The sequence below is a fragment of the Pseudophryne corroboree genome, unplaced genomic scaffold (genome assembly GCF_028390025.1).
Source record: "Pseudophryne corroboree isolate aPseCor3 unplaced genomic scaffold, aPseCor3.hap2 scaffold_783, whole genome shotgun sequence".
Taxonomy (NCBI): Eukaryota; Metazoa; Chordata; class Amphibia; order Anura; family Myobatrachidae; genus Pseudophryne; species Pseudophryne corroboree.
The window spans coordinates 41,604-168,803 of NW_026970362.1; the positions used below are offsets into that span (position 1 = coordinate 41,604).

The 127,200-nt window shown below is 51.0% G+C and overlaps 1 protein-coding gene across 3 annotated transcripts; it reads right to left on the reverse strand.

Annotated features, from left to right (window-relative positions):
• Nucleotides 1-20,889: 20,889 nt before the first annotated feature.
• Nucleotides 20,890-121,694, reverse strand: SYT11 (synaptotagmin 11). Of its 3 annotated transcripts, none has more exons than XM_063954892.1 (4): nt 121,667-121,694; nt 60,399-61,216; nt 38,448-38,571; nt 20,890-26,236 (listed from the first exon to the last, which is right to left on the reverse strand). In XM_063954892.1, the coding sequence occupies exons 2-4, from the start codon at nt 61,212-61,214 to the stop codon at nt 25,926-25,928; spliced, it is 1,251 nt and encodes a 416-aa protein (XP_063810962.1). In that variant the 5' UTR covers nt 61,215-61,216; nt 121,667-121,694; the 3' UTR covers nt 20,890-25,925. The 3 variants fall into 3 exon arrangements, with proteins under 3 accessions (XP_063810962.1, XP_063810961.1, XP_063810960.1); XM_063954891.1 differs by lacking the exon at nt 121,667-121,694 and adding an exon at nt 71,142-71,323 and having other exon boundaries at nt 38,451-38,571; XM_063954890.1 differs by lacking the exon at nt 121,667-121,694 and adding an exon at nt 71,142-71,321.
• Between the last annotated feature and the right edge of the window lie 5,506 nt (nt 121,695-127,200).

The window sequence follows — 127,200 nt, forward strand, 5'->3', positions numbered from 1 at the left end:
CGTGCACCCGCAGGCGCGCGGTATGCGCATTTACGGTAGAGTTTGTGTGCGTCTAGCGGGCGACTCAATCGTAACATATTTTATTCATATAATGTATTTTGTAGATTATGGTCCCTTTGATAGAATCTGAAAGTTTAGTTAATGTAGTATGTTCGGGGACAAAGAGATCCCTCTTTGTTTGATACGAAGGGTCAGACAGGGGTTACACAGTGGTGGTTAGTGTCCATCGGAAGAGAATATAATTAGCAATATTCCGGTGTTGTTTTGAAGCGGATTAATCGCTCGTGCGTATAGTTATGGACATAAGAAGTTTATGGACATTTACTATATTTGCACTTTATTACCCATGCGGCGGGAAACCCAGTTTCCCACCCACCTGAGCAGTTTGAAATAGTCACAGCCCACCTGTATGAATCAACCTATGACCTTTTGTTATAATGCGGAGACGAATTCCTGTGTCCAATGAACAATAAGAATGTAGGGACCATTGTACTGTATTGTGTGTAGTGTATATAAGGTCAGCCAGCCTGAACAGCTCCCCGACTCTCTCCACAAAGGGTTTTTCATATTGACAAACTTGGGGTCTGGTACCAGGCTGCGCTGCGATCGTTCCCAGTGTGTATGTGTGTAAGTAATTCTCTGTAATCATCTCGCTCTTTGTTTGTATTGGCCACATTCTCTCTCTCTCTCTTTCTGTTTAGTTTAAGATTGTAACGTTGTTGTATATTTCTGTCTAGATATTCTGTTAGATTTATATGTTAGTATGTAGTGTATGACTTGTAAACTGTTTTTCCCCTTTTCGATATAACTTAAAGCTTGTTAGTAAAGGTGTTGGATCCTTAGCACAATATTGTGTGTTCATTATATTGCAGAGGGTAATAGGAGCGTCTCTATCGCTCAAACAGCTTTAGTGTAAACAAGGTTAAGCAGCGTTATATCGCTACAGTGTTTCAGTACAAGTCTACAGTATAAGTATATCCTTTCTGTGTGTTACATTCAAGGTCTACTGATTGTTATCTTGTGAGCGTCTGCGCCGCTCGTGATCTCCTCGTGGTCTCGAGCGTCCGCTACGCTGATAGCGTAGCATTACGGTAGTCGCTCACCTATAGTGTGCCCGATACCAACAACGTATTCTCGCGAGCGTTTGTGTCGCTCAGGCGGCTCGCTCCCGATACAGCGTCCGCTACGCTAAGGGCGTACCCTTACGGTACCTCGTGCGCCAATTGCGTACTGTGTCTCTGAACCTCTTTATAGTGTGTTATATAGGATAAATATTAGGCATTATCAATTGAGGGCTCGTCCGTCCTCCACATATCCTCACTACTGTAATCAGACTTTATCTGTCAGCAAAGGGCGGGAACGCAGTATCTCTTCGTATCCGTATTGGTGGTGAGGGATACAGTGGTGCTGACTAGATGAGCGTCTGTTACGCTACGTTGTAGGAGTGCTGGGGTGGAATCCGGAACCGGAGGTAAGAACAATACGTTAGTATCTTTTAAAACTGTTTATTTCTGTTTTTGCATACACACACATGCACGCACACATCTACATTGCTGCAGCTCACTTTCTTGTTGCCATTAGAATTGATTATTAGACACGTGCTGAAGAAATCTGGTGCTATTTAGTTGAGATTAAATAGGGTAATTTTTAAGGGAATAATTGTAAAGGACACGCACACAGCATAGCAAATACTGTGTGGTGTACGGTAAGCGATTTCTGTTGAATATTGTTTACATTGATAGAAACGTGTTGATTGTGTCGCTGTGGGCGTATCTGCACTTTGTGCATAAGTGTCTCGGACAACGTGCGAAAGCACGTACGTGACGCAAAGGCATACGCACGTGGCGTGTTTTACGCAACGGAGCGTACGGATACGCCCATTGAGACTTGAATCACACAATAACCTTGTTTAGGGTGGGCGGTATAGTATAGCCACCTGATAATAGCACACGGTTGTTCAGTTTTTCCAAAAAGTATTAGTTAAAAGAAAACCTTTTTCTACTGCAAACCCAGGGATTGGACTCCTACCTGTATGAAAGGAATTTCTGTACAGAAAGCTCAGGGGTGTGTATGAGTTTATAGGAGTGAGTGTGGAACTTAAGGTATTATTTTTGTGAACCCACAAATCGGGATCCCGTCGGAGACCACATCAGGTGAGTGGACACTTGATGGCGTGGACTGGCTTGCCCACGTTAACATTGTAGAAGGTAAAAAGAAGCAAGTAGTTTCCGCAGACAAAAGGACTGCGAGGTATTTAAGCGCAGCCCGAGGGGTTTGGCGTAGCACCCATATAGTCAAGGTAAAGCTCCGGCTGAAGGTTTCGCAGCCTAAACAACCGATTCCATTGGTCGTAAAGCGTATAAATATTTAGTTATTTATGCGCTGTGCGACTGGACCGCACGTAATTGTGTGCATTAGTTTGTTACCTTGATACCCATTAAAAATTTATTGTGGGATCATAAACGCTATTTGTACATTCTAACGTGATTTGTGTAGGTTTTTGTTATTTTAAGGGAGTTTCGCTGTTCACTAAGGAAATCTCCAACAACCAATACTTACTGGGGAGGGATCGCATACTCCCACGCGCCCCAGTAAATAGAGGTTACAAAAGATCCCACGGATTGGATAGGCCAATTGGGGCGCAGAGTGAGTGAAGGCACTAGTTGAACTTTCACCGTCGCCTTACCGCGGGCAATCAGGTCTGTTTGTGAGAATTAGCTAAGACAGCAATATCTACAAACGATGGGGGCCAGTTGTTCAAAGAAGGGACGTCCAACAAGGGTTCACGTTGGTAGTTGCTGGCCCAAAGGGTCTGCAAGGTATCAGGTATTCAAAGAATGGGAACGAATGACAGAGGATGATGGGGAACAGTCTCCCCGGGTAGGCAGTCTGAACCCTGAGGTATTACAGAACCTACGAAAAAGGATAGGTCTAATAAAATCTGCCAAGCAGAGGATTAGACAAAATGATTGTTTACAGTTATGGCAACGGGAAAGTGAAATACAAGGAGAGTTAGCTCATACAGCTGACTCTCACCTTGGTGAGAGAAATGTGGCAATGAGAGAGAGGGTGGTTACAGAGAATGACACACTGGTGAATGATAAAAATGCACTTAGCAACTGTATTATAGATGATAAGAATAATTGTAATAAACGTAACAATGATAATTGCAATACTGTTAAATGTACAACTGTTAACCTGTGCAAGTCGCACCCCATGTTAAACTTCCCTCAGGATTACCAGCAAGAAAGTGAGCCCAGAACGATGTCAGCACCTCTTCCAGAAGCCATCATACAAGACATCCAGGTGGACGCGACCAAATCGGTAAAGGCAGTAATCAAACCCCCTAACGGAGGGTCAGGTGAGGTCGTGTCCACAGGTACGTACGGTGTTATATATCATGCACAAACAAATGTACCTCATATTGAAGAACCAACACAAGATGATGTAATTGAATTTAGTCCTGTCAGGGTGATCACAGTCCCCAATGGGAAGACTGACGCTCAGGGAATCATTCCCGTCAAGGACAGTGCAATGCGCCGTCCCTGGTCTCGGACAGAATTAAGGTCAATTATGTCTGAATTTCCTGATCCTAGGAAAGATCTAGATGCATGTCAGAGATTTATCAAAGAACTAGGAAACTCCACAGAACCCACCAACAAAGATTGGCGGACAGTGCTGAGGGCATGTTTGCCCTCCAGCGTTGACCCTGCGAAATTTATTGCTGATTGTAAAGTAGACACAGAGGTACCTCGTACAGAGGAACACAATCAGGAATGTATTAAGCAGATCAACCGACAGTTAGGAGTATATTTCCCTGCCGTTGTCAAGTGGAATGAGATTTTCTCCATAAGACAAAACGAAGGGGAAAGTACTTCTAATTATTTCCATCGGGCATTGCAGGACATGACTAGGTATACCGGTATAGCAAACATTAAAACAAATGTGAAGCATAGAGAAGTAGCGGTTAAAGTATTAATGAATGGTTTAAAGGAGGTGTTGAGAACAAGGGTACAGACCACCAACCAAAACTGGAGAAATATCTCGGTGGCTGCACTAAGAAAGTCCGCTGTTGGGCATGAGCAAAACATCAGCAAGCACAGGGAAACACAGAGACGTAAGGAGCCTCAGATCCCTGTGGGTAAGTCCAAGGTGATAAGGTGTTATAATTGCCAGAAGGAAGGCCATTATGCAAGAGATTGTAGATCAAGAAATTTACAGAAGGTATATAAACCCCCTAGACAACAACATAACCATGGTATCCAAGGAGTCAGGGAAGTACAGGGAAAGCGGTTGATGGTGATGAGCATCCAAGCGTTTGAGGAGGCATCAAATCAACCAAAACCTCAGGTCACTGGCACTTGGAGGAAGCCCAGGGCTTGTTATCTTTGTAAAAGAGAAGGGCATTATGCCAGTAACTGTAACAGCCCACATAAAGTCAGACCCCCTAGACAAGAACACGAGCAGAGTTACGACACTTGGAAGTATAATCAGGTATCACGCATGTCAAATTTTGGTCCACACATATAATTTATGATTAGGAAAATTGATCATTAGGACTGATGGTAAGCCTGAGGTAACGGTTAATAAATTGGGAGGTCATTCCCTGAAGACACAGGAATGACCGGGTAAAATGTGTAATGTATCTGTGAAATGTTTTCTTTTTCCCTATCTCTGGCGGTCATCAGCAGGACTCAAACATTGCATAGCTACTTGGTCATTGCAGAAGTCTACCAAACCCCAGCATGACCTACCCGCATCAATGTATCCTGGCCAGATACAAAGGGTGGAGTATGGAGGTGCTGGTGGGAGGGACTGAGCAAGGATACCATTGGACATGTAGATATGACAGCCTGATGATGAACGGCAGATCTGACAATGTTTGAAAAAAATTTTTTTTTCCTGTTGTTGTTTATTGTTGGTTTATGTAATATATATGTATATGAATTGTTCTCTCTCTTTTTTTTTTTTTTTTTTGTTTGTTTTGTTTTCTCTCTTCCCACTCATGTTTTCATGTTTTAAAGATGGTATGCCACACATCAGTTAGACAAATGGTAATGCAAGATTTTTGCTCCTTACAGAGAGATCGCTGATTTGGAAGGAATATTGTATCACCGGAGTGTTCGGTTGGAAGACTGAGAGACAGCACCTTTGAGATGACAGCAGAACAAGAAGAACAACAAGACTAGAGAACTAATTATCGTAACAAGTCTCTCCCCCCCCCCCCCCAAACTGTTTTTACTGTACCTCCATTACAAATTTCTCCTTTTCTCCTCCTGTAAGATGGACTTGCCCCAAGAGACTGTGATACGGATTTTCCTGTTGACCATGATGTTGACCAGAGCAGTCTGTTTCGGTGAGAGTACCAGTGAGGTCGAAAAAGGATCCAGAAGGGTTTCTGATGACTAAGACGGAGGTGTAAATTTCCAATAGCAACACAATCACCGAGCAAAGGCGAGTACCGGAAACGATCTAGCAGCCATGTTGTTTGTAAACATTGTGAAGGAATGTTAACTGAAAAGAACTGTATCTGTAGACACTGTGATAGTTGAGGATGGGTGCATCAAGAAATGTCAGTCCAGTTTTAACATTAACATGGACCGGCATCCATTGAGTGACTAACATTCCTTAGTGGGTAAAGTGTTAAATCAGACAGATTGTTGGGTATGCTCTCAAGTACCTCAAGGTCACAGCAAGTCAGGACTAGTACCATTTCCTTTAACGATAGGGGAGGTACTTGAGCTAAGTGGTGGGAGGCCGGTGGACAGGAGGTTTAATATCTCTAGTCCTCCTAGTTTGAAGCTCCACCAATATCATGTGGATAGGTCCTTAGTGTGTTTTAACATTTCCAATCCCCGAAAGCCGGGAAATTGGGCAGTGTCATGGAATAACAAAACCATGACATTCTCACATAGAGCCGATGGATTGCCAACAGATACAGAACTTATACGCCACATAGCCGGTAGCGGAAAATATTTCCGATATAGGTATACCCTAGGAAGTAGGACCATGAGAGTTGGAGAGGTATCACCAGGATACTGTGCACATATCGTACAAACTGATACGTGTACTAAACAGATGGGAGAATTAGGGTCAGGAGATTTCATATGGAAATGTGTAATATGGTTATGTCCTACTCCGTCCCATATGTTCTCCCCGATGATGCATATTTCATATGCGGGAGGAAGGCGTATAAGTGGCTTGCCCCAAACTCAGAAGGGTTATGTTACATTGGAAAAGTACTGCCTGAGGTAATGACCGTATCCCACACTAAAATGAAGGATATTCACCGCAGTGCCCAAGCTCCTTATACTCACACTCATTACGAGCACATCGTTAAACGGCACCTAATAGAAAGAACAGAGCATCCGGCCTCTGACCTGATCCATGAATCCACCGGGATTCAATTCCTAATCGCGTTAGATATCACTCGTACCGCCAGAGGAGTGATAAATTATAAATATATATATCTGCGCTTGCAAATTTATTAGACAATATCACTGAAATGTATGATGACACATTCAGGTATACCGGAAGGGAGCTCCAAGCTTATAAAACAGAACTGGTTCAGCATAGGATGATTCTCAATTATCTCACAGCTGTGACAGGCGGGTATTGTGTTACCCTAGCGACTCAGTATGGAATAAAGTGCTGCACATATATTACAAACAGCACCGAGGACCCGGTCGAGGTCATAGACAAAAAGATGGACGACATTTTGCAATTAAAATGGGAGTTCCGAAGGAAACACAATCTCACCCTTGCCGCTGTGGGTAATGAGCTGACCAGTTGGGTGTCATGGTTGAACCCACGAAATTGGTTCTCTGGTTTAGAAGAATGGACTCAAGGAATTATCATGGATATAGGGAAATTTCTTTTGTGTACTCTGGGTGTCATCATATTGGTCGGTCTGATATTTAGATGCGTTCGGGTTTTAACAAAGTGTAAACGTAGCGCCCGAGTGATGAGTTTAAGAAGTGAAGATACTGTAATAACAACGACTGATTTGGTTTATGACCCAACGATAGAGACAATGTTGTGATGAAAATGTGATTCCACGGTCCGTTTCTTTCACCCGTTTCTCCTTTGTTTTCCTCCAAGGTACAAAGACATCCGCTTGGAAGAAGAATTTGACAACCTTTTACACAGACAACTGATGGACTATGCCATAGACCCCCCATATCCCTAGTACTTTAAATTTTACGCTAGCCCAACACTTTTTGTAAGTCTATGGACATTGATAAAGCTTTTGCTCGCACTTTGGCAAAAGCCTAAGGAGACTACAGTCAACATGTACATCGAGACAAGACAAGACACAAGACAAGACCTCAATCGGCAAATGTATATTAAACTCACATAGTTTATCACTGCATTTACCATAATTGTTCTTTATCTCCATCTCTACAACCTTCAGGTAATAACACACATAGTCGATAGGGAATATAGGCACAGATATCAGCACTCACATATTCCCCCATTCATGTATCATCAACTAAAATGTGCTCCCCCATTTTGTTGCAACCAAAAGCCGAAGAGAGCTCGGTAAAGTTTGACAGCCCATCCACAGACCCGTACCACGGGATAAGAAGGAATTCAAATGTATACTTCGCAATACCTCGAAGCTTGATTTAAAACACGTACGGCACGATGATACATGACCCCCCAAACATGGATTCATACACACATGCTTCTGCTATCTCACTAGGTCATACCCTTTTCCTACCTTCTCCTCTCCTCCCCTACCCAACCATAGAAATGTATTTACACATGACATATATTTTTCTCTTTTTGAAATGTTTTAGGAAGTGGCAGTTATTGGTGACTGCCAAAGGGTGGACTGTCAAAGTCAGAAAAATATCACGCTACACACTGCCATATATGCACATCATGCGAGTGCCTGCTGCGTGTGCATGAGCCCTCCCGTGCGTGCGTATACTCTCAGTTGCGTGCACCCGCAGTCGCGCGGTATGCGCATTTACGGTAGAGTTTATGTTCGTCTAGCGGGCGACTCAATCGTAACATATTTTAGTCATATAATGTATTTTGTAGATTATGGTCCCTTTGATAGAATCTGAAAGTTTAGTTAATGTAGTATGTTCGGGGACAAAGAGATCCCTCTTTGTTTGATACGAAGGGTCAGACAGGGGTTACACAGTGGTGTTTAGTATCCATCGGAAGAGAATATAATTAGCAATATTCCGGTGTTGGTTTGAAGCGGATTAATCGCTCGTGCGTATAGTTATGGACATAAGAAGTTTATGGACATTTACTATATTTGCACTTTATTACCCATGCGGCGGGAAACCCAGTTTCCCACCCACCTGAGCAGTTAGGAATAGTCACAGCCCACCTGTATGAACCAACCTATGACCTTTTGTTATAATGCGGAGACGGATTCCTGTGTCCAATGAACAATAAGAATGTAGGGACCATTGTACTGTATTGTGTGTAGTGTATATAAGGTCAGCCAGCCTGAACAGCTCCCCGACTCTCTCCACAAAGGGTTTTTCATATTGACAAACTTGGGGTCTGGTACCAGGCTGCGCTGCGATCGTTCCCAGTGTGTGTGTGTGTAAGTAATTCTCTGTAATCATCTCGCTCTTTGTTTGTATTGGCCACATTCTCACTCTCTCTCTCTTTCTGTTTAGTTTAAGATTGTAACGTTGTTGTATTTTTCTGTCTAGATATTCTGTTAGATTTATATGTTAGTATGTAGTGTATGACTTGTAAACTGTTTTTCCCCTTTTCGATATAACTTAAAGCTTGTTAGTAAAGGTGTTGGATCCTTAGCACGGTATTGTGTGTTCATTATATTGCAGAGGGTAATAGGAGCGTCTCTATCGCTCAAACAGCTTTAGTGTAAACAAGGTTAAGCAGCGTTATATCGCTACAGTGTTTCAGTACAAGTCTACAGTATAAGAATATCCTTTCTGTGTGTTACATTCAAGGTCTACTGATTGTTATCTTCTGAGCGTCTGCGCCGCTCGTGATCTCCTCGTGGTCTCGAGCGTCCGCTACGCTGATAGCGTAGCATTACGGTAGTCGCTCACCTATAGTGTGCCCGATACCAACAGCGTATTCTCGCGAGCGTTTGTGTCGCTCAGGCGGCTCGCTCCCGATACAGCGTCCGCTACGCTAAGGGCGTACCCTTACGGTACCTCGTGCGCCAATTGAATACTGTGTCTCTTAACCTCTTTATAGTGTGTTATATAGGATAAATATTAGGCATTATCACTATTATCCCAGCACTTACATGTCAGCAGCCAGGGCAGGATCCTGCTGTATAATGCTCCGTACTCTGCCATCCTGCTATTATCCCAGCACTTACATGTCAGCAGCCAGGGCAGGAAGCCTGCTGTATAACGCTCAGTACTCCGCCATCCTGCTATTATCCCAGCACTTACATGTCAGCAGGCAGGGCAGGAAGCCTGCTGTTTAACGCTCAGTACCCCGCCATCCTGCTATTATCCCAGCACTTACATGTCAGCAGTAAGGGCAGGAAGCCTGCTGTATAACGCTCAGTACCAAGCCATCATCCCAGCACTTACAAGTCAGCAGACAGGGCAGGAAGCCTGCTGTATAATGCTCAGTACCCCGCCATCCTGCTATTATCCCAGCACTTATATTTCAGCAGCCAGGGCAGGAAGCCTGCTGTATAACGCTCAGTACCCCGCCATCATCCCAGCACTTACAAGTCAGCAGACAGGGCAGGAAGCCTGCTGTATAATGCTCAGTACCCCGCAATCCTATTATCCCAGCACTTACATGTCAGCAGCCAGGGCAGGAAGCCTGCTGTATAACGCTCAGTACCCCGCCATCCTGCTATTATCCCAGCACTTACATGTCAGCAGCCAGGGCAGGAAGACTGCTGTATAAGGCTCAGTACTCCGCCATCCTGCTATTATCCCAGCACTTACATGTCAGCAGCCAGGGCAGGAAGCCTGCTGTATAACGCTCAGTACCCCGCCATCCTGCTATTATCCCAGCACTTACATGTCAGCAGCAAGGGCAGGAAGACTGCTGTATAACGCTCAGTACTCCGCCATCCTGCTATTATCCCAGCACTTACATGTCAGCAGCCAGGGCAGGAAGCCTGCTGTATAACGCTCAGTACCCCGCCATCCTGCTGTTATCCCAGCACTTACATGTCAGCAGCCAGGGCAGGAAGCCTGCTGTATAATGCTCAGTACCCCGCCATCCTGCTATTATCCCAGCACTTATATTTCAGCAGCCAGGGCAGGAAGCCTGCTGTATAACGCTCAGTATCCCGCCATCATCCCAGCACTTACAAGTCAGCAGACAGGGCAGGAAGCCTGCTGTATAATGCTCAGTACCCCGCCATCCTGCTATTATCCCAGCACTTATATTTCAGCAGCCAGGGCAGGAAGCCTGCTGTATAACGCTCAGTACCCCGCCATCATCCCAGCACTTACAAGTCAGCAGACAGGGCAGGAAGCCTGCTGTATAATGCTCAGTACCCCGCCATCCTGCTATTATCCCAGCACTTACATGTCAGCAGCCAGGGCAGGAAGACTGCTGTATAACGCTCAGTACTCCGCCATCCTGCTATTATCCCAGCACTTACATGTCAGCAGCCAGGGCAGGAAGCCTGCTGTATAACGCTCAGTACCCCACCATCCTGCTATTATCCCAGCACTTACATGTCAGCAGCCAGGGCAGGGAGACTGCTGTATAACGCTCAGTACTCCGCCATCCTGCTATTATCCCAGCACTAACATGTCAGCAGCCAGGGCAGGAAGCCTGCTGTATAACGCTCAGTACCCCGCCATCCTGCTATTATCCCAGCACTTACATGTCAGCATCAAGGGCAGGAAGACTGCTGTATAACGCTCAGTACTCCGCCATCCTGCTATTATCCCAGCACTTACATGTCAGCAGCCAGGGCAGGAAGCCTGCTATATAACGCTCAGTACCCCGCCATCCTGCTGTTATCCCAGCACTTACATGTCAGCAGCCAGGGCAGGAAGCCTGCTGTATAACGCTCAGTACCCCGCCATCCTGCTATTATCCCAGCACTTACATGTCAGCAGCCAGGGCAGGAAGACTGCTGTATAACGCTCAGTACTCCGCCATCCTGCTATTATCCCAGCACTTACATGTCAGCAGCCAGAGCAGTAAGCCTGCTGTATAACGGTCAGTACCCCGCCATCCGATTATCCCAGCACTTACATGTCAGCAGCCAGGGCAGGAAGCCTGCTGTATAATGCTCAGTACCCCGCCATCCTGCTATTATCCCAGCACTTACATGTCAGCAGCCAGGGCAGGAAGCCTGCTGTATAACGCTCAGTACCCCGCCTTCCTGCTGTTATCCCAGCACTTACATGTCCAGAACCAGGGCAGGAAGCCTGCTGTATAATGCTCAGTACCCCGCCTTCCTGCTGTTATCCCAGCACTTACATGTCCTGAGCCAGGGCAGGAAGCCTGCTGTATAATGCTCAGTACCCCGCCATCCTGCTATTCCAGCACTTACATGTCCTGAGCCAGGGCAGGAAGCCTGCTGTATAATGCTCAGTACCCCGCCATCCTGCTATTATCCCATCACTTACATGTCAGCAGCCAGGGCAGGAAGCCTGCTGTATAACGCTCAGTACCCCGCCTTTCTGCTGTTATCCCAGCACTTACATGTCCTGAGCCAGGGCAGGAAGCCTGCTGTATAATGCTCAGTACTCCGCCATCCTGCTATTATCCCAGCACTTACATGTCAGCAGGCAGGGCAGGAAGCCTGCTGTATAACGCTCAGTACTCCGCCATCCTGCTATTATCCCAGCACTTACATGTCAGCAGCCAGGGCAGGACGCCTGCTGTATAATGCTCAGTACTCCGCCATCCTGCTATTATCCCAGCACTTACATGTCAGCAGCCAGGGCAGGAAGCCTGCTGTATAATGCTCAGTAACCCACCATCCTATTATCCCAGCACTTACATGTCAGCAGCCAGGGCAGGATCCTGCTGTATAATGCTCCGTACTCTGCCATCCTGCTATTATCCCAGCACTTACATGTCAGCAGCCAGGGCAGGAAGCCTGCTGTATAATGCTCAGCACTCCGCCATCCTGCTATTATTCCAGCACTTACATGTCAGCAGCCAGGGCAGGAAGCCTGCTGTATAATGCTCAGTACCCCACCATCCTGCTATTATCCCAGCACTTACATGTCCTGAGCCAGGGCAGGAAGCCTGCTGTATAATGCTCAGTACTCTGTTATCCTGCTATTATCCCAGCACTTACATGTCAGCAGCCAGGGCAGGAAACCTGCTGTATAACGCTCAGTACTCCGCCATCCTGCTATTATCCCAGCACTTACATGTCAGCAGCCAGGGCAGGAAGCCTGCTGTATAATGCTCAGTACCCCGCCATCCTGCTATTATCCCAGCACTTACATGTCCTGAGCCAGGGCAGGAAGCCTGCTGTATAATGCTCAGTACCCCGCCATCCTGCTATTATCCCAGCACTTACATGTCAGCAGCCAGGGCAGGAAGACTGCTGTATAATGCTCAGTACTCCGCCATCCTGCTATTATCCCAGCACTTACATGTCAGCAGCCAGGGCAGGAAGCCTGCTGTATAATGCTCAGTACTCCGCCATCCTGCTATTATCCCAGCACTTACATGTCAGCAGCCAGGGCAGGAAGCCTGCTGTATAATGCTCAGTACCCCGCCATCCTGCTATTATCCCAGCACTTACATGTCCTGAGCCAGGGCAGGAAGCCTGCTGTATAATGCTCAGTACCCCGCCATCCTGCTATTCCAGCACTTACATGTCCTGAGCCAGGGCAGGAAGCCTGCTGTATAATGCTCAGTACCCCGCCATCCTGCTATTATCCCAGCACTTACATGTCAGCAGACAGGGCAGGAAGCCTGCTGTATAATGCTCAGTACCCCGCCATCCTGCTATTATCCCAGCACTTACATGTCCTGAGCCAGGGCAGGAAGCCTGCTGTATAATGCTCAGTACCCCGCCATCCTGCTATTCCAGCACTTACATGTCCTGAGCCAGGGCAGGAAGCCTGCTGTATAATGCTCAGTACCCCGCCATCCTGCTATTATCCCATCACTTACATGTCAGCAGCCAGGGCAGGAAGCCTGCTGTATAACGCTCAGTACCCCGCCTTCCTGCTGTTATTCCAGCACTTACATGTCCTGAGCCAGGGCAGGAAGCCTGCTGTATAATGCTCAGTACTCCGCCATCCTGCTATTATCCCAGCACTTACATGTCAGCAGGCAGGGCAGGAAGCCTGCTGTATAACGCTCAGTACTCCGCCATCCTGCTATTATCCCAGCACTTACATGTCAGCAGCCAGGGCAGGACGCCTGCTGTATAATGCTCAGTACTCCGCCATCCTGCTATTATCCCAGCACTTACATGTCAGCAGCCAGGGCAGGAAGCCTGCTGTATAATGCTCAGTAACCCACCATCCTATTATCCCAGCACTTACATGTCAGCAGCCAGGGCAGGATCCTGCTGTATAATGCTCCGTACTCTGCCATCCTGCTATTATCCCAGCACTTACATGTCAGCAGCCAGGGCAGGAAGCCTGCTGTATAATGCTCAGTACCCATCCATCCTGCTATTACCCCAGCACTTACATGTCAGAAGCCAGGGCAGGAAGCCTGCTGTATAATGCTCAGTACCCCACCATCCTGCTATTACCCCAGCACTTACATGTCAGAAGCCAGGGCAGGAAGCCTGCTGTATAATGCTCAGTACCCCGCCATCCTGCTATTATCCCAGCACTTACATGTCCTGAGCCAGGGCAGGAAGCCTGCTGTATAATGCTCAGTACTCTGTTATCCTGCTATTATCCCAGCACTTACATGTCAGCAGCCAGGGCAGGAAACCTGCTGTATAACGCTCAGTACTCCGCCATCCTGCTATTATCCCAGCACTTACATGTCAGCAGCCAGGGCAGGAAGCCTGCTGTATAATGCTCAGTACCCCGCCATCCTGCTATTATCCCAGCACTTACATGTCCTGAGCCAGGGCAGGAAGCCTGCTGTATAATGCTCAGTACCCATCCATCCTGCTATTACCCCAGCACTTACATGTCAGAAGCCAGGGCAGGAAGCCTGCTGTATAATGCTCAGTACCCCGCCATCCTGCTATTATCCCAGCACTTACATGTCCTGAGCCAGGGCAGGAAGCCTGCTGTATAATGCTCAGTACCCCGCCATCCTGCTGTTATCCCAGCACTTACATGTCCTGAGCCAGGGCAGGAAGCCTGCTGTATAATGCTCAGTACCCCGCCATCCTGCTATTATCCCAGACTTATATTTCAGCAGCCAGGGCAGGAAGCCTGCTGTATAACGGTCAGTACCCCGCCATCCGATTATCCCAGCACTTACATGTCAGCAGCCAGGGCAGGAAGCCTGCTGTATAATGCTCAGTACCCTGCCATCCTGCTATTATCCCAGCACTTACATGTCAGCAGCCAGGGCAGGAAGCCTGCTGTATAACGCTCAGTACCCCGCCTTCCTGCTGTTATCCCAGCACTTACATGTCCTGAGCCAGGGCAGGAAGCCTGCTGTATAATGCTCAGTACCCCGCCATCCTGCTATTCCAGCACTTACATGTCAGCAGCCAGAGCAGTAAGCCTGCTGTATAACGCTCAGTACCCCGCCATCCGATTATCCCAGCACTTACATGTCAGCAGCCAGGGCAGGAAGCCTGCTGTATAATGCTCAGTACCCCGCCATCCTGCTATTATCCCAGCACTTACATGTCCTGAGCCAGGGCAGGAAGCCTGCTGTATAACGCTCAGTACCACGCCTTCCTGCTGTTATCCCAGCACTTACATGTCCTGAGCCAGGGCAGGAAGCCTGCTGTATAATGCTCAGTACCCCGCCATCCTGCTATTCCAGCACTTACATGTCAGCAGCCAGAGCAGTAAGCCTGCTGTATAACGCTCAGTACCCCGCCATCCGATTATCCCAGCACTTACATGTCAGCAGCCAGGGCAGGAAGCCTGCTGTATAATGCTCAGTACCCCGCCATCCTGCTATTATCCCAGCACTTACATGTCGGCAGCCAGGGCAGGAAGCCTGCTGTATAATGCTCAGTACCCCGCCATCCTGCTATTATCCCAGCACTTACATGTCGGCAGCCAGGGCAGGAAGCCTGCTGTATAACGCTCAGTACCCCGCCATCCTGCTATTATCCCAGCACTTACATGTCAGCAGCCAGGGCAGGAAGCCTGCTGTATAACGCTCAGTACCCCGCCATCCTGCTATTATCCCAGCACTTACATGTCAGCAGCCAGGGCAGGAAGCCTGCTGTATAACGCTCAGTACCCCGACATCCTGCTGTTATCCCAGCACTTACATGTCAGCAGCCAGGGCAGGAAGCCTGCTGTATAACGCTCAGTACTCCGCCATCCTGCTATTATCCCAGCACTTACATGTCAGCAGGCAGGGCAGGAAGCCTGCTGTTTAACGCTCAGTACCCCCCCATCCTGCTATTATCCCAGCACTTACATGTCAGCAGCCAGGGCAGGAAGCCTGCTGTATAATGCTCAGTACTCCGCCATCCTGCTATTATCCCAGCACTTACATGTCAGCAGCCAAGGCAGGAAGCCTGCTGTATAATGCTCAGTACTCCGCCATCCTGCTATTATCCCAGCACTTACATGGCAGCAGCCAGGGTAGGAAGCCTGCTGTATAATGCTCAGTACCCCGCCATCCTGCTATTATCCCAGCAATTACATGTCAGCAGCCAGGGCAGGAAGCCTGCTGTATAACGCTCAGTACTCCGCCATCCTGCTATTATCCCAGCACTTACATGTCAGCAGGCAGGGCAGGAAGCCTGCTGTTTAACGCTCAGTACCCCACCATCCTGCTATTATCCCAGCACTTACATGTCAGCAGCCAGGGCAGGAAGCCTGCTGTATAATGCTCAGTACTCCGCCATCCTGCTATTATCCCAGCACTTACATGGCAGCAGCCAGGGTAGGAAGCCTGCTGTATAATGCTCAGTACCCCGCCATCCTGCTATTATCCCAGCAATTACATGTCAGCAGCCAGGGCAGGAAGCCTGCTGTATAACGCTCAGTACTCCGCCATCCTATTATCCCAGCACTTATATGTCAGCAGCCAGGGCAGGAAGCCTGCTGTATAATGCTCAGTACCCCGCCATCCTGCTATTATCCCAGCACTTACATGTCAGCAGCCAGGGCAGGAAGCCTGCTGTATAATGCTCAGTATCCCGCCATCCTGCTGTTATCCCAGCACTTACATGTCAACAGCCAGGGCAGGAAGCCTGCTGTATAATGCTCAGTACTCCGCCATCCTGCTGTTATCCCAGCACTTACATGTCAGCAGCCAGAGCAGTAAGCCTGCTGTATAACGCTCAGTACCCCACCATCCTGCTATTATCCCAGCACTTACATGTCCTGAGCCAGGGCAGGAAGCCTGCTGTATAATGCTCAGTACTCCGCCATCCTGCTATTATCCCAGCACTTACATGTCAGCAGCCAGGGCAGGAAGCCTGCTGTATAATGCTCAGTACTCTGCCATCTTGCTATTATCCCAGCACTTACATGTCAGCAGCCAGGGCAGGAAGCCTGCTGTATAATGCGCAGTACCCCACCATCCTGCTGTTATCCCAGCACTTACATGTCAGCAGCCAGGGCAGGAAGCCTGCTGTATAATGCTCAGTACCCCGCCATCCTGCTATTATCCCAGCACTTACATGTCAGCAGCCAGGGTAGGAAGCCTGCTGTATAACGCTCAGTACTCCGCCATCCTGCTATTATCCCAGCACTTACATGTCAGCAGCCAGGGTAGGAAGCCTGCTGTATAACGCTCAGTACTCCGCCATCCTGCTATTATCCCAGCACTTACATATCAGCAGCCAGGGCAGGAAGCCTGCTGTATAATGCTCAGTACTCCGCCATCCTGCTATTATCCCAGCACTTACATGTCAGCAGCCAGGGCAGGAAGCCTGCTGTATAACGCTCAGTAGTCTGCCATCTTGCTATTGTCAAAGTCAGAAAAATATCACGATGCACACTGCCATATTTGCACCTCACACAGGTCTGCGCTGCGCATGCGTGCGCTCTCCCGTGCGTGCGCATACTCGCTGTTGCGGGCACCCGCGGGCGCGCGGTATGTGCATTTACGGTAGAGTTCATATGTTCGTAGCGTGCGACTCAATCGTTACATATTTTCACTATATAATGTATTTTGTAGATCATGGTCCCTTTGATAGATTCTGAAAGTTTGGTTAATATAGAATGTTCATGAACAGAGAAATCCCTCTTTGTTTGATACGAAGGGTCAGACAGGAGTAATACAGTGGTGTTTAGTATCCATCGGAAGAGTATTTAATTAGCAATATTCCGGTGTTGGTTTGAAGCGGATTAATCGCTCGTGCGAATAATTATGGACATAAGAAGTTTATGTCCATTTACTATTATTTGCACTTAATTATCCATGCGGCGGGAAACCTAGTTTCCCACCCACCTGAGCAGTTGGAAATCGTCACAGCCCACCTGTATGAATCAACCTATGACCTTTTGTTATAATGCGAGGAGGAATTCCTGTGTCCAATGAACAATGAGATTGTAGGGACCATTGAATTGTATTGTGTGTGGGGCATAAATAGACAAGCCGATCACATCCAGCTCTCACTCTTCAACGGTTCTCATTGCTGATAATCGGGTGCTGGATGTCCAGAAGCGCATGCGATCGTTCCCTTTGTGCGTAAGTTTTCTCGGCAATCATATTGTCTTTCTTGTTATTATGGGCCATATCTCTCTCTCTCTCTCTTCTCTTTCTCTCGTATTCTCTTAAACGTAATAGTATTGTATTATATTTCCTGTGTAGTTACCTGGTTAGGTAGTCTATGTTATATTGTAGTGTATGACTTGTATTGTATTAATTCTTTTGCAAGTATAACATTCATAATATATATATATTAGGCGTTGGACCCTAAGCACGGTATCTGTGTATTTCTTATAGTGTTAAGTATTCTCAGAGCGTCGGTGACGCTCAAACAGCTTTTAAGTTAATAAGGTTACACTGTGTTGCATCTACACCCTATCTCTACACTAAGGTTTTACAGCATATTACATTGTTTATGGTTTAGATATAAAGGTTTAACATTGTGAGCGTCTGCGCCGCTCGTGATCTCCTCGTGGTCTCGAGCGTCCGCTACGCTGATAGCGTAGGATTACGGTAGACGCTCACCTATAAGTGTGCCCGATACCAACAGCGTATTCTCGTGAGCGTCTGTATTGCTCGAGCAGCCCGCTCCCGATACAGCGTCCGTTACGCTATAGTGAACCATTACGTTAGTCGGCAGCCAATAGCGTGCCTGCCTGTAATCTCTTGGCCGTGAGCGAACGTGACGCTTCAGCGTCTCGACCACGGCTAAGCGATTGCTACGCAACGAGCGTACCCTTACGGTACTCCATACGTAAATAGCGTACAGTGTTCTTAGACCTCATAAAGGGTTTTATATAAGATAAATATTTAGCTTTATCACTATTATCCCAGCACTTACATGTCAGCAGCCAGGGCAGGAAGCCTGCTGTATAACGCTCAGTACCTCGCCATCCTGCTATTATCCCAGCACTTACATGTCAGCAGCCAGGGCAGGAAGCCTGCTGTATAATGCTCAGTACCCCACCATCCTGCTATTATCCCAGCACTTACATGTCAGCAGCCAGGGCAGGAAGACTGCTGTATAATGCTCAGTACTCCGCCATCCTGCTATTATCCCAGCACTTACATGTCAGCAGCCAGGGCAGGAAGCCTGCTGTATAATGCTCAGTACTCCGCCATCCTGCTATTATCCCAGCACTTACATGTCAGCAGCCAGGGCAGGAAGACTGCTGTATAATGCTCAGTACCCCACCATCCTATTATCCCAGCACTTACATGTCAGCAGACAGGGCAGGAAGACTGCTGTATAACGCTCAGTACTCCGCCATCCTATTATCGCAGCACTTACATCTCAGCAGCCAGGGCAGGAAGCCTGCTGTATAATGCTCAGTACCCCGCCATCCTGCTATTATCCCAGCACTTACATGTCAGCAGCCAGGACAGGAAGCCTGCTGCATAATGCTCAGTACTCCGCCATCCTGCTATTATCCCAGCACTTACATGTCAGCAGCCAGGGCAGGAAGCCTGCTGTATAATGCTCAGTAACCCACCATCCTGCTGTTATCCCAGCACTTACATGTCAGCAGCCAGGGCAGGAAGCCTGCTGTATAATGCTCAGTACCCCGCCATCCTGCTATTATCCCAGCACTTACATATCAGCAGCCAGGACAGGAAGCCTGCTGTATAATGCTCAGTACTCCGCCATCCTGCTATTATCCCAGCATTTACATATCAGCAGCCAGGGCAGGAAGCCTGCTGTATAATGCTCAGTACTCCGCCATCTTGCTATTATCCCAGCACTTACATGTCAGCAGCCAGGGCGGGAAGCCTGCTGTATAATGCTCAGTACTCCGCCATCCTGCTATTATCCCAGCACTTACATGTCAGCAGCCAGGGCAGGAAGCCTGCTGTATAATGCTCAGTACTCCGCCATCCTGCTATTATCCCAGCACTTACATGTCAGCAGCCAGGACAGGAAGCCTGCTGCATAATGCTCAGTACTCCGCCATCCTGCTATTATCCCAGCACTTACATATCAGCAGCCAGGACAGGAAGCCTGCTGTATAATGCTCAGTACTCCGCCATCCTGCTATTATCCCAGCACTTACATGTCAGCAGCCAGGGCAGGAAGCCTGCTGTATAATGCTCAGTACTCCACCATCTTGCTATTATCCCAGCACTTACATGTCAGCAGCCAGGGCGGGAAGCCTGCTGTATAACGCTCAGTACTCCGCCATCCTGCTATTATCCCAGCACTTACATGTCAGCAGCCAGAGCAGGAAGCCTGCTGCATAATGCTCAGTACTCCACCATCTTGCTATTATCCCAGCACTTACATGTCAGCAGCCAGGACAGGAAGCCTGCTGCATAATGCTCAGTACCCCGCCATCCTGCTATTATCCCAGCACTTACATGTCAGCAGCCAGGACAGGAAGCCTGCTGCATAATGCTCAGTACCCCGCCATCCTGCTATTATCCCAGCACTTACATGTCAGCAGCCAGGACAGGAAGCCTGCTGTATAATGCTCAGTACCCCGCCATCCTGCTGTTATCCCAGCACTTACATGTCAGCAGCCAGGACAGGAAGCCTGCTGTATAATGCTCAGTACCCCGCCATCCTGCTGTTATCCCAGCACTTACATGTCAGCAGCCAGGACAGGAAGCCTGCTGTATAATGCTCAGTACCCCGCCATCCTGCTGTTATCCCAGCACTTACATGTCAGCAGCCAGGACAGGAAGCCTGCTGCATAATGCTCAGTACTCCACCATCCTGCTATTATCCCAGCACTTACATGTCAGCAGACAGGACAGGAAGCCTGCTGCATAATGCTCAGTACTCCACCATCTTGCTATTATCCCAGCACTTACATGTCAGCAGCCAGGACAGGAAGCCTGCTGTATAATGCTCAGTACTCCGCCATCCTGCTATTATCCCAGCACTTACATGTCAGCAGACAGGACAGGAAGCCTGCTGTATAACGCTCAGTACTCCGCCATCCTGCTATTATCCCAGCACTTACATGTCAGCAGACAGGGCAGGAAGCCTGCTGTATAATGCTCAGTACTCTGCCCACTCCCCCCCCCCTCCCCCTTTATAATGCTCCCAATATAACGCTCACTTGTCATCAGGTCATTTCTTATTATCTAACTCCACCATATGTCACCCTCCTATATTCTGTACTATCCAAGTGCATGACGCCTGTGTGGCACTGAGTGCTACTCACTCTGCGCTAAAGACAGCAGCTCCAGGACAAATCACATCACACATCATTTAAGTGAATCAATCTTTATTTGTGTGTTAACAAATCCAAGATAGAAGATAGCGTTACAGAGTATTAAGTAAGCGCAGAGCTGTATGCAGGAGCACACACCGTGTATATCACTAGTGAGGACACAAGGTGAGGGGAACGGACAGCGCAAGGTCAGCTACACGATCACCAGACCTCACATGGGGAGAAGAGAGAAACCTCACATGGGATACTAGCTTACACCAAGCACTGGAGGACGGTCTCCTCCGCATTACGCCCCAGACTGGAATCATTCATGGCTTCACAATGGACAAGGAGAGAGGAGGCCGGGGGGAACTGTATCAGATCACATGTCAGTGACATCCCTATTGTCCTGCCATAACGCCGCACATCCAGCAGATCTATGAGCCTTATGCAAGAGTATAGGGGAAGGTCCGAGCCTTATACCAGGGAACTGTAGAGGTGATCTGGGCCTCATGCCAGGGTATAGTGGGGTCTGGGCCTTATACCAGGGTATAGTGGGGTCTGGGCCTCATGCCAGGGTATAGTGGGGTCTGAGCCTTATACCAGGGTATAGTGGGGTCTGAGCCTTATACCAGGGTACAGTGGGGTCTGAGCCTTATACCAAGGTATTATGGGGTCTAAGCCTTATACTAGGGTACAGGGGGGTCTGAGCCTTATACCAGGGTATAGTGGGGTCTGGGCCTTATACCAGGGTATAGTGGTGTCTGAGCCTTATACCAAGGTATTATGGGGTCTAAGCCTTATACTAGGGTACAGGGGGGTCTGAGCCTTATACCAGGGTATAGTGGGGTCTGGGACTTATACCAGGGTACAGTGGGGTCTGAGCCTTATACCAGGGTACAGTGGGGTCTGAGCCTTATACCAAGGTATTATGGGGTCTAAGCCTTATACTAGGGTACAGGGGGGTCTGAGCCTTATACCAGGGTATAGTGGGGTCTGGGCCTTATACCAGGGTATAGTGGGGTCTGGGCCTTATACCAGGGTACTGGGGGGTCTGGGCCTTATACCAGGGTACTGGGGGGTCTGGGCCTTATACCAGGGTACTGGGGGGTCTGGGCCTTATACCAGGGTACTGGGGGGTCTGGGCCTTACACCAGGGTACTGGGGGGTCTGGGCCTTATACCAGGGTACTGGGGGGTCTGGGCCTTATACCAGGGTATTGTGGGGTCTGAGCCTTATACCAGGGTACGGGGGGATCTGGGCCTTATACCAGGGTACTGGGGGGTCTGAGCCTTATACCAGGGTACTGGGGGGTCTGAGCCTTATACCAGGGTACGGGAGGGTCTGAGCCTTATACCAGGGTATGGGGGGATCTGGGCCTTATACCAGGGTATAGTGGAGTCGGAGCCTTATGCTATAGTACAGGGGAGATCTGAGCCTTATACCATGGAAAGGGGGGGGGGGGGGGGTCTGAGCCTTATACCACGGTATAGTGGTGGTCTGAGACTTATACCAGGGTATAGCAGTGTCTGCGACTTATACCAGGGTATAGCGGTGTCTGAGCGAGCCTTATACCAGGGTATAGCGGTGTCTGAGCCTTATACCAGGGTATAGCGGTGTCTGAGCCTTATACCTGGGTATAGCGGTGTCTGAGCCTTATACCAAGGTATAGCGGTGTCTGAGCCTTATACCAGGGTATAGCAGTGTCTGAGACTTATACCAGGGAACAGGGGAAGGGGAGATTTCTCCCTTACACCATGGTACACTGGTAAATGAGCCATATAGCAGGGTACAGGTGGAATGCAGCATTATACCAGGGCACGGGCAGAATGGATCCTTCTACCAGGGTACAGGGGGATCTGAGCCTTATACCAGGGTTTGGGGGGAGGGGTGTCAGAGCCATATACTAGAGTATGGGGGGGTGGCGGAGCCCTACACCAGGATATATTGGGGGGAGTTTGCAGAGCTTTATACCAGGGTATGGGCGGGGGTTGAGAATCTTGTACCAGGATATGGGAGCCTCATACCAGGATATGGGGGGGGGGGGGGGGGTTGCAGAGCCTTATACCAGGGTATGGGTGTGTGTTGCAGAGCCTTATACCAGGATATGGCGGGGATGGAGCTTTAGACCAGGGTGTGTGTGTGTGTGGGGGGGGAATGGAGCTCTAGACCAGGGTACGGGGGTTATGGAGCTCTAGACCAGGGTATGGGGGAGGGATGTAGCTCTAGACCAGGGTATGGGGGGGGGGTGAAGTTCTAGACCAGGGTATGGGGCGGGGTGGAGCTCTAGACCAGGGTATGGGGCGGGGTGGAGCTCTAGACCAGGGTATGGGGGGCGGGGGAGCGCTAGACCAGGGTACGGGGGTGATGGAGCGCTAGACCAGGGTACGGGGGTGATGGAGCACTAGACCAGGGTATGGAGCTCTAGACCAGGGTATGGGGGGGGGAGGGGGTGGAGTTTTAGACCAGGGTATGGGGGAGGGATGGAGCTCTAGACCAGGGTATGGAGCTCTAGACCAGGTTATGGGGGGATGGAGCTCTAGACCAGGATATGGGGGGATGGAGCTCTAGACCAGGGTATGGGGGAGATGGAGCTCTAGCCCAGGGTATGGGGGAGATGGAGCTCTAGCCCAGGGTATGGGGCGGAGTGGAGCTCTAGACCAGGGTATGGGTCGGGGTGGAGCTCTAGACCAGGGTATGGGTCGGGGTGGAGCTCTAGACCAGGGTATGGGGCGGGGTGGAGCTCTAGACCAGGGTATGGGGCGGGGTGGAGCTCTAGACCAGGGTATGGGGCGGGGTGGAGCTCTAGACCAGGGTATGGGGGGGGAGCGCTAGACAAGGGTATGGGGGTGATGGAGCACTAGACAAGGGTATGGAGCTCTAGACCAGGGTATGGGGGGGGGGGGGGGGGGGGGGGTGAAGTTCTAGACCAGGGTATGGTGGAGGGATGTAGCTCTAGAGCAGGGTATGGGGGGGGGGGGGTGAAGTTCTAGACCAGGGTATGGGGTGGGGTGGAGCTCTAGACCAGGGTATGGGGGGGGAGCGCTAGACCAGGGTACGGGGGTGATGGAGCACTAGACCAGGGTATGGAGCTCTAGACCAGGGTATGGGGGGGGGGGGGGGTGGAGTTTTAGACCAGGGTATGGGGCAGGGATGGAGCTCTAGACCAGGGTATGGAGCTCTAGACCAGGTTATGGGGGGATGGAGCTCTAGACCAGGATATGGGGGGGATGGAGCTCAAGACCAGGATATGGGGCTCTAGACCAGGGTATAGGGGGGGATGGAGCTCTAGACCAGGGTATGGGGGGCATGGAGCTCTATACAAGGGTACAGAGATAGAAGAGCATATCTCCATACCACAGGGGGTCAGAGATGAATAATAGAGACGAGAAGAGAGACATTCTTGGGTAAGTGCACACTGACACTTCAGGAGACAAGAGAGAGGACATGAGTGCAGAGTGACATGAGCTGAGAGTAGAGAGAGAGAGAGACCGCAGAGATAGAGCGCTCAGGTTACAGGGAGACAGCCATATGCAGGTACAGAGACTGCGGAGGAAAGTGCGCAGTGATGTCATGTGTGGATCGGGGATGATCCCATGATCTCCTCTCATGGCCAGTGTCAGGGTACAAGTACAGCCACCTCCTACCAGAGTGATCCTCAAATACTCAATGACTACTACACAACCGATCACGGATCACTCTCATGTGCGACACAACTGGGCTGGGCCTGCTTCATGGGTATGTATGGACAGACTGATCAGCCAATCACAACACTGCTTCAGGTGTAGAAACGCGTTATATGATCGAGGCACAGAGCGGCAGAGCTGTGGGTGGATCCACTAGACTACAAGTAAATGTGCAACTATCACATGGCACTAAACACAGGCTCCCGGCATTTCCAGGGCAGCAAGTGTGTCCCAGAAAAAGAAACAAAAAACACCTTTGAGTGAGAAGCGAAACGCGTGGGTTCTGATCACAATGCATAGGGCTCACGTGTCTGATTGCTAAGTGTGTGTGGAGAGGATATTTACTACAGCACTCTCCTCTATAAGATCAGTCATGTGACACGGCTGGGATGGCCCTGTTTCAGGAGTACATACGGAGAGACGAGACAATGAGGGAATTACAACGCGTTTCAGGTATGGCTCTTGTATGTAGGGATCAGACATCTGTGGTTTCTGCTAATTATCCATAGCTAGAGGCTCCCCTTCAGGCTGGCACGGTGATAGGGCGACTTGTGACAGTGTAGGGATGAGAAAGCCCATACCTGTGTGACACTCTACCTCCAGAGACCCAACTCTATCCAGGCCTCAGGTCACCCTGGTGGCAGCGGAGGTGAGGGACTTACCACCTGACCCCAGATATAATCTCACAACACAACATAAACGGGTGTTACACAGAGACAGAGGTGCGGGCAGAAGCCTCATAAAACCACTGGGCTGGGTATCAATGGGGAAGGGTCAGAATAGGACTATGAAGGCGATCTCAGAGGAGCAGAAAGAAACCAGAAGAACTTGTAATTATATATGTTTGACACAGAGCCCAAGAGCTTACATTCCCGACCGCAAGAGCGGAAGTGCCCGGCGTACGATCATCTCCCATCGTATGACAACACACAGTCAGACATAGTTCTATTACCCTGCTGGACACGTTCCAGGGATCGCCACACACTAGACCAGGATGGTCCTGCTGTGATGGACCTCCACCACCAGAGACTGGGGATGTGGACTTACATGCACAGGGCTTCCAGAGAGACAAACAGCATCTGCCTGAGGCATGCAAACAAAAGATTATAGTTTGTATATGAATACACAGAATTAGAGCGGTATTCTCTGGTGGGGTTCGTTAGTAAATGTTACAGTGTCCTGCAAAACATCGCAAGAACCTAATGCCTAGGAAAGAAAAGATCTGATCTACCACTACAACGAGGTTTACTCCCCAGTGAGAACGCTACACAAATGTGCCTCAGTCACTGGAGGGGTAAACAGGATTACACAAAGATGCCATTCTGGTTCCAGCACACCCTTATGCCACCGCTATCACCTGCGTTACCCGTCACCCTGCTAAACTGCCCATACTGATAAGCCGCAGCCGCTAGTACTCGGTCAGGCTGTGCCACTTGGCTATCAGCTTCCTGGGGTTATCACAGACCTCTCGCCAATGTTCAATGCCGTTGGCGGTGACGCTGTGTGCACCTAGGATGAGACGGCCCACCACCTGGTTCTTGGTGGTGCGATCAAAGTCGATGACAAGGAACTCAATGCTGATGTCGGGCAGCAGGTCTGTAGGTATGTCGTAGATGAAGGACTCATTGAAGACGGGGCTCAGAGTGCACTTTTTCACATGAGTCTTCTTCTTTGCAATCCGCTTCCGACCATAATAGACATTCACCTTGACGTATGGATCTATGGTGGAGAAATAACACTCCCACATTAAACTATCCAAAATCTTCTGTATTTATGGTAAAGAAAATAATGAACAAAATATCTGAAACAGTTGTCGGGGAAAAATACCCTCACAGCACACAGAGAAGCGACACATTCTGCAGACGTGCGATACAGAGACAGAGGAGAGGCAGGAGGATGTGGTTAGGAGGACAGGAGAAAAGTCAGATACAGATGTGAGATACAGAGACAGGGGAGTGGCAGGAGGATGTGGTTAGGAGGACAGGAGAAGAGTCAGATACAGATGTGAGATACAGAGACAGAGGCAGGAGGATATGGTTAGGAGGACAGGAGAAGAGTCAGATACAGATGTGAGATACAGAGACTGAGGAGAGGCAGGAGGATGTGGTTAGGAGGACAGGAGAAGAGTCAGATACAGATGTGAGATACAGAGACAGAGGAGAGGCAGGAGGATATGGTTAGGAGGACAGGAGAAGAGTCAGATACAGATGTGAGATACAGAGACAGAGGAGAGGCAGGAGGATGCGGTTAGGAGGACAGTAGAATAGTCAGATACAAATGTGAGATACAGAGACAGAGGAGAGGCAGGAGGATGCGGTTAGGAGGACAGTAGAAGAGTCAGATACAAATGTGAGATACAGAGACAGAGGAGAGGCAGGAGGATGCGGTTAGGAGGACAGTAGAAGAGTCAGATACAGATGTGAGATACAGAGACAGAGGAGAGGCAGGAGGATGTGGTTAGGAGGACAGGAGAAGAGTCAGATACAGACGTGAGATACAGAGACAGAGGCGAGGCAGGAGGATATGGTTAGGAGGACAGGAGAAGAGTCAGATACAGACGTGAGATACAGAGACAGAGGAGTGGCAGGAGGATGTGGTTAGGAGGACAGGGGAAGAGGCAGATACAGACGTGAGATACAAAGACAGAGGAGAGGCAGGAGGATGTGGTTAGGAGGACAGGAGAAGAGTCAGATACAGATGTGAGATACAGAGACAGAGGAGAGGCAGGAGGATGTGGTTAGGAGGACAGGAGAAGAGTCAGATACAGATGTGAGATACAGAGACAGAGACAGAGGAGAGGCAGGAGGATGTGGTTAGGACGACAGGAGAAGAGTCAGATACAGATGTGAGATACAGAGACAGGGGAGAGGCAGGAGGATGTGGTTAGGAGGACAGGAGAAAAGTGAGATACAGAGACAGAGGAGGGGCAGGAGGATGTGGTTAGGAGGACAGGAGAAGAGTCAGATACAGATGTGAGATACAGAGACAGAGGAGAGGCAGGAGGATGTGGTTAGGAGGACAGGAGAAGAGTCAGATACAGATGTGAGATACAGAGACAGAGGAGAGGCAGGAGGATGTGGTTAGGAGGACAGGAGAAGAGTCAGATATAGATGTGAGATACAGAGACAGAGGAGAGGCAGGAGGATGTGGTTAGGAGGACAGGAGAAGAGTCAGATACAGATGTGAGATACAGAGACAGAGGAGAGGCAGGAGGATGTGGTTAGGAGGACAGGAGAAGAGTCCGATACAGATGTGAGATACAGAGACAGAGGAGAGGCAGGAGGATATGGTTAGGAGGACAGGAGAAGAGTCAGATACAGATGTGAGATACAGAGACAGGGGAGAGGCAGGAGGATGTGGTTAGGAGGACAGTAGAAGAGTCAGATACAGATGTGAGACACAGAGACAGAGGAGGGGCAGGAGGATGTGGTTAGGAGGACAGGAGAAGAGTCAGATACAGATGTGAGATACAGAGACAGAGGAGAGGCAGGAGGATGTGGTTAGGAGGACAGGAGAAGAGTCAGATACAGATGTGAGATACAGAGACAGAGGAGAGGCAGGAGGATGTGGTTAGGAGGACAGGAGAAGAGTCAGATACAGATGTGAGATACAGAGACAGAGGAGAGGCAGGAGGATGTGGTTAGGAGGACAGGAGAAGAGTCAGATACAGATGTGAGATACAGAGACAGAGGAGAGGCAGGAGGATGTGGTTAGGAGGACAGGAGAAGAGTCACATACAGATGTGAGATACAGAGACAGAGGAGAGGCAGGAGGATGTGGTTAGGAGGACAGGAGAAGAGTCAGATACAGATGTGAGATACAAAGACAGAGGAGAGGCAGGAGGATGTGGTTAGGAGGACAGGAGAAGAGTCAGATACAGATGTGAGATACAGAGACAGAGGAGAGGCAGGAGGATGTGGTTAGGAGGACAGGAGAAGAGTCAGATACAGATGTGAGATACAGAGACAGAGGAGAGGCAGGAGGATGTGGTTAGGAGGACAGGAGAAGAGTCAGATACAGATGTGAGATACAGAGACAGAGGAGAGGCAGGAGGATGTGGTTAGGAGGACAGGAGAAGAGTCAGATACAGATGTGAGATACAGAGACAGAGGAGAGGCAGGAGGATGTGGTTAGGAGGACAGGAGAAGAGTCAGATACAGATGTGAGATACAGAGACAGAGGAGAGGCAGGAGGATGTGGTTAGGAGGACAGGAGAAGAGTCAGATACAGATGTGAGATACAGAGACAGAGGAGAGGCAGGAGGATGTGGTTAGGAGGACAGGAGAAGAGTCAGATACAGATGTGAGATACAGAGACAGAGGAGAGGCAGGAGGATGTGGTTAGGAGGACAGGAGAAGAGTCAGATACAGATGTGAGATACAGAGACAGAGGAGAGGCAGGAGGATGTGGTTAGGAGGACAGGAGAAGAGTCAGATACAGATGTGAGATACAGAGACAGAGGAGAGGCAGGAGGATGTGGTTAGGAGGACAGGAGAAGAGTCAGATACAGATGTGAGATACAGAGACAGAGGAGAGGCAGGAGGATGTGGTTAGGAGGACAGGAGAAGAGTCAGATACAGATGTGAGATACAGAGACAGAGGAGAGGCAGGAGGATATGGTTAGGAGGACAGGAGAAGAGTCAGATACAGATGTGAGATACAGAGACAGAGGAGAGGCAGGAGGATGTGGTTAGGAGGACAGGAGAAGAGTCAGATACAGATGTGAGATACAGAGACAGAGGAGAGGCAGGAGGATGTGGTTAGGAGGACAGGAGAAGAGTCAGATACAGATGTAAGATACAGAGACAGAGGAGAGGCAGGAGGATATGGTTAGGAGGACAGGAGAAGAGTCAGATACAGACGTGCAGGATGGAGAGCGGTAGGAGCCTGGGGCAGGTGGAGTGAGGGAAGGCAGGACAGAGAGCGGCAGGACCCAGGGCAAGGGGAGTCAGGGAAGGCAGGATGGAGAGCAGTAGGACCCGGGGCTGGGGCAGTGAGGGAAGGCAGGATGGAGGGCGGTAGGAGCCTGGGGCAGGTGGAGTGAAAGAAGGCAGGATGGAGAGCGGTAGGAGCCGGGGAAGGGGGAGTGAGAGAAGGCAGGATGGAGAGCGGTAGGACCCAAGGCAGGGGGAGTGAGGGAAGGCAGGATGGAGGGTGGTAGGACCCGGGGCAGGTGGAGTGAGGGAAGGCAGGATGGAGGGCAGTAGGAACCGGGGCAGGGGAGTGAGGGAAGGCAGGATGGAGAGCGGTAGGAGCCTGGGGTAGTGAGGGAAGGCAGGATGGAGAGCGGTAGGAGCCTGGGGCAGTGAGGGAAGGCAGGATAGAGAGCGGTAGGAGCCTGGGGCAGGTGGCGTGAGGGAAGGCAGGATGGAGAGCGGAAGGAGCCTGGGGCAGGTGCAGTGAGGGAAGGCAGGATGGAGAGCGGTAGGAGCCTGGGGCAGGGGGAGTGAAGAAAGGCAGGATGGAGAGCGGTAGAAGCCTGGGGCAGGGTGAGTGAGGGAAGGCAGGATGGAGAGCGGTAGAAGCCTGGGGCAGGGGGAGTGAGGGAAGGCAGGATGGAGAGCGGTAGAAGCCTGGGGCAGGGGGAGTGAGGGACGGCAGGATGGAGAGCGGAAGAAGCCAGGGGCAGGGGGAGTGAGGAAAGGCAGGATGGAGAGCGGTAGGAGCCGGGGCAGGGGGTGTGAGGGAAGGCAGGATGGAGAGCGGTAGAAGCCTGGGGCAGTGAGGGAAGGCAAGATGGAGAGCGGTAGAAGCCTGGGGCAGGGGGAGTGAGGGACGGCAGGATGGAGAGCGGTAGAAGCCTGGGGCAGGGGGAGTGAGGGACGGCAGGATGGAGAGCGGTAGAAGCATGGGGCAGGGGGAGTGAGGAAAGGCAGGATGGAGAGCGGTAGGAGCCGGGGTAGGGGGTGTGAGGGAAGGCAGGATGGAGAGCGGTAGAAGCCTGGGGCAGTGAGGGAAGGCAAGATGGAGAGCGGTAGAAGCCTGGGGCAGGGTGAGTGAGGGAAGGCAGGATGGAGAGCGGTAGAAGCCTGGGGCAGGGGGAGTGAGGGACGGCAGGATGGAGAGCGGTATAAGCCTGGGGCAGGGGGAGTGAGGAAAGGCAGGATGGAGAGCGGTAGGAGCCGGGGAAGGGGGAGTGAGGGAAGGGGGAGTGAGGGAAGGCAGGATGGAGAGCGGTAGAAGCCTGGGGCAGGGGGAGTGAGGAAAGGCAGGATGGAGAGCGGTAGGAGCCGGGGCAGGGGCAGTGAGGGAAGGCAGGATGGAGAGCGGTAGGAGCCGGGGCAGGGGCAGTGAGGGAAGGCAGGATGGAGAGCGGTAGGAGCCGGGGCAGGGGGAGTGAGGGAAGGCAGGATGGAGAGTGGTAGAAGCCAGGGGCAGTGAGGGAAGGCAGGATGGAGAGCGGTAGAAGCCTGGGGCAGTGAGGGAAGGCAGGATGGAGAGCGGTAGAAGCCTGGGGCAGGGGGAGTGAGGGACGGCAGGATGGAGAGCGGTAGAAGCCTGGGGCAGGGGGAGTGAGGAAAGGCAGGATGGAGAGCGGTAGGAGCCGGGGCAGGGGGAGTGAGGGAAGGCAGGATGGAGAGCGGTAGAAGCCTGGGGCAGGGGGAGTGAGGGAAGGCAGGATGGAGAGCGGTAGAAGCCTGGGGCAGGGGGAGTGAGGGAAGGCAGGATGGAGAGCGGTAAAAGCCTGGGGCAGGGGGAGTGAGGGACGGCAGGATGGAGAGCGGTAGAAGCCTGGGGCAGGGGGAGTGAGGGAAGGCAGGATGGAGAGCGTTAGAAGCCTGGGGCAGGGTGAGTGAGGGAAGGCAGGATGGAGAGCGGTAGAAGCCTGGGGCAGGGGGAGTGAGGGAAGGCAGGATGGAGAGCGTTAGAAGCCTGGGGCAGGGTGAGTGAGGGAAGGCAGGATGGAGAGCGGTAGAAGCCTGGGGCAGGGGGAGTGAGGGAAGGCAGGATGGAGAGCGGTAGAAGCCTGGGGCAGGGGGAGTGAGGGACGGCAGGATGGAGAGCGGAAGAAGCCAGGGGCAGGGGGAGTGAGGAAAGGCAGGATGGAGAGCGGTAGGAGCCGGGGCAGGGGGTGTGAGGGAAGGCAGGATGGAGAGCGGTAGAAGCCTGGGGCAGTGAGGGAAGGCAAGATGGAGAGCGGTAGAAGCCTGGGGCAGGGTGAGTGAGGGAAGGCAGGATGGAGAGCGGTAGAAGCCTGGGGCAGGGGGAGTGAGGGAAGGCAGGATGGAGAGCGGTAGAAGCCTGGGGCAGGGGGAGTGAGGGACGGCAGGATGGAGAGCGGTAGAAGCCTGGGGCAGGGGGAGTGAGGGAAGGCAGGATGGAGAGCGGTAGAAGCCTGGGGCAGGGTGAGTGAGGGAAGGCAGGATGGAGAGCGGTAGAAGCCTGGGGCAGGGGGAGTGAGGGAAGGCAGGATGGAGAGCGGTAGAAGCCTGGGGCAGGGGGAGTGAGGGAAGGCAGGATGGAGAGCGGTAGAAGCCTGGGGCAGGGGGAGTGAGGGACGGCAGGATGGAGAGCGGTAGAAGCCTGGGGCAGGGGGAGTGAGGGAAGGCAGGATGGAGAGCGGTAGAAGCCTGGGGCAAGGGTGAGTGAGGGAAGGCAGGATGGAGAGCGGTAGAAGCCTGGGGCAGGGGGAGTGAGGGAAGGCAGGATGGAGAGCGGTAGAAGCCTGGGGCAGGGGGAGTGAGGGACGGCAGGATGGAGAGCGGAAGAAGCCAGGGGCAGGGGGAGTGAGGAAAGGCAGGATGGAGAGCGGTAGGAGCCGGGGCAGGGGGTGTGAGGGAAGGCAGGATGGAGAGCGGTAGAAGCCTGGGGCAGTGAGGGAAGGCAAGATGGAGAGCGGTAGAAGCCTGGGGCAGGGGGAGTGAGGGACGGCAGGATGGAGAGCGGTAGAAGCCTGGGGCAGTGAGGGAAGGCAAGATGGAGAGCGGTAGAAGCCTGGGGCAGGGTGAGTGAGGGAAGGCAGGATGGAGAGCGGTAGAAGCCTGGGGCAGGGGGAGTGAGGGAAGGCAGGATGGAGAGCGGTAGAAGCCTGGGGCAGGGGGAGTGAGGGACGGCAGGATGGAGAGCGGTATAAGCCTGGGGCAGGGGGAGTGAGGAAAGGCAGGATGGAGAGCGGTAGGAGCCGGGGAAGGGGGAGTGAGGGAAGGCAGGATGGAGAGCGGTAGAAGCCTGGGGCAGGGGGAGTGAGGGAAGGCAGGATGGAGAGCGGTAGAAGCCTGGGGCAGGGGGAGTGAGGGAAGGCAGGATGGAGAGCGGTAGAAGCCTGGGGCAGGGTGAGTGAGGGAAGGCAGGATGGAGAGCGGTAGAAGCCTGGGGCAGGGGGAGTGAGGGAAGGCAGGATGGAGAGCGGTAGAAGCCTGGGGCAGGGGGAGTGAGGGACGGCAGGATGGAGAGCGGAAGAAGCCAGGGGCAGGGGGAGTGAGGGAAGGCAGGATGGAGAGCGGTAGAAGCCTGGGGCAGTGAGGGAAGGCAAGATGGAGAGCGGTAGAAGCCTGGGGCAGGGGGAGTGAGGGACGGCAGGATGGAGAGCGGTAGAAGCCTGGGGCAGGGGGAGTGAGGGACGGCAGGTTGGAGAGCAGTAGAAGCCTGGGGCAGGGGGAGTGAGGAAAGGCAGGATGGAGAGCGGTAGGAGCCGGGGCAGGGGGTGTGAGGGAAGGCAGGATGGAGAGCGGTAGAAGCCTGGGGCAGTGAGGGAAGGCAAGATGGAGAGCGGTAGAAGCCTGGGGCAGGGTGAGTGAGGGAAGGCAGGATGGAGAGCGGTAGAAGCCTGGGGCAGGGGGAGTGAGGGACGGCAGGATGGAGAGCGGTATAAGCCTGGGGCAGGGGGAGTGAGGAAAGGCAGGATGGAGAGCGGTAGGAGCCGGGGCAGGGGCAGTGAGGGAAGGCAGGATGGAGAGCGGTAGGAGCCGGGGTAGGGGCAGTGAGGGAAGGCAGGATGGAGAGCGGTAGAAGCCTGGGGCAGGGGGAGTTAGGGACGGCAGGATGGAGAGCGGTAGAAGCCTGGGGCAGGGGGAGTGAGGGAAGGCAGGATGGAGAGCGGTAGAAGCCTGGGGCAGGGTGAGTGAGGGAAGGCAGGATGGAGAGCGGTAGAAACCTGGGGCAGGGGGAGTGAGGGAAGGCAGGATGGAGAGCGGTAGAAGCCTGGGGCAGGGGGAGTGAGGGACGGCAGGATGGAGAGCGGAAGAAGCCAGGGGCAGGGGGAGTGAGGGAAGGCAGGATGGAGAGCGGTAGAAGCCTGGGGCAGTGAGGGAAGGCAAGATGGAGAGCGGTAGAAGCCTGGGGCAGGGGGAGTGAGGGACGGCAGGATGGAGAGCGGTAGAAGCCTGGGGCAGGGGGAGTGAGGGAAGGCAGGATGGAGAGTGGTAGAAGCCAGGGGCAGTGAGGGAAGGCAGGATGGAGAGCGGTAGAAGCCTGGGGCAGTGAGGGAAGGCAGGATGGAAAGCGGTAGAAGCCTGGGGCAGGGGGAGTGAGGGACGGCAGGATGGAGAGCGGTAGAAGCCTGGGGCAGGGGGAGTGAGGAAAGGCAGGATGGAGAGCGGTAGGAGCCGGGGCAGGGGGAGTGAGGGAAGGCAGGATGGAGAGCGGTAGAAGCCTGGGGCAGGGTGAGTGAGGGAAGGCAGGATGGAGAGCGGTAGAAGCCTGGGGCAGGGGGAGTGAGGGAAGGCAGGATGGAGAGCGGTAGAAGCCTGGGGCAGGGGGAGTGAGAGACGGCAGGATGGAGAGCGGTAGAAGCCTGGGGCAGGGGGAGTGAGGGAAGGCAGGATGGAGAGCGGTAGAAGCCTGGGGCAGGGGCAGTGAGGAAAGGCAGGATGGAGAGCGGTAGAAGGCAGGGGCAGTGAGGAAAGGCAGGATGGAGAGCGGTAGAAGCCTGGGGCAGGGGGAGTGAGGAAAGGCAGGATGGAGAGCGGTAGGAGCCGGGGCAGGGGGTGTGAGGGAAGGCAGGATGGAGAGCGGTAGAAGCCTGGGGCAGTGAGGGAAGGCAAGATGGAGAGCGGTAGAAGCCTGGGGCAGGGGGAGTGAGGGACGGCAGGATGGAGAGTGGTAGAAGCCCTTGGGCAGGGGGAGTGAGAGACGGCAGGATGGAGAGCGGTAGAAGCCTGGGGCAGGGGGAGTGAGGGACGGCAGGATGGAGAGCGGTAGAAGCCTGGGGCAGGGGGAGTGAGGGACGGCAGGATGGAGAGCGGTAGAAGCCTGGGGCAGGGGGAGTGAGAGAAAGCAGGATGGAGAGCGGAAGAAGCCAGGGGCAGGGGGAGTGAGGAAAGGCAGGATGGAGAGCGGTAGAAGCCTGGGGCAGGGGGAGTGAGGGAAGGCAGGATGGAGAGCGGTAGAAGGCAGGGGGAGTGAGAGACGGCAGGATGGAGAGCGGAAGAAGCCAGGGGCAGTGAGGGAAGGCAGGATGGAGAGCGGTAGAAGCCTGGGGCAGTGAGGGAAGGCAGGATGGAGAGCGGTAGAAGCCTGGGGCAGGGGGAGTGAGGGACGGCAGGATGGAGAGCGGTAGAAGCCTGGGGCAGGGGGAGTGAGGGACGGCAGGATGGAGAGCGGAAGAAGGCAGGGGGAGTGAGGAAAGGCAGGATGGAGAGCGGTAGAAGCCTGGGGCAGGGGGAGTGAGGGACGGCAGGATGGAGAGCGGAAGAAGCCTGGGGCAGGGGGAGTGAGGGAAGGCAGGATGGAGAGCGGTAGAAGCCTGGGGCAGGGGGAGTGAGGGACGGCAGGATGGAGAGCGGAAGAAGCCAGGGGCAGGGGGAGTGAGGAAAGGCAGGATGGAGAGCGGTAGGAGCCGGGGCAGGGGGTGTGAGGGAAGGCAGGATGGAGAGCGGTAGAAGCCTGGGGCAGTGAGGGAAGGCAAGATGGAGAGCGGTAGAAGCCTGGGGCAGGGGGAGTGAGGGACGGCAGGATGGAGAGCGGTAGAAGCCTGGGGCAGTGAGGGAAGGCAAGATGGAGAGCGGTAGAAGCCTGGGGCAGGGTGAGTGAGGGAAGGCAGGATGGAGAGCGGTAGAAGCCTGGGGCAGGGGGAGTGAGGGAAGGCAGGATGGAGAGCGGTAGAAGCCTGGGGCAGGGGGAGTGAGGGACGGCAGGATGGAGAGCGGTATAAGCCTGGGGCAGGGGGAGTGAGGAAAGGCAGGATGGAGAGCGGTAGGAGCCGGGGAAGGGGGAGTGAGGGAAGGCAGGATGGAGAGCGGTAGAAGCCTGGGGCAGGGGGAGTGAGGGAAGGCAGGATGGAGAGCGGTAGAAGCCTGGGGCAGGGGGAGTGAGGGAAGGCAGGATGGAGAGCGGTAGAAGCCTGGGGCAGGGTGAGTGAGGGAAGGCAGGATGGAGAGCGGTAGAAGCCTGGGGCAGGGGGAGTGAGGGAAGGCAGGATGGAGAGCGGTAGAAGCCTGGGGCAGGGGGAGTGAGGGACGGCAGGATGGAGAGCGGAAGAAGCCAGGGGCAGGGGGAGTGAGGGAAGGCAGGATGGAGAGCGGTAGAAGCCTGGGGCAGTGAGGGAAGGCAAGATGGAGAGCGGTAGAAGCCTGGGGCAGGGGGAGTGAGGGACGGCAGGATGGAGAGCGGTAGAAGCCTGGGGCAGGGGGAGTGAGGGACGGCAGGTTGGAGAGCAGTAGAAGCCTGGGGCAGGGGGAGTGAGGAAAGGCAGGATGGAGAGCGGTAGGAGCCGGGGCAGGGGGTGTGAGGGAAGGCAGGATGGAGAGCGGTAGAAGCCTGGGGCAGTGAGGGAAGGCAAGATGGAGAGCGGTAGAAGCCTGGGGCAGGGTGAGTGAGGGAAGGCAGGATGGAGAGCGGTAGAAGCCTGGGGCAGGGGGAGTGAGGGACGGCAGGATGGAGAGCGGTATAAGCCTGGGGCAGGGGGAGTGAGGAAAGGCAGGATGGAGAGCGGTAGGAGCCGGGGCAGGGGCAGTGAGGGAAGGCAGGATGGAGAGCGGTAGGAGCCGGGGCAGGGGCAGTGAGGGAAGGCAGGATGGAGAGCGGTAGAAGCCTGGGGCAGGGGGAGTTAGGGACGGCAGGATGGAGAGCGGTAGAAGCCTGGGGCAGGGGGAGTGAGGGAAGGCAGGATGGAGAGCGGTAGAAGCCTGGGGCAGGGTGAGTGAGGGAAGGCAGGATGGAGAGCGGTAGAAACCTGGGGCAGGGGGAGTGAGGGAAGGCAGGATGGAGAGCGGTAGAAGCCTGGGGCAGGGGGAGTGAGGGACGGCAGGATGGAGAGCGGAAGAAGCCAGGGGCAGGGGGAGTGAGGGAAGGCAGGATGGAGAGCGGTAGAAGCCTGGGGCAGTGAGGGAAGGCAAGATGGAGAGCGGTAGAAGCCTGGGGCAGGGGGAGTGAGGGACGGCAGGATGGAGAGCGGTAGAAGCCTGGGGCAGGGGGAGTGAGGGAAGGCAGGATGGAGAGTGGTAGAAGCCAGGGGCAGTGAGGGAAGGCAGGATGGAGAGCGGTAGAAGCCTGGGGCAGTGAGGGAAGGCAGGATGGAAAGCGGTAGAAGCCTGGGGCAGGGGGAGTGAGGGACGGCAGGATGGAGAGCGGTAGAAGCCTGGGGCAGGGGGAGTGAGGAAAGGCAGGATGGAGAGCGGTAGGAGCCGGGGCAGGGGGAGTGAGGGAAGGCAGGATGGAGAGCGGTAGAAGCCTGGGGCAGGGTGAGTGAGGGAAGGCAGGATGGAGAGCGGTAGAAGCCTGGGGCAGGGGGAGTGAGGGAAGGCAGGATGGAGAGCGGTAGAAGCCTGGGGCAGGGGGAGTGAGAGACGGCAGGATGGAGAGCGGTAGAAGCCTGGGGCAGGGGGAGTGAGGGAAGGCAGGATGGAGAGCGGTAGAAGCCTGGGGCAGGGGCAGTGAGGAAAGGCAGGATGGAGAGCGGTAGAAGCCTGGGGCAGGGGCAGTGAGGAAAGGCAGGATGGAGAGCGGTAGAAGCCTGGGGCAGGGGGAGTGAGGAAAGGCAGGATGGAGTGCGGTAGGAGCCGGGGCAGGGGGTGTGAGGGAAGGCAGGATGGAGAGCGGTAGAAGCCTGGGGCAGTGAGGGAAGGCAAGATGGAGAGCGGTAGAAGCCTGGGGCAGGGGGAGTGAGGGACGGCAGGATGGAGAGTGGTAGAAGCCCTTGGGCAGGGGGAGTGAGAGACGGCAGGATGGAGAGCGGTAGAAGCCTGGGGCAGGGGGAGTGAGGGACGGCAGGATGGAGAGCGGTAGAAGCCTGGGGCAGGGGGAGTGAGGGACGGCAGGATGGAGAGCGGTAGAAGCCTGGGGCAGGGGGAGTGAGAGAAAGCAGGATGGAGAGCGGAAGAAGCCAGGGGCAGGGGGAGTGAGGAAAGGCAGGATGGAGAGCGGTAGAAGCCTGGGGCAGGGGGAGTGAGGGAAGGCAGGATGGAGAGCGGTAGAAGGCAGGGGGAGTGAGAGACGGCAGGATGGAGAGCGGAAGAAGCCAGGGGCAGTGAGGGAAGGCAGGATGGAGAGCGGTAGAAGCCTGGGGCAGTGAGGGAAGGCAGGATGGAGAGCGGTAGAAGCCTGGGGCAGGGGGAGTGAGGGACGGCAGGATGGAGAGCGGTAGAAGCCTGGGGCAGGGGGAGTGAGGGACGGCAGGATGGAGAGCGGAAGAAGGCAGGGGGAGTGAGGAAAGGCAGGATGGAGAGCGGTAGAAGCCTGGGGCAGGGGGAGTGAGGGACGGCAGGATGGAGAGCGGAAGAAGCCTGGGGCAGGGGGAGTGAGGGAAGGCAGGATGGAGAGCGGTAGAAGCCAGGGGCAGGGGGAGTGAGGAAAGGCAGGATGGAGAGCGGTAGAAGCCTGGGGCAGTGAGGGAAGGCAAGATGGAGAGCGGTAGAAGCCTGGGGCAGGGGGAGTGAGGGACGGCAGGATGGAGAGCGGTAGAAGCCTGGGGCAGGGGGAGTGAGGGACGGCAGGATGGAGGGCAGTAGGACCCGGGGCAGACAGGAGCAGTGTGTAAAGGATAAATAGCTGCTACCTGAGAGGCCTGTAATGTCCATCCTTGGCAGGTGTTTGGCTTTCAGTACGACGACTGTCATCCGTTGTGCGACTGGCTGATAAGACAGGGAGACCTGCAGCTCTCCACGGCTGACACATTTCTGTGATCATAAAGAAGAGTGAAGACACACTCTGTGACGCTCTCACAAGTCAGGCTCACAATGATACACCTGCCTGTACCACAGGGCGTGACACAATAACACACCTGCCTGTGCCACAGGGCATGACACAATGACACACCTGCCTGTGCCACAGGGCGTGACACAATGACACACCTGCCTGTGCCACAGGGCATGACACAATGACACACCTGCCTGTGCCACAGGGCGTGACACGACACACCTGCCTGTGCCACAGGGCATGACACAATGACACACCTGCCTGTACCACAGGGCGTGACACAATGACACACCTGCCCGTGCCACAGGGCGTGACACAATGACACACCTGCCTGTGCCACAGGGCGTGACACAATGACACACCTGCCTGTGCCACAGGGCATGACACACCTGCCTGTACCAGAGAGTATGACACAATGACACACCTGCCTGTACCAGAGGGTATGACACAATGACACACCTGCCTGTACCAGAGGGTATGACACAATGATAACATAACAAGCCACATTGATGACTAAAATAGGATTTTGATACCTACCGGTAAATCCTTTTTCTCTTAGTCCGTAGAGGATGCTGGGGACTCCGTAAGGACCATGGGGTATAGACGGGATCCGCAGGAGACATGGGCACACTATAAGACTCATCATACTACTACTACTACATAAGCATCAGTCTTCCCATATATGAACTTGGCCCTTTTATTGCTCACCTCCCACAGTGTAACCTTCAAAGTGCGCCCAACATGGCTGCCCCATCTGGTACACTTGTGGATGGGATGAAAAATACATGGACCTTGTGGTTTTGATGGAACCCTACTCTGAACTGTAGGACTCTGAAATCACCCCCATTTTGTGTCATCTCTTCTAGGGTGGACTATTCCACCCTGGGTACTCCTACGCTGAGCGCCCAAGATGGCTGCCGCACCTGGTACCTTGTGAGGGTGGAATACAAAACCCTTGGAAGTTATTACCCAAAATGCCTCCACCAGTCCTGCACTGTGTGCTTAAGGTTTTCTTTTATGTCTGTGTTGCTTGTCTATTGTTGTATTACTCAAATCCTCTGTATCATGTGCATTGTTTTTGATGTCTGTAAAGCGCCTTGAGTCCTGTTGGAGAAAGAGCGCTATATAAATAAAATTATTATTATTATTATTATTAAGACTTTGAATGGGTGTGACCTGGCTCCTCCCTCTATGCCCCTCCTCCAGACTCCAGTTAGAGAACTGTGCCCAGGGAGACGGACATTTCGAGGAAAGAATTTATTGTTTAAACACGGTAAGTGTCATACCAGCTCACACCCCGAACATACCGCAGAACGTGGCATTCAATAGAACACCAGCCAACGGCATGAAGGATACACAGCCACATGCTGAGAGAATGTGTAACACAACCTGTGTGTCAACACAACCAATAATAAGACACCGCATACCATGGCATGAACAACGTCAGCAACAGCCTGACAGAAAAGAACCACCACAAGAGTGTAACCATAACCAATAACTGCAGACACAGTACGCACTGGGAAGGGCGCCCAGCATCCTCTACGGACTTAGAGAAAAGGATTTACCAGTAGATATTAAAATCCTATTTTCTCAGACGTTCTAGAGGATGCTGGGAACTCCGTAAGGACCATGGGGATTATACCAAAGCTTCAGACCGGGCGGGAGAGTGCGGATGACTCTGCAGCACCGATTGAGCAAACATGAGGTCCCCATCAGCCAGGGTATCAAACGTGTAGAACTTACCAAAAGTGTTTCAACCCGACCAAGTAGACGCTCGGCAAAGTTGAACCGCCGAGACTCCTCGGGCATCCGCCCAAGAAGAGCCCATCCTCCTAGAAGAATGAGTCACCACGACTTCGGTAATGGCAATCCAGCCGTAGAACGAGCCCGCCGAATCGTATCACAGATCTAGCGTGCAACAGACTGCATAGAAACAGGCGCGCCAATTTTGCTGGGAGCATACAGGACAAACAGAGCCTCTGTTTCCCCAATCTGAGCCGCTCTGGCGACATAAATTTTCAAAGCCCTGACTACATCGAGAGACTTTGAATCAGCCAATGCTTAAGTAACCACAGGCATCAAAATAGGCTGGTTTCTGCGAAACACAGAAACCACTTTTGGCAGAACTATTTACCGAGTTCTCAATTCCTCTCTAGCCACATGGAAGATCAAATAGGGGCTCTTGTGAGACAAAGCCGCTACTTCCGGCACCCGCCTTGCGGATGCCAAGGCCAATAACATGACCACCTTCCAAGAGAGAAATTTTAACACAACCTTTCATAAAGGTTCCAACCAGTGTGACATAAGAAATTGCAACACCACGTTAAGGACCCACGGTGCCAGCGGGGGCACAAACGGAGGTTGGATGTGCAGCACTCCTTTCACAAAAGTCTGAACATCCGTAAAAATGTATAAGGCCGAACACCGCACTGAAATGGAGCCTAACTTTAGGCCAGCATCCACACCTGCTTGCAAAGAATGGAGAAAAACAACTCAGCTGAATTCTTCTGTAGGAGCCTTCCAGGATTCACACCAAGACACCTACTTCCTCCAAATATGGAGCTAAAGCTTCACCGTTACTCCTTTCCTAGCTCGAAGCAAAGTGGGAATGACTTCACCGGAAATACCCTTTCAGACTAGGATATTGCGTACAAACGCCCTGCCGTCAAATGCAGCCGCAGTAAGTCTTGATACACGCCCGGTCCCTGCTGCAACAGGTTCTCTCGTAGAAGAAAAAGGCTCTGGATCTTCTATGAGTAAGTCTTGAAGATCTGGATACCAAGCCCTCCTTGACTAGACCGGAACAATGAGGATCGCATGAACCTTTGTTCTTCTTATGTGTATCACCTTAGGAAAGAGTGAAAGTGGAGGGGACACATAGACTGACTGAAAACACCCAAGGTGTCACGAGGGCGTCAACTGATATAGCTTAAGTGTCCCTTGACCTGGAACAATATCCCTGAGGTCTCTCGTTGAGGCGAGACGCCATCATGTCCAATTGAGGCACTCCTCAAAGACTTGTCACTTCTGTGAAAACTTCTCGATGACGACTGCATTTCTCCCGGATGGAGATTGCGTCTGCAGAGGAAAATAGGATTTTGAATACCTACCGGTAAATCCTCTTCTATGAGTCCGCAGAGGATGTTGGGCTGCTCAAAGAACCATGGGGTATAGACGGGATCCGCAGGAGACATGGGCACTTTAAGACTTTCAAAAGGGGCGTGACCTGGCTCCTCCCTCTTTATCCCCCACTAGACTCAGTTTGGAACTGTGCCCGGCGAGACGGACATTTCGAGGAAAGGAATTAACAACAAAGGTGAGCACAACACCAGCTCACGCCATAAGCATGCCGTACAACATGGCAGATAACTGAACACATGTCAACGGACATGAACAAGATTCAGCAAGAAGCTGAAAAAAAACAACCATAACACCAACTGTGTTTAATCAAAACTACACTGCAGAAACAGTACGCACGGGGACGGGCGCCCAACATCCTCTACGGACTCCTAGAAAAGGATTTACCGGTAGGTATTCAAAATCCTATTTTCTATTTCGTCCTAGAGGATGTTGGGCTGCTCAAAGAACCATGGGGATTATACCAAAGCTCTAAAAATGGGCGGGAGAGTGCGGACGACTCTGCAGCACCGATAGACCAAAACTAAGGTCTTCATCGGCCAAGGTATCAAACTTGTAAAACTTAGCAAACGTGTTTGACCCCGACCAAGTAGCAGCTCGGCAAAGTTGCAATGCCGAGACACCCCGGGCAGCCGCCCAGGAGGAGCCCGCCTTCCTAGTGGAATGGGCATTCACCGATTTCGGTAACGGCAAGCCTGCCGCGGAATGAGCCTGCTAAATTGTTTGACAAATCCAGCGTGCAATGGTCTGCTTGGAAGCAGGACATCCAATCTTATTGTATAAAATAAACAGAGACTCTGTTTTCCGCAATGGAGCCGTTCTGGCTACAAAGATTTTCAAGGCTCTGACCACATCCAGAGACTTATCCGCAGCCAAAGCGCCAGTAGCCACTGGCACCACAATAGGTTGGTTAATATGAAAAGAGGAAACCACCTTTGGCAGAAATTGTTGCCGAGTTCTTAACTCAGCACGATCTTCATGGAAGATCAAATAAGGGCTCTTGTGAGACAAGGCCGCCAACTCTGACACCCGCCTAGCGGATACCAATGCCATTAAAATGACAACCTTCCAAGTGAGGCATTTCAACTCCACTTTACTTAAAGGTTCAAACCAATGTGACTGCAGGAATGATAACACCACGTTAAGGTCCCAAGGCGCCACAGGGGGCACAAAAGGAAGTTGGATATGCAGTACCCCTTTCACAAAGGTCTGCACCTCAGGAAGTGAGGCCAGTTGTTTCTGAAAGAAAATGGACAAAGCAGAAATCTGTACTTTAATGGAGCCCAATTTAAGGCCCGCATCCACACCATTTTGTAGAAAATGGAGAAAACGGCTAAGGTCAAATTTCTCCACATGAGCTTTCTTGGACTCGCACCAGGAAATATATTTCCTCCAAATACGGTGATAGTGCTTCGACGTCACACCCTTCCTGGCCAGGATAAGAGTAGGTATGACTTCACTAGGAATACCCTTTTGGGCTAAAATCTGGCGTTCAACCGCCATGCCGTCAAACGTAGCCGCTGTAAGTCTTGATAGACGAAAGGCCCCTGCTGCAGCAGGTCCTCGCGCAGAGGAAGAGGCCAGGGATCGTCGACCAGTAACGGCAGAAGATCCGGGTACCAAGTTCTCCTTGGCCAGTCCGGGACCACAAGGATCGCCGGAATGCTTGTCCTTTTTAGAAGCCTAAGCACCTTTGGGATGAGAGGAACCGGAGGGAACACATACACTGAGGGGAACACCCAGGGTGTTGTCAGTGCATCCACCGTGTCCGCCTGAGGGTACCTGGACCAAGAACAATACCTCGGAAGTTTCTTGTTGAGGCGAGACGCCATCATATCTATATGGGGAACCCCCCATCGCTTTGACAGCAGCGTGCAGACCTCCGGATGGAGGCTCCACTCTCCTGGATTTAGGTCGTGTCTGCTGAGGAAGTCCGCTTCCCAGTTGTCCACTCCCGGAATGAATATTGCCGACAGAGCGCTTGTATGCCTCTCCGCCCAGCGAAGAATCTTTGTGGCTTCTGCCATTGCCGCTCTGCTTCTTGTGCCGCCTTGGCGGTTTATGTAAGCTACTGCCGTGACATTGTCCGATTGAATCAGAACAGGCAGGTCTCGAAGAAGATGTTCCGCTTGTAGAAGGCCGTTGTAAATGGCCCTCAGTTCCAGAACGTTGATGTGAAGATGAGTTTCTGGACTTGACCATCTTCCCTGGAAGGTCACCCCCCGAGTGACTGCCCCCCAACCTCGGAGACTTGCATCCGTGGTCACTAAGATCCAGTCCTGAATCCCGAACCGATGTCCTGCAAGATGAGAGCTGTTGAGCCACCACAGGAGGGAGATCCTGGTGTTGGGAGATAGAATTATCTTCCGGTGCATATGCAGGTGGGATTCGGACCACTTGTCCAACAGATCCCACTGAAACACTCTAGCATGGAACCTCCCGAATTGGAGGGCCTTGTATGCCGCCACCATCTTTCCCAGCAATTGAATGCAGTGATGAATGGAAACCGTTTTCGGTTTCAATAAGAGTTTTACCAAACTCTGAATTTCCAGAGCTTTCTCCACAGGGAGAAAAACCTTCAGCTGGACCGTGCCCAGAATCATGCCCAAAAACGCCAAACGGGTTGTCGGGATCAACTGTGACTTTTGCAAGTTCAGGAGCCAGCCGTGCTGTTGCAGAACTGACATGGACAGTGCAATGTCCTGTAACAACTTGTCTTTGGACTTCGCCTTTATCAGGAGATCGTCCAAGTACGGGATAATTGTAACTCCTTGCCTGCGCAGGAGAACCATCATTTCTACCATTACTTTGGTAAAAATCCTCGGAGCCGTAGACAGACCAAACGGCAACGTCTGAAACTGGTAGTGCGTATCCTGGATAGCAAACCTCAGGAATCTTTGGTGAGGAGGATAAATGGGGACATGAAGGTAAGCGTCCTTTATGTCCAAGGAGACCATGAACTCTCCTTCCTCCAGACTGGAGATCACCGCTCTGAGAGACTCCATCTTGAATTTGAGTTTCTCTAGGAATAAGTTGAGAGATTTCAGGTTGAGAATAGATCTCACCGAGCCGTCCGGCTTCGGCACCACGAAGAGGCTTGAATAAAAGCCCTGCCCCTGCTGATCTAGGGGTACCGGGACCACAACCTGATTCAGACACAATTTTTGTACTGCACCGCAGACTAGTTCCCTTTCCTGCAGTGAAGCTGGCAAGGCTGATTTGAAAAACCGGCGAGGGGGCACGTCTTGAAACTCCAGTGTGTACCCCTGGAATACAATCTTCAACACCCAAGGGTCTAGACCCGAGCGAACCCAGACCTGACTGAAAAACCTGAGACGTGCCCCCACCTGAGCGGGTCCCTGTAATGGGGACCCGGCGTCATGCGGTGGGTTTAGGAGGAGCCGGGGAGGACCTCTGCTCCTGGACACCCGAGGAGGTGGGTGCCCTTTTTCCTCTACCTCTGGTAGCAGAAAGAAGTTGCCTCGGCCCCTTCTATACTTGTTGGGCCGAAAGGAATGCATTTGATAATTTGGCTGTTTCTTTTGCTGCGTAGGAACCGAGGGTAAGAAGATAGATTTACCCGCGGTAGCTGCTGATACTAAATCAGCAAGGCCTTCACCGTAAAGTTCTCCTCCCTTGAAGGGAAGGGATTCCATGTTCCTTTTGGAATCCGCAACAGCATTCCACTGATGAGTCCAAAGCGCACGTCTAGCTGCAATGGACATAGCCTTCGCCTTAGCACTAAGGAGGCCAGCGTCACGTACAGCCTCTTTCAAGTATGCAGCTGCATCTCTCATATAACCCAGCGTCACCTGGATGGAATCTCTATCTAGATTCTCCCAATCAGAAGATAAAGTGTCTGCCCACTTTTCAATAGCACTACTGACCCACGCGGACGCAATAAGAGGCCTGAGCAACGTCCCTGTAGTAGTGAAAATAGCCTTCAGGGTAGCCTCCTGCTTACGTGCTTACGGTCCGCCGGCTCCTTAAGAGTCGTCGACTGAGCTGCAGGGAGGGCTACCTGTTTTGACAAACGCGCCAGGGCTTTGTCTACAGTGGGGGGATTCTCCCACGGGTCCCTATCCGACTCGGGAAAAGGGTATGCCACGTTGATTCTTTTAGGAATCTGAAACTTTTTATCAGGGTTATTTCTAATGCTATCAAAGAGAGCGTTCAGTTCAAAACAAAGAGGAAAAGTAACCGAGCGCTTTTTCTCCTTGTAAATCAGGACCTTGGTTTCAGGTGTAATAGGGTCCTCATTAATATTCAAGATATCTTTAACAGCTACAATCATATACTGAATACTCTTAGCCAATCTTGGATCTAATCTGGAATCAGCATAATCAACATCGGCATCAGAGTCCGTGTCGGTACCTGTGTCAACTAATTGGTCAAAACTACGTTTGTGTGACCCTGCAGGGTCTTGCAACTGTAATAAAGCGTCCTCTACTGTTCTCTCCACACCTGGGATTGAGACGCAGACTCATCAAACTTTTGATTTAATGATGTGACACTAGCATGCAAAGCATTCAAAGTATTTAACCAATCTGCAGTCGGCGGTGCCGACATGGCCACTCCCAAAACATTTGGTGTCCCCAACAAATCGTCCCCCGGAGAGGAATAATCAGCCTGCGACATGTCGACACCTGAGAAACAGCGCACACACCAAGCAGTGAGGGAACACAAAGGGAAAAAGCCAGCTCACACCCCAGTGCCAAATAAGCAGGTCTGTGAACACCAAAGATGTCCCAGAGCTGTCTGCGCTTGTTTTACATAAATAAATATGCCCCCTCTATGTCTTTTTAGCCCCCTGTTACTTGCTGCGGAGAGGAAGGACCAGCGACTTCAGCTTGTGGAGGAGGAAATGGCGCCAGTGAGCTGTGAGGAAGAAGCTCCGCCCCCAACATGGCGCGCCTCTTCCCGCCTTTATTATTTAATTACATGCCGGCGGGGGTTAGGGGTCAGTGCCAGGGCACTGTAGGATTAAGCCAGCCTTATATAGGAGGTAATATATACTCCCCAGGGCCCCCCCCCCTGGAGGAGCCAGGTCACGCCCCTTTTTAAAGTCTTAAAGTGCCCATGTCTCCTGCGGATCCCGTCTATACCCCATGGTTCTTAGAGCAGCCCAACATCCTCTGGGACGAAATAGAAATCTATTTCTCCGTCGTCTACATCCGGAACGAAGACAGCTAATATAGCGTTTACCTGCCTTTCCGCCCAGCGGAAACTTTTGCGGCTTCTGCCATTGTGGCTTTTCTCCTTGTTCCGCCCTAGCGGCTTACTTACGCCACTGCTGTTAAGTCGTCCGACAGAATTAACACGGGCAGATCACGAAGCATATGTTCGTTGTAAATAGCTCTTAATTCAAGAATGCTTATTGCAGATAAGCTTCCCAGCTTGACCTTTTCCCCTGGAAATACTTCCCTTGGAAAGACTGCTCCCCAGCCTCGGAGACCTTCATGCATGGACACCAGGATCTAATCCTGGATCCCGAACCTTCGTCCCTCTAGGATGTGAGAACTGTGTAGACACCACAGGAGCGATATCCTGGTCCTTAGGATTATTTTCCGGTGCATGTGCAGGTGAGACCCGGACCACATGCCCAACTGGTCCCATGAAAACCACTCTGCCCTTTAACCTGCTCACCGAAAAGGCCTCTTAGGTCGCAACCATCTTCTTCATCAACGGAACATATTGATGGGTTGTCACTGCAAATCTGATCCGACTCTGGATCCTCAGATCTTTTCCACAGGAAAAAACAAACTTTCAACCATTCAGTATCTACTCTGATACCACCTCCAACATCTGCGTCGTTGGGAACAACAGCCATTCCCTGTGTTGAAGAACAGTCAGAGAGAAACAACAAATTGTACCACTTGTTTCTTGACCTCGCCGTAGTCAGGAGAGCGTCTCAGTACAGAATAATAATGGCTCTTACTATTGAAAGAAACCCAGCATACTGCCATCACTCCGGTGAAATGGCAAAGACAATCCTAAATATCAACCCAGGTAAGCTCAATGCGGATGAAACCGTATTTAAACCCACTTTCTTCTTATACGTGTTGGAGATCCCTGGCCTGAGAGATTCCATCCTGTAGTTCAACTTCTTAAGTAGAAATCCTTTTTTTTTTTTGACAGGGACAGCAGGACAATGTCCTGATCCTGACGCAACTCTGGTATGGCGTCGCGTACTACCTCCCCTTCCAGAGGAGAATTGGTAAGATCTATTTGAAAAATCAGTGAGGGGAATCATCTGGAAACTCCAGTATGTCCCCCTTTGGATTCTATTATTAACTCACTGGTCCAAGGTCCATTCCAGGACTGCCTGAAGAGTATTAGACGAGTTCCCACCGGTGTGGGCTCCAGCAAGATGGACCCAGCGACATGCGGTGGATGTGGTAGAAACAGATGACGATATCCGCTTCTGCGAACCTGAAAAGGCTGCAGAACTCTTACCTTGTCACCTTCCACTATCTGCAAAGAAAGGGAAAAAAGAACGGTATCCAACCGGTTAAAATGACTGCATCCCACAAAAGAATGCGTCACCAACCGTTGTGAGGGAACCTATCACACGAAGGTAGACTTACCAGTGGTATCTGTTGAGAGTAACTTAACCAAGGCATCCCCAACACCGGTTACACCTTCATAGGGAAAATACTCCAGTATCTCTCGGAGTCAGCCTCAGCATTCCCTTGGTGAATCCACAACGCCCTCCCATTCGAGAGGGCCATGGAAGTGGCCCGTGCACCCAAGAGTCCCACACCTCCTGTAGTCGCACGGCAGCATGCTGCAATGTTCTAGAGAAGACCCAACCTAAGAAACATCCCCTCTCTCTCTAGGGTAATTTTATCGGATGCCAAGGTAACCGACCATTTCTGAATGTAACACTCCCCCATGCGTATGTAATGCAAATATCATCAAAGCATATAATTAAAAATAAGAATTTACTTACCGATAATTCTATTTCTCGTAGTCCGTAGTGGATGCTGGGGACTCCGTCAGGACCATGGGGAATAGCGGCTCCGCAGGAGACAGGGCACAAAAGTAAAAGCTTTAGGATCAGGTGGTGTGCACTGGCTCCTCCCCCTATGACCCTCCTCCAAGCCTCAGTTAGGAAACTGTGCCCGGACGAGCGTACATAATAAGGAAGGATTTTGAATCCCGGGTAAGACTCATACCAGCCACACCAATCACACCGTACAACCTGTGATCTGAACCCAGGTAACAGTATGATAACAGAGGAGCCTCTGAAAAGATGGCTCACAACAATAATAACCCGATTTTTGTAACAATAACTATGTACAAGTATTGCAGACAATCCGCACTTGGGATGGGCGCCCAGCATCCACTACGGACTACGAGAAATAGAATTATCGGTAAGTAAATTCTTATTTTCTCTGACGTCCTAAGTGGATGCTGGGGACTCCGTCAGGACCATGGGGATTATACCAAAGCTCCCAAACGGGCGGGAGAGTGCGGATGACTCTGCAGCACCGAGTGAGAGAACTCCAGGTCCTCCTCAGCCAGGGTGTGCCCCTCACCAAGTAGCAGCTCGGCAAAGTTGTAAAGCCGAGACCCCTCGGGCAGCCGCCCAAGATGAGCCCACCTTCCTTGTGGAATGGGCATTTACATATTTTGGCTGTGGCAGGCCTGCCACAGAATGTGCAAGCTGAATTGTACTACACATCCAACTAGCAATCGTCTGCTTAGAAGCAAGAGCACCCAGTTTGTTGGGTGCATACAGGATAACAGCAAGTCAGTTTTCCTGACTCCAGCCGTCCTGGAAACCTATATTTTCAGGGCCCTGACAACATCTAGCAACTTGGAGTCCTCCAAGTCCCTAGTAGCCGCAGGTACCACAATAAGCTGGTTCAGGTGAAACGCTGACACCACCTTAGGGAGAAACTGGGGACGAGTCCGCAGGTCTGCCCTGTCCGAATGGACAATCAGATATGGGCTTTTGTGAGACAAAGCCGCCAATTCTGACACTCGCCTGGCCGAGGCCAGGGCCAACATCATGGTCACTTTCCATGTGAAATATTTCAAATCCACAGATTTGAGCGGTTTAAACCAATGTGATTTTAGGAATCCCAGAACTACGTTGAGATCCCACAGTGCCACTGGAGGCACAAAAGGGGGTTGTATATGCAGTACTCCCTTGACAAACTTCTGGACTTCAGGAACTGAAGCCAATTCTTTCTGGAAGAAAATCGACAGGGCCGAAAGTTGAACCTTAATGGACCCCAATTTGAGGCCCATAGACACTCCTGTTTGCAGGAAATGCAGGAATCGACCGAGTTGAAATTTCTTCGTGGGGCCATCCTGGCCTCACACCACGCAACATATTTTCGCCACATGTGGTGATAATGTTGTGCGGTCACCTCCTTCCTGGCTCTGACCAGGGTAGGGATGACCTCTTCCGGAATGCCTTTTTCCCTTAGGATCCGGCGTTCAACCGCCATGCCGTCAAACGCAGCCGCGGTAAGTCTTGGAACAGACATGGTACTTGCTGAAGCAAGTCCCTTCTTAGCGGCAGAGGCCATGAGTCCTCTGTGAGCATCTCTTGAAGTTCCGGGTACCAAGTCCTTCTTGGCCAATCCGGAGCCACGAGTATAGTTCTTACTCCTCTCCTTCTTATGATTCTCAGTACCTTAGGTATGAGAAGCAGAGGAGGGAACACATACACCGACTGGTACACCCACGGTGTTACCAGAACGTCCACAGCTATTGCCTGAGGGTCTCTTGACCTGGCGCAATACCTGTCCAGTTTTTTGTTCAGGCGGGACGCCATCATGTCCACCTTTGGTCTTTCCCAACGGTTCACAATCATGTGGAAGACTTCCCGATGAAGTCCCCACTCTCCCGGGTGGAGGTCGTGCTGAGGAAGTCTGCTTCCCAGTTGTCCACTCCCGGAATGAACACTGCTGACAGTGCTAACACATGATTTTCCGCCCCCTGCTTCTTGTGCCGCCCAGTCTGTTTACGTGGGCGACTGCCGTGATGTTGTCCCACTGGATCAATACCGGCTGACCTTGAAGCAGAGGTCTTGCTAAGCTTAGAGCCTTGTAAATTGCTCTTAGCTCCAGTATATTTATGTGGAGAGAAGTCTCCAGACTTGATCACACTCCCTGGAAATTTTTTCCTTGTGTGACTGCTCCCCAGCCTTTCAGGCTGGCATCCGTGGTCACCAGGACCCAGTCCTGAATGCCGAATCTGTGGCCCTTTAGTAGATGAGCACTCTGCAGCCACCACAGAAGAGACACCCTTGTCCTTGGAGACAGGGTTATCCGCTGATGCATCTGAAGATGCGATCCGGACCATTTTTCCAGCAGATCCCACTGAAAAGTTCTTGCGTGAAATCTGCCGAATGGAATCGCTTCGTAAGAAGCCACCATTTTTCCCAGGACCCTTGTGCAATGATGCACTGACACTTTTCCTGGTTTTAGGAGGTTCCTGACTAGCTCGGATAACTCCCTGGCTTTCTCCTCCGGGAGAAACACCTTTTTCTGGACTGTGTCCAGAATCATCCCTAGGAACAGCAGACGTGTCGTCGGAGACAGCTGCGATTTTGGAATATTTAGAATCCACCCGTGCTGTCGTAGAACTACTTGAGATAGTGCTACTCCGACCTCCAACTGTTCTCTGGACCTTGCCCTTATCAGGAGATCGTCCAAGTAAGGGATAATTAAGACGCCTTTTCTTTGAAGAAGAATCATCATTTCGGCCATTACCTTGGTAAAGACCCGGGGTGCCGTGGACAATCCAAACGGCAGCGTCTGAAACTGATAGTGACAGTTTTGTACCACGAACCTGAGGTACCCTTGGTGAGAAGGGCAAATTGGGACATGGAGGTAAGCATCCTTGATGTCCAGGGACACCATATAGTCCCCTTCTTCCTGGTTCGCTATCACTGCTCTGAGTGATCTTGATTTGAACCTTTGTATGTAAGTGTTCAAATATTTCAGATTTAGAATAGGTCTCACCGAGCCGTCTGGCTTCAGTACCACAATATAGTGTGGAATAATACCCCTTTCCTTGTTGTAGGAGGGGTACTTTGATTATCACCTGCTGGGAATACAGCTTGTGAATTGTTTCCAATACTGCCTCCCTGTCGGAGGGAGACGTTGGTAAAGCAGACTTCAGGAACCTGCGAGGGGGAGACGTCTCGAATCTCCAATCTGTACCCCTGGGATACTACTTGTAGGATCCAGGGGTCCACTTGCGAGTGAGCCCACTGCGCGCTGAAACTCTTGAGACGACCCCCCACCGCAGCTGAGTCCGCTTGTACGGCCCCAGCGTCATGCTGAGGACTTGGCAAAAGCGGTGGAGGGCTTCTGTTCCTGGGAATGGGCTGCCTGCTGCAGTCTTCTTCCCTTTCCCCTATCCCTGGGCAGATATGACTGGCCTTTTGCCTGCTTGCCCTTATGGGGACGAAAGGACTGAGGCTGAAAAGACGGTGTCTTTTTCTGCTGAGATGTGACTTGGGGTAAAAAAGGTGGATTTTCCAGCTGTTGCCGTGGCCACCAGGTCCGATGGACCGACCCCAAATAACTCCTCCCCTTTATACGGCAATACTTCCATGTGCCGTTTGGAATCTGCATCACCTGACCACTGTCGTGTCCATAAACATCTTCTGGCAGATATGGACATCGCACTTACTCTTGATGCCAGAGTGTCTATAGTCAATAAAATACTGTCCCTGTCAAGGGTATCAATATTTTCAGTCAGGGAATCCGACCAAGCCACCCCAGCGCTGCACATCCAGGCTGAGGCGATCGCTGGTCGCAGTATAACACCAGTATGTGTGTATATACTTTTTAGGATATTTTCCAGCCTCCTATCAGCTGGCTCCTTGAGGGCGGCCGTATCTGGAGACGGTAACGCCACTTGTTTTGATAAGCGTGTGAGCGCCTTATCCACCCTAAGGGGTGTTTCCCAACGCGCCCTAACTTCTGGCGGGAAAGGGTATAACGCCAATAATTTTCTATCGGGGAAAACCCACGCATCATCACACACTTCATTTAATTTATCTGATTCAGGAAAAACTACAGGTAGTTTTTTCACACCCCACATAATACCCTCTTTTGTGGTACTTGTAGTATCAGAAATATGTAACACCTCCTTCATTGCCCTTAACATGTAACGTGTGGCCCAAATGGAAAATACGTTTGTTTCTTCACCGTCGACACTGGAGTCCGTGTCCGTGTCGACCGACTGAGGTAAATGGGCGTTTTAAAGCCCCTGACGGTGTTTGAGACGCTTGGACAGGTACTAATTGTTTTGCCGGCCGTCTCATGTCGTCAACCGACCTTGCAGCGTGTTGACATTATCACGTAATTCCCTAAATAAGCCATCCATTCCGGTGTCGACTCCCTAGAGAGTGACATCACCATTACAGGCAATTGCTCCGCCTCCTCACCAACATCGTCCTCATACATGTCGACACACACGTACCGACACACAGCACACACACACAGGGAATGCTCTGATAGAGGACAGGACCCCACTAGCCCTTTGGGGAGACAGAGGGAGAGTTTGCCAGCACACACCAAAAACGCTATAATTATACAGGGACAACCTTTATATAAGTGTTTTTCCCTTATAGCATTTTAATATATATAGTCATATCGCCAAATAAGTGCCCCCCCTCTCTGTTTTAACCCTGTTTCTGTAGTGCAGTGCAGGGGAGAGCCTGGGAGCCTTCCCACCAGCATTTCTGTGAGGGAAAATGGCGCTGTGTGCTGAGGAGAATAGGCCCCGCCCCCTTTTCGGCGGGCTTCTTCTCCCGTTTTTCTGAGACCTGGCAGGGGTTAAATACATCCATATAGCCCCCAGGGGCTATATGTGATGTATTTTTAGCCAGAATAAGGTACTATCATTGCTGCCCAGGGCGCCCCCCCCAGCGCCCTGCACCCTCAGTGACCGCTGCTATGAAGTGTGCTGACAACAATGGCGCACAGCTGCAGTGCTGTGCGCTACCTTATGAAGACTGAAAAGTCTTCTGCCGACGGTTTCTGGACCTCTTCACTTTTCGGCATCTGCAAGGGGGTCGGCGGCGCGGCTCCGGGACGAACCCCAGGGTGAGACCTGTGTTCCGACTCCCTCTGGAGCTAATGGTGTCCAGTAGCCTAAGAAGCCAATCCATCCTGCACGCAGGTGAGTTCACTTCTCTCCCCTAAGTCCCTCGATGCAGTGAGCCTGTTGCCAGCAGGACTCACTGAAAATAAAAAACCTAACAAAACTTTTACTCTAAGCAGCTCAGGAGAGCCACCTAGATTGCACCCTTCTCGGCCGGGCACAAAAATCTAACTTAGGCTTGCAGGAGGGTCATAGGGGGAGGAGCCAGTACACACCACCTGATCCTAAAGCTTTTACTTTTGTGCCCTGTCTCCTGCGGAGCCGCTATTCCCCATGGTCCTGACGGAGTCCCCAGCATCCACTTAGGACGTCAGAGAAATATCACTTAGCTTCCTGTATACGATCCGTTGTGACAGGGCCCCGTGTAGACCAGGGGTTGACTTTCACTTTATTCTATCCTCGGCGGGAAAAGAATAAACACTCTGACTCTTTGTGAGGATCTGAGACCATCTCCTCACAGCCGACCTAGAGCTTTATCAACAGAGCGACCAGCACATGAGAAGGAATAATATTACCTCAGCATTCATTATAAATAATAATATGAATATACATATTGTAATACACATATACACACACATCCTATATATATATATATATATATATATATATATATATATATATATATCTATCATACATATAAGCAGTTTGTCCAGAACAGCAGGGTCCCCAGTGACATCCATGTGTTCTGAATGTGTATGACCATGTACTGAATGCCCATGGTGTGGATCTAACCAGGAAACCTTATGGTCGACATAAAACATAGTATTCGTCGACAACAGGGAGTAGTAACCAGGCAAAATAACATTCTTGCAACCCCGAGGGGTCTGAGTGAAGTATATAAACATAGTTTTAATATCACTCCCCCACAAACACAACCACGTCTGTGCTCGAGCTACAGGCCCATGGAACCGCACCACAGCGCCACCCACATACTACTGTGTCTCCCATGCAGTGTTTACTTTTGAAAAAGCATACAACTACCGACATGCTGACACTGCATCTACTGAATCAAGTACCATCAGGAGTCGGCAATGCCGACCGAGGGATTCCCATAGCTGTTTGCGGCAGAGCACTCACACATGTCGACACGTGTACTAAAAAGCTATAATGGGTATATCTGGCATGGAAACACAGACACTTATTTACAACACGCACATTATAGAATATAGTGCTACATTTTTTCACCTATATTGCACTAAACAACTGTGCCCCCCTTCGGTTTACACTGCTAGCTGTCTAACAGTGCTTTGGTGGGGACAGCGTCTCTGTGAGGAAAAATGGCGCTGTATCGAGTTGTGAGGGCTAAGCCACGCCCCCTTCTCGGCGCGCTTCAGCCCCGCTATTATATTACATTTTTATACTGGCCGGGGTCCGTATACAGTGCCTATGCACTGTAAACATCTTTTGCCAGGCTCATTGGAGAGGTATATTGCTGCCCAGGGCGCCCCCCTGCGCCCTTGTAGTGCCGTTGGTGCGTGGGAGCAATGGCGCGCAGCGCAACTGCTGTGCGGTACCTCTGAGACTCTGAAGTCTTCTGCCGTCACTGAAGTCTTCGGTTCTTCTAATACTCACCCGGCTTCTGTCTTCTGGCTCTGTGAGGGGGGTGACGGCGTGGCTCCGGGAACAAGCAGCTAGGCGCACCAAGTGATCGAACCCTCTGGAGCTAATGGTGTCCAGTAGCCGAGAAGCAGAGCCCTTGAACTAAGAAGAAGTAGGTCTGAGAGGTCCTCAGTGTGCATCCAGTCTCTCCTGGGCACAGAATCTAACAGAGGTCTGGAAGAGGGGCATAGAGGGAGGAGCCAGTTCACACCCATTCAAAGTCTTATAGTGTGCCCATGTCTCCTGCACATACCGTCTATACCCCATGGTCCTTACAGAGTCCCCAGCATCCTCTAGGACGTCTGAGAAATATCCTTTGATTATTTAAAACATAAAAGTGCATTATTGTAGGAGAGAATGTGGCTGACAGGACTGTAAGCTGGATACTGAACGTCTGCATACCCAGAGATGTGCTGCGCTGTGCGTCACGTGGGCCTTGTGGTTATCTACATACACAGAGATGTGCCGCGCTGCGCTGTGCGTCACGTGGGCCTTGTGGTTATCTGCATACACAGAGATGTGCCGCGCTGCGCTGTGCGTCACGTGGGCCTTGTGGTTGTCTGCATACACAGATGTGCCGCGCTGCGCTGTGCGTCACGTGGGCCTTGTGGTTGTCTGCATACACAGAGATGTGCTGCGCTGTGCGTCACGTGGGCCTTGTGGTTGTCTGCATACACAGAGATGTGCCGCGCTGCGCTGTGCGTCACGTGGGCCTTGTGGTTGTCTGCATACACAGATGTGCCGCGCTGCGCTGTGCGTCACGTGGGCCTTGTGGTTGTCTGCATACACAGAGATGTGCCGCGCTGCGCTGTGCGTCACGTGGGCCTTGTGGTTATCTGCATACCCAGAGATGTGCCGCGCCGCGCTGCGCGTCACGTGGGCCTTGTGGTTATCTGCATACCCAGAGATGTGCCGCGCCGCGCTGCGCGTCACGTGGGCCTTGTGGTTGTCTGCATACACAGAGATGTGCCGCGCTGTGCGTCACGTGGGCCTTGTGGTTATCTGCATACCCAGAGATGTGCCGCGCTGTGCGTCACGTGGGCCTTGTGGTTATCTGCATACCCAGAGATGTGCCGCGCTGTGCGTCACGTGGGCCTTGTGGTTATCTGCATACCCAGAGATGTGCCGCGCTGTGCGTCACGTGGGCCTTGTGGTTATCTGCATACACAGAGATGTGCCGCGCTGCGCTGTGCGTCACGTGGGCCTTGTGGTTATCTGCATACCCAGAGATGTGCCGCGCTGTGCGTCACGTGGGCCTTGTGGTTATCTGCATACCCAGAGATGTGCCGCGCTGTGCGTCACGTGGGCCTTGTGGTTATCTGCATACACAGAGATGTGCCGCGCTGCGCGTCACGTGGGCCTTGTGGTTATCTGCATACACAGAGATGTGCTGCGCTGTGCGTCACGTGGGCCTTGTGGTTATCTGCATACCCAGAGATGTGCCGCGCTGCGCGTCATATGGGCCTTGTGGTTATCTGCATACCCAGAGATGTGCTGCGCTGTGCGTCACGTGGGCCTTGTGGTTATCTGCATACATAGAGATGTGCCGCGCTCTGCGTCACGTGGGCCTTGTGGTTATCTGCATACACAGAGATGTGCTGCGCTGTGTGTCACGTGGGCCTTGTGGTTATCCGCATACAGATGTGCCGTGCTGCGCTGTGCGTCACGTGGGCCTTGTAGTTATCTGCATATACAGAGATGTGCCGCGCTGCGCGTCACGTGGGCCTTGTGGTTATCTGCATACACAGAGATGTGCCGCGCTGCGCTGTGCGTCACGTGGGCCTTGTGGTTATCTGCATACACAGAGATGTGCCGCGCTGCGCTGTGCGTCACGTGGGCCTTGTGGTTATCTGCATACACAGAGATGTGCTGCGCTGTGCGTCACGTGGGCCTTGTGGTTATCTACATACACAGAGATGTGCCGCGATGCGCTGTGCGTCACGTGGGCCTTGTGGTTATCTGCATACACAGAGATGTGCTGCGCTGCGCTGTGCGTCACGTGGGCCTTGTGGTTGTCTGCATACACAGAGATGTGCTGCGCTGCGCGTCACGTGGGCCTTGTGGTTATCTGGATACACAGAGATGCGCTGCGCTGTGCGTCACGTGGGCCTTGTGGTTATCTACATACACAGAGATATGCCGCGCTGCGCTGTGCGTCACGTGGGCCTTGTGGTTATCTGCATACACAGAAATGTGCTGCGCTGCGCTGTGCGTCACGTGGGCCTTGTGGTTATCTGCATACACAGAGATGTGCCGCGCTGTGCGTCACGTGGGCCTTGTGGTTGTCTGCATACACAGAGATGTGCCGCGCTGCGCGTCACGTGGGCCTTGTGGTTATCTGCATACCCAGAGATGTGCCGCACTGCGCTGTGCGTCACGTGGGCCTTGTAGTTGTCTACATACACAGAGATGTGCCGCGCTGCGCTGTGCGTCACGTGGGCCTTGTGGTTATCTACATACACAGAGATGTGCCGCGCTGCGCGTCATGTGGGCCTTGTGGTTATCTACATACACAGAGATGTGCCGCGCTGCGCTGTGCGTCACGTGGGCCTTGTGGTTATCTGCATACACAGAGATGCGCTGCGCTGTGCGTCATGTGGGCCTTGTGGTTATCTACATACACAGAGATGTGCTGCGCTGTGCGTCACGTGGGCCTTGTGGTTGTCTGCATACACAGAGATGTGCTGCGCTGTGCGTCACGTGGGCCTTGTGGTTATCTACATACACAGAGATGTGCCGCGCTGCGCTGTGCGTCACGTGGGCCTTGTGGTTGTCTGCATACACAGAGATGTGCTGCGCTGTGCGTCACGTGGGCCTTGTGGTTATCTACATACACAGAGATGTGCCGCGCTGCGCTGTGCGTCACGTGGGCCTTGTGGTTATCTACATACACAGAGATGTGCCGCGCTGCGCTGTGCGTCACGTGGGCCTTGTGGTTGTCTGCATACACAGAGATGTGCCGCGCTGCGCGTCACGTGGGCCTTGTGGTTATCTACATACACAGAGATGTGCCGCGCTGCGCTGTGCGTCACGTGGGCCTTGTGGTTATCTACATACACAGAGATGTGCTGCGCTGTGCGTCACGTGGGCCTTGTGGTTGTCTGCATACACAGAGATGTGCCGCGCTGCGCTGTGCGTCACGTGGGCCTTGTGGTTGTCTGCATACACAGATGTGCCGCGCTGCGCTGTGCGTCACGTGGGCCTTGTGGTTGTCTGCATACACAGAGATGTGCCGCGCTGCGCTGTGCGTCACGTGGGCCTTGTGGTTATCTGCATACCCAGAGATGTGCCGCGCCGCGCTGCGCGTCACGTGGGCCTTGTGGTTATCTGCATACCCAGAGATGTGCCGCGCTGCGCTGTGCGTCACGTGGGCCTTGTGGTTATCTGCATACCCAGAGATGTGCCGCGCCGCGCTGCGCGTCACGTGGGCCTTGTGGTTGTCTGCATACACAGAGATGTGCCGCGCTGTGCGTCACGTGGGCCTTGTGGTTATCTGCATACCCAGAGATGTGCCGCGCTGTGCGTCACGTGGGCCTTGTGGTTATCTGCATACACAGATGTGCCGCGCTGCGCGTCACGTGGGCCTTGTGGTTATCTGCATACCCAGAGATGTGCCGCGCTGTGCGTCACGTGGGCCTTGTGGTTATCTGCATACCCAGAGATGTGCCGCGCTGTGCGTCACGTGGGCCTTGTGGTTATCTGCATACACAGAGATGTGCCGCGCTGCGCGTCACGTGGGCCTTGTGGTTATCTGCATACACAGAGATGTGCTGCGCTGTGCGTCACGTGGGCCTTGTGGTTATCTGCATACCCAGAGATGTGCCGCGCTGCGCGTCATATGGGCCTTGTGGTTATCTGCATACCCAGAGATGTGCTGCGCTGTGCGTCACGTGGGCCTTGTGGTTATCTGCATACATAGAGATGTGCCGCGCTCTGCGTCACGTGGGCCTTGTGGTTATCTGCATACACAGAGATGTGCTGCGCTGTGTGTCACGTGGGCCTTGTGGTTATCCGCATACAGATGTGCCGTGCTGCGCTGTGCGTCACGTGGGCCTTGTAGTTATCTGCATATACAGAGATGTGCCGCGCTGCGCGTCACGTGGGCCTTGTGGTTATCTGCATACACAGAGATGTGCCGCGCTGCGCTGTGCGTCACGTGGGCCTTGTGGTTATCTGCATACAGAGATGTGCCGCGCTGCGCTGTGCGTCACGTGGGCCTTGTGGTTATCCGCATACCCAGAGATGTGCCGCGCTGTGCGTCACGTGGGTCTTGTGGTTGTCTGCATACCCAGAGATGTGCCGCGCTGCGCTGTGCGTCACGTGGGCCTTGTGGTTATCTGCATACACAGAGGTGTGCCGCGCTGCGCGTCACGTGGGCCTTGTGGTTATCTGCATACACAGAGATGTGCCGCGCTGCGCTGTGCGTCACGTGGACCTTGTGGTTATCTGCATACCCAGAGATGTGCTGCGCTGTGCGTCATGTGGGTCTTGTGGTTGTCTGCATACACAGAGATGTGCCGCGCTGCGCTGTGCGTCACATGGGCCTTGTGGTTGTCTGCATACACAGGGATATGCCGCGCTGCGCGTCACGTGGGCCTTGTGGCTATCTGCATACACAGAGATGTGCCGCGCTGCGCTGTGCGTCACGTGGGCCTTGTGGTTATCTGCATACACAGAGATGTGCCGCGCTGCGCGTCACGTGGACCTTGTGGTTATCTGCATACCCAGAGATGTGCTGCGCTGTGCGTCATGTGGGTCTTGTGGTTGTCTGCATACACAGAGATGTGCCGCGCTGCGCTGTGCGTCACATGGGCCTTGTGGTTGTCTGCATACACAGGGATATGCCGCGCTGCGCGTCACGTGGGCCTTGTGGTTGTCTGCATACACAGAGATGTGCCGCGCTGCGCTCACTGGTGTTTGCCGATGTTCTCACCTGAATGCTCCTTTTCACAATGTCTCTGGTTAACTGCACTTTACCGGTGCTGGGATCCACCCCGGCCAACGGCACCATAACTTCACCGATGACATCGTCTCGTGAAAAGCGGTCAAAGCTCAACACTAGGAAGTGGAGGATTAAATCCTGGAGCTGACTGTACGGAACGCCGTAAAAGGTGAAGGTTTCGTCAAAGACGGGATCGAGAGTCTTCCGCAAGACCCGAGTCTTCACCCGATGCTTCTTGTCGGGCAGGATGGTCATCTTAATGTAAGGGTCAGATCCATGGGAGTGCTCGTCCATGACCGGCAGGCCATGGGCCTCTTGTATGGTCACCACCAGAGCTTTCTTGGGGAAGTTGTAGTCCACAGAGAGCGTCAGCGTCCCCAGCATCAGCTCCTCGTCCGGAGTGGAGGGGGATGGGGTCTTGCTCCCACTGGAGGTCATGCTCTGGCTCGGGCTCACCTCGTCCCCATAGCTCATGGTGACCGGTAGCTGGCTCATGGCAGTGGCCAGCCCGTTGGGACCTCTCTCGGAACTCATCAGCCCAGCCTCCGCATTCTCCAGCAATGTGTTTCCCCGGGCGACGTCAGCGTCCGCAGGATGTCTGTCTCTGCGCAGTGGGATGTTTTTCTTCTTGTTGCTGAGAGTCTCGGGGTATATACTGATGCCCTTCAACATGTGTATGAACTTGTACGGCGGGTTCTTATACTTCTTCTCAGCCCGACTGCGGCAGCAGGTCCAGATGACCAGCGTCAGGGAGACGCACACAACCAGGATCGCAGCGCCGATGAATCCTGCCGCGATCGGAGACATATCTGCAAGAGCGGAGGAGACTGGTTACAGACACCATACAACTAGCATGGGCCCCTGACTGCCCCAAGGGCCAATCCCGCCTCATGCTAACGTCTCCAGCACCCAGAGAGGCCGCAACACCGCGCACTCCCGGGAGTCAGCCATTCTTACACACTCTCACAACTGCTATGGTGAGCCACGGCAGCATGGTGGCAGAGTGGTTAGTATATTCTTATATCCATCACATTATATCACATTAGGTACCCCTACTGAGCCCCCCCCCCAGCCCTAGAACAGCCTGAGTACAGACAGTGCTGTAAGTGTCCCTCAGAGACTCCCGCCCATGGTGACAAGATGGCGTCACACAGGGCTTAGGTCGCTTTATGGGTCTGAGACCTGAGGACTGTGGCAGCCATTGGGGTACACTGACTTCACTGGAAGCATAGGAGGACGAGCGCTGTGCGACATGGTGCGCTATCCTGCTATTAGAGGCCAGGGGGACTGCACATCGCCAGCAACCGCCACCCCCCCCCCCCCATCATACCGCCAGCAACTCCCAGTCACATCGCCAGCAACCGCCACCCCCATTACATCACCAGCAACTGCCACCGTCACATCGCCAGCAACCGCCACCCCGCCTCGTCATACCGCCAGCAACCCCCCCGTCACATCACCAGCAACCGCCACCCCCATTACATCACCAGCAACTGCCACCCCCGTCACATCACCAGCAACTGCCACCCCCGTCACATCACCAGCAACTGCCACCCCCGTCACATCGCCAGCAACTGCCACCCCCGTCACATCGCCAGCAACCGCCACCCCCCCTTCATCATACCGCCAGCAACCCCCAGTCACATCACCAGCAACCGCCACCCCCATTACATCACCAGCAACTGCCACCCCCGTCACATCGCCAGCAACCGCCACCCCGCCTCGTCATACCGCCAGCAACCCCCGTCACATCACCAGCAACCGCCACCCCCATTACATCACCAGCAACTGCCACCCCCCCACCCCCGTCACATCGCCAGCAACCGCCACGTCATACCGCCAGCAACCCCCCGTCACATCACCAGCAACCGCCACCCCCATTACATCACCAGCAACTGCCACCCCCGTCACATCGCCAGCAACCGCCACGTCATACCGCCAGCAACCCCCCGTCACATCACTAGCAACCGCCACCCCCGTCACATCGCCAGCAACTGCCACCCCCGTCACACCGCCAGCAACCGCCACCCCGCCTCGTCATACCGCCAGCAACCCCCCGTCACATCACCAGCAACCGCCACCCCCATTACATCACCAGCAACTGCCACCCCCCACTCCGTCACATCGCCAGCAACCGCCACGTCATACCGCCAGCAACCCCCCGTCACATCACCAGCAACCGCCACCCCCATTACATCACCAGCAACCGCCACCCCCATTACATCACCAGCAACTGCCACCCCCGTCACATCGCCAGCAACCGCCACCCCGCCTCGTCATACCGCCAGCAACCCCCCGTCACATCACCAGCAACCGCCACCCCCATTACATCACCAGCAACCGCCACCCCGCCTCGTCATACCGCCAGCAACTCCCAGTCACATCACCAGCAACCGCCACCCCCATTACATCACCAGCAACTGCCACCCCCGTCACATCGCCAGCAACCGCCACCCGCCTCGTCATACCGCCAGAAACCCCCCGTCACATCACCAGCAACCGCCACCCCCATTACATCACCAGCAACTGCCACCCCCCACCCCCGTCACATCGCCAGCAACCGCCACGTCATACCGCCAGCAACCCCCCGTCACATCACCAGCAACCGCCACCCCCATTACATCACCAGCAACTGCCACCCCCCACCCCCGTCACATCGCCAGCAACCGCCACCCCGCCTCGTCATACCGCCAGCAACCCCCCGTCACATCACCAGCAACCGCCACCCCCATTACATCACCAGCAACCGCCACCCCCCACCCCCGTCACATCGCCAGCAACCGCCACCCCCCCTCGTCATACCGCCAGCAACCCCCCGTCACATCACCAGCAACCGCCACCTCCGTCACATCGCCAGCAACCGCGACCCCCCACCCCCGTTACATCGCCAGCAACCGCCATCCCCCACCCTAGTCATACCGCCAACAACCGCCACCCCCCCTCGTCATACCGCCAGCAACCCCCCGTCACATCACCAGCAACCGCCACCTCCGTCACATCGCCAGCAACCGCGACCCCCCACCCCGTCACATCGCCAGCAACCGCCACCCCCCCTCGTCATACCGCCAGCAACCCCCCGTCACATCACCAGCAACCGCCACCTCCGTCACATCGCCAGCAACCGCGACCCCCCACCCCCGTTACATCGCCAGCAACCGCCATCCCCCACCCTAGTCATACCGCCAACAACCGCCACCCCCCCTCGTCATACCGCCAGCAACCCCCCGTCACATCACCAGCAACCGCCACCTCCGTCACATCGCCAGCAACCGCGACCCCCCACCCCCGTCACATCGCCAGCAACCGCCATCCCCCACCCTAGTCATACCGCCAACAACCGCCACCCCCCTCGTGATACCGCCAGCAACCCCCCGTCACATCACCAGTAACCGCCACCCCCATTACATCACCAGCAACCACCACCCCCCACCCCGTCACATCGCCAGCAACCACCACCACCCCTCGTCATACCGCTAGCAACCCCCCGTCACATCACCAGCAACCGCCACCCCCATTACATCACCAGCAATCGCCATCCCCCCACCCCCGTCACACCGCCAGCAACCCCCCGTCACATCGCCAGCAGCCGCCACCCCCGTCACATCGCCAGCAACCGCCACCCCCATTACATCGCCAGCAATCGCCACCCTCATCACATCACCAGCAATCCTCCCACACCCCCGTCACATCGCCAGCAACCGCCATCCCCGTCACATCGCCAGCAATCCTCCCACACCCCCGTCACATCGCCAGCAACCGCCATCCCCCGTCACATCACCAGCAATCCCCCGTTACATCGCCAGCAACCGCCACCCCCTACCCCGTTACATCACCAGCAACCGCCACCCCGTTACATCGCCAGCAACCACCACCCCCCACCCCGTCACATCGCCAGCAACCGCCACCCCCCCCTCGTCATACCGCCAGCAACCCCCCGTCACATCACCAGCAACCGCCACCCCCATTACATCACCAGCAACCGCCACTCCCCACCCCCGTCACACCGCCAGCAACCCCCCCGTCACATCGCCAGCAGCCGCCACCCCGTCACATCGCCAGCAACCGCCACCGCCATTACATTGCCAGCAATCGCCACCCACATCACATCACCAGCAATCCTCCCACACCCCCGTCACATCGCCAGCAACCGCCATCCCCGTCACATCGCCAGCAATCCTCCCACACCCCAGTCACATCGCCAGCAACCGCCACCCCCCACCCCGTCACATCACCAGCAATCCCCCGTTACATCGCCAGCAACCGCCACCCCGTTACATCACCAGCAACCGCCAACCCGTTACATCGCCAGCAACCGCCACCCTCTACCCCGTTACAACGCCAGCAACCGCCACCCCCTACCCCGTTACATCGCCAGCAACAGCCACCCCGTCACATCGCCAGCAACCGCCACATCGCCAGCAACCACCCCCCCACCCGTTACGTTGCCAGCAACGCCCCGTTACATTGCCAGCAACCGCCACCCCCGTCACATCGCCAGCAACCCCCCGTTACATCGCCAGCAACCGCCACCCCCCACCCCCGTCACATCGCCAGCAACCGCCACCCGTCACATCGCCAGCAACCGCCACCCGTCACATCGCCAGCAACCCCCGTTACATCGCCAGCAACCGCCCCCCCACCCCGTTACATCGCCAGTAATCCCGTCACATCGCCAGCAACCGCCACACAGTCCCCAATACATCGCCAGCAACTGCCACCCCCTCACATCACCAGCAACCCCCCCGTGACATCGCCAGCAGCCGCCACCCCCGTTACATCGCCAGCAACCGCCACCCCCATCACATCGCCAGCAACCCCCCGTTACATCACCAGCAACCGCCACCATCACATCGCCAGCAACTGCCACCCCCCACCCCGTCACATCACCAGCAACTCCCCGTCACATCACCAGCAACTCCCCGTCACATCACCAGCAACTCCCCGTCACATCGCCAGCAACCCCCGTCACATCACCAACTGCCACCCCCCACCCCCGTCACATCACCAGCAACCCCTGTCACATCGCCAGCAACTCCCCGTCACATCGCCAGCAACTCCCCGTCACATCACCAGCAACTCCCCGTCACATCACCAGCAACTCCCCGTCATCACCAGCAACTCCCCGTCACATCACCAGCAATTCCCCGTCACATCACCAGCAACCGCCGTCACATCGCCAGCAACCGCCACCCCCCACCCCCGTCACATCACCAGCAACCCCCGTCACATCACCAGCAACTCCCGTCACATCACCAGCAACTCCCCGTCACATCACCAGCAACCCCCGTCACATCGCCAGCAACCGCCACCCCCCACCCCCGTCACATCACCAGCAACCCCCGTCACATCGCCAACAACTGCCACCCCATAACCGTTACACATCACCAGCAAACCCCCGTTACATCACCAACCCCCAGCCCCCACCCCCGGTACATCGCCAGCAACCCCACCCCCTTTTACATCACCAGCAACCGTCACATCGCCTGCAGACCCCCCACCCCCGTTACATAGCCAGCAACCGCCTCCCACCCACGTTACATCGCTAGCAAACCCCCGTCACATCACCAGCAACCGCCACCCCCCGTTACATCGCCAGCAGCCCCCGTGACATCACCAGCAACCGCCCCCCACTCCCGTTACATCACCAGCAACCTCTCCCCACTCCCGTTACATCGCCAGCAACCCCCCCACCTCCGTTACATTGCCAGCAACCCCTACCCCTATTACATCACCAGCAACCGCCACCCCCATTACATCGCTAGCAACCCCCCATTACATCACCAACCGCCACCCCCGTTACATCGTCACCAACCCCCCTTCACATCGCCAGAAACCCCACCCCGTTAGATCTCAGCAATCCCCCTCCCCGTCACATCACCATCAACTGCCCCCCCGTTACATCGCCAGCAACCATCACCCTCCACCCCCGTTACATCGCCAGCAAACCCCCCCTCCCCGTTACATCACCAGCAACCGTCACATCGCCTGCAGACCCCCCACCCCCGTTACATTGCCAGCAACCGCCTCCCACCCCCGTTACATTGCCAGCAACCGCCTTCCACCCACGTCACATCGTCTGCAGACCCCCCACCCCCGTTACATAGCCAGCAACAGCCTCCCACCAACGTTACATAGCCAGCAACAGCCTCCCACCAACGTTACATAGCCAGCAACAGCCTCCCACCAATGTTACATAGCCAGCAACAGCCTCCCACCAACGTTACATAGCCAGCAACAGCCTCCCACCAATGTTACATAGCCAGCAACAGCCTCCCACCAACGTTACATAGCCAGCAACAGCCTCCCACCAACGTTACATAGCCAGCAACAGCCTCCCACCAACGTTACATAGCCAGCAACAGCCTCCCACCAATGTTACATAGCCAGCAACAGCCTCCCACCAATGGTACATAGCCAGCAACAGCCTCCCACCAACGTTACATAGCCAGCAACAGCCTCCCACCAATGTTACATAGCCAGCAACAGCCTCCCACCAATGTTACATAGCCAAGCAACAGCCTCCCACCAATGTTACATAGCCAGCAACAGCCTCCCACCCACGTTGCATCGCCAGCAAACCCCACCCCGTTACAGCACCAGCAACCGTCACATCGCCTGCAGACCCCCACCCCCGTTACATAGCCAGCAGACCCCCCACCCCCGTTACATAGCCAGCAGACCCCCCACCACCGTTACATAGCCAGCAGACCCCCCACTACCGTTACATAGCCAGCAGACCCCCCACCACCGTTACATCGCTAGCAAACCCCCGTCACATCACCAGAAACAGCCACCCCCGTTACATCGCCATAGCCCCCCCTACCCCCATTACATCGCCAGCAACCCCCCCTACCCCCATTACATCGCCAGTAACCCCCCACACCCGATACATCGCCAGTAACCCCCCACACCCGTTACATCGCCAGCAACCCCCCTACCCCCTTACATCGCCAGCAACCCCCCCTACCCCCATTACATCGCCAGTAACCCCCCACACCCATTACATCGCCAGTAACCCCCACACCCGTTACATCGCCAGCAACCCCCCCTACATCGCCAGCAGCCCCCCCTACCCCCTTACATCGCCAGCAACCCCCCCTACCCCCATTACATCGCCAGTAACACCCGACACCCGTTACATCGCCAGTAACTCCCCACACCCGTTACATCGCCAGTAACTACCCACACCCGTTACATCACCAGCCAAATCCACTGACAACAGGCGACATAGATCTATAGTGACACCACATTCTCACTTCTGCATGTTGTAGACATCAGGGGCACTGACCTCTCCCCTCCTCCTAACACAGACATCAGGGGGCACCGACCTCTCCCCTCCTCCTAATACACAGACATCAGGGGACACAGACCTCTCCCCTCCTCCTAATACACAGACATCAGGGGACACCGACCTCTCCCCTCCTCCTAATACACAGACATCAGGGGACACCGACCTCTCCCCTCCTCCTAATACACAGACATCAGGACACTGACCTCTCCCCTCCTAATACACAGACATCAGGGGACACTGACCTCTCCCCTCCTCCTAATACACAGACATCAGGGGTCACTGACCTCTCCCCTCCTAATACACAGACATCAGGGGTCACTGACCTCTCCCCTCCTAATACACAGACATCAGGGGGCACTGACCTCTCCCCTCCTCCTAATACACAGACATCAGGGGGCACCGACCTCTCCCCTACTCCTAATACACAGACATCAGGGGGCACCGACCTCTCCCCACCTCCTAATACACAGACATCAGGCTGAGATACGCATCACATACCATAGACACACATATAACACGGCTGAGATACGCATCACATACCAGAGACACACATATAACACGGCTGAGATACACATCACATACCAGAGACACACATATAACGCGGCTGAGATACGCATCACATACCAGAGACACACATATAACGCGGCTGAGATACACATCACATACCAGAGACACACATATAACACGGCTGAGATACGCATCACATACCAGAGACACACATATAACACGGCTGAGATACACATCACATACCAGAGACACACATATAACACGGCTGAGATACGCATCACATACCAGAGACACACATAACACGGCTGAGATACACATCACATACCAGAGACACACATATAACGCGGCTGTTATACGCATCACATACCAGACACACACATATAACACGGCTGAGATACACATCACATACCAGAGACACACATATAACGCGGCTGAGATACGCATCACATACCAGAGACACACATAACGCGGCTGAGATACGCATCACATACCAGAGACACACATATAACACGGCTGTGATACACATCACATACCAGAGACACACATATAACGCAGCTGTTATACGCATCACATACCAGAGACACACACATAACACGGCTGAGATACACATCACATACCAGAGACACACATATAACGCGGCTGTTATACACATCACATACCAGAGACACACATATAACACAGCTGTTATACGCATCACATACCAGAGACACACATATAACACAGCTGTTATACACATCACATACCAGAGACACACATATAACACAGCTGTTATACACATCACATACCAGAGACACACATATAACACAGCTGTTACACACATCACATACCAGAGACACACATATAACGCGGCTGTTATACGCATCACATACCAGAGACACACATATAACACAGCTGTTATACGCATCACATACCAGAGACACACACATAACGCGGCTGTGATACACATCACATACCAGAGACACACATATAACACAGCTGTTATACACATCACAGACCAGAGACACACATATAACACAGCTGTTATACACATCACATACCAGAGACACACATATAACACAGCTGTTATACGCATCACATACCAGAGACACACATATAACACAGCTGTTATACGCATCACATACCAGAGACACACATATAACACAGCTGTTATACGCATCACATACAAGAGACACACATATAACACAGCTGTTATACGCATCACATACCAGAGACACACATATAATGCGGCTGAGATACGCATCACATACCAGAGACACACATATAACACGGCTGTTATACACATCACATACCAGAGACACACATATAACGCGGCTGAGATACGCATCACATACCAGAGACACACATATAACACGGCTGTTATACACATCACATACCAGAGACACACATATAACGCGGCTGTTATACGCATCACATACCAGAGACACACATATAACACAGCTGTTATACGCATCACATACCAGACACACACATATAACACAGCTGTTATACGCATCACATACCAGAGACACACATATAACGCGGCTGAGATACGCATCACATACCAGAGACACACATATAACGCGGCTGAGATACGCATCACATACCAGAGACACACATATAACACGGCTGTTATACACATCACATACCAGAGACACACATATAACGCGGCTGAGTTACGCATCACATACCAGAGACACACATATAACACGGCTGTTATACACATCACATACCAGAGACACACATATAACACGGCTGTTATACGCATCACATACCAGAGACACACATATAACACGGCTGTTATACACATCACATACCAGAGACACACATATAACACGGCTGAGATACCCATCACATACCAGAGACACACATATAACACGGCTGTTATACACATCACATACCAGAGACACACATATAACACAGCTGTTATACACATCACATACCAGAGACACACATATAACGCGGCTGAGATACCCATCACATACCAGAGACACACATATAACACGGCTGAGATACACATCACATACCAGAGACACACATATAACACGGCTGTTATACACATCACATACCAGAGACACACATATAACACGGCTGTTATACACATCACATACCAGAGACACACATATAACACGGCTGTTATACACATCACATTCCAGAGACACACATATAACACAGCTGTTATACGCATCACATACCAGAGACACACATATAACACGGCTGTTATACACATCACATACCAGAGACACACATATAACACGGCTGTTATACACATCACATACCAGAGACACACATATAACGCGGCTGTTATACACATCACATACCAGAGACACACATATAACACGGCTGTTATACGCATCACATACCAGAGACACACATATAACACGGCTGTTATACACATCACATACCAGAGACAAACATATAACGCGGCTGTTATACACATCACATACCAGAGACACACATATAACACGGCTGTTATACGCATCACATACCAGAGACACAGAGTAACCACTACTTTCTTAAGGCCACAATTAATAGTAAGTCAAGGGGGTCACTGACTAACATAAAGTCAGGGGCCACAAACTGCCAGTATTGCAGGGTCACACAATTCCCTTTATCCCAGGGGCCACATACTGGCTATATACTGTACGAGGGGCCCAAAACTTGCTGCATCTTGTGGGCCCAAAAAACCTCCAACTTCTGGGCCACAGACTTTGGAGAGCCCGGGGGCCACAGATCCCCCACATTTCTAGGGCCACGGACCGGTGAGAATCTTGGAGCCACAGACTGTATATTAAGGGGCCAGGATCCCACACACTTTTGGGGCCACAGACTAGCAACATTAAGAGTTCAGGGGCCACAGACTGTATATCAGAGGTCCAGGTCCACGACAGACGAGGGGCCACAGGCTGTGCATTGGGGCCGAGCCTTTCTGGGCCGGTCTGGCGGAGGAAGAGGCTTACCGAAGCTGGGTGTGAGGCTGCTGATGTCCGCCATGCTGGCCGTGTATGTGGGTGCAGGGATGATCCCTACTTCATGTCCCGACTGCTCCCTACACAGATGATGCTGCGCTCCCCGGAGCCTCCGGCGCACCTGCTGCTGGTCCTGATGCAAGCCCAGGCCACTCCCATCTGCCGGAAAGTGCCGAACGCACGAAGCAGCGGCCGCCATCTTACTACACCTGGGCGCAGCACTGTGTCATTGTGCGTGTCCGCCATCTTACTACACCCGGGCACAAATCCCAGTCATAGTGCGTATCAGCCATCTTACTACACCCAGGCACAAATCCGTCAGTGAATATCCGCCATCTTACTACACCTGGGCGCAGCCCTTCATTGTGCGTGTCCACCATCTTACTACACCCGAGCACAAATCCCAGTCATAGTGAGTGTCCGCCATCTTACCACACTCGGGCACAAATCCCTGTAATAATGCGTGTCCGCCATCTTACTACACCCGGGCACAAATCCCAGTCATAGTGTGTGTCCGCCATCTTACTACACCACCCAAACAAAACACCCTTACTGTAAGTTTGCCATCTTGCTACACCCAGACACACCCTGTCACAGAATGATTCACCTAATATTCATAGTCAGTGACGTCACTCAGTACATAGCAACTGCAGAATGTAATCAGGGAAAAGGTCCCATAATGTGACGTGAGGGTGAGGGGACGCTGTCGGTACGGTGGGCCCGGTAATGTGACATGAGGGTGAGGTGACGGCAGGGGTGCCGGGGACCCGGTAATGTGACGGCGGCAGTGCCGTGGGCCCAGTAATATGACATGAGGGAGAGGTGACGGCGGCGGTGCCGTGGTCTCTGGTAATGTGACGTGAGGGAGAGGTGACAATGGCGGTGCGGTGGGCCCGGTAATGTGACGTGAGGGAGAGGTGACGGCGGTGGTGCAGAGGCCCCGGTAATGTAACATGAGGGTGAGGTGACGGCGGCGGGGCGGTGGGCCCGGTAATGTGACGTGAGGGACAGGTGACGGCGGTGGTGCAGAGGCCCCGGTAATGTAACATGAGGGTGAAGTGTCGGCGGCGGTGCAGTGGGCCCGGTAATGTGATGTGAGGGAGAGGTGACGGTGGTGGTGCTGTGGGCCCGGTCATGTGATGTGAGGGTGAGGTGACGGCGGCGGTGTGCTGTGGCTCTGGTAAAGTGACGTGAGGGAAAGGTGACGGCGCCAGTGCCGTGGGCCCGGTAACGTGACGTGAGGAGACGGTGTGGTGGGCCCGGTAATGTGATGTGACGGCGGCGGTGTGCTGTGGCTCTGGTAAAGTGACGTGAGGGAGAGGTGATTGCGGCGGTGCCGTGGGCCCGGTAATGTGATGCGGGGTGTGCGGTGGTCCCGGTAATGTGACGTGGGGGTGAAGTGACGGTGGCGGTGGGCCCGGTAATATGACGTGAGGGAGAGGTGACGGCGGTGGTGCTGTGGGCCCGGTAATGTGATGTGAGGTGACGGCGGAGGTTCTGTGGGCCCGGTAATGTGACATGAGGGAGAGGAGACGGCGGAGGTGCTGTGGGCCCGGTAATGTGACGGGATGGTGAGGCGACGGTGCTGTGGGCCCGGTAATGTGATGTGACGGCGGTGGTGTGCTGTGGCTCTGGTAAAGTGACGTGAGGCATCGGCGATTGCGGCGGTGCCGTGGGACCGGTAATGTGACGTGAGGCGACGGCGGCGGTGTGGTGGGCCCGGTAATGTGACTTAAGGGAGAAGTGACGGCGGCGGTCCCGGTAATGTGACATCGGGGTGAAGTGACGGCAGCGGTGCGGTGGGCCCGGTAATGTGGTGTGAGGAAGAGGTGACGGTGGTATCACGGGGGGGTCTCTGTGAAGGCATTGCAATGTTTAGCACAGCCGTGCCCCGCCACACACCTGACCCTAATTCTGGGTACACACTGGCTGATATATCGGCTATTTAATTGAACTGCGGATGCATTTTGCAGGTCCGTTGGCCAGCGTGTACCAGCGATATATCTGTGAATGACATCTATCACACGCATATCGGGTCGGCCCTGCAGCTCACTACAGATATACTGGTGCATCGGGCTGTGTGTACGGGAGGTCAGAATACACATGCTGCAGCAGCCGGAGTTGATTGGGCGTGTGCATGCCGATATATCGATCAGTGTGTCACGTAACGGGTTTAGGTCACACAGGACGACCTGGCCAATTAGGGGATTCCTGCTTACCATCAGAAACTGCCTGTGGAAGGGTACAAAGCTGCCACCACCAGATTCTTTCCCGTGGCCTCTGGAACCACGGTTCTGCTCTGTATGCGTCGACACGCTGTCTTACCACACCTGTGTGGTGTTGACTGATCACCAGTGGTCGCTTGACCAAGCCTCTGCAGGTAGCTGGCGGAAGGCGGGGTTGGAGACGCTAGGGTTACCCCGAAACAGCTGAAAAACAGGGCTACGTTACGTGTATCCCTGCTGGTCACAAGAAGAAGCGGTCATCTTGAGACAAAAGATGTTTATTCGCTCAAAAGTCTTAAAAAAGACTCTTCCCTTTTTCTAGGGGCAACAGCAATATGTTCACAGCCAGTGTCAGACTGGGGCATGAAAGGCCCACCGGAAATGCAGTCGTAGGAGCCCATGTTTAGGGGTATGGCCAGTCTACAAAGGGTGTGTGGCCAGCTGCTACATTGGTTTGCTTAACCATTAGAGAGTGCATGGGCCAGTGCCGTAACTAGACATTTTAGCGGTGTGCAAAAAACAGCATCAGCACCCCCATATATAGACAAGAGGGCCAGTGCGCGCCTTAGGCGTATGTAACAAATATAGGGGCCTGCCTTCATTGAGAAGGGGCATGGCCACAAAATAATACGGATTCATATTACGCTGTACAAAAACCTTCATTATTCAAATTAAGCCGCTCAGTAGCACTACCTACACACATTACACCAGGCAGGGTCCCCTTTTACACATTACACCATGCAGGGTCCCCTTTTACACATTACGGCAGGCAGAGTCCCCTATTACACATTACGGCAGGCAGAGTCCCCTATTACACCAGGCAGGGTCCCCTTTTACACATTACGGCAGGCAGGAGTCCCCTATTACACATTACGGCAGGCAGAGTCCCCTATTACATATTACGGTAAACTCCTCTATTACACATTACGGCAGGCAGAGTCCTCTATTACACATTACGGCAGGCAGAGTCCCCTATTACACATTACGGCAGGCAAGAGTCCCCTATTACACATTACGGCAGGCAGGAGTCCCCTATTACACCTTACGGCAGGCAGAGTCCTCTATTACACATTACGGCAGGCAGAGTCCCCTATTACATATTACGGTAAAGTCCTCTATTACAGATTACGGCAGGCAGAGTCCTCTATTACACATTACGGCAGTATAGTTCTTTTTCTCTGACGTCCTAGTGGATGCTGGGAACTCCGTAAGGACCATGGGGAATAGACGGGCTCCGCAGGAGACTGGGCACTCTAAAAGAAAGATTAGGTACTATCTGGTGTGCACTGGCTCCTCCCTCTATGCCCCTCCTCCAGACCTCAGTTAGATTTCTGTGCCCGGCCGAGCTGGATGCACACTAGGGGCTCTCCTGAGCTCCTAGAAAGAAAGTATATGTTAGGTTTTTTATTTTACAGTGAGACCTGCTGGCAACAGGCTCACTGCAACAAGGGACTAAGGGGAGAAGAAGCGAACCTACCTGCTTGCAGCTAGCTTGGGCTTCTTAGGCTACTGGACACCATTAACTCCAGAGGGATCGACCGCAGGACCCGTCCTTGGTGTTCGTTCCCGGAGCCGCGCCGCCGTCCCCCTTACAGAGCCAGAAGCATGAAGATGGTCCGGAAAATCGGCGGCAGAAGACTTCAGTCTTCACCAAGGTAGCGCACAGCACTGCAGCTGTGTGCCATTGCTCCTCATACACACTTCACACTCCGGTCACTGAGGGTGCAGGGGGGGGGGCGTCCTGAGCAGCAATAAAAACACCTTGGCTGGCAAAATAATCACAATATATAGCCCCAGAGGCTATATATGTGATAATTACCCCTGCCAGAATCCATAAAAAAGCAGGAGAAAAGTCAGTGAAAAAGGGGCGGAGCAATCTCCCTCGGCACACTGGCGCCATTTTCTCTTCACAGTGTAGCTGGAAGACAGTTTCCCAGGCTCTCCCCTGTAGTTTTCAGGCTCAAAGGGTTAAAAAGAGAGGGGGGGGGCACTAAAGTTAGGCGCAATATTGTTTATACAAGCAGCTATTGGGGAAAATTCACTCAGTGATAGTGTTTATCCCTACATTATATAGCGCTCTGGTGTGTGCTGGCATACTCTCTCTCTGTCTCCCCAAAGGGCTGTGTGGGGTCCTGTCCTCAGTCAGAGCATTCCCTGTGTGTGTGCGGTGTGTCGGTACGGCTGTCGACATGTTTGATGAGGAGGCTTATGTGGAGGCGGAGCAGATGCCGATAAATGGGATGTCGCCCCCTGTGGGCCGACACCAGAGTGGATGGATAGATGGAAGGTATTAACCGACAGTGTCAACTCCTTACATAAAAGGCTGGATGACGTAACAGCTATGGGACAGCCGGCTTCTCAGCCAGTGCCTGCCCAGGCGTCTCAAAGGCCATCAGGGGCTCAAAAACGCCCGCTCCCTCAGATGGCAGACACAGATGTCGACACGGAGTCTGACTTCAGTGTCGACGAGGTTGAGACATATACACAATCCACTAGGAACATCCGTTACATGATCCCGGCAATAAAAAATGTGTTACACATTTCTGACATTAACCCAAGTACCACTTAAAAAGGGTTTTATGTTTGGGGAGAAAAAGCAGCCAGTGTTTTGTTCCCCCATCAAATGAGTGAATGAAGTGTGAAAAAGCGTGGGTTCCCCCGATAAGAAACTGGTAATTTCTAAAAAGTTACTGATGGCGTACCTTTTCCCGCCAGAGGATAAGTTACGCTGGGAGATATCCCCTAGGGTGGATAAGGCGCTCACACGTTTGTCAAAAAAGGTGGCACTGCCGTCTTAGGATACGGCCACTTTGAAGGTACCTGCTGATAAAAAGCAGGAGGCTATCCTGAAGTCTGTATTTACACACTCAGGTACTAGACTGAGACCTGCAGATAGTGCTGCTGCAGCGTGGTCTGTAACCCTGTCAAACAGGGATACTAGTTTGCGAACATAAGACGTCGTCTTATATATGAGGGATGCACAGAGGGATATTTTGCCGGCTGGCATCCAGAATTAATGCAATGTCCATTCTGTCAGGAGGGTATTAGAGACCCTACACAGGACAGGTGATGCTGACTTTAAAAGGCACATAGAGCCTTATAAGGGTGAGGAATGGTCTCTGGGACCTCGTATCCACAGCAACAGCTGGGAAGAAATTTTTTTACCTCAGGTTTCCTCACAGCCTAAGAAAGCACTGTATTATCATGTACAGTCCTTTCGGCTTCAGAAAAGCAAGCGGGTCAAAGGCGCTTCCCTTCTGCACAGAGACGAGGGAAGAGGGAAAAAGCTGCACCAGTCAGCCAGTTCCCAGAATCAAAATTCTTCCCCCGCTTCCTCTGAGTCCACCGCATGACGCGGGGGCTCCACAGGCGTAGCCAGGTACGGTGGGGGGCCACCTCAAAAATTTCAGCGATCAGTGGGCTCGCTCACAGGTGGATCCCTGGATCCTTCAAGTAGTATCTCAGGGGTACAGGCTGGAATTCGAGGCGTCTCCCCCCCGCCGTTTCCTCAAATCTGCCTTGCCGACAACTTCCTCAGGCAGGGAGGCTGTGCTAGAGGCAATTCACAAGCTGTATTCCCAGCAGGTGATAGTCAAGGTGCCCCTACTTCAACAAGGACGGGGTTACTATTCCACACTGTTTGTGGTACCGAAACCGGACGGTTCGGTGAGACCCATTTTAAATTTGAAGTCCTTGAACACATACATAAAAAAATTCAAGTTCAAGATGGAATCGCTCAGGGCGGTTATTGCAAGCCTGGAGGAGGGGGATTACATGGTATCCCTGGACATCAAGGATGCTTACCTACATGTCCCCATTTACCATCCTCACCAGGAGTACCTCAGATTTGTGGTACAGGATTGCCATTACCAATTCCAAACACTGCCGTTTGGACTGTCCACGGCACCGAGGGTCTTTACCAAGGTAATGGCAGAAATGATGATACTCCTTCGAAAAAAGGGAGTTTTTAATTATCCCGTACTTGGACGATCTCCTTATAAAGGCGAGGTCCATGGAGCAGTTGTTGGTCGGAGTAGCACTATCTCGGGAAGTGCTACAACAGCACGGATGGATGCTATACATTCCAAAGTCACAGCTGGTTCCTACCACACGCCTGCTGTTCCTGGGGATGGTTCTGGACACAGAACAGAAAAAAGTGTTTCTCCCGCAGGAGAAAGCCAAGGAGCTGTCATCTCTAGTCAGAGACCTCCTGAAACCAAAACAGGTATCGGTGCATCACTGCACACGAGTCCTGGGAAAAATGGTAGCTTCTTACGAAGCAAAATTCCATTCGGCAGGTTCCTTGCAAGAACTTTTCAGTGGGACCTCTTGGACAAGTGGTCGGAATCGCATCTTCAGATGCATCGGCTGATAACCCTGTCTCCAAGGACCAGGGTATCTCTACTGTGGTGGCTGCAGAGTGCTCATCTTCAAGAGGGCCGCAGATTCGGCATACAGGACTGGGTCCTGGTAACCACGGATGCCAGCCTTCGAGGCTGGGAGGCAGTCACACAGGGAAGAAATTTCCAAGGACTTTGGTCAAGTCAGGAGTCGTCACTACACATAAATATTCTGGAACTGAGGGCCATTTACAATGCCCTAAGTCTGGCAAGGCCTCTGCTTTAAAACCAGCCGGTACTGATCCAATCAGACAACATCACGGCAGTCGCCCATGTAAACCGACAGGGCGGCACAAGAAGCAGGATGGCGATGGCAGAAGCCACAAGGATTCTCCGATGGGCGGAAAATCACGTCTTAGCACTGTCAGCAGTGTTCATTCCGGGAGTGGACAACTGGGAAGCAGACTTCCTCAGCAGACACGACCGACACCCGGGAGAGTGGGGACTTCATCCAGAAGTCTTCCAACTGTTGGTAAACCGTTGGGAAAGGCCACAGGTGGACATGATGGCGTCCCGCCTAAACAAAAAACTAGATATTGCGCCAGGTCAAGGGACCCTCAGGCAATAGCTGTGGACGCTCTAGTGACACCGTGGGTGTACCAGTCGGTTTATGTATTCCCTCCTCTGCCTCTCATACCAAAGGTACGGAGAATAATAAGAGAACGAGGAGTAAGAACGATACTCGTGGTTCCGGATGGGCCAAGAAGAGCTTGGTACCCTGAACTTCAAGAAATAATATCAGAGGACCCATGGCCTCTACCGCTCAGACAGGATCTGCTACAGCAGGGGCCCTGTCTGTTCCAAGACTTACCGCGGCTGCGTTGGACGGCATGGCGGTTGAATTCCGGATCCTAAAGCAAAAGGGCATTCCGGAGGAAGTCATTCCTACGCTGATAAAAGCCAGGAAAGAAGTAACCGCAAACCATTATCACCGTATTTGGCGAAAATATGTTGCGTGGTGTGAGGCCAGGAAGGCCCCAACAGAGGAATTTCAGCTGGGTCGTTTTCTGCACTTCCTACAGTCAGGAGTGACTATGGGCCTAACTTTGGGTTCCATTAAGGTCCAGATTTCGGCTCTGTCGATTTTCTTCCAGAAAGAACTGGCTTCACTGCCTGGAGTTCAGACATTTGTAAGGGGAGTGCTACATATTCAGCCCCTTTTTTGTGCCTTCTGTGGCACCTTGGGCTCTTAACGTGGTGTTGAGTTTCTTAAAATCACATTGGTTTGAGCCACTTAAAACTGTGGATTTGAAATATCTCACGTGGAAAGTGGTCATGTTATGGGCCTTGGCTTTGGCCAGGCGTGTGTCAGAATTGGCGGCTTTGTCATGTAAAAGCCCTTATCTGATTTTCCATATGGATAGGGCAGAATTGAGGACTCGTCCCCAGTTTCTCCCTAAGGTGGTATCAGCTTTTCACTTGAACCAACCTATTGTAGTGCCTGCGGCTACTAGGGACTTGGAAGATTCCAAGTTACTGGACGTAGTCAGGGCCTTAAAAATTTATATTTCCAGGACGGCTGGAGTCAGGAAAACTGACTCTTTTTTTATCCTGTAGGCACCCAACAAAATAGGTGCTCCTGCTTCTAAGCAGACTATTGCTCGCTGAATTTGTAGCACAATTCAGCTGGAGCATTCTGCGGCTGGATTGCCGCATCCTAAATAAGTAACAGCCCATTCCACGAGGAAAGTGGGCTCATCTTGGGCGGCTGCCCGAGGGGTCTCGGCTTTACAACTTTGCCGAGCTGCAACTTGGTCAGGGGCAAACACGTTTGCTAAATTCTACAAATTTGATACCCTGGCTGAGGAGGACCTTGAGTTCTCTCATTCGGTGCTGCAGAGTCATCCGCACTCTCCCGCCCGTTTGGGAGCTTTGGTATGATCCCCATGGTCCTTACGGAGTTCCCAGCATCCACTAGGACGTCAGAGAAAATAAGAATTTACTTACCGATAATTCTATTTCTCGGAGTCCGTAGTGGATGCTGGGGTTCCTGAAAGGACCATGGGGAATAGCGGCTCCGCAGGAGACAGGGCACAAAAAGTAAAGCTTTAGGATCAGGTGGTGTGCACTGGCTCCTCCCCCTATGACCCTCCTCCAAGCCAGTTAGGTACTGTGCCCGGACGAGCGTACACAATAAGGGAGGAATTTTGAATCCCGGGTAAGACTCATACCAGCCACACCAATCACACCGTACAACTTGTGATCTAAACCCAGTTAACAGTATGATAACAGCGGAGCCTCTGAAAAGATGGCTCACAACAATAATAACCCGATTTTTGTAACTATGTACAAGTATTGCAGATAATCCGCACTTGGGATGGGCGCCCAGCATCCACTACGGACTCCGAGAAATAGAATTATCGGTAAGTAAATTCTTATTTTCTCTATCGTCCTAGTGGATGCTGGGGTTCCTGAAAGGACCATGGGGATTATACCAAAGCTCCCAAACGGGCGGGAGAGTGCGGATGACTCTGCAGCACCGAATGAGAGAACTCCAGGTCCTCTTTTGCCAGGATATCAAATTTGTAGAATTTTACAAACGTGTTCTCCCCTGACCACGTAGCTGCTCGGCAGAGTTGTAATGCCGAGACCTCTCGGGCAGCCGCCCAAGATGAGCCCACCTTCCTTGTGGAATGGGCCTTAACCGATTTAGACTGTGGCAGGCCTGCCTCAGAATGTGCAAGTTGAATTGTGTTACAAATCCAACGAGCAATCGCCTGCTTAGAAGCAGGCGCACCCAACTTGTTGGGTGCATACAGTATAAACAGCGAGTCAGATTTTCTGACTCCAGCTGTCCTGGAACATATTTTCAGGACCCTGACAACTCCTAGCAACTTGGAGTCCTCCAAGTCCCTAGTAGGTGCAAGGCACCACAATAAGCTGGTTCAGGTGAAACACTGACACCACCTTAGGGAGAGAACTGGGGACGAGTCCGCAGCTCTGCCCTGTCCGAATGGACAAACAGATATGGGCTTTTTTGAGAAAAAACCACCAATTTGACACTCGCCTGGTCCAGGCCAGGGCCAAGAGCATGGTCACTTTTTATGTGAGATGCTTCAAATCCACATATTTGACTGGTTTTAAACCAATGTGATTTGAGGAATCCCAGAACTACGTTGAGATCCCACAGTGCCACTGGAGGCACAAAAAAGGGGTTTGTATATGCAATACTCCCTTGACAAACTTCTGGACTTCAGGAACTGAAGCCAATTCTTTCTGGAAGAAAATTTACAGGGCCGAATTTGAACCTTAATGGACCCCAATTTGAGGCCCATAGACACTCCTGTTTTCAGGAAATGCAGGAAACGACCGAGTTGAAATTTCTTTGTGGGCCTTCCTGGCCTCACACCACGCAACATATTTTCGCCACACGTGGTGATAATGTTGTGCGGTCATCTCCTTTCTGGCTTTGACCAGGGTAGGAATGACCTCTTCCGGAATGCCTTTTTTCCCCGTAGGATCCGGCTTTCCATCGCCATGCCCACAAACGCAGCTGCGGTAAGTCTTGGAACAGACATGGTACTTGCTGAAGCAAGTCCCTTCTTAGCGGCAGAGGCCATAAGACCTCTGTAAGCATCTCTTGAAGTTCCGGGTACCAAGTCCTTCTTGGCCAATCCGGAGCCATGAGTATAGTTCTTACTCCTCTACGTCTTATAATTCTCAGCACCTTAGGTATGAGAAGCAGAGGAGGGAACACATACACCGACTGGTACACCCACGGTGTTACCAGAACGTCCACATCTATTGCCTGAGGGTCTCTTGACCTGGCGCAATACCTGTCCCGTTTTTTGTTCAGACGGGACGCCATCATGTCCACCTTTGGTATTTCCCAACGGTTTACAATCATGTGGAAAAAACTTCTCAATGAAGTTTCCACTCTCCCGGGTGGAGGTCGTGCTGAGGAAGTCTGCTTCCCAGTTTCCATTCCCGGGATGAAAAACTGCTGACAGTGTTATCACATGATTTTCCGCCCAGCGAAAAGTCCTTGCAGTTTCTGCCATTGCCCTCCTGCTTCTTGTGTCGCCCTGTCTGTTTACGTGGGCGACTGCCGTGATGTTTTTCCCACTGGATCAATACCGGCTGACCTTGAAGCAGAGGTCTCGCTAAGCTTAGAGCATTATAAATTTACCCTTAGCTCCAGTATATTTATGTGGAGAAAAGTCTCCATACTTGATTACACTCCCTGGAAATTTTTTCCTTGTGTGACTGCTCCCCAGCCTCTCAGGCTGGGCTCCGTGGTTACCAGCATCCAATCCTGAATGCCGAATCTGCTGCCCTCTAGAAGATGAGCACTCTATAACCACCACAGGAGAGACACCCTTGTCCTTGGATATTGGGTTATCCGCTGATGCATCTGAAGATGCGATCCGGACCATTTGTCCAGCAGATCCCACTGAAAAGTTCTTACGTGAAATCTGCCGAATGGAATTTCTTCGTAGGAAGCCACCATTTTTACCAGGACCCTTGTGCAATGATGCACTGTTTTTAGGAGGTTCCTGACTTGCTCGGATAACTCCCTGGCTTTCTCTTCCGGGAGAAACACCTTTTTCTGGACTGTGTCCAGAATCATCCCTAGGCACAGCAGACGTGTCGTCGGGATCAGCTGCGATTTTGGAATATTTAGAATCCACCCGTGCTGATTGTAGCAGTATCCGAGATAGTGCTACTCCGACCTCCAACTGTTCCCTGGACTATGCCCCTATCAGGAGATCGTCCAAGTAAGGGATAATTAAGACGCCTTTTCTTCGAAGAAGAATCATCAATTCGGCCATTACCTTGGTAAAGACCCCAGGGTGCCGTGGACAATCCAAACGGCAGCGTCTGAAACTGATAGTGACAGTTCTGCACCACGAACCTGAGGTACCCTTAGTGAGAAGGGCAAATTTGGGACATAGAGGTAAGCATCCCTGATGTCCCGGGACACTATATAGTCCCCTTATTCCTGGTTCGTTATCACTGCTCTGAGTGACTTCATCTTAATTTGAACCTTTGTAAGTGTTCAAAAAAAAATTTTTTAGAATAAGTCTCACCTAGCCTTCTGGCTTCAGTACCACAATATAGTGTGGAATAATACCCCTTTTCTGTAGTAGGAGGGGTAATTTAATTATCACCTGCTGGGAATACAGCTTGTGAATTTTTTCCCATACTACCTCCTTGTCGGAGGGAGACTTGGTAAAGCAGACTTCAGGAGCCTGCGAAGGGGAAACGTCTCGACATTCCCATCTGTACCCCCGGGATACTACTTGTAGGATCCAGGGGTCCTGTACGGTCTCAGCGCCATGCTGAGAACTTGTCAGACGCGGTGGAACGCTTCTGTTCCTGGGAATGGGCTGCCTGCTGCAGTCTTCTTCCCTTTCCTCTATCCCTGGGCAGATATGATCTTATAGGGACGAGAGGACTGAGGCTGAAAAGACGGTGTCTTTTTCTGCAGAGATGTGACTTAGGGTAAAAAACGGTGGATTTTCCAGCAGTTGCCGTGACCACCAGGTCCGATGGACCGACCCCAAACAAGTCCTCTTCCTTTATACGGCCATACTGTGCCGTTTGGAATCTGCATCACCTGACCACTGTTGTGTCCATAACATCTTCTGGCAGTTATGGACATCGCGTTTATTCATGATGCCAGAGTGCAAATATCCCTCTGTGCATCTCGCATATATAGAAATGCTCTATAGTCAATAAAATACTGTCCCTGTCAAGGGTATCAATATTTTTAGTCAGGGAATCCGACCAAGCCACCCTAGCTCTGCACATCCAGGCTGAGGCGATCGCTGGCCGCAGTATAACACCAGTATGTGTGTATATACTTTTTATTATATTTTCCAGCCTTGTCAGCTGGTCCTTGAGGACGGCCCTATCTATAGACGGTACCGCCACTTGTTTTGATAAGCGTGTGAGCGCCTTATCCACCTTAAAGGGTGTTTCCCAACGCGCCCTAACTTCTGGCGGGAAAGGGTATACCGCCCATAATTTTCTATCGGGGGGAACCCACGCATCATCACACACTTTATTTAATTTATCTGATTCAGGAAAAACTATGGTAGTTTTTTCACATCCCACATAATACCCTCTTTTGTGGTACTTGTAGTATCAGAAATATGTAACACCTCCTTCATTGCCTTTAACGTGTGGCCCTAATAAGGAATACGTTTGTTTATTCACCGTCGACACTGGATTCAGTGTCCCTGTCTGTGTCTGTGTCGACCGACTAAAGTAAACGGGCGTTTTAAAACCCTTGACGGTGTTTTTGAGACGTCTGGACCGTACTAATTGTTTGTCGGCCGTCTCATGTCGTCAACCGACCTTGCAGCGTGTTGACATTATCACGTAATTTCCTAAATAAGCCATCCATTCCGGTGTCGACTCCCTAGAGAGTGACATCACCATTACAGGCAATTGCTCCGCCTCCTCACCAACATCGTCCTCCTACCTGTCGACACACACGTACCGACACACAGCACACACACAGGGAATGCTCTGATAGAGGACAGGACCCACTAGCCCTTTGGAGAGACAGAGGGAGAGTTTGCCAGCACACACCAAAACGCTAAAATTATATAGGGACAACCTTATATAAGTGTTTTCCCTTATAGCATCTTAATATATATATAAGCATATCGCCAAATTAGTGCCCCCCCTCTCTGTTTTAACCCTGTTTCTGTAGTGCAGTGCAGGGGAGAGCCTGGGAGCCTTCCCTCCAGCCTTTCTGTGAGGGAAAATGGCGCTGTGTGCTGAGGAGATAGGCCCCGCCCCTTTTTCGGCGGCCTCGTCTCCCGCTCTTAACGGATTCTGGCAGGGGTTAAATATCTCCATATAGCCTCCGGAGGCTATATGTGAGGTATTTTTAGCCAAATTAGGTATTCATTTGCCTCCCAGGGCGCCCCCCTCCCAGCGCCCTGCACCCTCAGTGACTGCCGTGTGAAGTGTGCTGAGAGGAAAATGGCGCACAGCTGCAGTGCTGTGCGCTACCTTTAGAAGACTGAGGAGTCTTCTGCCGCCGATTCTGGACCTCTTCTTACTTCAGCATCTGCAAGGGGGCCGGCGGCAAGGCTCCGGTGACCATCCAGGCTGTACCTGTGATCGTCCCTCTGGAGCTGATGTCCAGTAGCCAAGAAGCCAATCCATCCTGCACGCAGGTGAGTTCACTTCTTCTCCCCTAAGTCCCTCGTTGCAGTGATCCTGTTGCCAGCAGGACTCACTGTAAAATAAAAAACCTAAGCTAAACTTTCCTAAGCAGCTCTTTAGGAGAGCCACCTAGATTGCACCCTTCTCGGCCGGGCACAAAAATCTAACTGGCTTGGAGGAGGGTCATAGGGGGAGGAGCCAGTGCACACCACCTGATCCTAAAGCTTTACTTTTTGTGCCCTGTCTCCTGCGGAGCCGCTATTCCCCATGGTCCTTTCAGGAACTCCAGCATCCACTAGGACGATAGAGAAAATAAGATTTTACTCACCGGTAAATCTATTTCTCGTAGTCCGTAGTGGATGCTGGGCGCCAATCCCAAGTGCGGATTGTCTGCAATACTTGTATATAGTTATTGCCTAACTAAAGGGTTATTGTTGAGCCATCTGTTGAGAGGCTCAGTTATATTTCATACTGTTAACTGGGTATAGTATCACGAGTTATACGGTGTGATTGGTGTGGCTGGTATGAGTCTTACCCGGGATTCAAAATCCTTCCTTATTGTGTCAGCTCTTCCGGGCACAGTATCCTAACTGAGGTCTGGAGGAGGGGCATAGAGGGAGGAGCCAGTGCACACCAGATAGTACCTAATCTTTCTTTTAGAGTGCCCAGTCTCCTGCGGAGCCCGTCTATTCCCCATGGTCCTTACGGAGTTCCCAGCATCCACTACGGACTACGAGAAAATAAGAATTTACTCACCGGTAATTCTATTTCTCGTAGTCCGTAGTGGATGCTGGGAACTCCGTAAGGACCATGGGGAATAGCGGGCTCCGAAGGAGGCTGGGCACTCTAGAAAGATTTAGGACTACCTGGTGTGCACTGGCTCCTCCCACTATGACCCTCCTCCAAGCCTCAGTTAGGACACTGTGCCCGGACGAGCTGACATAATAAGGAAGGATTTAGAGTCCCGGGTAAGACTCATACCAGCCACACCAATCACACCGTACAACTCGTGATACTATATCCAGTTTGACAGTATGAAAACAACTGAGCCTCTCAACAGATGGCTCAACAATAACCCTTTAGTTAACAATAACTATTTTCAAGTATTGCAGACAATCCGCACTTGGGATGGGCGCCCAGCATCCACTACGGACTACGAGAAATAGAATTACCGGTGAGTAAATTCTTATTTTCTCTGACGTCCTAGTGGATGCTGGGAACTCCGTAAGGACCATGGTGATTATACCAAAGCTCCCAAACGGGCGGGAGAGTGCGGATGACTCTGTAGCACCGAATGAGAGAACTCCAGGTCCTCCTCAGCCAGGGTATCAAATTTGTAGAATTTTGCAAACGTGTTTGCCCCTGACCAAGTATCTGCTCGGCAAAGTTGTAAAGCCGAGACCCCTCGGGCAGCCGCCCAAGATGAGCCCACCTTCCTTGAGGAATGGGCATTTACAGATTATGGCTGTGGTATGCCTGCCACAGAATGTGCAAGCTGAATTGTACTACAAATCCAGCGAGCAATAGACTGCTTAGAAGCAGGAGCACCCAGCTTGATGGGTGCATACAGGATAAACAGCGAGTTTCTGACTCCAGCCGTCCTGGAACATATATTTTCAGGGCCCTGACAACGTCTAGCAATTTGGAGTCCTCCAATTCACTAGTAGCCGCCGGCACCACAATAGGCTGGTTCAGGTGAAACGCTGACACCACCTTAGGGAGAAATTGGGGACGAGTCCTCAATTCTGCCCTATCCATATGGAAAATCAGATAAGGGCTTTTACATGATAAAGCCGCCAATTCTGACACTCGCCTGGCCGAAGCCAAGGCCAACAACATGACCACTTTCCACGTGAGATATTTTAGATCCACGGTTTTTAGTGGCTCAAACCAATGTGATTTTAAGAAAAACTCAACACCACGTCGAGATCCCAATGTGCCACAGGGGGCACAAACGGGGGCTGAATATGCAGCACTCCTTTCACAATGTCTGAACTTCAGGTACTGAAGCTAGTTCTTTTTGAAAGAAAATCGACAGAGCCGAGATCTGTACTTTAATGGAGCCTAGAATTAGGCCCATATTCACTCCTGCTTGCAGGAAATGTAGAAATTGACCTAGAGGAAATTCCTCTGTTGGGGCCTTTTTGGCCTCGCACCATGCAACATATTTCCGCCATATGCGGTGATAATGCTTTGCCGTAACATCTTTCCTGGCTTTAATAAACGTAGGAATGACTTCTTCCGGAATACCCTTTTCCTTCAGGATCCGGCGTTCAATTGCCATGCCGTCAAACGCAGCCGCGGTAAGTCTTGGAACAGACAGGGCCCCTGCTGACGCAGGTCCTGTCTGAGCGGCAGAGGCCATGGGTCCTCTGATATCATTTTCTGAAGTTCCGGGTACCAAGCCCTTCTTGGCCAATCCGGAACCACGAGTATCGTTCTTACTCCTCGCCATCTTATTATTCTCAGTACTTTTGGTATGAGAGGCAGAGGAGGGAACACATAAACCGACTAGTACACCCACGGTGTCACTAGAGCGTCCACAGCTATCGCCTGAGGGTCCCTTGACCTGGCGCAATATCTCTTTAGCTTCTTGTTGAGGCGGGACGCCATCATGTCCACCTGTGGCCTTTCCCAACGGTTTACCAACAGCAGGAAGACTTCTGGATGTAGTCCCCACTCTCCCGGGTGTAGGTCGTGTCTGCTGAGGAAGTCTGCTTCCCAGTTGTCCACTCCCGGAATGAACACTGCTGACAGTGCTAGTACGTGATTTTCCGCCCATTGGAGAATCCTTGTGGCTTCTGCCATTGCCATCCTGCTTCTTGTGCCGCCCTGTCGGTTCACATGGGCGACTGCCGTGAGGTTGTCTGACTGTATCAGTACCGGCTGATTTTGAAGCAGGGGTCTTGCCTGACTTAGGGCATTGTAAATGGCCCTCAGTTCCAGAATTTATGTGTAGGGAAGTCTCCTGACTTGACCATAGGCCCTGTAAGTTTCTTCCCTGTGTGACTGCTCCCCAGCCTCGAAGGCTGGCATCCGTGGTCACCAGGACCCAGTCCTGTATGCCGAAACTGCGGCCCTCTAGAAGATGAGCACCCTGCAGCCACCACAGTAGAGACACCCTGGTCCTTGGAGACAGGGTTATCATTTGATGCATTTGAAGATGCGATCCCGACCACTTATCAAAGAGGTCCCACTGGAAGGTCTTCGCATGGAACCTGCCGAATGGAATTGCTTCGTATGAAGCCACCATTTTTCCCAGGATTCGTGTGCAACGATGCACCGATACCCTTTTTGGTTTTAGGAGGTCTCTGACTAGAGATGACAGCTCCTTGGCTTTCTCCTCCGGGAGAAACACTTTTTTCTGTTCTGTGTCCAAAATCATCCCCAGGAACAGTAAGCGAGTGGAAGGAACCAGCTGTGACTTAGGAATGTTCAGAATCCAGCCATGCTGTTGTAGCACCTCCTGAGATAGTGCTACTCCGACCAGTAACTGCTCCCTGGACCTTGCCTTTATAAGGAGATCGTCCAAGTATGGGATAAATAAAAAACTCCCTTTTTTTTTTTTGAAGGAGTATCATCATTTCTGCCATTACCTTGGTAAACACCCTCGGTGCCGTGGACAGTCCAAACGGTAGTGTCTGGAATTGGTAATGGCAATCCTGTACCACAATCTGAGGTACTCCTGGTGAGGAAGGTAAATAGGGACATGCAGGTAAGCATCCTTGATGTCCAGGGATACCATGTAATCCCCCTCGTCCAGGCTTGCAATAACCGCCCTGAGCGATTCCATCTTGAACTTTGTTATGTAAGTGTTCAAGGATTTCCATTTTAAAATGGGTCTCACCGAACCAGCTAGTTTCGGTACCACAAACAGTGTGGAATAGTAACCCCGTCATTGTTGAAGTAGGGGCACCTTGACTATCACCTGCTGGGAATACTGCTTGTGAATTGCCTCTAGCACAGCCTCCATGCCTGAGGGAGTTGTCGGCAAGGCAGATTTGAGTAAACGGCGGGGGGGCGACGCCTCGACTTCCAGCTTGTACCCCTGAGATATTACTTGAAGGATCCAGGGATCCACCTGTGAGCGAGCCCACTGATCGCTGACATTTTTGAGGCGGCCCCCCACCGTACCTGGCTACGCCTGTGGAGCCCCCGCGTCATGCGGTGGACTCAGAGGAAGAATTTTGATTCTGGGAACTGGCTGCTGGTGCAGCTTTTTTCCTCTTTCCTCGTTTGCCTGCTTTTTTGAAGCCGAAAGGACTGTACTTGATAATACAGTGCTTTTCTTAGGCTGTGAGGAAACCTGAGGTAAAATATTTTCATCCCAGCTGGTGCTGTGGATACGAGGTCCCAGAGACCATCCCCAACCAATTCCTCACCCTTATAAGGCTCTATGTGCCTTTTAAAGTCAGCATCACCTGTCCAGTGTCGGGTCTCCAATACCCTCCTGACAGAATGGACATTGCAATAATTCAGGATGCCAGCCGGCAAAATATTCCTCTGTGCATCCCTCATATATAAGACGACGTCTTATGTTCGCAAAATAGTATCCCTGTTTGAAAGGGGTACAGACCACACTGCAGCAGACTGCAGGTCTCAGTCTAGTACCTGAGTGTGTAAATACAGACTTCAGGATAGCCTCCTGCTATTTATCAGCAGGTACCTTCAAAGTGGCCGTATCCTAAGACGGCAGTGCCACCTTGACAAACGTGTGAACGCCTTATCCACCCTAGGGGATATCTCCCAGCGTAACTTATCCTCTGGCGGGAAAGGGTACGCCATCAGTAACTTGTTAGAAATTACCAGTGTCTTATCGGGGGAAACCCACGCTTTTTCACACTTCATTCACTCATTTGATGGGGGAACAAAACACTGGCTGCTTTTTCTCCCCACACATAAAACCCTTTGTTTTTAGTGGTACTTGGGTTAATGTCAGAAATGTGTAACACATTTTATATTGCCGGGATCATGTAACGGATGTTCCTAGTGGATTGTGTATATGTCTCAACCTCGTCGACACTGGAGTCAGACTCCGTGTCGACATCTGTGTCTGCCATCTGAGGGAGCGTTGATGGCCTTTGAGACGTCTGGGCAGGCGCAGGCTGAGAAGCCGGCTGTCCCATAGCTGTTACGTCATCCAGCCTTTTATGTAAGGAGTTGACACTGTCGGTTAATACCTTCCACCTATCCATCCACTCTGGTGTCGGCCGACAGGGGCGACATCTCATTTATCGGCATCTGCTCCGCCTCCACATAAGTCTCCTCATCAAACATGTCGACACAGCCGTACCGACACACCGCACACACACAAGGAATGCTCCAATGAGGACAGGACCCACAAAAGCCCTTTGGGGGGACAGAGTGAGAGTATGCCAGCACACACCAGAGCGCTATATAATGCAGGGACTAACTGAGTTATGTCCCCTATAGCTGCTTTTATATAATTTATACTGCGCCTAAATTTAGTGCCCCCCCTCTCTGTTTTAACCCTGTTCTGTAGTGTAGACTGCAGGGGAGAGCCAGGGAGCTTCCTTCCAGCGGATCTGTGAAGGAGAAATGGCGCCAGTGTGCTGTGGGAGATAGCTCCGCCCCTTTTCCGCGGACTATTCTCCCGCTTTTTTCTGGATTCTGGCAGGGGTATTTTCCACATATATAGCCTCTGGGGCTATATATTGTGGTATTTTTGCCAGCCAAGGTGTTATTATTGCTTCTCAGGGCGCCCCCCCCCCCCCCCCAGCGCCCTGCACCCTCAGTGACCGGAGTGTGAAGTGTGTATGAGGAGCAATGGCGCACAGCTGCAGTGCTGTGCGCTACCTTGGTGAAGACTGATGTCTTCTGCCGCCGATTTTCCGGACCTCTTCTTGCTTCTGGCTCTGTAAGGGGGACGGCGGCGCGGCTCCGGGACCGAACACCAAGGACTGGGCCTGCGGTCGATCCCTCTGGAGCTAATGGTGTCCAGTAGCCTAACAAGCCCAATCCGGCTGCAAGCAGGCGAGTTCGCTTCTTCTCCCCTTAGTCCCTCGCTGCAGTGAGCCTGTTGCCAGCAGGTCTCACTGAAAATAAAAAACCTAAATCTATACTTTCTTTCTAAGGGCTCAGGAGAGCCCCTAGTGTGCATCCAACCTCGGCCGGGCACAAGATCTAACTGAGGCTTGGAGGAGGGTCATAGTGGGAGGAGCCAGTGCACACCAGGTAGTCATAAATCTTTCTAGAGTGCCCAGCCTCCTTCGGAGCCCGCTATTCCCCATGGTCCTTACGGAGTTCCCAGCATCCACTAGGACGTCAGAGAAATAGATTTACCGGTGAGTAAAATCTTATTATTACACATTACGGCAGGCAGAGTCCTCTATTACACATTACGGCAGGCAGAGTCCCCTATTACACCAGGCAGGGTCCCCTTTTACACATTACGGCAGGCAGGAGTCCCCTATTACACATTACGGCAGGCAGGAGTCCCCTATTACACATTACGGCAGGCAGGAGTCCCCTATTACACATTACGGCAGGCAGGAGTCCCCTATTACACATTACGGCAGGCAGAGTCCTCTATTACACATTACGGCAGGCAGAGTCCCCTATTACATATTACGGTAAAGTCCTCTATTACACATTACGGCAGGCAGAGTCCTCTATTACACATTACGGCAGGCAGAGTCCCCTATTACATATTACGGTAAAGTCCTCTATTACACATTACGGCAGGCAGAGTCCTCTATTACACATTACGGCAGTAGAGTCCTCTATTACACATTACGGCAGTAGAGTCCTCTATTACACATTACGGCAGTAGAGTCCTCTATTACACATTACGGCAGTAGAGTTCTCTATTACACATTACGGCAGTAGAGTTCTCTATTACACATTACGCCAGGCAGAGTCCTCTATTACACATTACAGCAGTAAAGTCCTCTATTACACATTACGGCAGTAGAGTCCTCTATTACACATTACGGCAGTAGAGTCCTCTATTACACATTACGGCAGGCAGAGTCCTCTATTACACATTACGGCAGTAGAGTCCTCTATTACACATTACGGCAGTAGAGTCCTCTATTACACATTACGGCAGTAGAGTTCTCTATTACACATTACGGCAGTAGAGTTCTCTATTACACATTACGCCAGGCAGAGTCATCTATTACACATTACGGCAGTAGAGTCCTCTATTACACATTACGGCAGTAGAGTCCTCTATTACACATTACGGCAGTAGAGTCCTCTATTACACATTACGGCAGGCAGAGTCCCCTATTACACATTACGGCAGGCAGAGTCCCCTATTACACATTACGGCAGGCAGAGTCCCCTATTACACATTACGGCAGTAGAGTCCCCTATTACACATTACGGCAGTAGAGTCCTCTATTACACATTACGGCAGTAGAGTCCTCTATTACGCATACGGCAGTAGAGTCCTCTATTACGCATACGGCAGTAGAGTCCTCTATTACACATACGGCAGTAGAGTCCTCTATTACACATTACGGCAGGCAGAGTCCTCCATTATACATTACGGCAGAGTCCTCCATTACACATTACGGCAGTAAAGTCCTCTATTACACATTACGGCAGTAGAGTCCTCTATTACACATTACGGCAGGCAGAGTCCTCTATTACACATTACGGCAGGCAGAGTCCTCTATTACACATTACGGCAGGCAGAGTCCCCTATTACACATTACGGCAGGCAGAGTCCCCTATTACACATTACGGCAGGCAGAGACCCCTATTACACATTACGGTAGGCAGAGACCCCTATTACAAATTACGTCAGGCAGAGACCCCTATTACACATTACGGCAGGCAGAGTCTCCTATTACACTTTACGGCAGTAGAGTCCTCTATTACACATTACGGCAGTAGAGTCCTCTATTACACATTACGGCAGTAGAGTCCACTATTACACATTACGGCAGGCAGTGTCCTCTATTACACATTACGGCAGACAGTGTCCTTTATTACACATTACGGCAGGCAGAGTCATCTATTACACATTACAGCAGTAAAGTCCTCTATTACACATTACGGCAGTAGAGTCCTCTATTACACATTACGGCAGTAGAGTCCTCTATTACACATTACGGCAGGCAGAGTCCCCTATTACACATTACGGCAGGCAGAGTCCCCTATTACACATTACGGCAGGCAGAGTCCCCTAATACACATTACGGCAGGCAGAGTCCCCTATTACACATTACGGCAGGCAGAGTCCCCTATTACACATTACGGCAGTAGAGTCCCCTATTACACATTACGGCAGTAGAGTCCTCTATTACACATTACGGCAGTAGAGTCCTCTATTACGCATACGGCAGTAGAGTCCTCTATTACACATTACGGCAGGCAGAGTCCTCTATTATACATTACGGCAGAGTCCTCCATTACACATTACGGCAGTAGAGTCCTCTATTACACATTACGGCAGTAGAGTCCTCTATTACACATTACGGCAGGCAGTGTCCTCTATTACACATTACAGCAGGCAGTGTCCTCTATTACACATTACGGCAGGCAGTGTCCTCTATTACACATTACGGCAGGCAGTGTCCTCTATTACACATTACGGCAGACAGTGTCCTTTATTACACATTACGGCAGGCAGTGTCCTCTATTACACATTACGGCAGGCAGAGTCATCTATTACACATTACAGCAGTAAAGTCCTCTATTACACATTACGGCAGTAGAGTCCTCTATTACACATTACGGCAGTAGAGTCCTCTATTACACATTACGGCAGTAGAGTCATCTATTACACATTACGGCAGTAGAGTCCTCTATTACACATTACGGCAGGCAGAGTCCCCTATTACACATTACGGCAGGCAGAGTCCCCTATTACACATTACGGCAGGCAGAGTCCCCTATTACACATTACGGCAGGCAGAGTCCCCTATTACACATTACGGCAGTAGAGTCCCCTATTACACATTACGGCAGTAGAGTCCTCTATTACACATTACGGCAGTAGAGTCCTCTATTACACATTACGGCAGGCAGAGTCCTCTATTATACATTACGGCAGAGTCCTCCATTACACATTACGGCAGTAAAGTCCTCTATTACACATTACGGCAGTAAAGTCCTCTATTACACATTACGGCAGTAGAGTCCTCTATTACACATTACGGCAGGCAGAGTCCTCTATTACACATTACGGCAGGCAGAGTCCTCTATTACACATTACGGCAGGCAGAGTCCTCTATTACACATTACGGCAGGCAGAGTCCTCTATTACACATTACGGCAGTAGAGTCCTCTATTACACATTACAGCAGTAGAGTCCTCTATTACACATTACGGCAGGCAGAGTCCTCTATTACACATTACGGCAGTAGAGTCCTCTATTACACATTACGGCAGTAGAGTCCTCTATTACACATTACGGCAGGCACAGTCCTCTATTACACTTTACGGCAGGTAGAGTCCTCTATTACACATTACGGCAGGCAGAGTCCTTTATTACACATTACGGCAGTAGAGTCCTCTATTACACATTACGGCAGGCAGAGTCCTCTATTACACATTACGGCAGGCAGAGTCCTCTATTACACATTACGGCAGGCAGAGTCCTCTATTACACATTACGGCAGGCACAGTCCTCTATTACACATTACGGCAGGTAGAGTCCTCTATTACACATTACGGCAGCACAGTCCTCTATTACACATTATGTTCCTGTCTCACAAATGTAAATATAACTTGAATTTCAGTTGCATTCGCCCTCTCTTTAGGGGGTACACACGGAGAGATATATGCAATCTGACTAGATTGTTTAGAAATTAAGCACAGCTCTCTGTGTGTATGCCCCATAGCGCTAATGATTCGCGACTCCGTGCATCGCTATCGCTGCCTCTAGATTTTGTGTGCATGCAGGCACAATCTAGTTAGATCACTCATTTCACCGCTGGGTGAAATGAGCGTCCAACCCCCCTCGCTCAGCACAGATCTCCGGGAGAAATCTCCCCGTATGTACGGCCCTTTAGATCAAACTGCCGTTACACGAAACCCACTAGTTTGCATTCATAAAACCCAATCTGTTCCTGTCTGTCTCTTTCACATCTCCATGCAAACCCAGCTTTGGCTTATCACACAACAGGAGATGCTGGAAGCCCCCACAGGCCGCTCTCCAGACCTTTGTTTGTATCTCAGAGAAAATGTCTGCTGACCAAGAGGCCGGCTAATTCCCACCTATCCCCTGCTAAAGCTAGGACAATTACCATATGACTTGCTATGTACAAGTTGCTGAAAAACAATTGTCAAAGCCCTTTAGAAACAAAATAACTCATACTGTACTTTTCTCATAAGTGCCCTGTCCATGCAGTCCTATAACCGCGCAGTCCATCATTCTCCAACTACGCACAGCGCAGCTATAGTACATATTAAGACACATTATTAAACATACATTTAGTCAGACACACAGATCTCCCAACATGCCCCATCCCAGGAGGACACAACCCCCTACTCCTGACCTGCCCTCTGAATGATTGCCCTCATCTGTGCTGAGATAGGTAATGGATGAGACAGGTGTTCCCACAGGTGGCTGCAATCATACAGTGACCAGAAGCAGAGCGCTGTGTCCCCCTGGGATGGGGCGTGTTAGGAGTGTAAGGATGACAGGTGTCAGCACAGGTGAGGGTAATCATACAGTGACCAGGAGCAGAGCGCTGTGTCCCCCTGGGATGGGGCGTGTTAGGAGGAGTGTAAGGATGACAGGTGTCAGCACAGGTGGCTGCAATCATACAGTGACCAGGAGCAGAGCGCTGTGTCCCCCTGGGATGGGGCGTGTTAGGAGAAGTGTAAGGATGACAGGTGTCAGCACAGGTGAGGGTAATCATACAGTGACCAGGAGCAGAGCGCTGTGTCCCCCTGGGATGGGGCGTGTTAGGAGGAGTGTAAGGATGACAGGTGTCAGCACAGGTGAGGGTAATCATACAGTGACCAGGAGCAGAGCGCTGTGTCCCCCTGGGATGGGGCGTGTTAGGAGTGTAAGGATGACAGGTGTCAGCACAGGTGAGGGTAATCATACAGTGACCAGGAGCAGAGCGCTGTGTCCCCCTGGGATGGGGCGTGTTAGGAGGAGTGTAAGGATGACAGGTGTCAGCACAGGTGGCTGCAATCATACAGTGACCAGGAGCAGAGCGCTGTGTCCCCCTGGGATGGGGCGTGTTAGGAGAAGTGTAAGGATGACAGGTGTCAGCACAGGTGAGGGCAATCATACAGTGACCAGGAGCAGAGCGCTGTGTCCCCCTGGGATGGGGCGTTAGGAGGAGTGTAAGGATGACAGGTGTCAGCACAGGTGAGGGTAATCATACAGTGACCAGGAGCAGAGCGATGTGTCCCCCTGGGATGGGGCGTGTTAGGAGTGTAAGGATGACAGGTGTCAGCACAGGTGAGGGTAATCATACAGTGACCAGGAGCAGAGCGCTGTGTCCTCCTGGGATGAGGCGTGTTAGGAGGAGTGTATGGATGACAGGTGTCAGCACAGGTGAGGGTAATCATACAGTGACCAGGAGCAGAGCGCTGTGTCCCCCTGGGATGGGGCGTGTTAGGAGGAGTGTAAGGATGACAGGTGTCAGCACAGGTGAGGGTAATCATACAGTGACCAGGGGCAGAGCGCTGTGTCCCCCTGGGATGGGGTGTATTAGGAGGAGTGTAAGGATGACGGGTGTCAGCACAGGTGAGGGTAATCATACAGTGACCAGGAGCAGAGCGCTGTGTCCCCCTGGGATGGGGCGTGTTAGGAGGAGTGTAAGGATGACAGGTGTCAGCACAGGTGAGGGTAATCACACAGTGACCAGGAGCAGAGCGCTGTGTCCCCCTGGGATGGGGCGTGTTAGGAGGAGTGTAAGGATGACAGGTGTCAGCACAGGTGAGGGTAATCACACAGTGACCAGGAGCAGAGCGCTGTGTCCCCCTGGGATGGGGCGTGTTAGGAGGAGTGTAAGGATGACAGGTGTCAGCACAGGTGAGGGTAATCACACATTGACCAGGAGCAGAGCGCTGTGTCCCCCTGGGATGGGGCGTGTTAGGAGGAGTGTAAGGATGACAGGTGTCAGCACAGGTGAGGGTAATCATACAGTGACCAGGAGCAGAGCGCTGTGTCCCCCTGGGATGGGGCGTATTAGGAGGAGTGTAAGGATGACAGGTGTCAGCACAGGTGAGGGTAATCATACAGTGACCAGGAGCAGAGCGCTGTGTCCTCCTGGGATGGGGCGTGTTAGGAGTGTAAGGATGACAGGTGTCAGCACAGGTGAGGGTAATCATACAGTGACCAGGAGCAGAGCGCTGTGTCCCCCTGGGATGGGGCGTGTTAGGAGTGTAAGGATGACAGGTGTCAGCACAGGTGAGGGTAATCATACAGTGACCAGGAGCAGAGCGCTGTGTCCTCCTGGGATGGGGCGTGTTAGGAGGAGTGTAAGGATGACAGGTGTCAGCACAGGTGAGGGTAATCATACAGTGACCAGGGGCAGAGCGCTGTGTCCCCCTGGGATGGGGCGTGTTAGGAGGAGTGTAAGGATGACAGGTGTCAGCACAGGTGAGGGTAATCATACAGTGACCAGGAGCAGAGCGCTGTGTCCCCCTGGGATGGGGCGTATTAGGAGGAGTGTAAGGATGACAGGTGTCAGCACAGGTGAGGGTAATCATACAGTGACCAGGAGCAGAGCGCTGTGTCCTCCTGGGATGGGGCGTGTTAGGAGTGTAAGGATGACAGGTGTCAGCACAGGTGAGGGTAATCATACAGTGACCAGGAGCAGAGCGCTGTGTCCCCCTGGGATGGGGCGTGTTAGGAGTGTAAGGATGACAGGTGTCAGCACAGGTGAGGGTAATCATACAGTGACCAGGAGCAGAGCGCTGTGTCCTCCTGGGATGGGGCGTGTTAGGAGTGTAAGGATGACAGGTGTCAGCACAGGTGAGGGTAATCATACAGTGACCAGGAGCAGAGCGCTGTGTCCTCCTGGGATGGGGCGTGTTAGGAGTGTAAGGATGACAGGTGTCAGCACAGGTGAGGGTAATCATACAGTGACCAGGAGCAGAGTGCTGTGTCCCCCTGGGATGGGGCGTGTTAGGAGGAGTGTAAGGATGACAGGTGTCAGCACAGGTGAGGGTAATCATACAGTGACCAGGAGCAGAGTGCTGTGTCCCCCTGGGATGGAGCGTATTAGGAGGTGTGTAAGGATGACAGGTGTCAGCACAGGTGAGGGTAATCACACAGTGACCAGGAGCAGAGCGCTGTGTCCCCCTGGGATGGGGCGTGTTAGGAGGAGTGTAAGGATGACAGGTGTCAGCACAGGTGAGGGTAATCACACAGTGACCAGGAGCAGAGCGCTGTGTCCCCCTGGGATGGGGCGTGTTAGGAGGAGTGTAAGGATGACAGGTGTCAGCACAGGTGAGGGTAATCACACAGTGACCAGGAGCAGAGCGCTGTGTCCCCCTGGGATGGGGCGTGTTAGGAGGAGTGTAAGGATAACAGGTGTCAGCACAGGTGGGGGTAATCATACAGTGACCAGGAGCAGAGCGCTGTGTCCTCCTGGGATGGGGCGTGTTAGGAGTGTAAGGATGACAGGTGTCAGCACAGGTGAGGGTAATCATACAGTGACCAGGAGCAGAGCGCTGTGTCCCCCTGGGATGGGGCGTGTTAGGAGTGTAAGGATGACAGGTGTCAGCACAGGTGAGGGTAATCATACAGTGACCAGGAGCAGAGCGCTGTGTCCTCCTGGGATGGGGCGTGTTAGGAGGAGTGTAAGGATGACAGGTGTCAGCACAGGTGAGGGTAATCATACAGTGACCAGGAGCAGAGCGCTGTGTCCCCCTGGGATGGGGCGTGTTAGGAGGAGTGTAAGGATGACAGGTGTCAGTACAGGTGAGGGTAATCACACAGTGACCAGGAGCAGAGCGCTGTGTCCCCCTGGGATGGGGCGTGTTAGGAGGAGTGTAAGGATAACAGGTGTCAGCACAGGTGAGGGTAATCATACAGTGACCAGGAGCAGAGCGCTGTGTCCCCCTGGGATGGGGCGTGTTAGGAGGAGTGTAAGGATGACAGGTGTCAGCACAGGTGAGGGTAATCACACAGTGACCAGGAGCAGAGCGCTGTGTCCCCCTGGGATGGGGCGTGTTAGGAGGAGTGTAAGGATGACAGGTGTCAGCACAGGTGAGGGTAATCATACAGTGACCAGGAGCAGAGCGCTGTGTCCCCCTGGGATGGGGCGTGTTAGGAGGAGTGTAAGGATGACAGGTGTCAGCACAGGTGAGGGTAATCATACAGTGACCAGGAGCAGAGCGCTGTGTCCCCCTGGGATGGGGCGTGTTAGGAGGAGTGTAAGGATAACAGGTGTCAGCACAGGTGAGGGTAATCATACAGTGACCAGGAGCAGAGCGCTGTGTCCCCCTGGGATGGGGCGTGTTAGGAGGAGTGTAAGGATGACAGGTGTCAGCACAGGTGAGGGTAATCATACAGTGACCAGGAGCAGAGTGCTGTGTCCCCCTGGGATGGGGCGTGTTAGGAGGAGTGTAAGGATGACAGGTGTCAGCACAGGTGAGGGTAATCATACAGTGACCAGGAGCAGTACCTGACAAAAAAAACCTGTATAGTGACTGCAAGCAGAGCACAGAGGATTTAAGAGGTATACGGTGCCTGTAATACACAGAGAAAAATACCAAAGTAGTATATCCTGTGAAACACTATATGAGAACCCGGACGCACTTATCCCCCTTCAGGGTACAGAATAACGAGATTTATGGTAAGGAGTTACCGTTGTTAAATCTCTATGAGGTACACTGGGCTCCACAGGGAATAACATCGGGGTGTAGAGTAGGATCTTGATCCGAGGCACCAATAGGCTCAAAGATTTGACTGTTCCCAGAATGCATAGCGCCGCCTCCTCTATAACCCCGCCTCCGTGCACAGGAGCTCAGTTTAGTTAACCAGTCCAATGCAGTAGCAGGTAAAAGAGACGACAACCATTAGTAGCCACATACACCACATATTCACGACAGGAGAAGTGTCAGCGGCTAATGCCATACCAACCCAAAGTAGCCAAGTGCGTCAGGGTGGGCGCCCTGTGGAGCCCAGTGTACCTCGCAGAAAGAGTTTTAACAAGGGTAAGTTCTTACCATAAATCTCCTTTTCTGCTGCGGGGTACACTGGGCTCCACAAGGAATAACATCGGGGATGTCCTAAAGCAGTTCCTTATGGGAGGGGACGCACTGTAGCGGGCACAAGAACCCGGCGTCCAAAGGAAGCATCCTGGGAGGCGGGAGTATCAAAGGCATAGAACCTTATGAACCTGTTCACAGAGGACCACGTAGCCGCCTTGCACAACTGCTCAAGGGTCGCACCACGTCGGGCTGCCCAAGAAGGTCCAACAGACCGAGTAGAATGGGCTTTGATGGTAGCAGGAGCTGGAAGGCCAGCTATACATAAGCATGTGCAATCACCATTCTAATCCATCTGGCCAGGGTCTGCTTGTTAGCCGGCTAGCCACGTTTGTGAAATCCAAACAGTACAAAGAGAGAATCAGACTTCCGAAGGGATGCAGTCCTCTTCACATAGATACGGAGAGCCCGTACCTCATCCAAAGACCGCTCTTAGGAAGACAATTCAGGAGAGGCAAAGGCCGGAACCACGATCTCCTGATTAAGGTGGAAAGAAGACACCACCTTAGGTAGATAACCGGGACGTGTTCTAAGAACCGCCCGGTCACGGTGAAAAAATAAGATTTTACTCACCGGTAAATCTATTTCTCGTAGTCCGTAGTGGATGCTGGGACTCCGTAAGGACCATGGGGATTAGCGGCTCTGCAGGAGACTGGGCACAACTAAAGAAAGCTTTAGGACTACCTGGTGTGCACTGGCTCCTCCCACTAAGACCCCCCTCCAGACCTCAGTAAGGATACTGTGCCCGGAAGAGCTGACACAATAAGGAGGGATTTTGAATCCCGGGTAAGACTCATACCAGCCACACCAATCACACCGTATAACTCGTGATCTGAACCCAGTTAACAGTATGATAACAACTGAGCCTCTCAACAGATGGCTCAACAATAACCCTTTAGTTAGGCAATAACTATAAACAAGTATTGCAGACAATCCGCACTTGGGATGGGCGCCCAGCATCCACTACGGACTACGAGAAATAGAATTACCGGTGCGTAAAATCTTATTTTCTCTGACGTCCTAAGTGGATGCTGGGACTCCGTAAGGACCATGGGGATTATACCAAAGCTCCCAAACGGGCGGGAGAGTGCGGATGACTCTGCAGCCCCAAATGAGCAAACTCTAGGTCCTCCTCAGCCAGGGTATCAAACTTGTAGACTCCTACAAGAGTGTTTTAACCCGACCAAGTAACAGCTCGGCAAAGTTGTAAAGCCGAGACCCCTCGGGAAGCCGCCCAAGAAGAGCCCACTTTCCTCGTGGAATGGGCTTTTACAGATTTAGGGTGCGGCAGTCCAGCCGCAGCATGTGCAAGTTGAATCGTGCTACAGATCCAGCGAGCAATAGTCTGCTTTGAAGCAGGAGCACCCAGCTTGTTGGGTGCATACAGGATAAATAGCGAGTCAGTTTTCCTGACTCCAGCCGTCCTGGAAACATAAATTTTCAGGGCCCGGACTACGTCCAGCAACTTGGAATCCTCCAAGTCCCAAGTAGCCGCAGGCACCACAATAGGTTGGTTCACATGAAACATTGATACCACCTTACGAAGGAATTGGGAACGAGTCCTCAATTCCGCCTTATCCATATAAAATACAGATAAGGGCTTTTGTATGACAAAGCCGCCAATTCTGATACACGCCTGGCCGACGCCAAGGCCCACAGCATGACGACTTTCCACGTGAGGTATTATAGCTCCACGGATTTAAGTGGCTCAACCCAATGCGACTTCAGGAAATGTAACACCACGTTGAGATCCCACGGTGCCACTGGAGGCACAAACGGGGGCTGACTATGCAGCACTCCCTTAACAAAAGTCTGAACTTCAGGCAGTGAAGCCAGTTCTATTTTGGAAGAAAATCGATAGAGCCGAAATCTGGACCTTAATGGAACCCAATTTTAGGCCCATAGTCACCCTGACTGTAGGAAGTGCAGAAATCGACCTAGCTGAAATTCTTCCGTTGAGCCTTCCTGGCCTCACAGTACGCAACATATTTCCGCCATATGCTGTGATAATGGTTTGCGTTCACTTCTTTCCTAGCTGTAAATAGCGTAGGGATAACTTCCTCCGGAATTCCCTTTTCCTTCAGGATCCGGCGTTCAACTGCCATGCCGTCAACGCAGCCGCGGTACGTCTTGGAACAGACAGGCCCCCTGCTGCAGCAGGTCCTGTCTGAGCGGCAGAGGCCATGGGTCCTCTGAGATCATTTCTTGGAGTTCTGGTTGCCAAGCTCTTCTTGGCCACCCGGAACAATGAGTATAGTTCTTACTCCTCTCCTTCTTATTATTCTCATTACCCTGGGTAAGAGAGGCAGAGAAGGGAACACATAAACCGACTGGTACACCCACGGTGTCACTAGAGCGTCCACAGCTATCGCCTGAGGGTCCTTGACCTGGCGCAATATCTTTGTAACTTTTAGTTGAGGCGGGACGCCATCATGTCCACCTGTGGCCTTTCCCAACGGTGTACAATCATTTGGAAGACTTCTGGATGAAGTCCCCACTCTCCCGGGTGGAGGTCGTGTCTTCTGAGAAAGTCTGCTTCTCAGTTGTCCACTCCGGGAATGAACACTGCTGACAGTGCTAACACATGATTTTCCGCCCATCGGAGAATCCTTGTGGCTTCTGCCATCGCCATCCTGCTTCTTGTGCCGCCCTGTCGGTTTACATGAGCGACCGCCGTGATGTTGTCTGACTGGATCAGCACCGGCCGGTGTTGAAGCAGGGGTCTAGCCTGACTTAGGGCATTGTAAATGGCCCTCAGTTCCAGAATATTTATGTGTAGGGAAGTCTCCTGACTTTTCCATAGCCTTGGAAGTTCCTTCCCTGTGTGACTGCCCACCAGCCTCGAAGGCTGGCATCCGTGGTCACCAGGACCCAGTCCTGTATGCCGAATCTGCGGCCCCCTAGAAGATGAGCACTCTGCAGCCACCACAACAGCGACACCCTGACCCTTGGAGACAGGGTTAACCGCCGATGCATCTGAAGATGCGACCCGGACCACTTGTCCAACAGATCCCACTGGAAAATCCTTGCATGGGACCTGGCGAATGGAATTTCTTCGTAAGAAGCTACCATCCTTCCCAGGGCTCGCGTGCATTGATGCACCGACACCTGTATACGTATTAGGAGGTCTCTGTCTAGAGACAACAACTCCTTGGACTTCTCCTCCGGGAGAAACCCTTTTTATCCTGTTCTGTGTCCAGAACCATACCCAGGAACAGTAGACGCGTCGTAGGAACCAGCTGCGACTTTGGAATATTCAGAATCCAGTCGTGCTGTTGTAGCACTTCCCGAGATAGTGCTACTCCGACGAACAACTGCTCCCTGGACCTCGCCTTTATAAGGAGATCGTCCAAGTACGGGATAATTATTTCGGCCATTACCTTGGTAAATACCTCGGTGCCGGGGACAGAGCAACGGCAACGTCTGGAATTGGTAATGACAATCCTGTACCACAATATTGAGGTACTCCTGGTGAAGAGGGTAAATAGGGACATGCAGGTAATCATCCTTGATGTCCAGTGATACCATGAAATTCTCCAGGCTTGCAATAATCGCCCTGAGCGATTCCATTTTGAACTTGAACCTTCGTATATAAGTGTTCAAGGCTTTCAATTTTAGAATGGGTCTCACCGAACCGTCTGGTTTCGGTACCACAACATTTTGGAAAAGTAACCCCGGCCTTGTTGAAGGAGGGGTACCTTGATTTCACCTGCTGGAAGTACAGCTTGTGAATTGCCGCCAGTACTACCTTTCTCCGAGGGAAGCAGGCAAGGCTGATGTGAGGTAACGGCGAGGGGGAGTCGCCTCGAACTCCAGCCTGTATCCCTGTGATACTATTTGCAGAACCTAGGGATCCACCTGTGGGCAAGCCCACTGGTCCCTGAAGTTCCCGAGATGCGCCCCCACCGCACCTGTCTCCACCTGTGGAGCCCCAACGTCATGCGGTGGACTCAGAGGAAGCGGGGGAAGATTTTTTATCCTGGGAACTGGCTGCTGGTGCAGCTTTTTCCTTCTTCCCTTGTCTCTGTGCAGAAAGGAAGCGCCTTTGACCCGCTTGCTTTTCTGAAGCCGAAAGGACTGTACCTGAAAATACGGTGCTTTCTGAGGCTGTGAGGAAACCTGAGGTAAAAAAATTTCTTCCCAGCTGTTGCTGTGGATACGAGGTCCCAGAGACCATCCCCAAACAATTCCTCACCCTTATAAGGCAGAATCTTCATGTGCATTTTACAGGCAGCATCACCTGTCCACTGCCGGGTTTCTAATACTCTCCTGGCAGAATGGACATTGCCTTAATTCTGGATGCCAGCCGGCAAATATCCCTCTGTGCATCTCTCATATATAAGACGACGTCTTTAATATGCTCTATGTTAGCAAACTATTATCCCTGTCTTAGAGTAGTAATATTATCTGACAGGGTATCAGACCACGCTGCAGCAGCACTATTCATGCTGAGGCAATTGCAGGTCTGAGTATAGTACCTGAGTTTGTATATACAGACTTCAGGATAGCCTCCTGCTTTTTATCAGCAGGCTCCTTCAAAGTGGCCGTATCCTAAGACGACAGTGCCACCTTTTTTGACAAACGTGTGAGCGCCTTATCCACCCTAGGGGATATCTCCCAACGTGACCTATCCTCTGGCGGGAAAGGGTACGCCATCAGTAACTTTTTAGAAATTACCAGTTTCTTATCGGGGGAACCCACGCTACTTTACACACTTCATTCATTCATCTGATGGGGGAACAAAACACTGGCTGCTTTTTCTCCCCAAAAATAAAACCCCTTTTATGTGGTACTTGGGTTCATGTCAGAAATGCGTAACACATTTTTCATTGCCGAGATCATGTAACGGATGTTCCTAGTGGATTGTGTATATGTCTCAACCTCGTCGACACTGGAGTCAGACTCCGTGTCGACATCTGTGTCTGCCATCTGAGGTAACGGGCGTTTTTTTGAGCCCCTGATGGCCTTTGAGACGCCTGGGCAGGCGCGGGCTGAGAAGCCGGCTGTCCCACCGCTGTTTTACGTCATCCAGCCTTTTATGTAAGGAGTTGACATTGTCAGTTAATACCTTCCACCTATCCATCCACTCTGGTGTCGGCCCCACAGGGGGCGACATCCCATTTATCGGCCTCTGCTCCTCCTCCACGTAACCTTCCTCATCCCACATGTCGACACAGCCGTACCGACACACAGCACACACACAGGGAATGCTCTGACTGAGGACAGGACCCCACAAAGCCCTTTGGGGAGACAGAGAGAGAGTATGCCAGCACACACCAGAGCGCTATATAATGCAGGGATTAACACCATCACTGAGTGAATTTTCCCCAATAGCTGCTTGTATACATATATTGCGCCTAAATTTAGTGCCCCCCCTCTCTTTTTAACCCTTTGAGCCTGAAAACTACAGGGGAGAGCCTGGGAAACTGTCTTCCAGCTACACTGTGAAGAGAAAATGGCGCCAGTGTGCTGAGGGAGAAGCCCCGCCCCTTTTTCGGCGGACTTTTCTCCCGCTTTTTTATGGATTCTGGCAGGGTAATTTATCACATATATAGCCCTGGGACTATATATTGTGATGATTTGCCAGCCAAGGTGTCTTATATTGCCCTCAGGGCTCCCCTCCCCCCAGCGCCCTGCACCCATCAGTGACCGGAGTGTGAGGTGTACATGAGGAGCAATGGCGCACAGCTGCAGTGCTGTGCGCTACCTTGTTGAAGACAGAAGTCTTCTGCCGCCGATTTTCCGGAATACTTCTTGCTTCTGGCTCTGTAAGGGGGCCGGCGGTGCGGCTCCGGGACCGAACATCGAGGTCGGGTCCTGTGGTCGATTCCTCTGGAGCTAATGGTGTCCAGTAGCCTAAGAAGCCCAAGCTACCACCAGTTAGGTAGGTTCGCTTCTTCTCCCCTTAGTCCCTCGCTGCAGTGAGTCTGTTGCCAGCAGATCTCACGAAAAATAAAAAACCTAAATATACTTTCTTTCTAGGAGCTCAGGAGAGCCCCTAGTGTGCATCCAGCTCAGCCGGGCACAAGATTCTAACTGAGGTCTGGAGGAGGGTCATAGTGGGAGGAGCCAGTGCACACCAGGTAGTCCTAAAGCTTTCTTTAGTTGTGCCCAGTCTCCTGCGGAGCCGCTATTCCCCATGGTCCTTACGGAGTCCCAGCATCCACTTAGGACGTCAGAGAAATCAGATATGGTGAATTACAGGACAAAGCACCCAAATCCGACACCCGTCTAGCAGAGGCAATAGCCAGCAGAAACAACACCTTAAGAGAAAGCCACTTAAGGTCTGCCGATTCAAGAGGCTCAAACGGAGACTCTTGCAACGCCTCCAGAACCACGACAAGTCCCAAGGAGCCACCGGCAGGACGTAAGGAGGTTGAATCTGCAACACACCCTGAGTGAATGTATGAATATCAGGTAAAGTTGCAATTTTTCTCTGGAACCAAACCGACAAGGCAGAAATATGAACCTTGATGGAAGCCAGATGAAGGCTTAAGTCCAGGCCCTGTTGTAGAAAGGCCAAAAGTTTGGCCGTACTAAACTTGTAAGCGTCATGATTGTTAGATGCGCACCAAGCAAAGTAAGAATTCCAGACCCTATGGCAAATCAGAGCAGAAGATGGTTTCCAGCCTTCAACATGGTTTGAATGACCGCCACAGAAAATCCTTTGGCCCTTAAGACGGAAGCTTCAAGAACCACGCCGTAAAAAAGCCAACCGTGCTAAATCCTGATATACACAGGGGCCCTGAACAAGGAGATCTGGTCATTGTGGAAGTAGAAGAGGACGCTCTATCGAGAGACCCTGAAGGTCTGAGAACCAATGCCGTCTGGGCCACGCTGGAGCCATCAGCAGTAGGATTCCTCCTTCTTGCTTGAACTTCCTTATTACGCTGGGCAGGAGTGACACCGGAGGGAACACGTATGGCAGCCGAAAGTTCCATGGAATTGCCAGTGCGTCCACGAACACTGCTTGAGGATCCCTTGTCCTTGTTCCGAAAACCGGATCCTTGTGATTGTGTCGAGATGCCATCAGGTCCACATCTGGAAGGCCCCACTTGTCCACGAGGAGTTGAAACACATCTGGATGGAGGCTCCATTCTCCAGCGCGTACATCCCGATGACTGAGAAAGTACGCTTCCCAGTTTAGGACCCCCGGAATGAACACTGCCGATATGGCTGACAGATGGCATTTCCGCCCACTGAAGAATCCGTGATACTTCCCTCACTGCCATGCTGCTTCCAGTGCCGCCTTGATGATTGATGTATGGCACCATGGTGGCGTTGTCCGACTGTACTTGAACAGGTCTGTTCTGTATTAAATGCTGGGCCAAGTTCAATGAGTTGAACACCGCCCGCAATTCCAGAATGTTTATCAGGAGTGTTGCTCCAACACCACGCCCCAACCTCTCAGACTGGCATCCGTCGTCAGAAGAACCCAGTTGGAGATCCAGAAGGGACGACCCCTGCTCAATCGTTGGTCCTGAAGCCACCAGCTCAGTGACAGACGGACCTCCGGAGACAAGGAGATCATTTGAAACCTGATCCAGTTAGGCAGGCCGTCCCACTTTGCAAGAATCAGCTTCTGCAAAGGGCGGGAATGGAATTGAGCGTACTCCACCATGTCGAAAGCCGACACCATGAGACCTAGCACTTGCATTGCCGAATGTACCGACACACGCGGGGACGAGATAGGAAGCATTGAATCCTGTCCTGAAGCTTCAGGACTTTCTCCTGAGACAAGAACAACCGCTGGTTATGAGAGTCCAACAACGCCCCCAGGTGCACCATGCTCTGAGCAGGGACCAGGGAAGATTTCTTCCAGTTGATAAGCCACCCATGGGCTTGCAGAAACCGGATAGTCAAATCTAGATGACGTAAGAGAATCTCTGGGGAATTTGTCAGGATCAACAAGTCGTCCAGGTACGGTAGGATCCTGACCCCTTGACGGCAGAGCACAGCCTTCATTACTGCCATGACCTTGGTGAAGACTTACGGAGCCGTGGTCAAAACAAAAGTTAACGCCCGAAATTGGTAATGGAGGTTGCCAACCGCAAACCTCAGGTACTGCTAATGCGACACTGCAATAGGAATATGCAGGTAAGCATCCTGTATGTCCAGGGAGACCATATAATCCCCAGGTTCCAAGGCCAGAACAATAGAGCAAAGAGTTTCCATACGAAACTTGGAGACCCTCACAAATCTGCTCAAGGACTTGCGGTTGAGAATGGGCCGGGAGGACCCATTCGTTTTCGGGATTAGGAACAGCGGGTGAATAGTACCCCTTGCCTCTCTGAACCAGAGGCACCTGTACTACCACTCCTGTGTTCAGGAGGGACTGTACCACCGAATTAAGAGTTTTTGCCTTCACCTGATCCGAAGGGACGTCTGTCAGGCAAAATCGATGAGGGGGACGCTTCTTGAAGGATACGGCGTAACCTGGAGTGACGACTTCCCGTACCCAGGCATCGGAAGTGGTCTTCAACCATTCCTGGGTATACCTTAGAAGTCGGCCTCCCACCCTGGGATCCCCCAGAGGGAGGCCCGCCCAGTCATGCGGCAGGCTTGTAAGTTTTGGAAGCAGGCTGACGGGCAGCCCAGGCCCGTTTGGGTTAGGGCTTATTGGGATTGGAAGTGCGAGCCTGTTTTTGGTACGCCTGACCTTTTGCTTTCCCTGAAGGACGAAAGGAGCGAAAGGAAGTACTCTAAGCTTTCGGCACTTAAGGAGCAGTATTAGGTAGACATGCTGTTTCAGCAGAAACTAAGTCAGCCACTATCTTGTTGAGGTCTTCTCCGAAAAGAATGTCTCCCTTAAAAGGGAGTACCTCCAGGGGTTTCTTAGAGTCCAGATCTACCGACCAGGACCGTACCCAGAGAATCCGGTGAGCCAAAATGGACGTAGTAGAAGCCTTGGCCTCCAGGATACCGGCATCAGAAGCCGCCTCCTTAATGTAATGAGACGCTGTGACAATAGATGACAGGCATTGTCTAGCATGATCAGAAGCGTTGGACGGCAACTCCGCCTCCAGCTCCTGAGCCCACGCTTCAATAGCCTCTGCAGCCCATGTCACTGCAATGGTGGACCTATGCGCAGCACCAGTTAGGGAGTAAATTGCCCATAAATGATGTACAGTGTGTGATATAGGGTGCTGTGTGTATAATGTACAGTGTATGATATAGGGTGCTGTGTGTATAATGTACAGTGTGTGATATAGGGTGCTGTGTGTATAATGTACAGTGTGTGATATAGGGTGCTGTGTGTATAATGTACAGTGTGTGATATAGGGTGCTGTGTGTATAATGTACAGTGTGTGATATAGGGTGCTGTGTGTATAATGTACAGTGTGTGATATAGGGTGCTGTGTGTGTATAATGTACAGTGTGTGATATAGGGTGCTGTGTGTGTATAATGTACAGTGTGTGATATAGGGTGCTGTGTGTATAATGTACAGTGTATAATATAGGGTGCTGTGTGTATAATGTACAGAGTATAAAATAGGGTGCTGTGTGTATAATGTACAGTGTGTGATATAGGGTGCTGTGTGTATAATGTACAGTGTATGATATAGGGTGCTGTGTGTATAATGTACAGTGTATGATATAGGGTGCTGTGTGTATAATGTACAGTGTGTGATATAGGGTGCTGTGTGTATAATGTACAGTGTATGATATAGGGTGCTGTGTGTATAATGTACAGTGTATGATATAGGGTGCTGTGTGTATAATGTACAGTGCTGTGTATGATATAGGGTGCTGTGTGTATGATGTACAGTGCTGTGTGTGATATAGGGTGCTGTGTGTATGATGTACAGTGCTAAGAGACCTCCTGTGCCGGTACAATACAATACACACATTATACACACACAGCACCCTATATCATACACAGCACTGTACATTATACACACAGCACCCTATATCATACACAGCACTGTACATTATACACACAGCACCCTATATCATACACTGTACATTATACACACACACACACACACACAGCACCTTATATTATACACTGTACATTATACACACACAGCACCCTATATCATACACTGTACATTATACACACAGCACCCTATATCATACACTGTACATTATACACACAGCACCCTATATCAAACACTGTACATTATATACACACAGCACCCTATATCATACACTTTACATTATATACAAACAGCACCCTATATCATACACTGTACATTATACACACAGCACCCTATATCATACACTGTACATTATATACACACAGCACCCTATATCATACACTGTACATTATATACACACACAGCACCTTATATCATACACTGTACATTATATACACACACAGCACCCTATATCATACACTGTACATTATATACACACAGCACCCTATATCATACACTTTACATTATATACAAACAGCACCCTATATCATACACTGTACATTATACACACAGCACCCTATATCATACACTGTACATTATATACACACAGCACCCTATATCATACACTGTACATTATATACACACAGCACCCTATATCATACACTTTACATTATATACAAACAGCACCCTATATCATACACAGCAACCTATATTATACACTGTACATTATACACACACAGCACCCTATATTATATTATACAAACAGCACCCTATATTATACACTGTACATTATACACACAGCACCCTATATCATACACTGTACATTATACACACAGCATCCTATATCATACACAGCACTGTACATTATACAAACAGCACCCTATATCATACACTGTACATTATACACACACCGCACCCTATATCATACACATCTCTGTACATTATACACACAGCACCCTATATCATACACACACAGCACCCTATATCACACACTGTACATAATACACGCAGCACCCTATATCATACACAGCACTGTACATTATACACACAGCACCCTATATCATACACAGCACTGTACTTTTCTCTTTCTCTACGATTGCCATCACCTGTGTTGAACAGGTTAATGGATAAGAAAGGTGTTTTACCAGAGGTGCCGGCAATCATACATTATGAGGGAAGTCCAGCAGCAGAGTATTGTGTCCCTCTTGGAAAGGGTCATGTTGGGAGGTATGCTATAATATACACTGTACATTATACACACAGCACCCTATATCATACACTGTACATTATACACACAGCAACCTATATCATACACTGTACATTATACACACAGCACTCTATATCATACACTGTACATTATATACACACAGCACCCTATTTCATACACTGTACATTATATACACACAGCACCCTATATCATACACTATACATTATATACACACAGCACCCTATATCATACACTGTACATTATATACACACACAGCACCCTATATCATACACTGTACATTATATACACACAGCACCCTATATCATACACTGTACATTATATATACACACAGCACCCTATATCATACACTGTACATTATATATACACAGCACCCTATATCATACACTGTACATTATATACACACACAGCACCCTATATCATACACTGTACATTATACACACAGCACTCTATATCATACACTGTACATTATACACAACACCCTATATTATACACTGTACATTATACACACAGCACTCTATATCATATACTGTACATTATACACACAGCACCCTATATCCTACACACAGCACTGTACTTTATACACACAGCTCCCTATATCATATCCTGTACATTATACACACAGCACCCTATATCATACACTGCACATTATACACACAGCACCCTATATTATACACTGTACATTATACACACAGCATCCTATATCATACACTGTACATTATACACACAGCACCCTATATCATACACAGCACTGTACATTATACACAGAGCACCCTATATTATACACTGTACATTATACACACAGCACCCTATTTTATACTCTGTACATTATACACACAGCACCCTATTTTATACTCTGTACATTATACACACAGCACCCTATATCATACACTGTACATTATACAAACACAGCACCCTATATCATACACTGTACATTATATACACACACAGCACCCTATATTATACTCTGTACATTATACACACAGCACCCTATATTATACACTGTACATTATACACACAGCACCCTATATCATACACAGCACCCTATATTATACTCTGTACATTATACACACACACACAGCACCCTATATCATACACTGTACATTATACACACAGCACCCTATATTATAAACTGTACATTATACACACAGCACCCTATATCATACACAACACCCTATATTATACTCTGTACATTATACACACAGCACCCTATATCATACACAGCACCCTATATTATACTCTGTACATTATACACACAGCACCCTATATTATACACTGTACATTATACACACACAGCACCCTATATCACACACTGTACATTAAACACACAGCACCCTATATCATACACAGCACTGTACATTATACACAGCACCCTATATCATAAACAGCACTGTACATTATACACACAGCACCCTATATTATACACTGTACATTATACACACAGCACCCTATATCACACACTGTACATTATACACACAGCACCCTATATCATACACTGTACAATATACACACAGCACCCTATATCATACACTGTACATTATGCACACAGCACCCTATATCATACACAGCATCCTATATTATACTCTACATTATACACACAACACACTATATTATACACTGTATATTATACACACACAGCACCCTATATCATACACTGTACATTATACACACACAGCACCCTATATCATACACTGTACATTATATACACACACAGCACCCTATATTATACTCTGTACATTATACACACAGCACCCTATATTATACACTGTACATTATACACACAGCACTCTATATCATACTCTGTACATTATACACACAGCACCCTATATTATACTCTGTACATTATACACACAGCACCCTATATTATACACTGTACATTATACACACAGCACCCTATATTATACTCTGTACATTATACACACAGCACCCTATATCATACACACACTGTACATTATACACACACACAGCACCTTATATCATACACTGTACATTATACACACACAGCACCCTATATCATACACTGTACATTATACACACACAGCACCCTATATCATACACTGTACATTATATACACACACAGCACCCTATATTATACTCTGTACATTATACACACAGCACCCTATATTATACACTGTACATTATACACACAGCACTCTATATCATACTCTGTACATTATACACACAGCACCCTATATTATACTCTGTACATTATACACACAGCACCCTATATTATACACTGTACATTATACACACAGCACCCTATATTATACTCTGTACATTATACACACAGCACCCTATATCATACACACACTGTACATTATACACACACACAGCACCTTATATCATACACTGTACATTATACACACACAGCACCCTATATCATACACTGTACATTATACACACAACACCCTATATTATACACTGTACATTATACACACAGCACCCTATATCATACACAGCACCCTATATTATACTCTGTACATTATACACACAGCACCCTATATATTATACACTGTACATTATACACACAGCACCCTATATCATACACTGTACATTATACACACAGCATCCTATATCATACACTGTACATTATATACACACACAGCACCCTATATCATACACTGTACATTATACACAGCACCCTATATCACACACTGTACATTATACACACAGCACCCTATATCATACACTGTACATTATATACACACACAGCACTCTATATGATACACTGTGTACATTATACAAACAGCACCTTATATCACACCCTGTACATTATACACAGCACCCTATATCATACACAGTGCTGTACATTATACACACAGCACCTTATATCATACACTGCACATTATACACACAGCATCCTATATCATACACTGTACATTATATACACACACAGCACCCTATATCATACACTGTACATTAAACACACAGCACCCTATATTATACATAGTACTGTACATTATACACACAGCACCCTATATCATACACTGTACATTATAAACACAGCACCCTATATCATACACTGTACATTATACACACAGCACCCTATATCACACACTGTACATTATATACACACAGCACCCTATATCACACACTGTACATTATACACACACATCACCCTATATCATACACTGTACATCATACACACAGCACCCTATATCACACACTGTACATTATACACACACAGCACCCTATATCATACACTGTACATTATACACACACAGCACCCTATATCATACACTGTACATTATACACACAGCATCCTATATCATACACTGTACATTATACACACACAGCACCCTATATCATACACTGTACATTATACACACAACACCCTATATTATACACTGTACATTATACACACAGCACCCTATATCATACACAGCACCCTATATTATACTCTGTACATTATACACACAGCACCCTATATATTATACACTGTACATTATACACACAGCACCCTATATCATACACACACTGTACATTATACACACACACAGCACCTTATATCATACACTGTACATTATACACACACAGCACCCTATATCATACACTGTACATTATACACACAACACCCTATATTATACACTGTACATTATACACACAGCACCCTATATCATACACAGCACCCTATATTATACTCTGTACATTATACACACAGCACCCTATATATTATACACTGTACATTATACACACAGCACCCTATATCATACACTGTACATTATACACACAGCATCCTATATCATACACTGTACATTATATACACACACAGCACCCTATATCATACACTGTACATTATACACAGCACCCTATATCACACACTGTACATTATACACACAGCACCCTATATCATACACTGTACATTATATACACACACAGCACTCTATATGATACACTGTGTACATTATACAAACAGCACCTTATATCACACCCTGTACATTATACACAGCACCCTATATCATACACAGTGCTGTACATTATACACACAGCACCTTATATCATACACTGTACATTATACACACAGCATCCTATATCATACACTGTACATTATATACACACACAGCACCCTATATCATACACTGTACATTAAACACACAGCACCCTATATTATACATAGTACTGTACATTATACACACAGCACCCTATATCATACACTGTACATTATAAACACAGCACCCTATATCATACACTGTACATTATACACACAGCAACCTATATCATACACAGCACTGTACATTATACACACAGCACCCTATATCACACACTGTACATTATATACACACAGCACCCTATATCACACACTGTACATTATACACACACATCACCCTATATCATACACTGTACATCATACACACAGCACCCTATATCACACACTGTACATTATACACACACAGCACCCTATATCATACACTGTACATTATACACACACAGCACCCTATATCATACACTGTACATTATACACACAGCATCCTATATCATACACTGTACATTATACACACAGCACCCTATATCATACACTGTACATTATACACACAGCACCCTATATCATACACTGTACATTATATACACACAGCACCCTATATCATACACTGTACATTATACACACAGCACCCTATATCACACACTGTACATTATACACACAGCACCCTATATCATACACTGTACATTATACACACAGCACCCTATATCATACACTGTACATAATACACACACAGCACCCTATATCATACACAGCACTGTACATTATACACACACAGCACCCTATATCATACACTGTACATTATACACACACAGCACCCTATATCATACACTGTACATTATACACACACAGCACCCTATATCATACACTGTACATTACACACACAGCACCCTATATCATACACTGTACATTATACACACAGCACCCTATATCATACACAGCACTGTACATTATATACACAGCACCCTATATCATACACTGTACATTATACACACAGCACCCTATATCATACACAGCACTGTACATTATACACACAGCACCCTATATCACACACTGTACATTATACACACACAGCACCCTATATCATACACAGCACTGTACATTATACACACAGCACCCTATATCATACACCAGTGGTGGCCAAACAGTCGATCGCGATCGACTGGTCGATCGCGGACATGCGACCAGTCGATCGCGATCCGCCGCCCAGCCACCCGAAGCCGCGCCTCTCCTGCCCTCCGCTCCCGCTCTGTCTCCTCACAGTCTGACGGCCGAGTGTATAGCTCAAATCAGGTGCCGGTTCGTTAGCCAATGAGAGCTCGCGGACCGGCACCTGATTTGAGCCATACACGCTGCCGTCAGACTGAGGAGGCAGAACGGGAGCAGCAGGCAGGAGAGGCGCGCGCTGCGCTCACCACACACCAACGGTGAGCTGTTCTATAATCTATACATGTCTGGCACTGGGGGAATATCTGGCTCTGCAGACACATGGCACTGTGGGGGCATATCTGGTACTGTTGGGGCATATCTGGCACTGTGGGGCATGTCTGGCACTGTGGGGTCATGTGTGGCACTGGGGGCATATCTGGCTCTGCGGGCACATGGCACTGTGGGGGCATATCTGGCACTGGGGGCATATCTGGCACTGTGGGGCATGTCTGGCACTGTGGGGTCATGTGTGGCACTGGGGGAATATCTGGCTCTGCGGGCACATAGCACTGTGGGGGCATATCTGGCACTGGGGGCATATCTGGCACTGGGGCATGTCTGGCACTGCGGGGTCATGTGTGGCACTGGGGGCATATCTGGCTCTGTGGGCACATGGCACTGTGGGGGCATGTCTGGCACTGTGGGGTCATGTGTGGCACTGGGGGAATATCTGGCTCTGCGGGCACATGGCACTGTGGGGGCATATCTGGCACTGGGGGCATATCTGGCACTGTGGGGCATGTCTGGCACTGTGGGGTCATGTGTGGCACTGGGGGCATATCTGGCTCTGCGGGCACATGGCACTGTGGGGGCATGTCTGGCACTGTGGGGTCATGTGTGGCACTGGGGGAATATCTGGCTCTGCGGGCACATGGCACTGTGGGGGCATATCTGGCACTGGGGGCATATCTGGCACTGTGGGGCATGTCTGGCACTGTGGGGTCATGTGTGGCACTGGGGGCATATCTGGCTCTGCGGGCACATGGCACTGTGGGGGCATATCTGGTACTGTGGGGGCATGTCTGGCACTGTGGGGTCATGTGTGGCACTGGGGGAATATCTGGCTCTGCGGGCACATGGCACTGTGGGGGCATATCTGGCACTGGGGGCATATCTGGCACTGTGGGGGCATGTCTGGCACTTTGGGGTCGTGTGTGGCACTGGGGGCATATCTGTCTCTGCGGGCACATGACACTGTGGGGGCATGTCTGGCACTGTGGGGTCATGTGTGGCACTGGGGGAATATCTGGCACTGCGGGCACATGGCACTGTGGGGGCATATCTGGCACTGTGGGGGCATATCTGTAATCTGGCGCTGTGGGGGCATATCTGTATCTGGCACTGTGGGGTCATATGTGGCACTGGGCATATCTGGCTCTGTGGGCACATGGCACTGTGGGGGCATATCTGTATCTGGCAGTGTGGGGGCATATCTGGCACTGTGGGGTCATATGTGGCACTGGGCATATCTGGCTCTGCGGGCACATGGCACTGTGGGGGCATATCTGGCACTGTGGGCACATGGCACTGTGGGGGCATGTGTATCTGGCACTGTGGGGGCATATCTGGCACTGTGGGGGCATGTGTATCTGGCACTGGGGGCATATGTGTTTGAGGTTTTTACCTGTGGGGGCCAATGTGTTATTTTGCGTGAGGTAGTCATTACACTCTGCGCAGCAAGGCTACGTCCCTTTTTTTTTGTTATACCACGCCCATTTTTAGTTATAGCACGCCCACTTTTTGTTATGCCACGCCCCTTTTTTTGCGCGCGCGCCTGCGGCGCGCGCTATTATTCCTCCTAGGTAGATCACAAAAGCTTTTTAGCTTTCACAGTAGATCACCGACTCCAAAAGTCTGGCCACCCCTGTCATACACTGTACATTATACACACAGCACCCTATATCATACACTGTACATTATACACACAGCATCCTATATCATACACTGTACATTATATACACACAGCACCCTATATCATACACTGTACATTATACACACAGCACCCTATATCATACACAGCACTGTACATTATATACACAGCACCCTATATCATACACTGTACATTATACACACAGCACCCTATATCATACACAGCACTGTACATTATACACACACAGCACCCTATATCATACACAGCACCCTATATCATACACTGTACATTATACACACAGCACCCTATATCATACACAGCACTGTACATTATATACACAGCACCCTATATCATACACTGTACATTATACACACAGCACCCTATATCATACACAGCACTGTACATTATACACACACAGCACCCTATATCACACACTGTACATTATACACACACACAGCACCCTATATCATACACAGCACTGTACATTATACACACACAGCACCCTATATCATACACAGCACTGTACATTATACACACAGCACCCTATATCATACTGTACATTATACACACAGCACCCTATATCATACACAGCACTGAACATTATATACACAGCACCCTATATCATACACTGTACATTATATACACACAGCACCCTATATCATACACAGCACTGTACATTATACACACACAGCACCCTATATCATACACATCACTGTACATTATACACACAGCACCCTATATCATACACTGTACATTACACACAGCACCCTATATCATACACAGCACTGTACATTATATACACAGCACCCTATATCATACACTGTACATTATACACACAGCACCCTATATCATACACAGCACTGTACATTATACACACACAGCACCCTATATCACACACTGTGCATTATACAAACAGCACCCTATATCATACACTGTACATTATACACACAGCACCCTATATCATACACAGCACCCTATATCATATACTGTACATTATACACACAGCACCCTATATCATACACAGCACTGTACATTATACACACACAGCACCCTATATTATACACTACATTATACACACACAGCACCCTATATCATACACATCACTGTGCATTATACACACACAGCACCCTATATTATACACTGTACATTATACACACACAGCACCCTATATCATACACAGCACTGTACATTATACACACAGCACCCTATATCATACACTGTACATTATACACACAGCACCCTATATCACACACTGTACATTATACACACACACAGCACCCTATATCATACACAGCACTGTACATTATACACACACAGCACCCTATATCATACACAGCACTGTACATTATACACACAGCACCCTATATCATACACTGTACATTATACACACAGCACCCTATATCATACACAGCACTGAACATTATATACACAGCACCCTATATCATACACTGTACATTATATACACACAGCACCCTATATCATACACAGCACTGTACATTATACACACACAGCACCCTATATCATACACATCACTGTACATTATACACACAGCACCCTATATCATACACTGTACATTACACACAGCACCCTATATCATACACAGCACTGTACATTATATACACAGCACCCTATATGATACACTGTACATTATACACACAGCACCCTATATCATACACAGCACTGTACATTATACACACACAGCACCCTATATCACACACTGTGCATTATACAAACAGCACCCTATATCATACACTGTACATTATACACACAGCACCCTATATCATACACAGCACCCTATATCATATACTGTACATTATACACACAGCACCCTATATCATACACAGCACTGTACATTATACACACACAGCACCCTATATTATACACTACATTATACACACACAGCACCCTATATCATACACATCACTGTGCATTATACACACACAGCACCCTATATTATACACTGTACATTATACACACACAGCACCCTATATCATACACAGCACTGTACATTATACACACAGCACCCTATATCATACACTGTACATTATACACACAGCACCCTATATCATACACAGCACTGTACATTATATACACAGCACCCTATATCATACACTGTACATTATACACACAGCACCCTATATCATACACAGCACTGTACATTATACACACACAGCACCCTATATCACACACTGTACATTATACACACAGCACCCTATATCATACACTGTACATTATACACACAGCACCCTATATCATATACTGTACATTATACACACAGCACCCTATATCATACACAGCACTGTACATTATACACACACAGCACCCTATATTATACACTACATTATACACACACAGCACCCTATATCATACACATCACTGTACATTATACACACAGCACCCTATATCATACACTGTACATTATACACACACAGCACCCTATATCATACACATCACTGTACATTATACACACAGCACCCTATATCATACACTGTACATTATACACACACAGCACCCTATATCATACACAGCACTGTACATTATACACACAGCACCCTATATCATACACAGCACTGTACATTATACACACACAGCACCCTATATCATACACAGCACTGTACATTATACACACAGCACCCTATATCATACACAGCACTGTACATTATACACACACAGCACCCTATATCATACACAGCACTGTACATTATACACACACAGCACCCTATATCATACACAGCACTGTACATTATACACACACAGCACCCTATATTATACACTACATTATACACACACACAGCACCCTATATCATACACATCACTGTACATTATACACACAGCACCCTATATCATACACTGTACATTATACACACACAGCACCCTATATCATACACATCACTGTACATTATACACACAGCACCCTATATCATACACTGTACATTATACACACACAGCACCCTATATCATACACAGCACTGTACATTATACACACAGCACCCTATATCATACACAGCACTGTACATTATACACACACAGCACCCTATATCATACACAGCACTGTACATTATACACACAGCACCCCTATATCATACACAGCACTGTACATTATACACACACAGCACCCTATATCATACACAGCACTGTACATTATACACACAGCACCCTATATCATACACAGCACTGTACATTATACACACACAGCACCCTATATCATACACAGCACTGTACATTATACACACACACATATATACAGCGGTCACACGCGGTACGCCCGGCTCCTGGTCATCGTCTGAATACCATGAGTGACCATGTACAATACATCTACCATCGATGATAGAAAAACAGACAGACAGGTTTCCGCCATCGATGGTAGCGCTATATCCGCTGCCCCCGTCCCCGGCTCCAGCATACACACTAAAAGAAACGACGCGCATGCGCAAAAACGAGATTACGCCAAATCAATGTCATACATCGATAATTTGCGGCACCATCGGATCAGACTTTAACCATCGATGGCAGTTACAATTCTGATCACGTTGGTTCTTTTAGTATCGGGAGCGCGCGCCAATCCCGCCCCTCCCTACTGCGCATGCGCCCTAGTAGAACCATGTAAGGGGAGGAGCCTGCAGCTGGAGGATCCCGGTACCAAGATGGGCGCCCGCCATGTAGAGGAAGCCAGTCACCGGACACCGGAGGCCTCGCCACCCGTATGTACCCGGCCCCTCCGGTATACCGCGATCCATCCCCCCTGTATAACGCCGTGCACCTCCTATATGTAGTACACACCCTCCCCCTGTATAACGCTGTACACCTCCTATATGTAGTACACACCTCCCCATGTATAACGCTGTACACCTCCTATATGTAGTACACACCTCCCCCTGTATAAACGCTCTACACCTCCTATATGTAGTACACACCTCCCCCTGTATAACGCTCTACACCTCCTATATGTAGTACACACCTCCTCTGTATAACGCTGTACACCTCCTATATGTAGTACACACCTCCCCCTGTATAACGCTCTACACCTCCTATATGTAGTACACACCTCCCCCTGTATAACGCTGTACACCTCCTATATGTAGTACACACCTCCCCCCTGTATAACGCTCTACACCTCCTATATGTAGTACACACCTCCCCCTGTATAACGCTCTACACCTCCTATATGTAGTACACACCTCCCCCTGTATAACGCTGTACACCTCCTATATGTAGTACACACCTCCCCCTGTATAACGCTGTACACCTCCTATATGTAGTACACACCTCCCCCTGTATAACGCTCTACACCTCCTATATGTAGTACACACCTCCCCCTGTATAACGCTGTACACCTCCTATATGTAGTACACACCTCCCCCCTGTATAACGCTCTACACCTCCTATATGTAGTACACACCTCCCCCTGTATAACGCTCTACACCTCCTATATGTAGTACACACCTCCCCCTGTATAACGCTGTACACCTCCTATATGTAGTACACACCTCCCCCCTGTATAACGCTCTAACACCTCCTATATGTAGTACACACCTCCCCCTGTATAACGCTCTACACCTCCTATATGTAGTACACACCTCCCCTGTATAACGCTGTACACCTCCTATATGTAGTACACACCTCCCCCTGTATAACGCTCTACACCTCCTATATGTAGTACACACCTCCCCTGTATAACGCTGTACACCTCCTATATGTAGTACACACCCTCCCCCTGTATAACGCTGTACACCTCCTATATGTAGTACACACCTCCCCCTGTATAACGCTCTACACCTCTATATGTAGTACACACCTCCCCCTGTATAACGCTCTACACCTCCTATATGTAGTACACACCTCCCCCTGTATAACGCTCTACACCTCCTATATGTAGTACACACCTCCCCTGTATAACGCTCTACACCTCCTATATGTAGTACACACCTCCCCCTGTATAACGCTGTACACCTCCTATATGTAGTACACACCTCCCCCTGTATAACGCTCTACACCTCCTATATGTAGTACACACCTCCCCCTGTATAACGCTCTACACCTCCTATATGTAGTACACACCTCCCCCTGTATAACGCTCTACACCTCCTATATGTAGTACACACCTCCCCCTGTATAACGCTCTACAACCTCCTATATGTAGTACACACCTCCCCTGTATAACGCTGTACACCTCCTATATGTAGTACACACCTCCCCTGTATAACGCTGTACACCTCCTATATGTAGTACACACCTCCCCCTGTATAACGCTGTACACCTCCTATATGTAGTACACACCTCCCCCTGTATAACGCTGTACACCTCCTATATGTAGTACACACCTCCCCCTGTATAACGCTCTACACCTCCTATATGTAGTACACACCTCCCCCTGTATAACGCTCTACACCTCCTATATGTAGTACACATCTCCCCCTGTATAACGCTCTACACCTCCTATATGTAGTACACACCTCCCCCTGTATAACGCTCTACACCTCCTATATGTAGTACACACCTCCCCCTGTATAACGCTGTACACCTCCTATATGTAGTACACACCTCCCCCTGTATAACGCTGTACACCTCCTATATGTAGTACACACCTCCCCCTGTATAACGCTGCTACACCTCCTATATGTAGTACACATCTCCCCCTGTATAACGCTCTACACCTCCTATATGTAGTACACACCTCCCCCTGTATAACGCTCTACACCTCCTATATGTAGTACACATCTCCCCCTGTATAACGCTCTACACCTCCTATATGTAGTACACACCTCCCCCTGTATAACGCTCTACACCTCCTATATGTAGTACACACCTCCCCTGTATAACGCTGTACACCTCCTATATGTAGTACACACCTCCCCCTGTATAACGCTGTACACCTCCTATATGTAGTACACACCTCCCCCTGTATAACGCTCTACACCTCCTATATGTAGTACACACCTCCCCCCTGTATAACGCTCGTACACCTCCTATATGTAGTACACACCTCCCCCTGTATAACGCTGTACACCTCCTATAATGTAGTACACATCTCCCCCTGTATAACGCTCTACACCTCCTATATGTAGTACACACCTCCCCCTGTATAACGCTCTACACCTCCTATATGTAGTACACACCTCCCCTGTATAACGCTCTACACCTCCTATATGTAGTACACACCTCCCCCTGTATAACGCTCTACACCTCCTATATGTAGTACACACCTCCCCCTGTATAACGCTGTACACCTCCTATATGTAGTACACACCTCCCCCTGTATAACGCTGTACACCTCCTATATGTAGTACACACCTCCCCTGTATAACGCTGTACACCTCCTATATGTAGTACACACCTCCCCCTGTATAACGCTGTACACCTCCTATATGTAGTACACACCTCCCCTGTATAACGCTGTACACCTCCTATATGTAGTACACACCTCCCCTGTATAACGCTGTACACCTCCTATATGTAGTACACACCTCCCCTGTATAACGCTCTACACCTCCTATATGTAGTACACACCTCCCCTGTATAACGCTGTACACCTCCTATATGTAGTACACACACCTCCCCCTGTATAACGCTGTACACCTCCTATATGTAGTACACACCTCCCCCTGTATAACGCTGTACACCTCCTATATGTAGTACACACCTCCCCTGTATAACGCTCTACACCTCCTATATGTAGTACACACCTCCCCTGTATAAACGCTGTACACCTCCTATATGTAGTACACACCTCCCCCTGTATAACGCTGTACACCTCCTATATGTAGTACACACCTCCCCCTGTATAACGCTCGTACACCTCCTATATGTAGTACACACCTCCCCCTGTATAACGCTGTACACCTCCTATATGTAGTACACACCTCCCCCTGTATAACGCTGTACACCTCCTATATGTAGTACACACCTCCCCTGTATAACGCTGTACACCTCCTATATGTAGTACACACCTCCCCTGTATAACGCTGTACACCTCCTATATGTAGTACACACCTCCCCTGTATAACGCCTACACCTCCTATATGTAGTACACACCTCCCCTGTATAACGCTGTACACCTCCTATATGTAGTACACACCTCCCCCTGTATAACGCTCTACACCTCCTATATGTAGTACACACCTCCCCTGTATAACGCTGTACACCTCCTATATGTAGTACACACCTCCCCTGTATAACGCTGTACACCTCCTATATGTAGTACACACCTCCCCCTGTATAACGCTCTACACCTCCTATATGTAGTACACACCTCCCCTGTATAACGCTGTACACCTCCTATATGTAGTACACACCTCCCCTGTATAACGCTGTACACCTCCTATATGTAGTACAACACCTCCCCCTGTATAACGCTCTACACCTCCTATATGTAGTACACACCTCCCCCTGTATAACGCTCTACACCTCCTATATGTAGTACAACACCTCCCCTGTATAACGCTCTACACCTCCTATATGTAGTACACACCTCCCCCTGTATAACGCTGTACACCTCCTATATGTAGTACACACCTCCCCTGTATAACGCTGTACACCTCCTATATGTAGTACACACCTCCCCTGTATAACGCTCTACACCTCCTATATGTAGTACACACCTCCCCCTGTATAACGCTGTACACCTCCTATATGTAGTACACACCTCCCCTGTATAACGCTGTACACCTCCTATATGTAGTACACACTCCCCCCTGTATAACGCTGTACACCTCCTATATGTAGTACACACCTCCCCCTGTATAACGCTGTACACCTCCTATATGTAGTACACACCTCCCCTGTATAACGCTCTACACCTCCTATATGTAGTACACACCTCCCCTGTATAACGCTCTACACCTCCTATATGTAGTACACACCTCCCCATGTATAACGCTGTACACCTCCTATATGTAGTTACACACCTCCCCTGTATAACGCTGTACACCTCCTATATGTAGTACACACCTCCCCCTGTATAACGCTGTACACCTCCTATATGTAGTACACACCTCCCCCTGTATAACGCTGTACACCTCCTATATGTAGTACACACCTCCCCTGTATAACGCTCTACACCTCCTATATGTAGTACACACCTCCCCTGTATAACGCTCTACACCTCCTATATGTAGTACACACCTCCCCCTGTATAACGCTCTACACCTCCTATATGTAGTACACACCTCCCCCTGTATAACGCTGTACACCTCCTATATGTAGTACATCACCTCCCCCTGTATAACGCTCTACACCTCCTATATGTAGTACACACCTCCCCTGTATAACGCTGTACACCTCCTATATGTAGTACACACCTCCCCCTGTATAACGCTCTAACACCTCCTATATGTAGTACACACCTCCCCATGTATAACGCTGTACACCTCCTATATGTAGTACACACCTCCCCTGTATAACGCTGTACACCTCCTATATGTAGTACACACCTCCCCTGTATAACGCTCTACACCTCCTATATGTAGTACACACCTCCCCATGTATAACGCTGTACACCTCCTATATGTAGTACACACCTCCCCTGTATAACGCTGTACACCTCCTATATGTAGTACACACCTCCCCTGTATAACGCTGTACACCTCCTATATGTAGTACACACCTCCCCCTGTATAACGCTCTACACCTCCTATATGTAGTACACACCTCCCCTGTATAACGCTGTACACCTCCTATATGTAGTACACACCTCCCCTGTATAACGCTCTACACCTCCTATATGTAGTACACACCTCCCCCTGTATAACGCTCTACACCTCCTATATGTAGTACACACCTCCCCTGTATAACGCTCTACACTCTCCTATATGTAGTACACACCTCCCCCTGTATAACGCTCTACAACCTCCTATATGTAGTACACACCTCCCCTGTATAACGCTCTACACCTCCTATATGTAGTACACACCTCCCTGTATAACGCTGTACACCTCCTATATGTAGTTACACACCTCCCCTGGTATAACGCTGTTACACCGTCCTATTAGTGTAGGTACAC

Excerpts from the sequence above, each read along its gene's own strand:
- SYT11 (XM_063954890.1), bottom strand. The coding sequence starts at position 71,175 with ATGGCGGACATCAGCAGCCTCACACCCAGCTTCG. Across the intron at positions 38,572-60,398 it reads TTGTGAAAAGGAGCATTCAG|AAATGTGTCAGCCGTGGAGA; the intron begins GTGAGAACATCG and ends TTATGATCACAG. Across the intron at positions 26,237-38,447 it reads CATTACAGGCCTCTCAGGTA|ATCCATACGTCAAGGTGAAT; the intron begins GCAGCTATTTAT and ends TCTCCACCATAG.